General features: G+C 32.4%; 6 protein-coding genes across 14 annotated transcripts in view; 2 read left to right on the top strand and 4 right to left on the bottom strand.

The window, feature by feature from the left end:
- LOC134685929 (geranylgeranyl transferase type-2 subunit alpha-like) overlaps positions 1 to 12,004 on the bottom strand; it is a 20,705-nt gene extending 8,701 nt beyond the window's left edge. Inside the window, exons 1-5 of the mRNA XM_063545689.1 lie at positions 11,813 to 12,004; positions 2,080 to 2,190; positions 1,436 to 1,560; positions 920 to 1,107; positions 1 to 82 (exon numbers count right to left, since the gene is read on the bottom strand). The exon at positions 1 to 82 is cut by the window's left edge and continues 116 nt beyond it. Of these exons, the coding sequence (XP_063401759.1) occupies positions 1 to 82; positions 920 to 1,107; positions 1,436 to 1,560; positions 2,080 to 2,190; positions 11,813 to 11,815 (509 nt within the window). The 5' untranslated portion in view covers positions 11,816 to 12,004. The remainder of the gene's footprint in view (positions 83 to 919; positions 1,108 to 1,435; positions 1,561 to 2,079; positions 2,191 to 11,812) is intronic.
- LOC134685913 (tubulin beta chain-like) lies at positions 4,050 to 6,301 on the top strand. The gene is made up of 2 exons (XM_063545688.1): positions 4,050 to 4,723; positions 5,388 to 6,301. The coding sequence occupies exons 1-2, from the start codon at positions 4,202 to 4,204 to the stop codon at positions 6,219 to 6,221; spliced, it is 1,356 nt and encodes a 451-aa protein (XP_063401758.1). The 5' UTR covers positions 4,050 to 4,201; the 3' UTR covers positions 6,222 to 6,301.
- Positions 12,005 to 19,140: 7,136 nt separating the features above from the next.
- LOC134695221 (uncharacterized) lies at positions 19,141 to 46,129 on the top strand. Its single transcript, XM_063556471.1, has 31 exons — positions 19,141 to 19,159; positions 20,735 to 20,843; positions 22,433 to 22,747; positions 23,097 to 23,405; positions 23,696 to 24,010; positions 24,354 to 24,665; positions 24,957 to 25,271; positions 25,618 to 25,926; positions 26,217 to 26,531; positions 26,875 to 27,186; positions 27,478 to 27,792; positions 28,140 to 28,448; positions 28,739 to 29,053; positions 29,397 to 29,708; positions 30,001 to 30,315; positions 30,663 to 30,971; positions 31,262 to 31,576; positions 31,920 to 32,231; positions 32,524 to 32,838; positions 33,186 to 33,494; positions 33,785 to 34,099; positions 34,443 to 34,754; positions 35,047 to 35,361; positions 35,709 to 36,017; positions 36,308 to 36,622; positions 36,966 to 37,277; positions 37,570 to 37,884; positions 38,232 to 38,540; positions 39,855 to 40,169; positions 43,146 to 44,753; positions 45,470 to 46,129. The coding sequence occupies exons 2-31, from the start codon at positions 20,777 to 20,779 to the stop codon at positions 45,550 to 45,552; spliced, it is 10,203 nt and encodes a 3,400-aa protein (XP_063412541.1). The 5' UTR covers positions 19,141 to 19,159; positions 20,735 to 20,776; the 3' UTR covers positions 45,553 to 46,129.
- A 3,727-nt stretch (positions 46,130 to 49,856) lies between these two features.
- On the bottom strand, positions 49,857 to 80,135 carry LOC134685857 (excitatory amino acid transporter 1-like). 5 transcript variants are annotated; one of them, XM_063545682.1, is made up of 10 exons: positions 80,028 to 80,135; positions 78,468 to 78,592; positions 59,172 to 59,660; positions 58,428 to 58,470; positions 57,414 to 57,516; positions 55,786 to 55,990; positions 54,836 to 55,069; positions 53,864 to 54,058; positions 53,168 to 53,302; positions 49,857 to 51,713 (listed from the first exon to the last, which is right to left on the bottom strand). In XM_063545682.1, exons 3-10 carry the CDS (start codon positions 59,624 to 59,626, stop codon positions 51,509 to 51,511), a joined length of 1,575 nt encoding a protein of 524 aa, XP_063401752.1. In that variant the 5' UTR covers positions 59,627 to 59,660; positions 78,468 to 78,592; positions 80,028 to 80,135; the 3' UTR covers positions 49,857 to 51,508. The 5 variants fall into 5 exon arrangements, with proteins under 5 accessions (XP_063401752.1, XP_063401756.1, XP_063401755.1 ...); XM_063545686.1 differs by lacking the exon at positions 78,468 to 78,592 and having other exon boundaries at positions 80,028 to 80,059; XM_063545685.1 differs by lacking the exons at positions 78,468 to 78,592; positions 80,028 to 80,135 and adding an exon at positions 62,137 to 62,160.
- A 14,803-nt stretch (positions 80,136 to 94,938) lies between these two features.
- Positions 94,939 to 101,323, bottom strand: LOC134710220 (malignant fibrous histiocytoma-amplified sequence 1 homolog). Of its 2 annotated transcripts, none has more exons than XM_063570480.1 (2): positions 101,247 to 101,323; positions 94,939 to 95,869 (listed from the first exon to the last, which is right to left on the bottom strand). In XM_063570480.1, the coding sequence occupies exon 2, from the start codon at positions 95,866 to 95,868 to the stop codon at positions 95,041 to 95,043; it is 828 nt and encodes a 275-aa protein (XP_063426550.1). In that variant the 5' UTR covers position 95,869; positions 101,247 to 101,323; the 3' UTR covers positions 94,939 to 95,040. The 2 variants fall into 2 exon arrangements, with proteins under 2 accessions (XP_063426550.1, XP_063426542.1); XM_063570472.1 differs by lacking the exon at positions 101,247 to 101,323 and adding an exon at positions 96,082 to 96,267.
- Positions 101,324 to 105,333: 4,010 nt separating this feature from the next.
- LOC134685810 (protein patched homolog 2-like) lies at positions 105,334 to 140,972 on the bottom strand. 4 transcript variants are annotated; one of them, XM_063545678.1, is made up of 20 exons: positions 140,893 to 140,972; positions 140,616 to 140,767; positions 131,610 to 131,862; positions 130,987 to 131,057; positions 127,791 to 127,907; positions 126,958 to 127,081; positions 126,579 to 126,676; positions 125,649 to 125,769; positions 124,875 to 124,998; positions 124,384 to 124,556; positions 123,116 to 123,367; positions 121,070 to 121,247; positions 120,561 to 120,722; positions 119,947 to 120,080; positions 119,528 to 119,677; positions 118,169 to 118,294; positions 117,420 to 117,564; positions 116,190 to 116,311; positions 115,615 to 115,785; positions 105,334 to 110,618 (listed from the first exon to the last, which is right to left on the bottom strand). In XM_063545678.1, exons 2-20 carry the CDS (start codon positions 140,762 to 140,764, stop codon positions 110,502 to 110,504), a joined length of 2,787 nt encoding a protein of 928 aa, XP_063401748.1. In that variant the 5' UTR covers positions 140,765 to 140,767; positions 140,893 to 140,972; the 3' UTR covers positions 105,334 to 110,501. The 4 variants fall into 4 exon arrangements, with proteins under 4 accessions (XP_063401748.1, XP_063401750.1, XP_063401749.1 ...); XM_063545680.1 differs by adding an exon at positions 112,404 to 112,439 and having other exon boundaries at positions 110,477 to 110,618; positions 140,616 to 140,952; XM_063545679.1 differs by adding an exon at positions 112,408 to 112,439 and having other exon boundaries at positions 110,479 to 110,618; positions 140,616 to 140,952.
- Positions 140,973 to 144,179: the final 3,207 nt, after the last annotated feature.

Below are 144,179 nucleotides of genomic sequence, written 5' to 3'. Positions count from 1 at the left end.
TTTTGTGTAGTAAAAGCTAATTCATCGTCCAGGCTAACTTCTGCCATCATTACAACAAAACGTCTGTAATCCCAACAATGGACTGGAAAACATAATAATATTGACTGTAATTTGACCTGTGAACTTATTTATCAATGGCATAATGACACTGCTGTTTTAATTTGTTCAGTGAAGTTACTGTTAAAGGCTGTTAAGATTTGCTCATGTGAAAATAAGTTTCAAATTGAATATAGTTAAACACATTTATGTTTAATTTAAATAAACCAATAATTATCAATGAAAGAACATTGCACACTATATGAAGAAAAAATTTATATGTATCTGTCAGAATGTTAATATTTAATTCAACCATGTATTGATAATAATTACAACTTTGTGTTTTTGTCTTCTCATGACTTTTTGTATGTGCTTAGTTTCCAGTTTGATAAGAGTAGACTTTTCCAAATGATTTTCATAGCTTATGCTTATGTAGTGCTGTTACATCACTGTCCCAGTGTAGGTAATGGTTGAATGTTCTTAAACATGTTTAAACCTGCAATATTCACTATGTGGAGAAGTGAAGCCTGGAGCCTAATTCAATGGTGTTAAAAAAAATGGTTTCTCTCTGCATATTTGTTTTCCTCAGTGTATGTGAGAATATTATTTTCCCTTTTGAATTCTACCACCTTTAATCTTAATCATGCATGGACCTTATAAAGGATACTATATAGTATGAATTTTCTCCCTTGTTGAAGGCCATATAATGCCCAATAGTTGTTTACATGCTCATCTTTCTGTATTTATCTCATTGAAAATCACACCACTTCTTCTAATTTATTTATTCAGATTGTAATACATGATCCTGCAACAATTTAAAATACAGCTTTATTTCTTATACCACTAATCAAAAATAAAGTGTAATATATATATATTTACTTACAGTTTCTTTCATCATAATCTAAGAAAGTATTGCACAGTTGTAGTTCTCTATCCCAGTCTGGTTTAGGCATGTTCTCCATGATAAAAGTTCTGTGGTGCCAGGTACCATATGATTTAGGATTTACCTTTAAACAACTCTCCAGGAAATATAATTCATTCTCCATTATCTTCTGAACCTCGTCTGTTTCTCTGTAAGTAAATATACATTTTGAAAAAAGGAAAAATAACTGCAAAAATTGATGCAGCAAAAAATTTAGAGAAATATCTTTTAAATGTTTGAAGTGATGCTATTAGATACATTTTAGGGATACTGGTGATTCTGAGAGGAAGCAAATTTGATGAATTTTTGTATGGCTATCTTGAAATCAAAAAGTAGTCATGTGAATTTTAGAAAACCATCATTTATTTTAGGAAATTTAATCATTAAATCAGTTAAAATATTTCACTGGTAAATTAATGCAAAAAATGATGCTCCATTTCATTAAAAAAAAACATGTGTGATTATGATTGATTTTACCTTGTCTGAAGGAAATTAACAAATATTTCTTTTCTAAAGTTCCATAACGTATAGAAGTCAGGGTTAACAGCAAGAATTTCTCCTGTTATCTTCAATCCTTCTTCATCATATTCTCCATTTTCTCTCTGTAATTATATAATCAATTCTTTAAATATAATTTTTTCTAGATGTAGATAACTTTAAAGAATTGACTTCTACTGATTTTCAAGATTAGAAGTCAAAATTCAAGCTGAACAAAAATGGAGATGAATAAATTAAAACAGTGTTGGAACATCCCAAAGTCTTCATTATGAAAGTGGCTAGTGAAAATGATACAACTTACAACTTTCAATACAATTGCATCTGTATCAATGTAATACATGTAATACTGCATCCAGTTAATTCAATAAATCAAACAAAACTTAAAATATATTTTTTTCAACTTTTGTGTTAGTGAGGTCTTTTAGTTTATGATAAATTACCTTACAGTGTGTTGTAATATCTGGTTGTTTAATATTCAACACTTGATGACCAGTGGATATATTACCGGTATATGTGGTTTTTGGTTGATACTTGTCTCATAGGTAATCATACCATATCTTTTTAATTCAAACTGTAAAAACATAATGCAACGCTCCTTATAACTTGCAGTCTTTAAATCTTACCTTTTTAAATGCAGCTTTTGTGCCAGCATTGTAAAGTTTCAACTTTTTCTCTCTTTCTTTTCTCTTTGCTTCCTGCTGTTCTGCTGTAGTTTTCACCTTTAACCTTCCATGCTGAAAAAAATAAAACTATAATTATTCTATATATTAAACATAACTCATTGATTGGCAAATCTTTTAGGAATTTTTGGTCACCAATGCTCTTCAACTGCGTACTTTATTTGGCCTTTTTAACATTTTTTTATTAGAGCGACACTGATGAGTCTTTTGAAGACGAAACGCACGTCTGGCGTATTAAAATTTTAATCCTGGTATCTATAATGAGTTTATTTATTGAAAAAAAATAATTAAAAATTGCGACCTGGTCTAATTAGCATGTATATATCATTTAAAAAAAACTTGAAACTACTTATAAATGACAAATGGGCATGATAAAGTGAAAAGAGGGAAACAGAATTAAGAAAATATTTACCCACTATAACTCATGGATAAAGTCAGACAATCATGTACACCTTAAATTTCAATCAGTACATATCTAGTCATAATGTATTTGGAAAACAAAATCAAAGGGAAACAAAAAATAAAGAAAAAGAACAGCGAAAAACTATCAATCTTATTACTGTAAACTATTTTTGAAAATTTCAGTAAAAAGTAAATGAACTGCAAACCCCCACACCCCACCCCAGCTAACAAAAATAACCCTAATCAAGTAACAGCTAAAGTAAATTGTTTTTTTTTCTCTCATAAAACTAAGTTTCAGGAAAAATTGTGATGCTGCATAAATTAAATGTTAAATACCATATTGAATAGTAAAGAATTAGTATTGGAACATTATTAGAAGAATGTTTCTATAATGTTAGAACCCCAAAATATTGATAGGATAAACATTTATGTATGAACCATTGCTCAGTACAAAACTATATTTAGAAGTTACAAATCTTTAATAAGGTATGTAATGTCTGTATAAATAAATATGACCAGAATTATATAATGATATATCTTTGTACATGACCAATCATAATGATTCACTTAGTCAGGTGTTAGATTTTGGATTACCTTTGATATGTTTACTTAATACATGCACTATATAATAACTGATAATTGTGAATCAGCTGTCATTCTTCTCATATTAACTTGTACAAATAAAAGATGATGTGGAGTATATGACAATGAAAGGGCAGCTAAACATTTTTTTTAATATGGCTTATAACATCACCCATTTTGATAAGAGTTTTATCACCATCTAGAAATATCACTATTACTTAAATCCTTTTTACTTGTAGACTTCTCTGTGATATGTAAATGCATGTTTAATTTTCACCCGAAATTGGCATTTTTTATCACTTGCATCACTGGAAGATATGTTCAAGTTAAGAACATATTACCGGTATATAAAAGAAATGTGGTCATAGTATCAATCAGAAAGCATCTCAAAGGCAACAATATAAATAATAAATAAAAAGTTAAGAACATATTACCGGTATATAAAAGAAATGTGGTCATAGTATCAATCAGAAAGCATCTCAAAGGCAACAATATAAATAATAAATAAAAAAATAAACTTCCAATAATCATTTACATTTCGTGTTGTTGAAGTAAAAACATGAAAAGTATTTTTTACTGAAAAATACTGACATAACCTTATAGTAACTTAGATGACTTTTTAAACTACATGTTTATGTACCTTTCACATATTTTTGTAAATCCTACATGTGCATGTATTTAGAAACTGTAAACTTGTGATTGAGTGTTTTGGATTTTGACCAGTTCACTTTTTTTTAATCTAATATTACTATTAAATTCCAAGTAACACTTGCATTCTAACATACAAGATATCACTTTGTATTTTATCATTATTTGTCACATGTTTATCCAATTAAGGTAGATGCAGGTAAGTGAGATACAAAGGTCATTTTCTGGAACAAATCAGTAAAATCTAGCATCTGTATGTCCACCTTTGTTAGATAATTATCTAACAACTACATCATGTACTTGTATAGATATATGAGTCACAGATAACCTGAATACAGCCCTAAATATAAACTATCTATCTAGGCTATAACTTCATTCTTCCTTACTTGTCCTACAAAGCATAACATAAATTACAAAAGTCAAAACACAGACCATGCGGGAGATAGTACACTTACAAGCAGGCCAGTGTGGAAACCAAATTGGTGCCAAATTTTGGGAGGTAATTTCTGGTGAACATGGAATTGACCCAACTGGATCCTATCATGGAGACAATCCTAACCAGTTAGAAAGAATAGAGGTGTACTACAATGAAGCCATGGGTGGCAAGTATGTACCAAGAGCCTGTATGGTGGACCTGGAGCCAGGAACTATGGATGCTGTCAGAAGTGGTCCATTTGGACAAATTTTTCGTCCTGATAACTTTGTGTTTGGCCAGAGTGGTGCAGGAAACAATTGGGCCAAAGGACATTATACAGAGGGAGCAGAGTTAGTGGAATCGGTTATCGATGTTGTCAGGAAGGAGGCAGAAGGCTGTGATTGTCTTCAAGGATTCCAATTAACACATTCCATTGGTGGTGGAACAGGATCTGGTATGGGGACGTTGATTGTAGGAAAGATTAGAGAGGAGTACCCGGACAGAATCATGAAAACATACACTGTTGTTCCTTCACCTAAGGTAAACTAATATAATTATAACCAGCAATGGTTAATCACAGGAAAAACAAGTATCCTACTTGTTCATGTTGTTGTTGTCATATCTTGGTTTTATGAATTATTTGGAGAAATGTGTGCTTGGGTGTGCATTTCAAATTTGAGAAGGGGTGGGTTAATGAGTATAAGTAGACCAGTCAGTACTGTAATTACTAAGAACAAAGTGAAAATTTCTGAAATTATAATGATGACCATGGAAATTTATAACAAATTGCTTGCAAGCATATGATTTTAATTTTATCAGAGCTGCTTAAAAACTGCCAAATTTGCTAATAGCCTAAAATAAAGTCACCTAAGGGATAAATCCAGTGTTAGATAAAACAAGACAAATGATAAGATTAGGGCTGATTACTAATCTGCTTTTATGAACAAATTTTCATATACCTGTACATACATGTATGAACATTTTGTATTAAATATTAACAATTAAGGCTTTCTACAGTTCAGATATATACACATTTATGAAAGCCATTAACTTTACCAATTCTATTCCAGTGTGTAAAAGTATGACAAAAAATTGAGACAAAACTTAAAAATATGGATAATGACATAAAAAAAATATGATTGAAATTGATAATAAAATATGACAAACATTTACTTGAAGCATTATTTCAACTTCTTTTTTACAGGTATCAGAAGTTGTTCTTGAACCATACAATGCCACACTGTCTGTTCATCAACTAGTTGAGAATACAGATGAAACCTTTTGTATTGACAATGAAGCTTTATATGACATTTGTCTCAGAACACTGAAATTGAAAACTCCATCATATGGCGATCTTAATCATCTTGTATCTCATACTATGTCTGGTGTCACAACTTGCTTAAGGTTTCCAGGGCAGCTCAACGCAGACCTTAGAAAATTAGCTGTTAATATGGTTCCCTTCCCTAGATTACATTTCTTCATGCCTGGTTTTGCACCACTAACTGCTCGTGGATCTCAGTCATATCGTGCTTTATCAGTTGCAGAACTTACACAGCAAGTTTTTGATGCGAAAAACATGATGGCAGCTTGCGATCCAAGACATGGTCGATATCTGACAGTTGCAACCATATTCAGAGGTAATCTATCCATGAAAGATGTTGAAGAACAAATGTTAAACATTCAAAATAAGAATAGTCAATACTTTGTTGAATGGATTCCGTGCAATGTGAAAACAGCGGTGTGTGACATCCCTCCAACAGATATGAAAATGTCTGCTACATTCATAGGAAATAGCACAGCTATTCAGGAGCTGTTTAAAAGAGTTTCTGACCAATTCACAGTTATGTTCCGTAGAAAAGCGTTCCTGTTTTGGTATACTGGAGAAGGCATGGATGAACTTGAATTTACCGAAGCTGAGTCTAATATGAATGACTTAATTTCAGAGTATCAGCAATACCAGGATGCTACCATAGATGATAATCTGGGTGATGAGGAGTATGAGGAGGAGGAAGAACAAGAGGCTGAGGGAAATCAATAGACTCAAACCAAACATTTTTGTTGCATCTAACAATCATGTGTCAATTCTCAACTTTTATTAAAAAAATGTTCATTTGATCAGATAGGGCTATGTTCACTTTGACCATTCATTTTTAAGATTTTAGATCTTGACCATTCAGTGAATACTTGATTTCATTGTTTTGCAAATGTCTGCATATAAGTCTCCAGAAAATTTGTACTTTGTTGAACAATTTAAAAAAAACAAAAAACAACACATTATAAATTTCATATGTCTGAAGTGCTTTCCTGGATTAAGCATCATCACAAATGCTCAAAGCCGAATATTTAAAATATAAAGATGTATAAGAATATAACAGTTAAAGATTCTTTATTCACCTATTCTTCGGAAATGCTCAGAGCAGAATATTTGAAAGCCAGGGGTATAAAAATCGATACAGTTGAAGACTCAAAATTCACCTTTACACACAAAAACCAATGCAAATTGGTATTCCAGGAATAACAATGAACCAAAAGGAATATCCCTCCACATGCTATCAACGTAAAATCAGAATTTTCATGATTTTGAACATATAACAAAAATAACGTTGGACAAACTTTACAAAATATAACTTCATAACTAATGCTGAGTGTGATAAGTGGTCGAACTACTGTATCATTTAGATTGTCAACACTGAGGATATGATTCCTTATCCTGCATGTTACAGGTGCTCTTGACATCAATCTTAATTGTCTAGGATTGTCAGTTTTCTTAACAAAGGTTGTGGTTCCCTCCAGCTTCCAAGACCTCCACCAACAAAAACAGCTGACTACCACAAAATAGAACAAATAGTGTTTAAAGTGACATTAAACACCTATCAATCGATCAATCACTTTATATATACATTGTATTACAGCTGAAGAATATGACTGAAAAAAGTACATCTACAAACTAAAAACAAGATTACAAAGCAAAATTTGTGTAGACAAAATGATAGTTGCCATTTTTTAGCACATATAAGACACATTAAAAGATAAGTAAGTTCATAATTAAATTGAAAATTGTGAATAAAAGGAATAAATATATACATATACTAGGGTATGTATAACGTGTAAACAATCCAACAACACAATACAATAAACAAAGACAGGTTAACAAAATGGTCTTCAATGTTAGGCAAGTGCTTATACAATAAAATGACAAAAAAATCATGACATTTAGTATTATAAATAAAATAAAATATATCTTGTTATTCAGCGACCATCCAATTTACAGTTTTTGGTATTGATTAGCCTTTTATTGCATTTATATTCATATATTTAATAAAGCAGTGTCAAACACATACATGTACATGGATATTAGGTATAAGTATTGGTTTAGGTCTCCATTGATGGATAGTTTATACCAGAACAAATGGTCTTCATCGTAAGGCAAGTACATGAAGTATTCATGATGTACAATACAGTTTTATAATGAAAAAACATTAAGTATACTATTAGTAACTTAAATACCACAAAACTCAGAGGGTGCAAGAGAAGATTGTAACCGCAAGAAAACATTGTCACCTGATGTTTGATTGTAGCCCCAAGAACACATTGTCAACTGAGTCAAAGCTACATTGTATGTGTGATTTACATATATATCAAATGAAAAAGTCTTTAAATCACTGTCATGGCTGCGTTATGATAAAGGTTAACACCAAAGGACTTTTTTGACAGGTATAAAATTACCTATAGTTGGGGTCCTGTTATTTGCAGAAAATTGAAAGAAAATCAAAATTCTGATGTTCATGTAATGAACATGTACAGGTGCATGCATCATATAATATTTCTAGCTGGAAAAAAGAAGGAGGAGTTAGATGGAAACACTTCTTACTATGTCTAGAAAACAAAAACAGGGAAATTCAAAATATAGTATACAATGTACTATGCCCTACATTTTGACACAGGGGCATGCAATATTGGATACAAGTGACACCACCAAAATTTAAACTTGATCTGTGTTTTGTTGAACTTAGCATTGTGTATAAGTTTCATAACATTTGGTTGAGGCAAACTAAAGTAATGTATAAAGAGAATGGAAATGAAATTGTTTACATTTTTTTCATTTGTGAAGGGACATAACTCTAAAACGGTTATAGTGACCACACCAAAATGCTAACTTGATCTGTGTTTTGTGGTAATTAGCATTGTTTAAGTTTCATTATATTTGGTTGAGGTAAACTTAAGTTAGAAATGCAAATGAAAAAATCAAGTAATTTTCCAATTTTGAAAGGGTGTAAATGATGCCACCAAAAATCAAGCTGTTCCTGTTCTCTTGATTGTGTTGTCATGTTTATAAGTTCTACGATTTCCTGCAATTTCTTTGTCTGATCACCAAAACAAATATAAATGGCAATATAAATATGAAGACACACATTGCAATATTAGTCTGTTTGTGTTCGTATTTTAGCTACATAAAACTAGAGGCTCTAAAGAGCCTGTGTCGCTCACCTTGGTCTATGTGAATATTCAACAAAGGACACAGATGGATTGATGACAAAATTTTGTTTTGGTGATGGTGATGTTTGAAGATCTTACTTTACTGAATATTCTTGCTGCATACAATTATCCCTATATAAAAGGTTTTGCCCATTAGTTTCATTTGAAAAAGTAAGTAAAAATTTACAAATTTTATGAAAATTGTTAAAAATTTACCATAAAGGGCAATAACTCCTTAGGAGGTCAATTGACCATTTTGGTAATGTTGACTTATTTTTAGGTCTTACTTTGCTGTAAATTATTGCTGTTTACAGTTTATCTCTATCTGTAATAATATTCAAGATGATAACAAAACAGCAAAATTTCCTTAAAATTACCAATTCAGGGGCAGCAACCCAACAACCAGTTGTCAAATTCATCTGAAAATTTCAGGGCAGGTAGATTTTGACCGGATAAGTAATTAAATCCCATGTCAGATTTGCTCTAAATGCTTTGGTTTTTGAGTTGTAAGCCAAAAACTGCATTTTACCCATATGTTTTATTTTTAGCCATGGCGGCCATCTTGGTTGATTGGTCGAGTCACTGTACACAATTCTTAAACTAGATACGCCAATGATGATTTTGGCCAAGTTTGATTTTATTTGGCCTAGTAGTTTCAGAGGAGAAGATTTTTCTAAAAGATTACATAGATTTACGAAAAATGGTTAAAATTGACCATAAAGGGCAATAACACCTAAAGGGGTCAACTGACCATTTTGGTTGTGTTAACTTATTTGTAAATCTTACTTTGTTGAACATTTTTGCAGTTTACAGTTTATCTCTATCTATAATATTATTCAAGATAATAACCAAAAACAGCAAAAATTCTTTATAATTACCAATTCAGGGGCAGCAACCCAACAACCAGTTGTTCAATTCATCTGAAAATTTCAGGACAGGTAGATCTTTACCTGATAAACAAGTTAACCCCTGTCAGATTTGCTCTAAATGCTTCGGTTTTTGAGTTATAAGCCAAAAACTGCATTTTACCCCATGTTCTATTTTTTGCCATGGCGGCCATCTTGGTTGCTTGGCCGGGTCACCGGACACAATTTTTAAACTAGATACCCCAATGATGATTGTGGCCAAGTTTGACTTTATTTGGCTCAGTAGTTTCAGAGGAGAAGATTTTTGTAAAAGTTAACGACCTTTGAGCCAGGTGAGCTAAAAATGAATGTAACACTTATTCAACGTATCATCTTCAAGACCTGTAGCAAACAAAATGAGATGATCCGGGTGATGTTTGAATTCTTATCTGATGCTAGAAGAATATTAAGGATAATCTGATGTGGTACATTTAATACGTCACTTCAAGAACGAATTATAACACAATGGATAAAATAATACTTTATTATGAAAAAACATTACCTGGAGAAGATAGAATTTCTTTGTTAACATTGAAAATGTCTTCATAAATATAATTTCTAACAGCAGGAACAACATACATTTATAAGACATGTTGTCAGATAATTTATATGTGTTTCTGTATATTAGTTACATTTTCATCAAAAGTTATGCTGGGAAAAAATTGTTTTGCAATTTAGTAAAGAGGTATATATATATCTATTGTCAATCCTAAAATCATGAAGCCAATGATGAAAGCTCCTCAAAAGTTATGAATGGTTTTAAATTATAGACCTAAACTGTTTTTTTTTTTAATGCCTTTTAATTTTATTGGTAAACATGGTAAAATAAAAAAATAAAAATTTATAACCTTTTATATAATTCATTTTTCTATACTTTTGATTTTGCTCAAATGTAGAACTATTTTACAGACTTAGTCTTGCATGTACAAGTAAAATCTGACTCATATAAGTCTATCATACCAAACTGCAGGTACATGTATCAGTTGAGTATCAAACCTACACTTATTACACCATGTTTCATTTAGAAAAAATTCTACATCTATTACAATATTTAAATAATCACCCCTATGACAAACCATACAGTCTCTCCACATACAATGACATACACATGTACACATAATATTAACTTGTGTTTTATATGGGGACGAAGTCCCCAATTACCGTAGAAAATTCAAAAAAAAAAAAAAAAAAAAGGGGGAAAATTTCCCGAATTTTTCATTGTACTAATGAACTCAAAATCGTTAACTTTTTTTTTCAGATCTAGTTCCTGTTCCGGTTTTCCCGCATTTGCGCAGAAATCTGTCTTGTTTGCATGAGACTTTGATTTTTTTTTTATATTTACCAGTCTAGTAAAACATAAGATTGGATCTCAATACAAATTCAATTTTAATAATTGTTTGATATGAAAAAAACGTTACGTTTCCTGGTGAAAGCGTTTCTTTTGTTTACATCGAATATGACGTCATAACTTAAAGAACGTCACAGCTAATTCCCTAACAACAGAACCAAAATCGGGAACTTTACGCACGGTATTTCCTTCTCTTTTATCAACATTTTGAATTAAAAATATAATACATACAGACTTCGTCCCCATTCACAGGTTATGCCTGCCTCATATTAATGTGCAATCAAGTACAGCATTGTCAAACGTGCGTTTTTCCTTCTGTCTTCTAACATGTCTAACAGTCTAATGGTGACCACTTTAGTTGTTCTAAAATATCAGTAACGGATAATCTGTTTCAGTACCGATTTGTTACATATCCATGATAACTGGCTATATTCCTTTGTACTGTTTCTAAATTTTGTATGTCTTTTTGTAGATGTGGATTCCATAGTCAGAGCGCTGGCATACTTTCCAGAGAGCCAGCTTGTCTAAATCATCCTGGAGGGTATTAACATCATGGCTGACCCAATAATTTGCCCTGCTTGAACTACTGTGATCATACAACAATTACTTTTACATTGTGGCGTCAGATACTTTGTTTTATGACATCAAAATTTTAACAAAACCTTTGAGATTTTCAGTAATGACTAATGGCACACAAATAGTGAAAATTTCTAAATGAAATGATCATGTCAACGACAAAATGAATGTTTTTTCTTAACTTCAGAATTCCACATTAAAGTGATTTTATTTTTCTTCTTTAAGTGTAAATGAAATATCTGTTATCCATTAAGTCCAAAACCCCATGGGAGAGTTTACTGTGAGTGTGAACTGAAGTATGACAAATTAAAGCACAATACTTACCATTTTTGTGGGATTTGACACTTATCAGGTTGTCTTCCAGTCAGTAAGAGTACTTGAATATACGTCCAGTATGAAGAATGTTGTATCAGCTTATTATTATCAGTACATTTAGCACTTTATTCATAAATCAAAAGAAAAATTATCAGGAATTTGTCTTTCCGGAAGTACGGGCATTATAGATCTCCACGCAAAAGAACTTCTTATTTTGTAAAGATCATACCGATATCGGTCCTATTCAAATCCGGATCAAGATCCAATTATCTTTTTTTTCCTGAAAAAATTCTGAGCACCAATTTGATGAAGAAAAAAATTAATGTTGTCTAGAAAAATGCCAAAAAAAATCCCTTTACCTTATAATATTATAAAATTTAACAGAAAAACAAGGGTTGCACTAATGACAGGATATGATTGCCCGGAAAGTGACAGGACGGTTGACCGGACGACATAAATGATAATAGTCATAACTTTTTTGTTATCCGATAGATTTGTTTAATATTTGTAAAACTGAAAGATATTAAACTATATTGTATGAAAATTAAAAAAAAGAGGGAAAATAATTATTTTTGAGCAAAATAAGTTGACCGGACGGTATTCACACTCGCCAATATATAATTTGATTGATACTGAGCAGCGAAAAACTAAAACAAATAAATTTGAACCGTCGCTCAAGCTTTGCCGCGGCGGCGATTTTTTTTTTTGACTCAGACAAAAAACCATTACACCCCTTGAAGCTAAATGATTGCTCTCTTAAGTGTAGTAAATATATTCATTTGCTCTTTTTGACTTTTTTATTTGTGTTTCACTTTACACTTAATTGATGCGGAATAATAGAGAGCACCGTCTGCTTACAAACCTTCTTTAGAACCAATACATGTCAATGCATATGTCCCAAAATAGTTTTTGTTGTTTCTGAAAGTTTTGTTAATTAGGAAATGACTAATTCAAATGGCTCGTTTTTTAGTGAGGATGTTTAACTTGATTTTTTTTTTATATCATTCGTCTTTTTCTCTCATGAAGTGGAGGGCTAAGCAAGTTTCATGATTATTCTCAAAATTAAGGATATGAGATTCCAGCCCTTATCTATGACCATGCTTTAAAATATGAAGGTAAAATCGTGTTTTAAATCTTCGGCGATATTTCACATCTTAAAATTGAGAATGGAAATGGGCGGACTGTGTCATAGAGACAACAACCCAACCATAGAATAGACAAGTTAACAGCAGAAGGTAACTAACAGGTCTTCAATGCAGCGAAAAATTCCCGCACCCGGAGGCGTCCTTTAGCTGGCTCCTAAACAAATATATATACTAGTTCAGTGATAATGAACGCCATAATAAACTACAAATTGTACACAAGAAACTAAAATTAAAAATACAAGACTAACAAAGGTCAGAGGCTCCTGACTTGGGACAGGCGCAAAAATGCGGCGGGGTTAAACATGTTTATGAGATCTCAAACCTCCCCTATACATCTAGCCAATGTAGAAAAGTAAACGCATAACAATACGCACATTAAAATTCAGTACAAGAGAAGTCCGAGTCTGATGTCAGAAGATGTAACAAAAGAAAATAAACAAAATGTATTCTTATGCAGAAGTATTTTGTAAGCAAAATGATTAATAAAAAACTATGGTCTTCTGTATGCAGATTTAATCAGTTGTTTCTGGACTCTTCTGATCTTACACCAACTAGACTGTATATTCAAACCCCCTTATACAAGACTTCTTTTCTGTGTGCTGGAAAATATGAATACTTATAAAGTGTCAGATTGAGGTAGACAAACGAATGAGAAAATTTTGTAAACAATGTATTGCATTCCAACTCTGCATTTTATATTGCCGAAAGTTATGACCATGTGGGTTTTTTTTTAAATTAAAAAACAAAACAAACGATAAATTTTTAAAAGCTATACATACTTGTCATTTACTTAGCCATATGCTTAATTTATCAGGCGATAAGCTTTAAAAATATATACTCTCTGACGTCAAATCATTAAGTTTGAATGAGGTTTCAGTTTTTCGATTGTTGAAACATCTTTGTTCAAAAATAAGTAGATAGTATTCTATATTCTATTTGTAATGTCCCTAAACTTGAATAAGTCGTCATAATCTGCTTTAGGTTGAGAAAGTTGGGACTTCAAAACAATATCAAAGGAGGAGATACTCGAATGGCCGTCATTATCACCTGAAATAGCACCAACTTCATCCCTTGCTGTACCGATAAACGATTGATTGATTGATTGATTGATTGATTGATTGATTGATTGATTGATTGATTGATTGATTGTTTGATTGGTGTTTTAACGTCACTTTCAGTGTAATTTTTCTACTTCATGGTGGTCAGTTATTTTGGTGGACGAAGCCAGAATGTCCTGAGAGAACCACTGAACTGCGGTAGGAAAACTGACAATCCTAGCCATAGTATGTTCCTCTTAATGCAGAAATGTTTTGTTACTGTGAATAAATGACAATACCGTAATATGTTTAATAAAAATTTCCATACTTGTAATATATATATATAGTCACAGACAAAAATTTGCGAAATCAAATTTACAGATCTAACATTGTTGGGTTGATGTTAAGACGAGTTGTGTATATATATAAAATAATAAAGGGTTGTTTCAAATGCATATATATATCAGTTGTTCGACCTGTTTGTCAAATGCGTTTTGTTTAAATATACTTTTTCCCTTTTTTGGTCTTTTGGAAAATGTTGTTTGTGCTGTTTTTATACCCTTCTAGAACGAAATTTGTTTTACATGCACACGTATAAAAATTGCGGTGTTTATCCAACGCAATCATAGGTTGGAACGTAGTTTTCTATTTAGATTTTTGTTTGGGCTTGTATCATATTTTCCTTCCGGTTTATATGATCTGTTCATCCTATATTGACTCTTAAAATTCAAGAGTTTATCTAAAAATTAGGGTACTTTTTTTATGGCCTTCCAAGTATCGTTTCGATCCCTAACATCACTGAAGAGACATTTATTGTCGAAATTCGGATCTGATGTACTAAAAAAATATTGACACCGTATGTTTGTGGCATAACATCGTGGCCAACAGTTATATATTTTTTTCTTCTGTTTAGTATTAAAGCTATATTAAGATCCATTTTGTTACATCTTGTGATCAATTTTATTTGGCAATCGCCAATGGCAGTCAGCAGGGTTAAAGAACATCAGTTGTTCGACCTGTTTGTCAAATGCGTTTTGTTTAAACATACTTTTTCACTCTTTTGGTCTTTTGGAAAATGTTGTTTGTGTTGTTTTTATACCCTTCTACAACGAAATTTGTTTCACATGCACACGTATAAAAATTGCGGTTTTTATCCAACGCAATCATAGGTTTGAACGTAGTTTTCAATTTAGACTCGTATATGTATATAAATATATGCAACTCGTCTAAACATCAACCTAACAATGTTAGATCTGTAAATTTGCTTTCGCAAATTTTTTGTTCTTCCCTCGCCGGGATTCACAAACCCATGCTACTGTGATATCGTGACACCAAATCGCCTGCACTGCAGCCGTCCCGCTAGACCACACGACCACTTGGGCTCTACACAAATAAAACTTTCAGTGGCCGTGTGTTACCTTTCCTCGTCAGTTTTAATCTAGCGGCGTACTACAGTACATGATATATAAGGCATGGAGATGTTATTGTTACAGATCAGCTCAATTATCTATAGTAAATGATCCTACAAATTAATGTAAGATACAGTCACAGAAAATAATTATATTTATAAGTACGTCTGAGTCAACTCTACAACAGATTAATCCATCGGATGTGTATAAATTTGAAACAACCCTTTATTATTTTTTATATACCTGTTGGTAAAAATATCTGGTTGATAAAGCTGTCGTTATAAATAATACATATACATAATATGAATGAGAAGATCTTAAAATAAGGCAATCCGTGTAGTATGTATGTTTTATGTATTCTTAAAATACAAGAAGTTTGAAGGCTTAACACAAATATACAAATGTCAAATTTAGAATATGTTACCTTTTTTTATATTTATATGACAGTTTACGTATCTAAATAATTTTCTTCTGACAAAATTCAAGGCCAAATATGGGGCCTTGTCACACATCTAAACGTCTTCATTTATTAATTAAACGTTCTCTGTTGATTACATACAAAACGTAACACTGATCATCAAATAATAAATGTATTTCGAAAGAGATATCATGCATTTATTTCAATACTGGCTTTAGAAATTTAGTCCATAATAAAATCTTTGTTCATTAACTTCTTTTTTTAGATTTTTAGATTGATTATAAAGTTTCCAAACACAGACCTAGACAATTTGAAATAAATAGCCTTGTGACGTAACTAATTCTTCCCTTGGTTAGTTTTATTTCTTTGTGTAATATAATTAAAGGTGAAATAAACCCAAACTATATAATGTGTGTTCAATACAAACAATGGTGTGCATACAATAATGTTAGCACTCGAATAGTTGTAGATGGGGGAGGTGTTGGTCGTGTTGACCAGTCCAGAGTTTTCTATTACTAAGTATTTGTTTTGCAGACAGTTATTTGTCTTCTGGTCAATGTTCGTTTGTTTCCTTGGTATTGTCACTTTATTTGATCTTATAAAGCCTTAATGAAGTATACAGAAATACAAAGGGTATGGGGTTCCATTTCGTGACAAAAAAAAGAACAAAATCACAAAAAGCAAAAGGATCAGCGCTTTTGTTGCAGTGTTCTTCAAAGTTCTTCGTCTCAAAGTCACAGTGAGGTCTTCAACAGGGAACAATAGAACGATGGGCAAACATGATAGTAGCTATCTTAAGTATATATTCGCCATAACTTTAAATACACAGAGCATACATATCAAACACTTTTCAAAAGCATGGTCTTGTTTTCAAGATACAAGACGTTTTTTTGTAAGAACTATAAATAAAAAACATTTAACATTACATTAGAATAAAATAGATAGACGATATAATTTTTAAATAACATATGAAAAGATAGCTCTCGTGACACAAAAACGGACATGAACCTCTAACAAAAGCACACAAAGCAATGAATCCGCCCTTGTGTTGTTCTTCTTCAACAGTCAAAGTTCGTTATCTCATGCCTCGTTCACACATACATTTAATTCGAATTGAATTATAATCTAATGCGTATCGAATACGCTAATTTCGTTCAAACACTATTCTGTTTTAATTCGAATTAGCTAATTCGAATTATCCAATTCGCCTTAGAAATACGGTTTTGTTAATACGAATTTAAACTCCGTTAACGTCGTTCGGACAGTATTTAGCATTGTTATTTGATTTAGAATTGACGTAAGGACGTAAAACATTTCGAATGCGAATTAAAGTAATTCGGATTAGTTAATGCGAATCGAATTCGAATTACGTGTGAACTTAGAATCAAAGTCATAATACGGCCTTTAAAAAGGGAGTAAAAACTGAAAGAACGATTGGCACACATGAAAGTATTTTAAAAACACAGAACATCCATATCAACCACGGGGAAACTTCATATATAGAAAAAAAAAAACAATTATAAGGCATGTACTATGTTATCATTTTCTAAAAACAAAAACAAAAATAAAAACAACAGAATTCATTATAATTTGCCAACATACTGTCGATTAAAAAAAAATATTATAAAAAATATATTCTTATTTTCAAGCTACAGTATTCTTGTATACAAGTTGACTGAAATTGACGTATTTGAAAGGACTGTACATACTAATGCATTTTTGCATTACATGTGAATAACAACAACAAAAATAAACTATAGAATTTTTGAGTAAAATATGAGAATATAGCTCTCATAAAATCAAGTGAAAAATTGGGGTACGCTACGGCAAATAATTCAACATTATCAATATTTAATGAAATTCTTTTTTTTGTTGATCTGGTATTGTGTTACCAGTTTTATTTTTAAAATTATCCAAAGCTAAAAAAAGTAAATCCACCTACGTGACAATAATATTGATGATAGGCAAGGAGTGCTTGTTAGGTGACCGTATTAAAATTTCCCCGATAGTATGATTTAAAAATATCCCCCAATAAGAAGTATTTTTAGCAAATACACTCCTATCGAAATCATTTAAAGCAGACATTTTAAAAAATACAGCCAATATAATTTCATTAATACATAAGCATTATAAACAATGCATAAGTATGAAAGGTAAAAATAAAGTCTTCAGAATATCAATTGTCCATCGCCTGAATTTAGAGACATGAATATTTAGTAACGTTTTTTAGGTCCATTGATAACAAATATTTATGCCTCGTTCACACGGACATTTAATTCGAATTGAATTCGAATAGAATGCGAATCGAATTCGCTTATTGCGTTCACACACTCTTCTTTTTTAATTCGAATTGATTCGAATTAACTAATTCGAATTAGTCAACGATTTCGTTTTACGATGTCTTTCTTTTTTTCTAGGATTATCAAACATGCTGACATGATATCCAAATTGAAAATGTGATTCATCACTTGCGTTAACTTCGAATTATTTTTATACGCAGAGTCCCTGGATTCGAGCGTCATTTGTAGACGAAACGCGCGTCTGGCGTATATAAAAAAAATAGTCCTGGTATCTATGATGAGTTTATTTACTATAGTGAAAATGCAATAAGCAATCGTTTACTTATTTATCATAAATATTACTAGGTTTAAAAAAAATAATAATGGCGCAAACGTTTTATTTTGGCAAATTAGTTACGACCCAAACGTGTTATTGTGATAAATTAGTTGTTGCACAAAAGGAACTATTTTTGGTGAAGGCGGATTTCTTCCGTTATTTTATTTTTTTCATGTTAAGCCCCATGGTTTTAGCTATTATTTTTTACATGTTGTCAAAGACAAATAGGAAGCACAGATCGAGGTACTCAATATATGGATCTGAGTGCTACTATCAAATCATCATTCGTGCAAAGCTAATAAATTATTTGAAACATAGTTGACTGCTGAAATCCTTGCAATCAGCTTTATAAATATCATTTTGATTTTGCAACAAAATTTCTTTGTATCAATTGTCATTATGTTTGTTGTCCTTTGACGTTGACACACATGTTTTCCTTTGTTCATATATAAAATAAGTAGGTTAAAAATATTTTTTTGTTAAATACGACAATTAAAATTTAGGTGAAAATGTAATAACACAAAAATGGTGCGGACTGTTTTGTACCAGTACTGTTTGGACTGTTGTTAAGAAAATATAACCCGAAAGGTTCATTTAAAAATGTCATACATTTCATCCGCCAATAGGATGGCGATTGCTATTTTTAAATTGGAAAATACGTCTGCATAAATTAGGACAGCTTTGGTTTGGCAATTTAATAGGGCATTGTCGAGTGAGATTTGAGACTAAAGGTAATTTTTTCTGTATACTTGTAAAATTTTGCATTTTTGTAAATCTATTTCTTATACGATGCTGCATTTTTACTTAATTTGACAAATGTCTGCAATTAACAAACATAAAACAAGAATTTTTTATGCAGAATGCACTGATACATATAACTAGTTTTTAATCCTATGGTTTTAATAACAAAATCTTTCAAGTCTTTGATGTGCACAATTTTTTTATTTTTTTTATTATTTAATCGTTCTCTTTAACAATCATAAACGTCTTGGTTCACAGAATATTTCGCTATACATTCATTTGGTAGGGGCAATATCCGTACATACAGTTAATGGAGATATTTATTGGCGGGTATTAACCCCTCCATATTTTGTGCCTTTGCTAAGTCGGGCTATCATTAGCATATGTTGATCATTATTGATAAAATTGAGAATGGAACTAAAGAATGTGTCAAGCATCCAGACGAAAACCTTACCAAAGAGCATATCAATCGAAGGCCACCAATGGGTCTTCAACACAGCGAAAAAATCCCACATCTGATGGCAGACTTCCGCTTGCCCCTCAACAAAAATGTGTACTAGTTCATTTAATATAGCAAACTGATTTACTCCTCTTCATAGCCTTAAAACATCTAACGTCAAATTTTGAAATTGTTATTATGAATTTGCTTACTCATTTGATTTAATGATTCCTCACTATCTGCAGAATCGATTTAGTTTTATATGCTTTGTATGACAAGGACTCAAAAATATTGACCAAAAATGTGCATCATATACATAGTTTGTTGAAATCAGACGGATATAATGTTTGAATCGTAAGAGACTAGTTGCTAACATTTATATCAATTGCTCTCTAGTGGATAAAACTACATCATCTCATTGGCAATCACGTCTCCTTATATTATGGGCAATTTCAGTCTTCATTTTTGATGCCTTAATTTCTTTTTTTAATCAGCATTTGCAATATATTTTTGCGATAATGGTTATAAATTATTTCAAATGTTAAACTTCGGAATAATGATTTTTCCGTTTTGTTATAGAATTTCGGTTTCTTGTATATTGTTATTGTAAATTATCTGCAGATGTAAGGCAATATTTTCAGTAAATGTGTCCAAAAAAGGATATATGATAAGGCAACAGCTCATAGTCTTTAAGATATCGGTTTTTATATTTTGTATTATTTTTTAGATATATGAATGATATTGAAAACGGAAAAATTATCCAAATTATCCTCAATCTTGGAACTGTTCATCAATATCTAAATACGGACCAATGTCATGAGTAAAGAAGATTGTAATTCTTTAGTGCTTCAGAGTTGTAAAATGTTTAATTTTTATTTAACAAAGACATTTTTAAAGATAAACACGGATAGATCATTGGAGGACTGTCTCTTGCACATCCCAACATTTAGCAGTTGCGAATAAGTGGAGGTTGTAGGGCATGGGTTTATTTGACAGCAAATCAACACCACATACAAAGTCATAACGACATTTTTTAAGTAAAGAAAAAATCTATCATGTAAATTCAACAGTTTGAATATACAGAAATCAATTTTATAACAATAAGAATTCTGAAATATTTTTTTAGCATTCGAACTGAATTACTAAATGCATCAGGAACCAACTTAACATGGTACACTCAACATTACTATTGGTTTTAGTCATAACATTAGTAGCATGTTTAAAAGAAACTAATGGTAAGTATTTTGTAATTATCTCTCCGTGAGCAAAAGCATTTCCTTCCCGTAATGGAATATAAAAAACAAATTCACGAAAGAAAACCGTTTTATGCTTTTTAACGCGGTTTTTAACGCACCGTTTTTTGGTTTGAAAAATGGTATGAATTGTTCATCGTGGAAGACGAAATCTATTTACTATCAAGATAAAAATAGAAATGACAGCACTGTTCATGGATAAAGTAGATACTAGTATCTCCTTGTATTGTGTGGGAATATAATCAATTGTAGAGGGAATAAGAAGGCTATGATATAATTTGGATTGATTGGATTCCAAAATATGCAAGGTAGATCTACTACAAAACCTTTTACAACTGTACGAAAACTCAGGTGTCTAAGAATATGAACCGGTGTAGATGTAAGTTATGCCTTTGACCTCTACAGGTGGACAAAACCGTTAAGATTAAAGTGACTATATATAGCATGATTTTATATTTTTAATGGTTTTGGTGATCTTCTCATATCTACCTTCAGTTCTGCGGCATGACTTGAATGAACTTCATTTTACTGAATGGGACTCGGAAGAAACCTCAATAGATCTTAAAAAACACAAAAAAAATCAAATCATGAAAGGTCAATATATCGTCCCAAACGGAATACAAGCACCCTTTCTGTATGATTCCCCAATTCAAACTAAATTTTCAAAAATAGCATTTACCTCTTATTTCGAAATGAAGTAAATTGTTTTCACATACAATGTTGACTTAAGTTATCATTGATATGTTCATAATTATAAATTATTAACTGTTAACAAAACTTTCAATTTTTGAAAAACTAAGGCTGTTCTACCTCATGAAAAGATCACCAAAGCTGTACTTGACGAAAATTTTCGGAACTTTTGGTCCTTAATGCTCTTCAACTTCGTACTCTTTTTGACCTTTAAAACATTTTTTGATTCAAGCGTCACTGATGAGTCTTTTGTAGACGAAACGCGCGTCTGGCGTAAATAAACAATTTTGATCCTGGTATATATGATGAATTTATTTGCAACCACTGGGTCGATTCCACTGCTGGTGGAGATTTATTTCCCCGAGGGAATCACCAGCCCAGTAGTAAGTACTTCTGTGTTGACAACTTGAGTTATTATTGATATGTTCATAATGATAAATTAAATTTTAACAAAACAAGAAATATGTATAGCTTAGAATGCAGGGGCAGTGAAACGAGCGTTTATGACTGTCATTACCAGTTGACTGACTACTACTATGGGTCATGTTACTATGTGTCTGATGCTGGAGTTGAGTGTGATTCTCAAGGTATGTTTTCCTTGAAGGTTGAAAGTATATTTATCTTCCGACAACACAATATGTGGTTAAATAATAATAATAAAAAGATCACTTTTACATATGGTAATTCGGATGTTACTACAGTAACATGTTTAATGCAATAAAGAGTGATGTTTTCAGCAATGTCAATAATTTTTAGCGAAAAAATAATTGTAGTTTTTTGTTCAGTTATGGTGCCGTGAAAATCTGTAAAGATTTCACACTGGACAAAGCTTATTAATGTTTATCGAATGCAAAGTATGATATAATTATTTCTCTTTATAGTTGCAGGTAATATGTCAGTGCTTGTAGGACATGATGGTCGAGTTCTTTTGTACAACGCAGACACTTATAATACTTCAACAGTATGTGCCTACAATTGGAACGATCAAGATGCTACAGTTGTATGCAAGCAAAATGTAATGGGAGATATTGGTAAAGCTACACATATCAATCGGGATTACAATTTCAGTAGAAGTATGTTTAACGTATACTGCACAGGTAATGAAACGGATCTATCAGAGTGTACATATGACAACAGTGACAGTATGGGAATGTGTGATTATGAGCAGGATGCTGGTGTTCATTGCATCGATACAGGTATGTTTTCGTGATGAGTAGTACTGTTTTCCATCTTTTTTCTAGGTTCCTGTGCTCTTCATTTATTCCAATTAAATACAAATGGTTAAGCTAAATCATTTAAAAAAACAAATGTGATAATGGCCATTACTACTGCACTGTGAATATTTGTTTTCTACATCTTAAATTTGAGTACCTCAATTTGAGGCGGATTAAGGATATTGAAAAATTCGTGAGACGGATTTCAAAAATTGTAAAATTATTTTAATTAACGAGAGATGAATATTGCATTGTAAGTCAATTTCTGTTAAAATCATTGATTATTGTCTGTCTTCAGTTTCAGAAAGTATAATTCGAATGTTTCTTGTAGATCAAACCCAATTGGTGTTGGGACCAGACGGTCGTATACTCTTCTATAACACACAGACAGGCGATACATCAACAGTATGTTCGTACATGTGGACTAATCAAGGGGCTGGCGTTGTTTGCAGACAACTGGGGTTGGGAGACAGTGGTACAGCATTCTATCTTCCAAGAGATCACAACTATACAAGAAATATGTATAGCTTAGAATGCATGGGCAGTGAAACGAGCGTTTATGACTGTCATTATCAGTTAACTGACTACTACGGGTCATGTGATTATACGTCTGATGCTGGTGTTGAGTGTGTTTCTCAAGGTATGTTTTTCTTGAAGGTTGAAAGAAATTCATTTTACAGGACAAACTAAATTAATAGCTGGAAATATTGCGTTTTCAATTAATTCTAAAAGTAGTCTGGTCTTCTTACAATCACATGTTTAATGCAATAAAGAGTGATGATTTGAGTAATGCCAACACTTTTCAGTCCAACAAGAAATGTAATTTTCTTTCATTTATCGCGTGTAGAAATTAAGTAAAGATTTCACACTAGACAAAGCTTATTACTGTTTATAGCATGCAAATTATGATATAATTACTTCTCTTTATAGTTGCAGGTAATACTTCAGTGCTTGTAGGACATGATGGTCGAGTACTTTTGTACAACGCAGGAACATATAATACTTCAACAGTATGTGCCTACAATTGGAACGATCAAGATGCTACAGTTGTATGCAAGCAAACTGGAATGGGAGATATTGGTAAAGCTACACATATCAATCGGGATTACAATTTCAGTAGAAGTATGTTTAACGTTTACTGCAAAGGTAATGAAACGGATCTATCAGAGTGTACATATGACACCAGTGACAGTATGGGAATATGTGATAGTGAGCAGGATGCTGGTGTTCATTGCATCGATACAGGTATGTTTTCGTTTTGAGTGGTATGTTAACATTACCATTTTTTACATCTTTTTTCTAAGGTCCTGTCCTCTACAATTAAATACAAATGGTTAAGTTCAATCTCTTAACAAATGTGACAATGTCCAATACTACTGCACTGTGAATATTTGTTTTCTACATCTTTAATTTGAGTACCTCTATTTTGAGGCGCATTTGGTATTCTGACACATACGTTAGACGGACTTCAAAAATAGAAATCGTATTTTTATTAGCAAGAGATGAATATAGCATTTTTAGTCTATTTCTGTTACAATCATTACCTTTCGTCATTTAGAAAATTCACAATTCGAATGTTTTTTTGTAGATCTAACCCAAATGGTTTTGGGACCGGACGGTCGAATACTCTTTTATAACATTCTGACAGGCAATATATCAACACTATGTTCAAACATGTGGAATAATCAGGGTGCTGGCGTTGTTTGCAGACAACTGGGGATGGGAGACAGTGGTACAGCAGTCTATCTTCCAAGAGATCACAACTATACAAGAAATATGTATAGCTTAGAATGCATGGGCAGTGAAACGAGCATTTATGACTGTCATTACCAGTTGACTGACTACTACTATGGGTCATGTGAATATGTGTCTGATGCTGGTGTTGAGTGTGCTCCTCAAGGTATGGTTTTCATTGAAGGTTGAAAGTATATTTATCTTCCGACGACACAATATGAGGTTTAATAAAAAAGATGATCACTTTTACATATGGTAATTCGGGTGTTCCTACAGTAACATGTTTAATGTATTAAAAAGTGATGTTTTGAGTAATGTCAATAATTATCAGCTAAAAAAGAATTGTATTTTTTTGTTCAGTTATGATGCCGTGACAATCTGTAAAGATTTCACACTGGACAAAGCTTATTAATGTTAATCGAATGCAAAGTAAGATATATTTGATTTCTCTTTATAGTTGCAGGTAATGTGTCAGTGATTGTAGGACATGATGGTCGAGTACTATTGTACAACGCAGAGACATATAATACTTCAACAGTATGCGCCTACAATTGGAACGATCAAGATGCTACAGTTGTATGCAAGCAAATTGGAATGGGAGATATTGGTAAAGCTACACATATCAATCGGGATTACAATTTCAGTAGAAGTATGTTTAACGTATACTGCACAGGTAATGAAACGGATCTATCAGAGTGTACATATGACAACAGTGACAGTATGGGAATGTGTGATTATGAGCAGGATGCTGGTGTTCATTGCACCGATACAGGTATGTTTTCGTGATGAGTAGTACTGTTTTCCATTTTTTTTCTAGATTCCTGTTCTCTTCATTTATTTCAATTAAATACAAATGGTTAAGCTAAATCATTTAAAAACAAATGTGATAATGGCCATTACTACTGCACTGTGAATATTTGTTTTCTACATCTTAAATTTGAGTACCTCAATTTGAGGCGGATTAAGGATATTGAAAAATTCGTAAGACGGATTTCAAAAATTGTAAAATTATTTTAATTAACGAAAGATGAATATTGCATTGAAAGTCAATTTCTGTTAAAACATTGATTATTGTCTGTCTTCAGTTTCAGAAAGTATAATTCGAATGTTTCTTGTAGATCAAACCCAATTGATGTTGGGACCAGACGGTCGTATACTCTTCTATAACACACAGACAGGCGATACATCAACAGTATGTTCGTACATGTGGACAAATCAAGGGGCTGGCGTTGTTTGCAGACAACTGGGGTTGGGAGACAGTGGTACAGCATTCTATCTTCCAAGAGATCACAACTATACAAGAAATATGTATAGCTTAGAATGCATGGGCAGTGAAACGAGCGTTTATGACTGTCATTATCAGTTAACTGACTACTACGGGTCATGTGATTATACGTCTGATGCTGGTGTTGAGTGTGATTCTCAAGGTATGTTTTTCTTGAAAGTTGAAAGAAATTCATTTTACAGGACGAACTAAATTAAAAGCTGGAAATATTGCGTTTTCAATTAATACGAAAAGTAGTCTGGTCTTCTTACAATCACATGTGTAATGCAATAAAGAGTGATGATTTGAGTAATGCCAACACTTTTCAGTCCAACAAGAAATGTCATTTTCTTTCATTTATCGCGTGTAGAAATTAAGTAAAGATTTCACACTAGACAAAGCTTATTACTGTTTATAGCATGCAAATTATGATATAATTACTTCTCTTTATAGTTGCAGGTAATACTTCAGTGCTTGTAGGACATGATGGTCGAGTACTTTTGTACAACTCAGGAACATATAATACTTCAACAGTATGTGCCTACAATTGGAACGATCAAGATGCTACAGTTGTATGCAAGCAAACTGGAATGGGAGATATTGGTAAAGCTACACATATCAATCGGGATTACAATTTCAGTAGAAGTATGTTTAACGTATACTGCAAAGGTAATGAAACGGATCTATCAGAGTGTACATATGACACCAGTGACAGTATGGGAATATGTGATAGTGAGCAGGATGCTGGTGTTCATTGCATCGATACAGGTATGTTTTCGTGTTGAGTGGTATGTTAACATTACCCTTTTTTACATCTTTTTTCTAAGGTCCTGTCCTCTACAATTAAATACTAATGGTTAAGTTCAATCTCTTAACAAATGTGACAATGTCCAATACTACTGCACTGTGAATATTTGTTTTCTACATCTTTAATTTGAGTACCTCTATTTTGAGGCGCATTAGGTATTCTGACACATACGTTAGACGGACTTCAAAAATAGAAATCGTATTTTTATTAGCAAGAGATGAATATAGCATTTTTAGTCTATTTCTGTCACAATCATTAACTTTCGTCATTTAGAAAATTCACAATTCGAATGTTTTTTTGTAGATCTAACCCAAATGGTTTTGGGACCGGACGGTCGAATACTCTTTTATAACATTCTGACAGGCAATATATCAACACTATGTTCGAACATGTGGAATAATCAGGGTGCTGGCGTTGTTTGCAGACAACTGGGGATGGGAGACAGTGGTACAGCAGTCTATCTTCCAAGAGATCACAACTATACAAGAAATATGTATAGCTTAGAATGCATGGGCAGTGAAACGAGCATTTATGACTGTCATTACCAGTTGACTGACTACTACTATGGGTCATGTGAATATGTGTCTGATGCTGGTGTTGAGTGTGCTCCTCAAGGTATGGTTTTCATTGAAGGTTGAAAGTATATTTATCTTCCGACAACACAATATGTGGTTAAATAAAAAAGATGATCACTTTTACATATGGTAATTCGGGTGTTCCTACAGTAACATGTTTAATGCATTAAAAAGTTATGTTTTGAGTAATGTCAATAATTATCAGCCAAAAAAGAATTGTATTTTTTGTTCAGTTATGGTGCCGTGAGAAATCTGTAAAGATTTCACACTGGACAAAGCTTATTAATGTTAATCGAATGCAAAGTAAGATATATTTTATTTCTCTTTATAGTTGCAGGTAATGTGTCAGTGATTGTAGGACATGATGGTCGAGTACTATTGTACAACGCAGAGACATATAATACTTCAACAGTATGCGCCTACAATTGGAACGATCAAGATGCTACAGTTGTATGCAAGCAAAATGGAATGGGAGATATTGGTAAAGCTACACATATCAATCGGGATTACAATTTCAGTAGAAGTATGTTTAACGTATACTGCACAGGTAATGAAACGGATCTATCAGAGTGTACATATGACAACAGTGACAGTATGGGAATTTGTGATTATGAGCAGGATGCTGGTGTTCATTGCACCGATACAGGTATGTTTTCGTGATGAGTAGTACTGTTTTCCATCTTTTTTCTAGGTTCCTGTTCTCTTCATTTATTTCAATTAAATACAAATGGTTAAGCTAAATCATTTAAAAACAAATGTGATAATGGCCATTACTACTGCACTGTGAATATTTGTTTTCTACATCTTAAATTTGAGTACCTCAATTTGAGGCGGATTAAGGATATTGAAAAATTCGTAAGACGGATTTCAAAAATTGTAAAATTATTTTAATTAACGAGAGATGAATATTGCATTGAAAGTCAATTTCTGTTAAAATCATTGATCATTGTCTGTCTTCAGTTTCAGAAAGTATAATTCGAATGTTTCTTGTAGATCAAACCCAATTGGTGTTGGGACCAGACGGTCGTATACTCTTCTATAACACACAGACAGGCGATACATCAACAGTATGTTCGTACATGTGGACTAATCAAGGGGCTGGCGTTGTTTGCAGACAACTGGGGTTGGGAGACAGTGGTACAGCATTCTATCTTCCAAGAGATCACAACTATACAAGAAATATGTATAGCTTAGAATGCATGGGCAGTGAAACGAGCGTTTATGACTGTCATTATCAGTTAACTGACTACTACGGGTCATGTGATTATACGTCTGATGCTGGTGTTGAGTGTGATTCTCAAGGTATGTTTTTCTTGAAAGTTGAAAGAAATTCATTTTACAGGACAAACTAAATTAAAAGCTGGAAATATTGCGTTTTCAATTAATTCGAAAAGTAGTCTGGTCTTCTTACAATCACATGTTTAATGCAATAAAGAGTGATGATTTGAGTAATGCCAACACTTTTCAGTCCGACAAGAAATGTCATTTTCTTTCATTTATCGCGTGTTGAAATTAAGTAAAGATTTCACGCTGGACAAAGCTTATTTCTGTTTATAGCATGCAAATTTTGATATAATTACTTCTCTTTATAGTTGCAGGTAATACTTCAGTGCTTGTAGGACATGATGGTCGAGTACTTTTGTACAAAGCAGGAACATTTAATACTTCAACAGTATGTGCCTACAATTGGAACGATCAAGATGCTACAGTTGTATGCAAGCAAACTGGAATGGGAGATATTGGTAAAGCTACACATATCAATCGGGATTACAATTTCAGTAGAAGTATGTTTAACGTATACTGCACAGGTAATGAAACGGATCTATCAGAGTGTACATATGACACCAGTGACAGTATGGGAATATGTGATAGTGAGCAGGATGCTGGTGTTCATTGCATCGATACAGGTATGTTTTCGTGTTGAGTGGTATGTTAACATTACCATTTTTTACATCTTTTTTCTAAGGTCCTGTCCTCTACAATTAAATACAAATGGTTAAGTTCAATCTCTTAACAAATGTGACAATGTCCAATACTACTGCACTGTGAATATTTGTTTTTTACATCTTTAATTTGAGTACCTCTATTTTGAGGCGCATTAGGTATTCTGACACATACGTTAGACGGACTTCAAAAATAGAAATCGTATTTTTATTAGCAAGAGATGAATATAGCATTTTTAGTCTATTTCTGTTACAATCATTAACTTTCGTCATTTAGAAAATTCACAATTCGAATGTTTTTTTGTAGATCTAACCCAAATGGTTTTGGGACCGGACGGTCGAATACTCTTTTATAACATTCTGACAGGCAATATATCAACACTATGTTCGAACATGTGGAATAATCAGGGTGCTGGCGTTGTTTGCAGACAACTGGGGATGGGAGACAGTGGTACAGCAGTCTATCTTCCAAGAGATCACAACTATACAAGAAATATGTATAGCTTAGAATGCATGGGCAGTGAAACGAGCATTTATGACTGTCATTACCAGTTGACTGACTACTACTATGGGTCATGTGAATATGTGTCTGATGCTGGTGTTGAGTGTGCTCCTCAAGGTATGGTTTTCATTGAAGGTTGAAAGTATATTTATCTTCCGACAACACAATATGTGGTTAAATAAAAAAGATGATCACTTTTACATATGGTAATTCGGGTGTTCCTACAGTAACATGTTTAATGCATTAAAAAGTGATGTTTTGAGTAATGTCAATAATTATCAGCCAAAAAAGAATTGTATTTTTTTGTTCAGTTATGGTGCCGTGAGAAATCTGTAAAGAATTCACACTGGACAAAGCTTATTAATGTTAATCGAATGCAAAGTAAGATATATTTTATTTCTCTTTATAGTTGCAGGTAATGTGTCAGTGATTGTAGGACATGATGGTCGAGTACTATTGTACAACGCAGAGACATATAATACTTCAACAGTATGCGCCTACAATTGGAACGATCAAGATGCTACAGTTGTATGCAAGCAAAATGGAATGGGAGATATTGGTAAAGCTACACATATCAATCGGGATTACAATTTCAGTAGAAGTATGTTTAACGTATACTGCACAGGTAATGAAACGGATCTATCAGAGTGTACATATGACAACAGTGACAGTATGGGAATGTGTGATTATGAGCAGGATGCTGGTGTTCATTGCACCGATACAGGTATGTTTTCGTGATGAGTAGTACTGTTTTCCATCTTTTTTCTAGGTTCCTGTTCTCTGCATTTATTTCAATTAAATACAAATGGTTAAGCTAAATCATTTAAAAACAAATGTGATAATGGCCATTACTACTGCACTGTGAATATTTGTTTTCTACATCTTAAATTTGAGTACCTCAATTTGAGGCGGATTAAGGATATTGAAAAATTCGTAAGACGGATTTCAAAAATTGTAAAATTATTTTAATTAACGAGAGATGAATATTGCATTGAAAGTCAATTTCTGTTAAAATCATTGATCATTGTCTGTCTTCAGTTTCAGAAAGTATAATTCGAATGTTTCTTGTAGATCAAACCCAATTGGTGTTGGGACCAGACGGTCGTATACTCTTCTATAACACACAGACAGGCGATACATCAACAGTATGTTCGTACATGTGGACTAATCAAGGGGCTGGCGTTGTTTGCAGACAACTGGGGTTGGGAGACAGTGGTACAGCATTCTATCTTCCAAGAGATCACAACTATACAAGAAATATGTATAGCTTAGAATGCATGGGCAGTGAAACGAGCGTTTATGACTGTCATTATCAGTTAACTGACTACTACGGGTCATGTGATTATACGTCTGATGCTGGTGTTGAGTGTGATTCTCAAGGTATGTTTTTCTTGAAAGTTGAAAGAAATTCATTTTACAGGACAAACTAAATTAAAAGCTGGAAATATTGCGTTTTCAATTAATTCGAAAAGTAGTCTGGTCTTCTTACAATCACATGTTTAATGCAATAAAGAGTGATGATTTGAGTAATGCCAACACTTTTCAGTCCAACAAGAAATGTCATTTTCTTTCATTTATCGCGTGTTGAAATTAAGTAAAGATTTCACGCTGGACAAAACTTATTTCTGTTTATAGCATGCAAATTTTGATATAATTACTTCTCTTTATAGTTGCAGGTAATACTTCAGTGCTTGTAGGACATGATGGTCGAGTACTTTTGTACAAAGCAGGAACATATAATACTTCAACAGTATGTGCCTACAATTGGAACGATCAAGATGCTACAGTTGTATGCAAGCAAACTGGAATGGGAGATATTGGTAAAGCTACACATATCAATCGGGATTACAATTTCAGTAGAAGTATGTTTAACGTATACTGCACAGGTAATGAAACGGATCTATCAGAGTGTACATATGACACCAGTGACAGTATGGGAATATGTGATAGTGAGCAGGATGCTGGTGTTCATTGCATCGATACAGGTATGTTTTCGTGTTGAGTGGTATGTTAACATTACCATTTTTTACATCTTTTTTCTAAGGTCCTGTCCTCTACAATTAAATACAAATGGTTAAGTTCAATCTCTTAACAAATGTGACAATGTCCAATACTACTGCACTGTGAATATTTGTTTTCTACATCTTTAATTTGAGTACCTCTATTTTGAGGCGCATTAGGTATTCTGACACATACGTTAGACGGACTTCAAAAATAGAAATCGTATTTTTATTAGCAAGAGATGAATATAGCATTTTTAGTCTATTTCTGTTACAATCATTAACTTTCGTCATTTAGAAAATTCACAATTCGAATGTTTTTTTGTAGATCTAACCCAAATGGTTTTGGGACCGGACGGTCGAATACTCTTTTATAACATTCTGACAGGCAATATATCAACACTATGTTCGAACATGTGGAATAATCAGGGTGCTGGCGTTGTTTGCAGACAACTGGGGATGGGAGACAGTGGTACAGCAGTCTATCTTCCAAGAGATCACAACTATACAAGAAATATGTATCGCTTAGAATGCATGGGCAGTGAGACGAGCATTAATGACTGTCATTACCAGTTGACTGACTACTATTATGGGTCATGTGAATATGTGTCTGATGCTGGTGTTGAGTGTGCTCCTCAAGGTATGGTTTTCATTGAAGGTTGAAAGTATATTTATCTTCCGACAACACAATATGTGGTTAAATAAAAAAGATGATCACTTTTACATATGGTAATTCGGGTGTTCCTACAGTAACATGTTTAATGCATTAAAAAGTGATGTTTTGAGTAATGTCAATAATTATCAGCCAAAAAAGAATTGTATTTTTTTGTTCAGTTATGGTGCCGTGAGAAATCTGTAAAGAATTCACACTGGACAAAGCTTATTAATGTTAATCGAATGCAAAGTAAGATATATTTTATTTCTCTTTATAGTTGCAGGTAATGTGTCAGTGATTGTAGGACATGATGGTCGAGTACTATTGTACAACGCAGAGACATATAATACTTCAACAGTATGCGCCTACAATTGGAACGATCAAGATGCTACAGTTGTATGCAAGCAAAATGGAATGGGAGATATTGGTAAAGCTACACATATCAATCGGGATTACAATTTCAGTAGAAGTATGTTTAACGTATACTGCACAGGTAATGAAACGGATCTATCAGAGTGTACATATGACAACAGTGACAGTATGGGAATGTGTGATTATGAGCAGGATGCTGGTGTTCATTGCACCGATACAGGTATGTTTTCGTGATGAGTAGTACTGTTTTCCATCTTTTTTCTAGGTTCCTGTTCTCTGCATTTATTTCAATTAAATACAAATGGTTAAGCTAAATCATTTAAAAACAAATGTGATAATGGCCATTACTACTGCACTGTGAATATTTGTTTTCTACATCTTAAATTTGAGTACCTCAATTTGAGGCGGATTAAGGATATTGAAAAATTCGTAAGACGGATTTCAAAAATTGTAAAATTATTTTAATTAACGAGAGATGAATATTGCATTGAAAGTCAATTTCTGTTAAAATCATTGATCATTGTCTGTCTTCAGTTTCAGAAAGTATAATTCGAATGTTTCTTGTAGATCAAACCCAATTGGTGTTGGGACCAGACGGTCGTATACTCTTCTATAACACACAGACAGGCGATACATCAACAGTATGTTCGTACATGTGGACTAATCAAGGGGCTGGCGTTGTTTGCAGACAACTGGGGTTGGGAGACAGTGGTACAGCATTCTATCTTCCAAGAGATCACAACTATACAAGAAATATGTATAGCTTAGAATGCATGGGCAGTGAAACGAGCGTTTATGACTGTCATTATCAGTTAACTGACTACTACGGGTCATGTGATTATACGTCTGATGCTGGTGTTGAGTGTGATTCTCAAGGTATGTTTTTCTTGAAAGTTGAAAGAAATTCATTTTACAGGACAAACTAAATTAAAAGCTGGAAATATTGCGTTTTCAATTACTTCGAAAAGTAGTCTGGTCTTCTTACAATCACATGTTTAATGCAATAAAGAGTGATGATTTGAGTAATGCCAACACTTTTCAGTCCGACAAGAAATGTCATTTTCTTTCATTTATCGCGTGTTGAAATTAAGTAAAGATTTCACGCTGGACAAAGCTTATTTCTGTTTATAGCATGCAAATTTTGATATAATTACTTCTCTTTATAGTTGCAGGTAATACTTCAGTGCTTGTAGGACATGATGGTCGAGTACTTTTGTACAAAGCAGGAACATTTAATACTTCAACAGTATGTGCCTACAATTGGAACGATCAAGATGCTACAGTTGTATGCAAGCAAACTGGAATGGGAGATATTGGTAAAGCTACACATATCAATCGGGATTACAATTTCAGTAGAAGTATGTTTAACGTATACTGCACAGGTAATGAAACGGATCTATCAGAGTGTACATATGACACCAGTGACAGTATGGGAATATGTGATAGTGAGCAGGATGCTGGTGTTCATTGCATCGATACAGGTATGTTTTCGTGTTGAGTGGTATGTTAACATTACCATTTTTTACATCTTTTTTCTAAGGTCCTGTCCTCTACAATTAAATACAAATGGTTAAGTTCAATCTCTTAACAAATGTGACAATGTCCAATACTACTGCACTGTGAATATTTGTTTTTTACATCTTTAATTTGAGTACCTCTATTTTGAGGCGCATTAGGTATTCTGACACATACGTTAGACGGACTTCAAAAATAGAAATCGTATTTTTATTAGCAAGAGATGAATATAGCATTTTTAGTCTATTTCTGTTACAATCATTAACTTTCGTCATTTAGAAAATTCACAATTCGAATGTTTTTTTGTAGATCTAACCCAAATGGTTTTGGGACCGGACGGTCGAATACTCTTTTATAACATTCTGACAGGCAATATATCAACACTATGTTCGAACATGTGGAATAATCAGGGTGCTGGCGTTGTTTGCAGACAACTGGGGATGGGAGACAGTGGTACAGCAGTCTATCTTCCAAGAGATCACAACTATACAAGAAATATGTATAGCTTAGAATGCATGGGCAGTGAAACGAGCATTTATGACTGTCATTACCAGTTGACTGACTACTACTATGGGTCATGTGAATATGTGTCTGATGCTGGTGTTGAGTGTGCTCCTCAAGGTATGGTTTTCATTGAAGGTTGAAAGTATATTTATCTTCCGACAACACAATATGTGGTTAAATAAAAAAGATGATCACTTTTACATATGGTAATTCGGGTGTTCCTACAGTAACATGTTTAATGCATTAAAAAGTGATGTTTTGAGTAATGTCAATAATTATCAGCCAAAAAAGAATTGTATTTTTTTGTTCAGTTATGGTGCCGTGAGAAATCTGTAAAGAATTCACACTGGACAAAGCTTATTAATGTTAATCGAATGCAAAGTAAGATATATTTTATTTCTCTTTATAGTTGCAGGTAATGTGTCAGTGATTGTAGGACATGATGGTCGAGTACTATTGTTCAACGCAGAGACATATAATACTTCAACAGTATGCGCCTACAATTGGAACGATCAAGATGCTACAGTTGTATGCAAGCAAAATGGAATGGGAGATATTGGTAAAGCTACACATATCAATCGGGATTACAATTTCAGTAGAAGTATGTTTAACGTATACTGCACAGGTAATGAAACGGATCTATCAGAGTGTACATATGACAACAGTGACAGTATGGGAATGTGTGATTATGAGCAGGATGCTGGTGTTCATTGCACCGATACAGGTATGTTTTCGTGATGAGTAGTACTGTTTTCCATCTTTTTTCTAGGTTCCTGTTCTCTGCATTTATTTCAATTAAATACAAATGGTTAAGCTAAATCATTTAAAAACAAATGTGATAATGGCCATTACTACTGCACTGTGAATATTTGTTTTCTACATCTTAAATTTGAGTACCTCAATTTGAGGCGGATTAAGGATATTGAAAAATTCGTAAGACGGATTTCAAAAATTGTAAAATTATTTTAATTAACGAGAGATGAATATTGCATTGAAAGTCAATTTCTGTTAAAATCATTGATCATTGTCTGTCTTCAGTTTCAGAAAGTATAATTCGAATGTTTCTTGTAGATCAAACCCAATTGGTGTTGGGACCAGACGGTCGTATACTCTTCTATAACACACAGACAGGCGATACATCAACAGTATGTTCGTACATGTGGACTAATCAAGGGGCTGGCGTTGTTTGCAGACAACTGGGGTTGGGAGACAGTGGTACAGCATTCTATCTTCCAAGAGATCACAACTATACAAGAAATATGTATAGCTTAGAATGCATGGGCAGTGAAACGAGCGTTTATGACTGTCATTATCAGTTAACTGACTACTACGGGTCATGTGATTATACGTCTGATGCTGGTGTTGAGTGTGATTCTCAAGGTATGTTTTTCTTGAAAGTTGAAAGAAATTCATTTTACAGGGCAAACTAAATTAAAAGCTGGAAATATTGCGTTTTCAATTAATTCGAAAAGTAGTCTGGTCTTCTTACAATCACATGTTTAATGCAATAAAGAGTGATGATTTGAGTAATGCCAACACTTTTCAGTCCAACAAGAAATGTCATTTTCTTTCATTTATCGCGTGTTGAAATTAAGTAAAGATTTCACGCTGGACAAAGCTTATTTCTGTTTATAGCATGCAAATTTTGATATAATTACTTCTCTTTATAGTTGCAGGTAATACTTCAGTGCTTGTAGGACATGATGGTCGAGTACTTTTGTACAAAGCAGGAACATATAATACTTCAACAGTATGTGCCTACAATTGGAACGATCAAGATGCTACAGTTGTATGCAAGCAAACTGGAATGGGAGATATTGGTAAAGCTACACATATCAATCGGGATTACAATTTCAGTAGAAGTATGTTTAACGTATACTGCACAGGTAATGAAACGGATCTATCAGAGTGTACATATGACACCAGTGACAGTATGGGAATATGTGATAGTGAGCAGGATGCTGGTGTTCATTGCATCGATACAGGTATGTTTTCGTGTTGAGTGGTATGTTAACATTACCATTTTTTACATCTTTTTTCTAAGGTCCTGTCCTCTACAATTAAATACAAATGGTTAAGTTCAATCTCTTAACAAATGTGACAATGTCCAATACTACTGCACTGTGAATATTTGTTTTCTACATCTTTAATTTGAGTACCTCTATTTTGAGGCGCATTAGGTATTCTGACACATACGTTAGACGGACTTCAAAAATAGAAATCGTATTTTTATTAGCAAGAGATGAATATAGCATTTTTAGTCTATTTCTGTTACACTCATTAACTTTCGTCATTTAGAAAATTCACAATTCGAATGTTTTTTTGTAGATCTAACCCAAATGGTTTTGGGACCGGACGGTCGAATACTCTTTTATAACATTCTGACAGGCAATATATCAACACTATGTTCGAACATGTGGAATAATCAGGGTGCTGGCGTTGTTTGCAGACAACTGGGGATGGGAGACAGTGGTACAGCAGTCTATCTTCCAAGAGATCACAACTATACAAGAAATATGTATAGCTTAGAATGCATGGGCAGTGAAACGAGCATTTATGACTGTCATTACCAGTTGACTGACTACTACTATGGGTCATGTGAATATGTGTCTGATGCTGGTGTTGAGTGTGCTCCTCAAGGTATGGTTTTCATTGAAGGTTGAAAGTATATTTATCTTCCGACAACACAATATGTGGTTAAATAAAAAAGATGATCACTTTTACATATGGTAATTCGGGTGTTCCTACAGTAACATGTTTAATGCATTAAAAAGTGATGTTTTGAGTAATGTCAATAATTATCAGCCAAAAAAGAATTGTATTTTTTTGTTCAGTTATGGTGCCGTGAGAAATCTGTAAAGAATTCACACTGGACAAAGCTTATTAATGTTAATCGAATGCAAAGTAAGATATATTTTATTTCTCTTTATAGTTGCAGGTAATGTGTCAGTGATTGTAGGATATGATGGTCGAGTACTATTGTACAACGCAGAGACATATAATACTTCAACAGTATGTGCCTACAATTGGAACGATCAAGATGCTACAGTTGTATGCAAGCAAAATGGAATGGGAGATATTGGTAAAGCTACACATATCAATCGGGATTACAATTTCAGTAGAAGTATGTTTAACGTATACTGCACAGGTAATGAAACGGATCTATCAGAGTGTACATATGACAACAGTGACAGTATGGGAATGTGTGATTATGAGCAGGATGCTGGTGTTCATTGCACCGATACAGGTATGTTTTCGTGATGAGTAGTACTGTTTTCCATCTTTTTTCTAGGTTCCTGTTCTCTTCATTTATTTCAAATAAATACAAATGGTTAAGCTAAATCATTTAAAAACAAATGTGACAATGGCCATTACTACTGCAATGTGAATATTTGTTTTCTACATCTTAAATTTGAGTACCTCAATTTGAGGCGGATTAAGGATATTGAAAAATTCGTAAGACGGATTTCAAAAATTGTAAAATTATTTTAATTAACGAGAGATGAATATTGCATTGAAAGTCAATTTCTGTTAAAATCATTGATTATTGTCTGTCTTCAGTTTCAGAAAGTATAATTCGAATGTTTCTTGTAGATCAAACCCAATTGGTGTTGGGACCAGACGGTCGTATACTCTTCTATAACACACAGACAGGCGATACATCAACAGTATGTTCGTACATGTGGACTAATCAAGGGGCTGGCGTTGTTTGTAGACAACTGGGGTTGGGAGACAGTGGTACAGCATTCTATCTTCCAAGAGATCACAACTATACAAGAAATATGTATAGCTTAGAATGCATGGGCAGTGAAACGAGCGTTTATGACTGTCATTATCAGTTAACTGACTACTACGGGTCATGTGATTATACGTCTGATGCTGGTGTTGAGTGTGATTCTCAAGGTATGTTTTTCTTGAAAGTTGAAAGAAATTCATTTTACAGGACAAACTAAATTAAAAGCTGGAAATATTGCGTTTTCAATTAATTCGAAAAGTAGTCTGGTCTTCTTACAATCACATGTTTAATGCAATAAAGAGTGATGATTTGAGTAATGCCAACACTTTTCAGTCCAACAAGAAATGTCATTTTCTTTCATTTATCGCGTGTAGAAATTAAGGAAAGATTTCACACTGGACAAAGCTTATTTCTGTTTATAGCATGCAAATTTTGATATAATTACTTCTCTTTATAGTAGTGTTGTCAAATAGTACACTTTTGCCTAAACGGTTACTCGGATAATCGTTCGACCGATTAACCGGTTAACCGGTAGTTTGAGTTGGTGCTTGAAAGCCTTATCAATACCACATGTGGTATGAGTGTCAATGTGACAACCTTTCATCCAAGTCATAAATTTACGCTCTAGAATTGAAGTTTGTCCTCTTTGTTATAAGGCTTGTGTGTGAGGATTCCTGTCGAAGTTTGACTTTTAATAATCAACTACACCGTATCAACTATAGCGTTTGTACCAATTTCAGATTGAAAAATAGAAAAACCTTCTTGATCTCGTAGAATTGAATATGTCTGAAACTGATTACTCTTTCCTTTTCACTTGATGAAGAGTGTTTCAATTAAAATGATTAATTATAAAAAAGAAGATGATTGACAATGAGACAATTCTCCACAAAGAGATTAAAATGACACAGAAATTCACAACTATAGGTCACCGTTTCTTTACTTTGTTTGCATATTACTCGTACTATTACGTATACATTGAATACATTCAAATTGGTTTGCATTATACAATTTTTTAGTTAGCATTTCGTTTAAAGTAAGACTAAGCTTTGCAAGACGGAGGTTGTACATTTAGGTGGAGGTTTACACACTATTAGATCAGAAACGAAATAATGAAGTAAATCGTAAAATTTAATCGCATTACTGATTTAGAGTTACTGTTAAAAACACATATATACTAATTATGTTTCTTTAAGATCCTGACCCTAACTGAGAGACAAGTTCTAATTAATTAATTAATTTCATGTGTATAGGATTAACAATAGCAATTAATTTTCTGGACAATTGATCTGTCAAATTAATTATCAAGACGACAATTTTTAAATAAAACCTTACTATTTGATGATTTCATTACAATTTTATATAAAATCTGTCAAAATTGGAAAAAAGTCCGGTCAACCGGTTAACGGTTTTGGTATTCGGTATTCGGTCGTTCGACCGATTAATCGGTCAACCAGTTAACCGTTGACAACACTACTTTATAGTTGCAGGTAATACTTCAGTGCTTGTAGGACATGATGGTCGAGTACTATTGTACAACGCAGGAACATATAATACTTCAACAGTGTGTGCCTACCATTGGAACGATCAAGATGCTACAGTTGTATGCAAGCAAACTGGAATGGGAGATATTGGTAAAGCTACATATATCAATCGGGATTACAATTTCAGTAGAAGTATGTTTAACGTATACTGCACAGGCAATGAAACGGATCTATCAGAGTGTACATATGACACCAGTGACAGTATGGGAATATGTGATAGTGAGCAGGATGCTGGTGTTCATTGCATCGATACAGGTATGTTTTCGTGACGAGTGATATGTTTACATTACCATTGTTTAGAATGCATAGGCTGTGAAACGAGCATTTATGACTGTCATTACCAATTGACTGACTACTACGGGTCATGTGTCTGATGCTGGTGTTAAATGTGCTTCTCAGGGTATGCTTCCAAATTTTTTTAAGGATATGCTTCCAGGTTTTTTTTAAATGTATATTTCCAAGTTTTTTTTTAAAGGTATGGTTTTAGGGACTTGTCAAGGATGTTATTTTGAGGGTCGTCAGAAGGGCTGTGAAACTGTTTACTCGCGTAGTGGTATTCTAGATAAATTTGAATCTTGATCTTTTTCAACCTTGTATCTAAATAAAGTGTTAAACTGTTCTTTGGCTTGTCCTTATAATCATTACTTTTACTGTTTGTCTGTTTTTTATATCCATTTGACGTTGCTTGGTACTTGTACATCCCGTCATTATGTTATTGTACTATGATAATTATCATATTCTCGTCTTTCTTTTTTATCAATGTGTTTTGTCTAAATTCCTTTTGGTGTTTCTTTGACACATATGACGTGAGTCTCTACTTATACATTCCGTCAATTTGCTATTGTAATACATTCTTATATTCTTGTCTTTCATTTTTGCTAATGTGATTTCTTTGATCTTTGATACACATATGACGTGGCTCTGTAATTATACTGTCCGTCATTATGAAATTGTACTATGGTAGATTTGTGTATTCTTGTCTTATAATTTTTGCTAATATCTTTGTTACATATGTGTTTTATAGTGATTAAGATCATAATACAATGTTGACTGCTGTACCCCCATTTTTATAATTTTTATCTTTTATGTCTGTTTGTCAATATAATGGAATTTGATGCGACTGTCATATAAGTGTGAAATTAAGCTTACTTCAAAACCAGGTTTAATTAACAATTTTCTACATAGGAATACAATATGTGACACTTAAATAAACTATTTTTATTTTGATCTTATCATAAAACATGCATTAACCAAGACAGGAATATGTCAGTTGTTATCCATTCGTTTGATGTGGGTTTGGGCTTCCGATTTTGATTAGGGACCTTCCTTTTTGATTTTTTCTCGGAGTTTAGTATTTTATCGATTTGCCCTTTTCCTTGAAGGTTGAAAGATATATCTTCCGACAAGACAATATGTGGTTAAATAAAAAAATCATCAGTTTAACATATGTTAAAGTTGAAACAATTCTGAAACACAGGGTAAAATATTTAAAATACATTATAAGAGAACGAAATAGGAAAGAAGTATAAAGAAGCACATGGAATTATAGATTCAATTTACATAAGCCAGGGTTTATATGTTCTTTTGACATTAATATGTACACTAGAAAAAGATTGAAATAGTATTTACAATAAATAATGCCATTCAACAGCGCGTCTGGCGTACTAAATTATAATCCTGGTACCTTTGATAACTAATTACTCATTACGTAAGATCAAGAACATATCAAAGTCTATAAGGGCGACGTCCATTCATATTGCTATCCATATAATGAACCACAAATTACGCAATGTTGACAAGGATTGACGTCATTCAGCAAAACTATTCAGACTTGTTCACAAAAAAAGGCATTAATCAGTTGGCATACCACTTTTTGAATATGATAATTACAGTAAAAACTTAATGAAAAGGTAAAAAATTTAAAAAAATTTAAAAATGAAGAACGGAGTATTTAATAAGGGTATTATAAACAATAATGTTGTCAGAGCTTTACTGAGCCAATGGTATTCTTCTTGTCTTTCACTTCACCATAGAGGAATCGAGTTAGCTAAACTGACACTTTTTTTGTGTTGCGCTCTTATCGCTTTTCATTGTTTACCTTCACTTGGAACGCATAAAGCACCGAGACAAGGACGTATAAGCACTTTTAAATGGGGGAGTTTTACGACTATGAGGGACACAATAAAACAGTAAAAAAATCCACCCTGGTTCAAATGTGCTTACGGATGTTCAAACCTTACTTCTTGTGACATCCAGGTCCCTTAAAACGATCAAAAAAAATTATATACTTTAATGCTTCACAGAATATATTAACTTGAATGATAAATGATTATGGTAATATATTTATGTAATTTTAGTGCAAACATGTCATTTCCAATGTCACTGTGATGACGTTAACATGTTTTAAAAGACATATTCGACCACAATTTACCATCTTAGACCCAAAGGTTTGATATTCAAGTTATTATCATTATCAATAGGACAAAAATCTTTAAAGAATATTAACATCATTGTTTGAGACATTTTGTACACAAACACATAAAACTTATAAACAGTCTGAGAAGCTTTTATTTTATTTCAAGCAATTTGATTTCTTACAAATAAGCTGGTTTTTTTTCAATTTTTGTGCCAGGTTTTAGGTTTAAGGTATAGCGGTACGACCTTGCTCAATGGGATTAAAAGAAGTTGAGGGGAATTTTGAAAAAATGCGCATTTAAAATACATAAAAAAAAGTATGCATTATAAGTATTCTATGCGATGAAAGTCACAACTAACGAGATACATATACTTTCTTTGGTAATAGTTTTTGACTTTTGATACTTATTCAGTTAGAATTTTTGAAATAAGGTTTAAATAAAGTGTAGTCAGTGCCCTAACTTAATCGCAATGATTTGCTAACATAAGATTTTCTACAGCGGTATTGAGAGTAAAAAGGTAGAATATTTGTTTTATTTTAGTGCGTTGTAAATGAAAAGATATCAGATGATGTGTTTGTTCTCGCATAGTTACAGGTATGGCGAATTTATTCTTGAGATAAATTCTATCATTTGTACTGATTTGCTTGAATCGTCCTGTATGTTATTTAGTTCAGATATTTATTCTTCTCATGACACACTTATTATTTTGATTTAGGAGTTTAGAACAAGGCAAAAATAAACAGAAGTAGTTTAAAGTGAAATAAAGACCTCTATAGTTTATTGTAAATATTGTTAATTTTATCTCGTGTTTCAGAATCTTCTACTTCTATGTCAACTGCAAATGACATAGAAGGGAATGTCAGTACTACTGGAAATACTTTAGCTTTAGAGTCAACCTCTGGTCCAAGTTTGTATAAAAGTAGTCCAAACGATGTGTCACGTGTAATAAATACATACGAAACACTACCGCCAGAAGATGTACTTTTTGTAACCACTGATGAGTATAACAGTCATTCAACTTCAATGGATAACCTTGGAAACTCACCAACAAATGATTTGTTCACAAAAACTCTGGGACCAAATACGTTAAGTACAGAGCAATTTACCATCAAAGAAAGTACTGAAACCGTTACAGACTTGTCTACCAGTACATTTACTGATAAAACCAACTCCGTTACAATCATATATACGAGACCGTACATAGATGAAAGTAGCAACTCACACAACATGGATACATCAACCAGTTCAAATTCGGTGATATTGACAACAGACAAGTTCGAACAGAACTCATTGGCTTCGAAATATAAATCTGAAACAATTACTTCAGCTTCTATCAATAACATAGATTCAAGGCTTACAATGGCAATAACCGAAAAGGAGATTTCATCAACGGACGGATCACGAACCAGTACCGAAGCAACCAATTTGCTTTTTACTACCGAACCTAGAGATAATTCATCTTCATCTTCTACAAGTACTTTATCAAGTAGGTCAACATATTCAGAGCCATCAAGACAAGAATTTGTTTCTACCGGATTCCCATTAACCAGACATGTTGACCAAAGCACTAAAAATGCAATTACAACCGATTTAACGACAAGAGAACCCCATATTGCACAAAGAACTACCAAGTCTCTTATGCTGTCAAGTATTTCTAGTATATTTTCGATTACTTCATCAACAGATGAATCACGAACCAGTACCGTACCAACCAATATACATTTTACTACCGAACCGAGAGATGATTCAGGTTCATCTTCTACAAGAATTTTATCAAGTAAGTCAACATATTCAGAGCCATCAAGATCAAACTATGTTTCTACTGGATTACCAGTAATAACACAGGATGATCAAAGCACGGTCACTCAAATTGCCATTACAACCGATTTAACGACAGGAGATTCTCCAAATGCACAAAAAACTACAAAATTTGATATGATGTCAAATATTGCAAGTTTATCTTCAGTTACTTCATCAACTGATGAATCACGAACAAATACTGAACCAATCAATATACATTTTACTACCGAACCGAAAGACGATTCAGGTTCATCTTCTACAGATACTTTATCAATTACAACAACATATTCAGAGTCATCAAAATCAGAATATGTTTCTACTGGATTACCATTAACAACAAAAGCTGATCAACACACGGTTACTCAAAGTGCAATTTCAACCGATTTAACAACAGCAGATTCTGCAAATGCACAAACGACTACCAAAGCTGATATGCTGTCAAGAGTTGCTAGTTCATCTTCGGTGTCCTCTTCAACTAGTTCAACACAGTCAACACTGACAAGTGTTCTTTCCACAGCTGCTACATCTGTAATAGACTCTTCTAATACCACGACCCTTGTTGCTTCCTCTACAACTGATGCATCTCGTTGTGATATAAACTCCAACTGTTTTAATTCAGGATGTAAGTAATTTGTCTTTTATAATGTAGATTAATTCAATACCATAATACGCTTAAAGACAAATCGGACAACTAGTTTTTTTTTTGTTAAGTTGTTCATATCTTTTCTATATTCTATTGGACCAACAGTCGTCATAGTTCTCAACATTGTGCTTAACAATTAATAGCCTAGCCATCATTTAAATAAATTTACATATATCTGAGACCGAAATTAGGTGTCGAAACTAATGCATTTTAATTTACATTATGCTGATCTACAGATCAGGCATTTGACTCTTGAAAAAATTATATCATTGGTGTACTTTCATGTGTTTTTTTTTTTCAAATGTTGAAGTTTATGATCAATTAGAAGAAGATAAATCAATCATCCTGAACTGAAATAGAAGAAAGTTTCTCGGTTTCATTAAAAAGAAGCTTTTTGTTTTAGGAAACAGTAAGATTTGGGCTCTTTGATGTATTTTCTGTTTTGAAATAGAGATCTAAAAAGAGGGATAAGATAACAATGAGACATTTAAAACTCATTCAAATACAACCAAAAGACAGACGAGTGCTTCAACCCTTCATAGAATACTTAGAATTGAGCATAACGAGCTGCACAAAACAAAAACTGGTTAGTCAAAGATGTAAAAACTGTTCCTAATTTCCTATATTAATGTTAATGGTCGAGCACTAATAAATGAATAGAAATGTCTTAAAAGTTTTACTTTTTTTATTCACAGGTAACGATCAAAAAAGATTTCACAGCATCACCACTATGGTACTACTTTTATTAGTAGCTAACTTTGCATCGAGGTACTGTTAAGTTTTTAATCTTGTCAGATTGTATTTCTGTGATACATCTTTTCTAGAGCTTTCATTCTTTAAGATAACTGTGATACTATCAAATTATATATATATATATATTTTATAATTGAGAGTTTATGAATATGAATATTTTGCAATCATTTTAAATAGTTAAATCGGGTTTCATTTTTGTATTATATACTTTATAAAAAAAATGTCTTTTAAAATCCATCTTCTAGAATGTTATATATATTGCATTTTTAAAATATTTACATGCACCTTTTTATTGTATTTATAAATCTATTTATTTATTTATTTATTTATCTATTTATTTATTGTTATTATTTAAATTGTTTTCTTCATATATTTTCTGATGATTTCATATTTACTCATGTTAGAATGTTTTTATACTTAATATAGCTTTATTCTTTTGCATCGTTCTTAGAAATTTCAATAACATCAGCGGGACTGCCATAGATTTGCGTTTCAACCATGAATGTCCCCTCAGTGATGTTCGAGGACAAAATGTTTGTAAATCCAAAACTGAACTTTAACATAGAATAGGGTTTTAGAAAGATTCCTGTGTACCAACAATTCATATGATGTTGATTGCTTTTTAATTGTTAAAGTAATAAGAAACGAATTTCTTGAAATTATGTTAACTGAATTGTTGAACCAATGTAACCAGTATAAATACTTAACTTAGTCCTCTCTGCAACATTTTTAACATTTATTATTAATGAACATATTGGGACCTATAGTTGTTAATTTGTGTGTCATTTTGGTCTCTTGTGGACAGTTGTCTCATTGGCAATCATTCCACATCTTTTTTATATCGTATATTCGAATATGTCATCATGTGAAAAAGTTTATATAAAAAAGAAGATGTGGTATGATTGCCAATGAGACAACTATCCACAAAAGACCAAAATGACACAAACATTAACAATTATAGGTCACCGTTCGGCCTTCAACAATGAGCAAAGCCCATACCGCATATAGTCAGCTATAAAAGGCCCCGACAAGACAATGTAAAACAATTCAAACGATAAAACTAACGGCCTTATTTATGTAAAAAAAATGAACGAAAAACAAATATGTAACACATAAACAAACGACGACCACTGAATTACAGGCTCCTGACTTGGGACAAGCACATATATAAATAATGTGGCGGGGTTAAATTTGTTTGGTGATTATCTTTTGGCTTTAATATACTTTTTTCTTTTTTCAAGGATTTTCCCTCGCACTTCCGCTGAGCGTTGATGTATGGTAAAACAATAATGTAATGGCTAAAAAATTAAAAAAGTTTTACCCTGCCACATTTTGTATGTGCCGGACCATATTTTAGGGCTTGTACTTCAGTGGTTGTTGTTGTTGCTGTGCAACATATTTGTTTTTCGTTCATTATTTTGAACCTAAATAAGGCCGTTTGTTTTCTAGATTGATTTTTTTTTACATCTGTCATTTCGGGACTTTTATAACAGACTTTATTACAGAATGAGCTTGGATTATTGTTGAGAGCCGTAAGATGGCTTACAGTTGTTAAAAAAAGAGGGATGAAAGATACAGTATCTATGTCATTTGGTCTCTTGTGGTGATTTGTCTCATTTTCACTCATACAACATCTTCTAATCTTATATTACATTATGAAATAACAAAATATCAAAAATGGTAAATATATAGTTAATATGTATACAAAATACCAGTTTCCGCACGTTTCCGTATGATAAAATAAAGCATGTAGTATTGTATGTACCTTGCGTAAACATGCGTAAATACACTTATATGCAATCAGTCTAAAAAACACATTACCCCGAAAAAATACTTTGATGATAGTGACGTTTCTCAACTGTTCAAGGAATATACTACTATATAAAAAAGAAGATGTGGTATGATTGCCAATGAGACAACTATCCACAAAAGACCAAAATGACACAAACATTTACAACTATAGGTCACCGTACGGCCTTCAACAATGAGCAAAGTCCATACCGAATTTTACTAGTATTGGAAAATCTAAAACCTATCTGATATTTATTCCCAATCGACATCATCGAACAACTAAAATCAACTTTTCCAATTTTCTTTTTCATGGTTGCGTCCAAACTGTATTTTTCTGGATTTCGCCAGGTCTAAAATGTTAAAGCCAATGAATTATAGGTACTTGAAAACGTGCAGAGTTTAACTATTCACGAAGGAGTTAGAACCTTACTTTTGTAGTTATTTTTTAAAAGCGGGACGAAAGATACCAATGGGACAGTCAAACTCATAAATCTAAAACAAACTGACAACGCCATGGCTAAAAATGAAAAAAGACAAACAGAAAAACAATAGAACACATGGCACAACATAGAAAACTAAAGAATAAACAACACGAACCTCCACGTTAATTGATGAACGAAGAATTAAAAACAAAAGTTATAAATCATTTAAATACCGAAACACTGACTATTGAGCTGATGATATAGTCAATGAAAAACGTACCTTAACCAAATCCATCGAAGGTCAAGTTTGCTCATATGGAAGATTACAATTATGACAAAAGGAATTGGGAAAATAGTACAAGGAGGGGGGACATAAGTAGAATATCAGTTTAAAATATATATTTTTTTGGTGAGATTTTTTAGCCAGTTAAAAAAGTTAGAATCATTGAAGTCCGTGTCTAGCACCTTTTTACATGCACCTTTTTGTAAGAAGTGAACAGCTCGACTTATGCAAACAGAATTCACGTAGGTATGAATATGCAACAGTTTCCGTCGCTACCTAAAACTTATCGAACAAGATTGTGTCCACAGTACACGGATGCCCCACTCCCACTATCATTGTATATGTTTAGTGGACCGTAAAATTGGAATAAATTCTCTAATTTGGCATTAAAATTAGAATGATATTATCAAAGGGAACATATATACTAAGTTTCAAGTTGATTTGACTTCTACTTCATCAAAAACTACCTTGACCAAAAACTTTAACTTGAACTTCGCACTTTCATTTTTTTTTATGTTCGGTGGACCATGCAATTGGGGTCAAAACTATAACTTGGCATTATGGCATTACGATTAGAAAGATCATATCATAGGGCACATGCATACTAAGTTTCAAGTTGATTGGACTTCAACTTCATCAAAAATTACCTTGACCAAAAACTTTAACGTGAAGCGGGACAGACGGACGAACAAACGGTCGGACGGACGAACGGATGCACATACAAGATAACATAATGCCCCTCTACTATCGTAGGTGGGGCAATAAAAAGAATATTAACTCAAACTCATTGTAATGATCAAAGTATGAATAGAAAGACAACAATGCATTGTGTCAAAGAAAATATAATTTATTAATTGTTTATCGCTAACAAGTTGAAGGAGATTTTTAAAATACTTTAACTTAATTTGAGAGGTATCTCAGTAGTGGTTATTTTTTAATTCATTTCCTGCAAACACAACTAAATAAATATTAGTCAAACATTTTGCAATTATTGATAATATTCTTGTGTTCTATTGACATAGTTTCTTGACCTATAAAGGCAATATTTGATCGACAGATTTTTTTTTATTTCAAAGGTTGATAAAACATACAAAACGCACGTAATTAAGATATAAGTTTGTATATGATGTAACACTAAAATATATAACAAAAATGAAATTTTATCCTTATGAATATTATTTAAGTTAAGTAGTATTTTGACAAATATTAAGTTAAAAAAAAAGAAAATTTTGGATAACAGATATCCTTCATCAGTATGATGTAACATGATTCTTATCAATCTATGATATTTTTCATTGATAATTAAAAGATTCATTTGACACCATGATGATGAAAATTATTAGAAATATGTAGTGATATTTGCACTAGTTCTCTCTTCGTCTTAAATGGTGGTGTTGTTTTGTACACATTGTGTATACACCAAAGACAAAATTACATTAAATTAAAAAGCTATTGTTCAACGTAATGCCTTTAAAATGAAAAAAAATCCCATACCACGACGTAAGCTTAAAAATGCCCCCCCCCCCTTACTAAAGTTTTTTTTAAGCTTTTCAATGATCAAAATTATTGTATGACAAACTGCTATATATCCTATGAATTTTCTCCGATGAAGTGCGGTTAAAGTTTTTTTTATAGCATTTGATTTTGTCACTTTTTCAGGACGTCTTTTTCTTTGCTTTGGAGTTTGGTGTTCTGGTTATACTTTTTTGACATTTTTGATTTTTTTAGACGCCGTTTGTCTTGTCCGTACTCTTGTATTCCTTAATCAGTAGTACCGGTCCAGAAAACGTGAAATTAAATTCTGCATTTATAGATAAATAAGTAAAAACTGTGTTTAGAGTATATAGTTTATTGTATATGATATAAAAAAAAACCAACAACAACTACTACAAGATAGTCTCAACAAAGGGATCATAATAAATCTAAAAATAAGAGGACATCGGTCAAAATATGTTTAAGAAGCATATATAGATTATCTACACATATTGGAGCATTCATTGTTTTAATAAGATATTTACAGACAACAACAAAATGCTTGCAAATAGCAAATAAAGATAACACTTGAGGAACTATGCGACTAACACGGATCTTAAAGGAATGGTCATAACCATCTACCAAGCTACCATCTACTAAGTGAGGTACATCATTTAAAAAATATATATGAGGTTAAAATGATTACAAAATAACAATACCATATACTGATATAATAATTAAAAACGAGATTATTCTTATTCATTAAACCCCAAAACAATTTATTTCAGTATAAAAAAAACCCTGATTATTTGGTGACAATATGAACTAGGAATCATATGCTTTCCTGTGAAGGGGAGGGGGGCATTGCTTTACATCCGGTAACCAAATTATTCTTTAATTTTAGTTCTTGGTAATTTTTGTTTACATTTTTCAAAAGCAATCTTTTCTTTAAAGAAGAAATTTCCTGCCTCGCCTAAAATAAAATGGGTTCTTCCGTAGGATAGGTGACTTTAATGTTTGTGACACTTTGTTATTTTATTTACAAATGACGTCTTTGGAAATCCTACCATTTCTAATGATGAAGATGCAGCGGGCTTTAGAGTCTTTACAATAAGTTTTTTTTTCAATGTAGGTCCCTCAGATGGACAATGAAAAAGGTATTATTATTATTCAGTTATATCAACTTACAAAGGCTCGAATAAATAATAATGATAGCGCAAACACCAACACAATGTGATATAAAAGTATTTGAAATGTTCAGTTTTCTGTAGTAGGATTGTGTGCGGCAGTGCTTCCAATGAAAGCAAAATTTTTGGTTGAATTGACTGATTATAGATCGTGAAACGCTGGTTGGCGGTACTTAAGATTATTACGAATTTCCTAGTCTTAACAAGGTATAATGGTAATAAAATACGTGAGCGAATGAAAGCTAATTTGTTTAACAATTTTAACCGACACATTATCATATTTACACTCTGCTTTCACAATTTCTTTTATTCTTAAGATATTTAACCATAAGTTTTCTATGTTGAGTAAACATTGGGTTTTTTCTTCATTCTGCAAGAGATATGAAAAAATGGCCCTGTCATTTCAGAGATCAAATAGTTTGGCTTAGTCCCATAAATGCTCTGATGTAACCTTTGTTTACTCACCTCCCTATATGCAGTGATCTCGACTTTCTAAGAAATTTTCTTGATCAAATCTTTAGATCTTATAAACAGTTTGTGCTTTGTTTATTTTCCATAGGGATACAGATACAGATACAATCAATAAACATATAAGTAACTTTTATCATCATTTGTCAAATACTGGTAATTAAAAATTTATACAGTTTTTCCTTAAGATACATTAATATCATGAAATGTCGCAACATGTTTATAAGTGTGTAAAGTACAGACTGTGTTTTATAAAGCTGGTGTGTATAACATATTTTATCCAAATTTGTTTCAGAACTCAACGAAACGTAAACTTAAAGAACAGCATTGCATTGAAGGCAGACACAGTCTTTTGAACTACATTTTTGTAAAGGAAGGATTGTCGAGTCCACCATTTTTTTCTTGATACTTGCCACCATTAACATTGATTTCTACGTCATTAAGGTCTATTCCTTTAACAGCTTGTCTGTCTAATTCTGCAAGATCTTCTTGCGATAAGTGAGCAACAAGACCAGCGCCGTATGCATCACCCAATACATTAATGGCTGTCCTGAATCTATCTCTGGAATGTAAATAATCAACACATAGGAGTATTCTCGATTATTACCAACATTGCTATAATATTTGCAATTTACTCAAGAATGTTTCCACCTATCTCGGTCATACTGATTACCAGCGAACCACTTTCTTTCAGTATCAGATAATCGGAGATAAGTTCTTAGTTTTAAAGAAAAAGTAAATTTGTTGAATTTGGAGGTTTTGTCTTCCATTAGACTATTGGTATTCCTATGAAGCAAAATTTATCCAAGGGTTTGTACAGAAAGGAAAGAAGAAATTAGCCCAGTCTTTTAATTTCACCTTTGATATTGATGATATAATGTCTCTTAATAATAATAGATTCAGTGATGACTTACATTTAATATATCCAAGTGAACTTAAAATTAAAGATACTACCGACACAGATAAATCTGCTTCATATTTAGACCTTTTTCTTGAAATGACTACTGATGGTAGGTTGAATACCAAAATTTATGACAAACGCGATGATTTTAATTTTCCTATAGTCAACTTTCCATTTCTGTGTAGCAACATCCCAGTGGCACCATCATATGGAGTATATGTGTCTCAATTGATACGTTACTCTAGAGCTAGCTCAGAGTACGTTGATTTTGTTGAACGAGGAATACTGCTTTCTAAAAAGTTGTTAAGACAGGGCTGTCAATTAATCAACTTAAGGTCATCACTCAAGAAATTTTACGGTCGCCATTATGAGCTGATTGGCCATTATGACAAAAGTGTGCCAGAAATCATATCTGATATTCTTCCTCAGTCATAATAACCTTCCATCATTACCGAACTGAACAAAGAAATAACACAACGGGTGCAGTATAGGGCGCAGGAAATGCTTACCCTTCCGGAGCACCTGATTTCACTACCGGTTTTTAGTGGAGTTCGTGTTGTTTCTTATTTATTATTTATAACTGTTGATGTAAATGTCCTTTGATTTTTTTGTAGTCTTTGTTTACTCCTTGGTTTTGATTATAATGGTCTTAGAGTCATCGAAATTAATAAAGCTAGGTCAAAGCTTAATAATAAATAATTGATAAACCTTTTTAATCTTTCATCCGTTATTGTACCAGCAACTACCTGCTTAATATTAAAGCTCTACCTCGATAACAACAGGAAAAGAATATTGAAGTTTCCTATATCAAATTAATTTCCAAAATAATAAAGAAATTGACAGAAATGATTAGATTTGTAAACAAAATACAACAGACCCAATGGAGTCTGTTACCCACAGATTTAGATATGGACAAGTTCGTTTTTACTTTGAATTCATCAATATTGTCACATAATTATGTTTGCTACACTCATATGCTGAATAGGTTTGCAGATGAATTGTTAATATTTTGGGCATCATTGGAATTTGCCCATGTCCGTCAGGTGTTGAACCGAATTATATAGGTCAGTTGCACAGTGGACAGTAGATAGTTATAAATAGAAAAAAATACTTACAAGAACCAATCTATGGGTATTATGAGAGTTACTTCGTCTACTGGTAATCCAACCGCTGTCAAAACAATTGCCATGGTGACAAGACCAGCTGACGGAATTCCCGCGGCACCAATGGCAGCAGCTGTTGATGTCAAACTTGAAAAAAATATCCGGATTATATAATGCTATTTACAAAAACAAAATAAGTTGAATCAACTAAGTGAATACCATAAAAAATGCAATGATGACAGTAGACTAAGTAACGAGAAGAATACTATGAAAACAAAAGTACTCAACTGTTGGTCATAAAAGACACTCATATCAAACACTACTATGCTTCTCTGTTAACTTATGGTTTTCAAACGGCGTGGATAAATGTTCTGTGTAAGATTTAAAGGTTTTTTAAATACATAACTGTTGCTCTCCTTCTCTTTTCCAATGCATTAAGGAATAGTTTTATGGTCTTACAACAAATCAGAATTCGTAATAAAATATTTAATTTTCTTACTTTCAATAACTTAATGTTATCCATTGTTTAAATTCCATATTTAGTATAGAAGTTTTAAGTACTGGTTTGTTGTAGCCATTGTGCAACCTTCACATTGTGTGTTATTATAGCAAATAGCAAAGCAAAAGCTGCTTAAACTATTCATTCTTTTCAAATATCATCTGAAAAAAGTTTTACTTCAACTTGTTTCGTCTTATCAAAATACATACCTGATGATAATTACTTCCCCAAAATTCAATGAAATTCCAAGATACTGAGCAATAAAAATGGATGCCACGGCCTCGTATAGTGCAGTTCCATCCATGTTGATGGTGGCTCCGATTGGGGTCACAAATTTCGCAACACGTATGTCGATCTTATTCTTCTCTTCCAGGCATTCCATTGTCACAGGAAGTGTCGAAGAACTTTGAAAGACATAAATTTTAAATAAGCAAAAATTATGTGACATTTATTATCAAGATTATTGTTATTGGGAAGATATGACAAAGAAACATTTTGGTCAAATGAATTTAAAAAAGAGTACTACCAATACATAAAAAAACATTCTTTAGACCTTCACAAGATATTAGTCTGTCTGAGGTATTTTTACTTCTGATTTTTGTCGCACATATTTTCTTTTCCCTATAAAATTGTATTCCACCCATGATGTTGGTGCTAGAACCTTTTGGATAAAACTGTTGTGTGTAATTAATACTTAATATAATTAATGAAATGAAAGCTTTGCGTGAAATGCTTTTTTAATGCAACTAAATGCATGTCAATTTTTACTTGTTTATCACACAACGTACAGTGACATTTTTTACATACGATAATAATATCTTTATTCTCAAAACCATTGCAGATACATATGTACAGGGATATATCATACACATGATCAGACTATTTCATCATTAATACCAATTCATTAGAAGAATTGAATATTTGACTATTTTGCTTTTTAAAACTTGACAAGTACATAATATCTTTTCATCATAGATCTTCCTTTCTATTGCGATATGTGGTTTTCTTATAATCGAAAGTTGTTGTACATTTTCCTTTTTCTAAAGTTTGAATATCATTATCATTTCATTCCTTTTTCGAAAGAGAATTTGCAGGGAATGGTGTGTTTCATTTGGTCTTTTGTTGAGTGTTGTCGCATTAACATTATCATTATCAAGTGTTTCAAAAATCAAAGTCATTACCTTGAAGCAGTACCCCAAGCTGTTAACAACGCCCGGAGCATGTTGTAGCAAAATATAAATGGATTCTTCCTGGTACCTACGAAGTATACGAGAGGTAGGACAATAAAACCATGAAGACCAAGGCCTAACAAAACAGTCAGCATGTAGTAGCCAAGCTGTGTAAACACTTTACCCATGTCCTCCATCTCTATTAGTTTAACAGCGATCAGAAACACTATTCCGACTGGAGAGTACCTGAAATAGTTGAAATTCGTCTTTAATTGCAATACCCAGATGAGTCATGTTTATTAATGAATTAATACTGTTTTTGTTGTCTGTTATAATTGAGATTACTGTTTATGATGCTATAAGCCAATAAGATTAAGAACTTTAATATCACATTTAAAAATTTCTTGTTAACATGAATACTAGATGTTTTTAAATGCAGAATTTAACTAAAAAGTAAAGAAAAGAAAAATACCGAACTACCAGGCAAATTCAATATGGAAAGTCCGTAATCAAATGGCAAAATCAAAAGCTAAAATATATCAAACGAATGGAAAACAACGGTCATGTTCCTGTATTACTACAGGCATTTTCTCATGTAGTAAAATTGTGAATTAAACCTTGTTTAATAGCTAGCAAAATCTCTCATTAAAATGATGCCAAAAATATTGACATTTCATAACAAATAACGAAACAAACGTTTGGGTCTTCTTTTTTTTTTAATTTATCCAGATCTAGATGATTATCGAATGTGTTTCTATGTTATAATGAATTATCAAACTGAATTTAATACAAAAAACTTGTATAAGAACTCTGTCGGTAAATGAAGAAAAAATGATATACTCATATCCGTGAAATCATTAACCAAATGCTTAAATTATTCAACTGTTATACTGTCCGTTAACTTTTAATTAATACATTCTTGGTTTGTTTTGTAAGAAATTTCATTATCAAAGCATACGTACCAAATGATTAATGTTACGATCTTCATTGTTGCAATGTGCATACATTCGAAGAAAGCTGACAGTGGTTTTCCTGCTTGGCCCATTTTAGACAAAGTGCAGCCGAAAAATATCGAGAAGACTACTATACCAAGGATGTTCATTCCCTCCACTTTCTTTACCACGGGTTTGTCTACTATTCGTGTAGTAGTGTAGTTAACCATTTTCACTGAAAAAGACCTCATCATAACTGTATTTTGAATACAATTCACTTGATAAGAAAAGATATATATTTCCCTACTTATTCAGTATTCAAGAGTTTGCAGATGATTCTCAGTCACCAGTGTATGAGTAGGAATTTTAGGAACCATGAGTATGTCAAAGAACGTCTCGTACTTTTCCTATCAACAAGGTTTTGGTATCTTCCGATGAACATTTTAGGAAAAGTACGAGACGTTCTTTGACATACTCCTGGTTCATAAACTTCTTATCAACTTCACAAATAATACAAGATGGTCTTGTAGTATAGATTCTAGTTACTGTTTTACCCATTTGACGTGGCTCTGTATTTATACATCCAGTCATTGTGTTATTTTGCTATGCTTAATTTTTGTATTCTTGTCCTTCATTTTTGCTTATGTACTTTAGCTATATGCCTTGTGGTTTTCTTTGATGACATATTTGCTTGTTTATATTGATTATGTATCCGACTTTTTGTGTTTCTATCATGTCTGTATGTTTTGTTCACACATCGAAGTTAATGCCACGGTCATACAAGTGAGAGGTTTGGCTAGCTCAAAAGAGAGGTTTACTCCATTATTTTCTACAAAACATAAGAAAATGTGTGTACAAAGTCAGGAATGTGACAGTTGTTACCCATTTGTTAAATGTGTTTGTGCTTTTTTTTTTTTCATTTGATAACGGACTTTCCGTTTTGAATATTTCTTGGAATTCGGTATTTTTGTTATTTTACTTTTTAATGTTTTAGATCTTTAGGAATCAAATATATATGCGTATGTTATATTGCTGCAAAATGCTCCTTATTTGGTCATTTTCATATCTGCATTTAACTGTCCATACGTACAAAGTATTCTCTGGTCTGATCATTCATTTACTATACGCCTAATGCATGGTAAATCAGTTGTTGACAAAGTTATACACGTAGTTGATTTTAAAATATTTGTCGTTTCAATATTTCTACTTTATGATTACATTTTTTTTACTTGGAAGATCATTACTTCGTGATAAAACACGAGTGTAAACAAGCCATGTCTTTTATAGAAATGTAATGTATAATTATGATTTTTAACACTAAAAGTAAAAATACTAATACTGAATAAAAACGGATGAAAATAAGGACCCGTTGGAAGTATGCACTGTGTGGCGCTATATTTCCACTTAAACTTGATTCTTCGTAGTTTAACGCTTCATCATTATTTCGTAATTATTAATAAACTTCCCTTTTTAAATGATAAAGTTGTATTAACAATATATTGATAATATTGAACGATACTTTGCACACGCTTGGCTATTTCATGGTGCCAGTTTATATCGAAGGAAGCCGGTATATCTCCTTGCTACGAGCGGGGTTAGAACTCTGCGAAAAGGAATATGTTTATGATTGTCATATACCTAAATTTTAAGAAACTTACCCATATCATCATTAGGTGCCTGTGTGGTGAAGTTAGTACCCGTAACATTCATCATGTATGTATGCTCAGTGACTATATTATGATCCAATACTTCCGTTGTTTGCTGGAAAAAAATGCAAGAAAAAAAAATTATGACAGGAAAACGATGCTTGTTGAAAACCGTTTGTATATGGCAAAATTCCTGTTATATTTTTGTTTTTCTTGTGGTATCAAACCAATTGAATAAAACAAATCAATTAATTAAAAATTAAGATGTAAAATGAAATTTTCGAAATTATAATTCCTACAATGTTCACATTACTTCTGTTGGATATTGTGAACTAATAAAAAATCTGTTAGAAAGAAAGCCTTTCGAAATTAAGTTATCCATTTCGAATTGATGAGTTTCTACTGTTTTTTTTCCTAACGAAAAGTAATCCTTTTTTTTGTTAAACAAATCAGTTTAATGTTCAAAGCATTGGAATGTTGCACTGCTAAGAGATTTCACGCTTATTTTACTAAAACTTTGTATTTAAATCAAAAGAAGGTCTACCTATAGTTGTTAATGTTTGTGTCATTTTGGTCTGTTGTGGATAGTTGTCTCATTGGCAATCAAACCACTTCTTCTTTTTTTATACTAACAAAACAATCAATTATACATGTTGAGACTTGAATTCAGTTTTAAAGTGTGTCAAATGATGCTGATGCTTGTATGTTACATATATGACGTCATGTGGTTGTTCTGGCTTCCAGCAGACTGTATTAGGGACTATGATGCTAGGACGTGTCGAAATTGTAATAGAACCAAATATCACTCTTTTCATTAACCGCGAATAATTATCTTTCTTTCACCAACTATATATCCTCCTGTAGCATACAAGATCAGCCCTTCCATTTTCGTTGACCAAATTGTCCAAACAAATCAGAGCTATCTCGGAAAAGATTATAAAAAGTCATATTGCAAAACATGACGTATAATTTGGAAACGGTCTTATTAACGTGTAAAAGACATGACCTGTTATCTACGATAGTTACCTTTCGAAAGCATGCTTCAATAAGATTGTCTGGAAAACAGTTTCTACAATGTAAAATTAGCTTTTATAAAATATATCCACGTGCAACTTACTTCATATAAATCATATCAATATGTACGTTGAGCCGGATCACAAATCTGTCGGACTCCGTCCCAGTGTGTTGTTGTTGATTGCCGTTTGTCATAATTTGTGGTTAATGTTATTTTGGTAGATAGTCTAAAATTGAAGATTAATCAGAATGGATGGCGGCAATCATACGGCTGTAGAAGAAGCTATCGTTTAATATTGTTTCACTTGTTGATATGCAGGGTCAAATATTAAAATAGGGCTTACCATACACGAAGAATGTGCGGGGCGGGGAGGTGCTCATGATTAAAGGTCGTTAGTCATCTATATTGTTCTCATCATAGTTTCGTATTCTTTGACGAATAGCTGTCTCATTGACAATCATAACAAATTTCATTCTGTTTTAATGATTTATCAAGTAAAATAATTTTTAAAAGATTATTTCTTTTTAATTAAACCGTCATTCATTTTCCTATTTACTTCTTCTAGGAAGCAAGCCGAGCGACAGAATGATATTTTGTCTTACAATAGTCATGAACAAAAACTATTTTTAGAAAAAAATGTGTTTAAACTAATAAAAGAATCAACATATTTTTGAAATTGTTTCAATATTTAACATGAATCAATAATCTGAGAAAACACAATAAAGTTAAAAATAAAATAAAGTGTTGCTATTCACCTGATCAGATCAAATAAGGAATCCAAAGCGTCAGCGTTCTTAGAACTACCACCTTTCTCAATTTTGCCACCTCGATCTCCAGGACGAATTGTTACTACCAGAATAATACCGATTATTACGGCACACAATGTCGTCGTGAGGTAATATACGACGGCACGCAGTCCCATCTTACCGGATGACTTGGAGTCTAGGAATGCTAACGAAGATATTAGACTGGATACGATCAATGGTATTATCATCATTTTCAACATATTCATCAGAAGATCTCCTGGGAACCTTAAATAATGAAGTTTCCTTTTTTCGTCGGGTGACCATATTCCTCTCAGACCTACTCCAAGACACACCCCGATTATAACGGATATTATCATCAATATTATCAAAAGGTTTTCCATTATAATATGTTTTATCTTCGATTTTTTTGGTTTGTCATTGTAGGCTTCTGTTTTTTTCTCCATGGCTGTTTCTCTGTGATTATGCAAAGTAAGCTCTCTAAAAAACAATAGAATACTACAAAAATAATCACATTATTAAATGCAAAAAAAAAATATAAGTTACAACAATTATCAAATTCGTAATGTTTGTCTGTTTTTCCCCTCCATTTTTAGTCATGACGTTGTCAGTTTATTTTAGATTTATGAGTTTGACTGTCCCTTTGGTATCGTTCGTCCCTCTTTTGAAAAAGATTGGGTTACTTCTTCGCCACTAGGTTTCAAAAAATGTTCAAAAGATTTCTTCCCGTGAATGCGTGTAACTAGTTCAAAGTGAAATACTCATTCACCTTTTAATAATACATCTCCTTATCAGAAACTAGAATTTTAATTCTGAAATTGATGACTATATTAAATCATGGCCAGTAAGGGCCGAAAGGACAACTGCAGTATCGGTCAGTACCAGCTGTTTCTGTTCAATTACTTAAAAACCTTTCAAATAATGCTTTTCCAATATTAAATAAAAATTCTTGACCGAGGCCAAGTTTGATTTAAGCGATTTATCCGGGTTTGCTACAGTTTGACGGACTATTGTTTTCAATGAATTGATAAAAGATGTAATAATGATAATTGAACATTTTTTTTATTTTTGGTAATTATTTACAGACGATGAAGCCTAGGTAATTTTTGAATGATGACTTTAAACTTGTTCGATATTACGAAAGATGTCATTGTCTATTCAATGTTTCTAAACAACATAAACAACTTAACCATGTCATAGTTCGTCGTTTATTTCAAATAGAGGTAGTTGTATTTTACAATGTAAACAAAGTATGTAAACAAGTTCTTTGTAATGATATACAGTGTTATATAGTTTCTTACAGTTCTGTACAGAATGGCTCTCTAGTTTACATTGTACTAATGCAATGTTGCACTAAATTTTGGTGAGAATGGGTACAGTAATACAATATCGGATTCACTAAATTGGATTGAATTACATTTGTCCCAAAATAACATACGTTGTTTAAATTCACCAGCTTTATGTGAACAAATCATTTTCTTTTATTACATATCTGTAAAAACTGAAGCAAAATGTGTACTCTCTTGAACAAACAAAAATAAAACGACATTCATAGACATGAAAATTGAAATCTATAATGCATGTTGAAGAAATCTGCATATAACCATAAACATTATAAAGAATAAATATCGGAATAAGATGTTTGTTTTAAAACTTAACGCCTTTTACCTTTTTCTTGATTTTCAACGAAGACAAACTAATGCGCTTTTGACCCTTTCCCCCCAAACAGACGTATTCAGTTTGCCAAAAATAAACTGTTTTTTTTCATAAAATAAGACTTTTTATAATAAGTCTAGCTCATTCAATTACATAATCGCATGGGCTCAAACGTAGATGGTATGATGCGTGAATTGAGCAACTAAAGAAAACCACTTTTAGTTTTCAATTCTTAAACAAAATATTCTGCTGTATAATCATCTACATATTTCAATACCTAATATATGACTATGAATTCAAATCGCTTCAGATTCGCCTTGATAAATAAACATAAGCATACACTATCGGATTCAATGAATCTACAATGATTAGTGTGTATCCATTGGGAAGAGAAACTCAAGTGATACAAGCTGCACCGTAAATTATGTAAGGGACATACAATTAACAATTTAATTCATTTTTGTTTTGTTTATGTTGGTATGTAAATGGTTAAAATGTATGTAGAGCTACTCATTTTTCTTTTAAAACTAACCGAATATAGTTGCGATATGATTTGTCCCCAAAAAGTAATGTACACTGTAAACATCTTGTTGAATTTGAGTTTTTTGTCTAAAAGAATTGCACTAGAAAATAATTGTGTTCTCGGACCAATTGCTATCCTCTTACCGATACCGTAGATGCAACAGGTAACACAGATCATACAAAACCTGCTGTACAAAATCGGTTAATCCATATTGCAATGGCGATTGGCAATACAGACTACGATACACAATAGCAACCGCAGTGCTTACAGTTTTTTTGTTAAAGACATCAGGAATTCTTTGATATAACAACTTTAAAATAAACACCCCCAAAAACAACAGAATTTCATTTTTTTTCAATGTAACTAAATGCATATGAAACATTGTAAGACCGTTTGACACTAAACTTTCAAACACATACACGAAATCAACCGTCTGTCAACTTTCTGTCAATTTTTTTCATCATACTATTAATAGCAAAAGTTATTTATTGTAAACATAATTACGATTTGTCATATGTTTAATGTTAACAATAGTCCTACCTTTCGTATCGTGTATTCCTTTTATTTTCACCTGATTTTTTTTCATTAGACAAGCACACTATTTATAAATACAGTAGCGTTCTTGTGACGATGTTGAAGTCTTTAAAGCTATAGGACATCAACTTTTATTAAATTCCAAACTAATAGTTGAGATTTCAATCTCAAATAAGTGCAGAGCGAAGTTGTATAACAGTTAAATACGTAGCTATATTCTTAAATCAGGTAAGAAATTGTTACCTGTATAGGGAAGTACAAATACTGTCTCCTTTCTTTCGTATTTTTACTTACAATATAAACACTCAAGTACTACTTCATCAATTCAAACATATAAAATGCTGTATTATTGAATACAATAGCTCGACCTGAGCGTACGGGGATATCATATTACTGTCATGACTTATGTTAAAATAAATAATAACAAGAATGAAATAGAAAAATTAAATAACAAAATTATTACTAACATAATTACGTAGATCTTTTCCGATATAAAAAGTTATTATCAAAAATAAAAGTTTTTCTTTCTTCCAGAAACAAATATATTTTGTAGACAGGTGAACATATTTGTGAGATTCTTATTTATTCAGATTACAAAACGTATCATCATTTAAATGTTTTCTACCATGGTTGAAGACTTTCTATGTATTCCAGATTTTGGTCACAGGTCAATATTTATCTAAATCCGATATGCATAACTTGATTTGATTATGTTTTTCTTGTGAAATTGAAAATACATATAAACGAAGATTTTGTGTATTCGTCAATGAGATAGTAACGCAATGACACAAACAATTAAAATAAATCTAGAGGAAAAATACAGTCCTTAACAAAAGATAGGTGTCCGTACGTTAGGTCGAGCTCTTAAAGAGTTTAAAGCAGTTACACATTCACAAAAAATACATAAATTTAACAAACACCACCAAACCCTCCAAATCATTTTTTTTTTTATGGAAAACCATACAAATATGAAGTTACTGACTTATGAACTCATGAGACCAGCACATACACGTGTCTAGGACTAAGACGAAGCGCGCGTCAAGAGACTAATGTACAAGCATTTGATGAGTTCAGTTTCAATTCGTTCGGGGATGTAACAAATGGTACACACAAGAACTTATTTTAAGTAGAGATTCTATCATCATGCAGATCCTCTATCAAACAATTGTTCACTCTTTTTGAATTTCCCTAATTGATTTTAAGAATTTGACAGTATGAGTAGTAGAGAGAGTGACGTTTGAGGCACCCCCAAAACACAGGGCGCTAGGGCGCTGACGTCATATGCGCATGCCTCGCTGGCACGGATAAATATGGTCATGCCCCTCCCTCCCTGTCAATCAACAGAAGTCATGACCTTTCGTTTCGATTACACATAAACTTATTTGGTCATAGCGATCTGTGAAAAATCTATACATTCACACGTTGTATCCAAATAAGTTCATCGGGTGAGGCTGAAAAGATAGTGTTACCTCCTCGAACAACATTTGCCTGGTCATATAATCAAATTTGGATTCAGATCGACTACGTCATCGTGTAAAAGAATAGATTGATACTGGTCATCACTCTGACACGAAATACAGATGTTCGTTTATTGATACATGTAGAAACGCACTTCATCTAGATTAATTAGACTTAATTAATATCACTGATTAGCACGTAATTTCTATTCACTATTTATCATCGATAAACTGTGTAAAATACATACCAAATAAATAAATTGAGATAAATCCTCGAAATAATACGTCCAGTAGTATTTGCTGAAATTTTAGATGTCCGAAGTTCCTTTTAAATATACACGATGTCAAAATTAATTATTATGAATTAATCTGAATAACTAAAATGAAATTGAAATAAAATTATCAAATATCTCACACGATGAAAAGTAGACGAAATACAGAAATCATATATATGAATCAGCAAAGAAAACATTTATATATTTTGTCGATTATCATCAAATACACTTCAAATTGTCTCCGGAAAAACAAAACAAGGGAAGCAACTCTGTATATATATCTCTCTCTTGGATTGACAATTCAACGTTCGAGGCAAGGTCACCTGATCATATCGAAGAACTCTGGTACAAAAAAGGGAGGCAACTCTTCAAGGTGTGAACGTCAATCACCGATTAATCGTATCGTGTTCGGGGCAAATAGAAAAAAAATACCAACGCAGATGTCAGTTTCATATACATTTATTACATTCATTCGTACAATGCAAGCAGATTGTCGTCGTTACTCATCAAGTCACTAGGGGAAAAATCTTTCACAATGTCTTCCATGCTAATGTTTCTATATCTCATCTTCACGAAATGTACACAATAGAGTCCGCACGTATCGGATGATCCCGGTTGCACTTGAGTCGTACTGAATCTGTATTGAGGTCCATTGGCGATGAGCACGTTCCTGAAGCGACGATGGTAATACTCCGGAGAACGTCCGAGTGAATCGAAGAATTCTGCCGGTCCCGTGGATGGAAAGTGAAACGCCACCCAATGCTTCCCCGGTCCATCGCAGGTATCCGTGTTGACGACATAGGTCATCGGTCGGTGCGAGATTTCTGCGGGTAACTCTTCGGCACAACGTACGTCCACCGTTAACCCTTCCAACGCTTCTTCTAGTTCTGCGTCGCTCATGGGAAGTATGTCTTCGTCCGTGTCGTATTCGGAGGTATCCTCGCTGCTGTCGAGCCTCCTCGCCTTGGAGATCCTTTCCTCCTCCTCCCTGCTACACGCATGCTCCTCCAGTCCGCGGCGGTGTACAAAGACCAGTCCGCATTCTTCGCAGGCGATCATATCGTTCGTGGTCGTTTCTTCCGTTTGGGTCGTCTCCTCCTCCTCTCCCGCCCCCGTCAGGACGTTCGTGCGCAGTCTCTCCGTCTCGGGGATCTCCGGTTTGACGTCGACAAGGAGATAACCGTGTCGTCTTCTCGTGGCCTCGTCGAATTGTCGCAGGAAATGTTCGGATCGACCCGGGTACATCTGTCGTGCCAGGGTGGCCACGGGCTGTCGATCGATCGGATAATCAAAGAGGACCATGTAATGACAGTTTCTTCTCTGGGTGGGGTCCTTTCCAAAATACAGGTTCTGGTAGATGGCGATCACGGAAAGATTTCGATGGTGACTTCCTTCGATGAAGAGATCGTTGATGCGGGTGTCTTTGCTGGCGAGGGTCATCAGATCGTCCAGGACCACCACGTTGCGCACTCTCGGATCGAAGAAGTCGTCGCTCTCCAGGTCGGCGGGGATGCCTCTCACAAACTCCACCGGCGGGTGCACGCCGTCTCGTACGACGTCGTAGAGGGGTTGCCACCTCTTGTACAGCCAGACGATTCTCTGCGGTGCCGGTTCGCACATCGCTTCCGCTTCTCGGAGGACTTTCGCCACGAAATACGTCTTGCCGCAAGACGTCGGACCCGAAACGATCATAGTAAACGGGTGGCGAAACAGAAACGGACCGGACGGCGGTTGTTCTACCACCGCAGGCACGGGCGGCGGCGGCGGCGGCGGCTGTTCTTCCACCGCAGGCACGGGCGGCGGCGGCGGCGGCGGCGTATCCCCATTACCATGCTGATTGCGATAATGTCTCAACATGACATCTCTCCTTGAAAACCATCTATGGCAGGTAGGACATTCCATGTTTATACATGTACTTCGATATCGAATCCGCTATCCTCTTATAACTTTTTTTCTAAAATGCAGCAAGCAGAATACGTGATCGTCCTTGAATCGGCACACTCGTAATCTATCGTCTCTGACGGTGATTTCCAATAGTGTCACCTCGCCTCCTCTCGTCGTGCGGTAGAGTGGTCTCTCGAAGACGACTTCCATCGTCTCGTCCCGTCGCACTGCTACGGATTGAAGTAGTGGTAAATACGTGTCTCTGACGTACGATTCTTCCCTCACCACGTCGGAACATAGGTAGACCCTGCGCGTGGGTATTTCGAAAGTAGGCACGAACGGCATTTCCAATAGGGCACACTCCCACGTTCCATTCGTTAAGTGTGATCGAGGTAAACGTACTGAGAACTGACCTCCCCTATTCTCGGGAAAGAGATCGAGCGAGTCTCCCCTATTGACGAATAAATAAAACTCGTCCATGATTAGATGAAGCCCGTGTTCTCTCCTTCTTATAAAGTTTTGAACAATACCGCCGCCGCCGCCGCCGCCGCCGCCGCCGCCGCCGCCCCAGCCTGCGGTGGAAGAACAGCCGCAACCGCCGCCCGTGCCTGCGGTGGTAGAACAACCGCCGTCCGGTCCGTTTCTGTTTCGACACCCGTTTACTATGATCGTTTCGGGTCCGACGTCTTGCGGCAAGACGTATTTCGTGGCGAAAGTCCTCCGAGAAGCGGAAGCGATGTGCGAACCGGCACCGCAGAGAATCGTCTGGCTGTACAAGAGGTGGCAACCCCTCTACGACGTCGTACGAGACGGCGTGCACCCGCCGGTGGAGTTTGTGAGAGGCATCCCCGCCGACCTGGAGAGCGACGACTTCTTCGATCCGAGAGTGCGCAACGTGGTGGTCCTGGACGATCTGATGACCCTCGCCAGCAAAGACACCCGCATCAAAGATCTCTTCACCGAAGGAAGTCACCATCGAAATCTTTCCGTGATCGCCATCTACCAGAACCTGTATTTTGGAAAGGACCCCACCCAGAGAAGAAACTGTCATTACATGGTCCTCTTTGACAATCCGATCGATCGACAGCCCGTGGCCACCCTGGCACGACAGATGTACCCGGGTCGATCCGAACATTTCCTGCGACAATTCGACGAGGCCACGAGAAGACGACACGGTTATCTCCTTGTCGACGTCAAACCGGAGATCCCCGAGACGGAGAGACTGCGCACGAACGTCCTGACGGGGGCGGGAGAGGAGGAGGAGACGACCCAAACGGAAGAAACGACCACGAACGATCTGATCGCCTGCGAAGAATGCGGACTGGTCTTTGTACACCGCCGCGGACTGGAGGAGCATGCGTGTAGCAGGGAGGAGGAGGAAAGGATCTCCAAGGCGAGGAGGCTCGACAGCAGCGAGGATACCTCCGAATACGACACGGACGAAGACATACTTCCCATGAGCGACGCAGAACTAGAAGAAGCGTTGGAAGGGTTAACGGTGGACGTACGTTGTGCCGAAGAGTTACCCGCAGAAATCTCGCACCGACCGATGACCTATGTCGTCAACACGGATACCTGCGATGGACCGGGGAAGCATTGGGTGGCGTTTCACTTTCCATCCACGGGACCGGCAGAATTCTTCGATTCACTCGGACGTTCTCCGGAGTATTACCATCGTCGCTTCAGGAACGTGCTCATCGCCAATGGACCTCAATACAGATTCAGTACGACTCAAGTGCAACCGGGATCATCCGATACGTGCGGACTCTATTGTGTACATTTCGTGAAGATGAGATATAGAAACATTAGCATGGAAGACATTGTGAAAGATTTTCCCCCTAGTGACTTGATGAGTAACGACGACAAACTGCTTGCATTGTACGAATGAATGTAATAAATGTATATGAAACTGACATCTGCGTTGGTATTTTTTTTTCTATTTGCCCCGAACACGATACGATTAATCGGTGATTGACGTTCACACCTTGAAGAGTTGCCTCCCTTTTTTGTACCAGAGTTCTTCGATATGATCAGGTGACCTTGCCTCGAACGTTGAATTGTCAATCCAAGAGAGAGATATATATACAGAGTTGCTTCCCTTGTTTTGTTTTTCCGGAGACAATTTGAAGTGTATTTGATGATAATCGACAAAATATATAAATGTTTTCTTTGCTGATTCATATATATGATTTCTGTATTTCGTCTACTTTTCATCGTGTGAGATATTTGATAATTTTATTTCAATTTCATTTTAGTTATTCAGATTAATTCATAATAATTAATTTTGACATCGTGTATATTTAAAAGGAACTTCGGACATCTAAAATTTCAGCAAATACTACTGGACGTATTATTTCGAGGATTTATCTCAATTTATTTATTTGGTATGTATTTTACACAGTTTATCGATGATAAATAGTGAATAGAAATTACGTGCTAATCAGTGATATTAATTAAGTCTAATTAATCTAGATGAAGTGCGTTTCTACATGTATCAATAAACGAACATCTGTATTTCGTGTCAGAGTGATGACCAGTATCAATCTATTCTTTTACACGATGACGTAGTCGATCTGAATCCAAATTTGATTATATGACCAGGCAAATGTTGTTCGAGGAGGTAACACTATCTTTTCAGCCTCACCCGATGAACTTATTTGGATACAACGTGTGAATGTATAGATTTTTCACAGATCGCTATGACCAAAGAAGTTTATGTGTAATCGAAACGAAAGGTCATGACTTCTGTTGATTGACAGGGAGGGAGGGGCATGACCATATTTATCCGTGCCAGCGAGGCATGCGCATATGACGTCAGCGCCCTAGCGCCCTGTGTTTTGGGGTGCCTCAAACGTCACTCTCTCTACTACTAGTATGGTTGATTTCATATTAGTCTGAAATTATTTACAAAAAGGTGATTTCGAAAGAATATTGGTGAAATAGACTCAGACTTAGATAACAGCAACTTGATCGACTTGAAAAAATTACAGTACGGCACATCGTTTTACGTGTGCGATACATTGGTACAAATAAAAAGTATATCACGTCCCTTACCAAGTATTTTGAGTCTAAAATTCCTTATAAAACATAGGGTCACAGATAAAATGTTCAACTCGCTTGACGAGGATGATACCTTAAAAACAGTCGAGTCAAGTTTGATCTCTAACAAACACACAAAAGATTCCCCTAGTTATACACTTCAGATTTACTCATAATCAACATAAAAATGTCATGAAATATCCGAAAGTGTCCGATCTACTTAAACTTCGAGCGCAAATAGAAACTGACAAGCTGCTATGCGTATGCGTGAATTAATGTGGGATTCGGTCACTCATTGAATATTTTTATCTATTGAATTATTCGATTAGTTATTCTATTTTTAAAAAAATGTAGTCATTTGCAAATAAACTCATCTGACATAGATAGATGCCAGGATTCAAATTTTATATTTACGCCAGACGCGCGTTTCGTCTACAAAAGACTCATCAGTGACTCTCGAATCACAAAAATGTTTAAAAGGCCAAAATAAAGTACGTAACGAAGTTCAATAGCATTGAACACCAAAACTTCCAAAATGACAAAAACAGCTAAGTAGATATAGGAAGATGTGGTGTGAGTGCCAATGAGACAACTCTCTATCCAAATAACAATATACAAAAGGCACATATTTTTAAACCAGATGTTATTACGCATTTCGTCGTATTTTTCTTTAATAGCCGCTACGGTCCTTTGGCTACGGAAGACGGTCGACATAGCACATTGTTCTTTAGGTCAATGTATTAATTTCTCGTCTTTATACTTATTTGTCATTTATTTCGAGCACTGATATATCTATTTTGAGACCGTACAACTCTGTCAGGCAAAATAGAAACAAAATACCAACCATTGAAAGGAGAAACATCCCTTATGAAATAAATGAATTATTTTCTAATCTGATAAACAAAAAAAACTTGATATATACACGAATTAAGATTATATTATATCATACTATATTAAACAATATGAATATCTATTCGCCATAAAACTCAAATGTAAGCACTGAATTATAATGTGAGACCTATTACATTTTGTGTTCGTTTATGGTTTTAATAACCTTTCCAATACACTTGACTGAGTTAAAGAAATGGTTGTTTTCAAGGCTATGTATCTATTAGATATAAATACATTATGCTTTTTCACGGTACATTGTGTCTTGGATGGATAGTTGTCCCTATTGCACTCATATCACATCTTCTTATTTATATAGTGTTATAACTTTTGTTAAATTGATTTTGCAGCATTCAAGGCCAGACATGTGTATTCATATTTTCAAATTATCTTGTCTAAACTTTATTATTTAAAATTCCAAAATTTAATTAGATGAATAACTTCATTGTCCACCCTTTGCCACCATTTTTTTTTAAATATGATATTTTTTACAATATATAGATAGTAAAAAATCTTCAAAAATATATATATTCAATTATTGAGAACTATGACTCTTCTGTCAAAAATCCAACCTTCTTTTAGAAATGAACATGGAAATTGTTAATTCAAAAAGACTCAAGCATTTACCTCAGTCCAAGAAATAATTTATCGCGCAAACGTTTTTTTTTATACATTTATTGCTAACAAATAGAAAAATCTTAATTGTAGCAGCTAAAGCAACCAATAACTGCGAGATATCAACATTCCATTACACAGGGATATATTCAAGCTACGAGTTTATCAGACAATGCTTTTTGACTGGTATCATTCGTTTGATCAAAATTGAAATGCAATTAAATGAATACTTTGGCCATATTATCGAATATTTTAACGAATTTTATCTTCATAACAAGGTTAAATAAATAGGCCCCATGAAACTTGCATCGCTATATGATGTTAAAAACAACATGGTACTTTGGCAAATAAGATCTACCCTGAAATGTAACTACACTTTCAATGAAATTGTTGATCAAGATGATCAATTGCCCAAACCAGACTTTATATGTTGTAGTCCCCAAATAATACTTATCTAAACACAAAGATAAAAAAAAAACACAAAAAAAAACCAATTGCAACCCGACGCAAAAGCAGATATTTAAAACTGACAAATCCGAATTTGAAATATACAATATCTGTCACCCGGACGAAACCAACTGAAAATCATTTATAGAAAATCTTTCGTACATCATTCCACCAGAGTTAAAAGAAAAGATTTTTTTTAATCTTGCAAATCGGATTCAAAGAATGCCTTTGATTGACATGTTGTACTCTGGAGATTTGGGGGCAGTTTCCCTTAATATAAATTCTTTAAATTTAGAATTGGTTTTCTAGTTTCAGAAGAGATTATGCTTACCAGGTGTGCTAAAATGGTAGACTAAAAGAAGTATGTAAACAAATATAATTATGCGAAAATTTAAAGGTGCTTACTGTTCCAGAGCGTACATAACACTTACTAAAGATTCAATGTCATTCAACTGACAACATTTGTGATTGTTATACTCAACAGTTCAATGCTAGATCATGTGCACTAATTTAAAAGATGTATGTTGAACTATTTTCTTTTCAAAAGACATACACGATACTTTTTTTAAAGTTGATTTTTATTTGGAACAAAATCACTACAAATTCTAATAATTTATGATTTTCGACACTGTTAATAAATAAAATAAAGTTCGTGTAATGTCCCCTGAAATAAAACATTCAAAATTTTAGACAACTAGTGTCTCACATGCTCCAAAGAAATATCACGACACTTTTCCATATTAAAGATAAAAATAATTAACAAGAAACAAAGCCACCTTTTGAAAATCAAAGATTACTTTGAATTAGAATTAAAGTACTACATGTTGTTCGTCTGAAAGAAAAATGTTTACCCTATAAAGAGTCGTCCATGTTTTTTTCTTAAGAGGCAGGAAAGGCAATTTATGGATGACATGAAAATATATAGTATTGGTATTTGTACTGAAACCTGAACACATTTGTCCTAAAGATAGAAACACAATAATATTTTGAACAATGTCAGTTTCATGCCATATTACTTTTCGTCAATGCTATAGGGGCCAATTTATTTAGGGATGGAAAACATTTTTTTCTATTTTGTTCCGACTATTTTTAAACGATTATCTTGTAGGTTTAGCTAGCTGCAGTATAAAAGCAATAGCATATCAATGTCAGGCATTTATCATTTATTTTGATATGATACGAAACTGATGTAGTGATCGGTAAATCTCGTCTTTCCCCAATTTTAAACCTCACATAGATAGTTAATATTTTCTGACATCGACCTAATATTATATATATAACTTTTTTTCAAACTGCAAAATCATTGTTCTTGGGTCAGTGAACCGATATTTGGGTGTTAAAAGCGGTTAAAACCAGGTAAATTAGTTTTTGGCAAAACACTCAAAGTTTTTAACAATTTTATCAATTACTTCATATTCCCGATCCCAATAATGTATAGTATCATGAAAAATATGGTATTGTGGTAGACTGAAACCAATTTCCATTTTAGCTCTTTAAATAAAGCTGAGCAAATAGACTTTTCAAAGCATACACCTATTGTTATATTCGATTAGTACATGTTAACGTCATATAGAATAAGAAACTGGCAATATTTCCAATTAAACAACTATCAAACAGAGTCCAAATGAAGTGGATCGGGGCCTTTGATAGCTGACTATGCGGTATGTGCTTTGCTCATTGTTGAAGGCCGTACGGTGACCTATAGTTGTTAATGTCTGTGTCATTTTGGTCTTTTGTGGATAGTTGGCAATCATACCACATCTTCTTTTTTTATATATTAAGCAATTACTAGTCACTAAACGGCCTTAAACATTGAACATAGCTCAAACAGTATAGTCAGCTACAAAATGCTCCGACATGACAAAATATAATGTGAAATAATTCCAAGGAAAAACAAATATCTGATATATGAAAAAACAGTTAATAACACACAGCAACTAACGTCAACCACCGAGTTACAGACTCATGACTTGGGACAGACACATACAGGCTTAAACATGGTTTGTGAACGCTCAACTCTTCTATCACTTCAGATAGTTGTGTACCAACACAATATAAGCACACACTGTACGAATTAGTTGGAAATTGTCATTTATTGTGCAATGCCAAAATACAAGTATAAAATATAAACTGATTGAGATTTAGGTTATGCTACCATTGGTAAATGAGGGTATGTTGGATCGGGGCAGACATTTTTATTTACAATATACTACCTTAAGCTAACCCGATGCACTGTTGCAATTGGTCTTATTTGTGTTGCAGTGAAGGTACTCTCCCTACACAAAACTTCGGACTGAACTTCCCTATCCTGACAACAAATGGAAGTTTTTAACGACCTTGACTGGCTATACAGCCCTTGCACGGTCGGTCCCTATCCTGACTGTACGTGACAGCGTATTTATACACCCAGCAATATCAAACAGGCAGCACCTACAAGGGTTCCAATCTGGATGATCATAGCTTTACAACACTGTTAGTGTGGGATTTATTCAAAAGAGACAGCGGAAGATTTAGGAGTTTGTAATTTGAAACAGGTGCCCCGAAAAAACAATATTTTGTTTTTCATGGGAGAAATGGGCTGATATTAAAATCGTTGTGTATGTAATGATTGTGTATTTAATCATTGATTATTAGAAATTTACAACAACCAAAGAACACAATTTGTAAGATCCGAAATGATTTGAAAGTACTTTTAAAAAGAAAAATATGACAATGAACGAATTTTGTCATGAAAATAAATAAGGAAATTGAGTCAAAATGTCTTCACAACTTGGAGAACATTGAGATGAGAAATGCAAGTATTATTTTTACATTCAATGCAAAGAACAAAATACTGGTTTACTAAGAAATTCACAAGATTATTTTTTTTTTCAAAATAAAAATCAAGCAAATGTTTACCAATAAAAAGCGGTAAATAAAAATAATACAAAACAAACCTGCAATAATTTCGGCACCACATTCTCTTTAGTTCAATTTTTTTTTAATATGATAAAATATATATGAATGTTTTTATAAACAATCCGACTTGACAGTTTTTCTTGAATTTGATATTTCAATATCCGAAGGAAATTCTCAATCGGAAAGCATATTAGAAGCCTCATTTTTTACAACCGTAATGAAATCTTTGAATATTTCCTACCGTAATGAAAGCTTACAACTTTTCGTACCGTAATGAGAGCTTTCCACTTCACGATGGTGATGTCCGTCGTTTGCAGTAGAATTACGTAAATTGACAGGTGTAATGTTTCGATCACTATTTATTTGTAGATCGAGGATATTAATTGAACGATCCATACTTTAACAAAATTATATCTTAAATATATGACTGAATTGTTAATTTTACTTCAACCTGCAGTAATTCAGTTAAATCATATTTTACATCACACTTTTAAGGTAATATTAATAAAGAGACAAAATTTAACCTTTCTTTCGAAAGAACAGATAAAGGTCACAAATACACTATTATTGTTAGACCGTTAGTCTCATATTTTTAATTACTACTTGAAGTGGTTTTTTTCATTTTATTTCCTATATGAGAGTTTCGTGCAAACATATAAAAGAGGGACGAAAGATACCAAAGGGACAGTCAAACTCATAAATCTAAAACAAACTGACAACGCCATGGCTAAAAATGAAAAATACAAACAGAAAAACAATAGTACACGTGACATAACATAGAAAACTAAAGAATAAACAACACGAACCCCACCAAAAACTAGGGGTGATCTCAGGTGCTTCGGAAGGGTAAGCATAATATCCTGCTCCACATGCGGCACCCGCCGTGGTGCTCATGTGATTACAAATCCGGTAAATAGTCTAATTCGGTAGGTCATATTCAATGAAAGGGAAGGGGATTGTAGTTACGACGTAAGGAACATATCCGATATCATTTGTGAAACGGTTATTCCATAACGGTCAACCAACTCGTGATGGCGTCCGTAAAATTTACGAAGGGATGATTTCAACTTCACCATTTGGAACTCTTGGTTTAATAGCTTCCTTGTGAGCAGTAACCCTCTATCAAGAAAATCATGAAAGGAAATGCAAGCACGGGAATATCGTATCAATTGGGAGATATATACCCCGTATGCAGGTGCTGCTGGAATGTTGCTACTTAGAAATGGAAAGTTCACAATTGAAAAGCTGAAATCATCTCTTTTGTCGTAAAGTTTTGTCTTCAACCGTCCCTCATTGTCAATTTCTAGATGTAAGTCAAGATATGAAGCCGACTTAACTGTATCTGTAGTATCCTTTATCTCCAATTCGATGGGATAGATGCGATCCACATAGTCACCAAATTTTGAATTGTTTAGTGAAAGAACGTCATCTATATAGCGGAAAGTAGAGTTAAAGGATATTGCTAACCTCTTATCTTTCTTCCTAAGAAGTTCCTGCATGAAGTCAGCCTCATGATAATAAAGAAACAAGTCAGCAAGTAGAGGGGCACAGTTTGTTCCCATTGGAATGCCGACAGTCTGTTGAAAAACACGTCCTCCGAACGTAACAAATATGTTGTCAATCAAGAAATCAAGCATCTTGATAATATCGGTTTCAGAGAATTTTTTGTTTGAATCAGAGTGATTCTTTACAAAGTAGGATTTATCCCTCCCTAAGACAAGATACTTGTATCTACGTTGGCCATTCTTTTTTATGAAGCAAAGTAATACCAACTCTTTTAATTTGTCTTTTAGTTTGGAATGTGGAATACTTGTGTAAAGAGTAGAAAAGTCAAATGTTTTAATACTGTTACAAGATGAAAGAGAGTTAGATTGTATTTACTCTAAAAGATCTTTGGAATTTTTAAGTATCCACATCTGATTCACGCCACCTCTAGAATAGGCAGTTTCACAATAACTTTGAAGCCCGTCTTTGATTGCTGATAAAATAGATGTTAATAATTTAGAAAGGGGTTTCTTGGAGCACTTGGAAGACCCAGCAATATACCGTTGTTTGTAAGGACACTTATGTAGTTAGGACTTTAAAGCGCAATTTTGTGTTGTTTCAGCGCTGTTATCGGCAATGCTGATTAAACTTTATGTAGACTTAGAATAACTGTTTTGAGAGTGAAAACTATGCGTAAAAAGTTGTAAATCAAAGGAAAGTTTCACTGTGAAAGTTCTTTGTCTCCATTATTGGGACCCGTCACGTTTCGCCTGATTAATTCCGTAGATAAATCTGTCCAGTGATAAACAATCAGATACTGACATTTTGGTAATTGTCTAATGTCTAACCCTAATTCTAGCTAGATTTAAAAACTTTTGATATTTTTCTAATTCTAAAGTTTGGTAGATTAATAGTTTTGGTTCACAAGATTGAAAACAAATAACATAAAAAAAACATGAAACAAGTGAAACTGTGAGCTACTGCTCACTGATGATACCCCCGCCGCAAGTGGATAATATTAATAGTGTAAAAATATGCAAGTGTTCAGTAAACAGGAAGTTGTCGAGTGATGAATCTGAAAACAAATCACACGGTATAGCTGACTTATATAAATCCTGAAACCAAATTTCAGAAATCCTTGTATTGTAGTTCCTGAGAAAAATGTGACGAAAATTTCAACTTGGCTATCATGTGTAAAATCATACAAGTGTTCGGTAAACAGGAAGTTGTCAAGTGATCAATCTGAAAACGCATCACACGGTATAGCTGCCTTAGATAAATCCTGAAACCAAATTTCAGAAATCCTTGTATTGTAGTTCCTGAGAAAAATGTGACGAAAATTTTCAACTTGGCTATCATGTGTAAAATCATACAAGTGTTCGGTAAACAGGAAGTTGTCAAGTGATCAATCTGAAAACGCATCACACAGTATAGCTGACTTAGATAAACCCTGAAATCAAATTTCAGAAATCCTTGTATTGTAGTTCCTGAGAAAAATACGACGAAAGTTTCATGGGACGGACTGACTGACGGACGGACGGACTGACGGACAGACAGAGGTAAAACAGTATACCCCCCTTTTTTCAAAGCGGGGGTATAAAAAAACAAAGGTAAAGCAACATGAACTCTGTGAGTCTCCGGAAGAACAATCGGTATCTTCTCCACCTGTAGCAATGAGCATGCAGTTAATAGCAAATAAAAACCCGAATCAAAGTCGACGATGTTCAAATTGAAGAATGAAGAAAGAGTTTGGGCTTGGACAATTGAACACATCTGTGGTTGTCCTTGACAAAGTCATTTCTGAACGGTTAACTTAAAAAAGATGGCGTTGTAAAAACTCTAACTTTACTATTTAGAACCCCTGGTTCAAACATTCTATTGAAAGTAACATCCTTCCATCAAGATAATCATGATTAAAATAGCGTGTCAATGAGGAGATTTCTACTCAATATATATGAAGATACCACTAGAAAGTTCCTTAATAGAAATGAAAAATTCACAATGAGAACATTTAAAACATCTATCTGTTGTGTAATGTTTAATCATAATTGACCCTTTAAAATATTGTTGATTTCTGGATACGAGTCATAATATGAAGCAGACTTATTCAAAATAGTAACTTTGTCTACGATACGCCTTTATTCATGTTCAATAGGGTCGAACCAATCAACGAAGTCAATAAACTTCAAATTATTCAGTGAGAGTACGTCATATAAAAAGTGTGACGTTTACAGATACAGCTAGCTTATTTCAATTTTTCTTGAGAACCATCAGTATAAAGTCTGCATCGTACGAATAAGAAACAGATAATCTAGAAGAGGGGATAGTAATGTAGACTTTCTGTACAAAACGACGTTACAGTATAAGTTGTCATTCAAACTTCTAGAATATTGATGCTGCCGTTTCAGTGCTTTTTTGAGTTGTTCATTAAAGTCATAAGAAACGAGTGACCGGTGAAACATAAGTTTCTTCCAATTCTTAAACAAATGCATACAAACATTATAAACTAAGTCTTCTGTGTACGAATTTATCATTTTTTTCGTGTTAATTTCGTATAATCGTAATTTTTTTTTTCAATCGTTCAGTGTTGTGAAAATATGGCAGTTAATTAAAGTTCGTGTTTTGAAGCCGAAGTTGAACGATTGTCACCTGTTTGTCAACAATCGACAAAAAAGCATGGAAATTGAGCAAGTGTTCAACATGTAAATTTTCTTCAGAAAAAAGTATATGTACATAAGTTTTATAATGAAAACCATCCATTGAGTTATAAAAAAAAAACATATGCATTATTTTTTTAATTTGAGGTTTCTTATCACTTTAAAAAGATTTTCAATTCAAATAACAAATCCGGTCAGTTCCATCAACGTTCATTGAACAAATTAGTGAAGGATATAAAGAAATGATTTAATATTGATGTACTTTACATATATTTTTTTCAAAATTCTTAGATATGTATTTATTTTAATCATTTATAACGAAGAGGATGAAATTATGCACTTTTTGTTCTAAAAATAAAAGGAGAAAAATCCGAAATTTTCAAATTGGCGTATTAAATTATAATCCTGGTACCTTCGATAACTATTGACACGGAATACATTTTTGTTATATAAAACTTTCTGATAAAAACCAACATATACAGTTATTTTGAAAGTGAAATCTACTTAGATTGGTCCACTCCATCATCTGCGAAATGATTTTTGCCCCAAATTGGGTAAAAAAACAAAAAAAACCACATGAGAAATCAATAACGTAGGGTTCTTCAAATAACCGTTGCGAAAAATAAAGTGCAACGCCATATGAATTTTTTTAATAAGTTATGATAATGACTGATTCGAAGTATATTAGGGTGGATATTGTCAACAGTTTGAGAATTAATTGGTTAGAACAAGGATGTCATATTGCGCCATGAAAAAGGAGGGGACTTTAACTAAAAGGAAATTTTGAGACCGCAAACAAAAGATTTAAAAAATATGTTAATCGTCCTACCTTTGAGCTTAACAGTAATCCTTGATTTATCAGTTATCAGTTACTTCCTAGTCAAATTATTATGTCAAAGGGTCGTCTCAACCAGTGATATTTGACTTACCTATCACAATATTATTATAATAGAGATTATGCCAGTTCCCAAATAATGTGGTAATTTCAAATGACGGTAACGACACGGTACCTTTCTGAACCAAATACTCAAGTTGCATTCGTTATGCAAAAAATCTGAAAAAAAATATAGATTTTATACAGATTAAACATCTCTTATTTTATAATTTACTATTAGGCACGTCTTTCAAAATGGTTAAATATTAAATGCACAACACAGTCACATTATATATCAGCAAATAAGAAGAAAAACGAAGAAAAACGATTACTGAAACGACGGACACATGTTTACACTTAAAACAAATATTCCCTATTCCGAGCTTAAAGACAAATACCTGGTCCTGTTTGTTTCATAAAAAGGAATGACCAACGCAGATAAAAAGTTTCTTGTATTAAGGAGGGATAAATCCTACTTATGTAAACAAAAAATCTCTGAAACTGACATTATCAAGATGCTTGATTTCTAGATTTACAATATATTTGTTACGTTTAGAGTACGTGTTTTTTTCAACAAACAGTCGGCATTCAAACTGGAAGAAACTGTGTTCCTCTTATTGCTGACTTGATCCTGAATTTATATGAGGAAGGTTTCATATAGGAACTTCTTATGACGAAAGAAAAAGATTTTAGCAGAATCCTATACTATTACTTTCCGCTATATAGATGATGTTCTCTCGCTTGACAATTCAAAATTTGGTGACTATGTTAGACGCATCGATCCCATTGAACTTGATATAATGGATACGGCAGATACAATTAAGTCTGCCTCATATCTTGACATAAATCAAGAAATTGAGAATGAGGGTCCGTTAAAAACGAAAATAACGACAAAAGATATGATTTAAGCTTCTCAGTGATGAGCGTTCCAGTTCTATGTAGCTAAATTCAAGCAGCGCCTACATAGGGAATATTATCCCCAAGGTAATACAATATTCCAGGGCTTGTTCACAATGAAGCTATTAAACTGTACCAATGGGTGAAGTTGAAATCCTCCCTTTACAAGGACGCTATCACGAGTTGGTTGACAGTTTCGGAATATCCGTTTCACAGATGATAGCGGATATTTCCCTAATGTTGTAACTACAATCCCGCCATCTTTCCCGAATTTAAACTGCCGATTTGATATATTACCGGGTTTATTCTATTATGAGCAACACGATGGGTGCCAAATGTAGAACAGGTTCCGGTTACCCCTCCAGAGCACATGAGAACACCCTCAGTTGTTCGTGTTTCTAATCTTTAGTTTTCTATGTTGTTTTTACTATAGTTTTTTGTTAGTCTTTATCTTTTTAGCCATGGCGTTGTCAATTCATTTTCGATTGATGAGTTTGGATGTCCCTTTGGTATCTTTCTACTTTTTCTTTAATAGATACTCCATTTTTTCTGTTTTCCAGCTGATGCTTGTCCGAATCAGTTTTAATCTTCTTATTCTAAATGAACTCATACACAATTTCTTATTTGATCACCAAGTACATGTAATGTTAAAATTTCTATAGAATATGATGTTATGATTTTTTTTCACCTGATTTTGTTATAATGTTTAAATACTTACCATAGACTAGTCGACTTCCTTAGGCATGTATGAAAGTTTTACCTAGATTAATGAAGGTAAATAATGACAAAACCTGGTTGCAGACCACTGATTTTAATTTCAATAGACACTCTTTTCAACTTATTCTAAGTGGTGTATACATGATTTAAATGTTTATTAACTTATATTACTAACCAGTAAAATGTGTTTGAAGGTAAAATTCGACAATTAATCTTGGGCTTTGTTGTGTTCAAACGGGGAAGTTAGTTTTGTGAAATGGAACACACACAATTTTATTAAAAATTAGAAAATGATTAGACAAAAACAATTCCTTTAAATATGAAATGTTTTATAATCAGAACACTAAAATGATTTAATCGAATAAAGCAACGAATTTGGTAATATAAAATAAGATGTGTACAGACTGCAGATGAGACAACTCCCCACTAGAGACTAACCTATAAAGATCTTTAAAACTATAGGCCAGCGTAAGGCCTTCAAAAATGATCCAAATCCATATCACATAATCAGCTATCAACCTGAAGTTGAAAAATAATTGATAAAAATCCGATTTTATCAGTATAATAAATTCACGCAAATGTATCAAATGCTGCGCGCAAACGTTAAATGATTAATTTCCAAATGCCCAAACGTAATGCACCCGGAATGTATGTACCAGGTGACCATTAATTGTTGTTTTTTTTCATTTATCATTTAGTTTTTGTTATAGCTGAATATGCGGTATGGGCTTTGATCGATGTTGAATGCTGAACGGTTACCTGTGTCATTTGGTCTTTTGTGAAGAGTTGTCTCATTGGCAATCATACAACATTTCTTTTTTTATACGAATATAAGTTAACTGTGGCAGCTATAATCGCAATCTTCGTTCCTATATTATAAAACAGCGAATGGACGTGTACTTGCTGCGAGCACCACGACGGATGCAACTTATTGATCAGGATATGGTTTTCATTTTTGAGCACCTGAATTTACCCTTGGTAGTGGTGAGGTGAGTATTACTTAGTCGTTAGTTTTCTGTGAAATCTTTTGTGTAGGTCTTTGTATGTCTTTTCTCCTGTGAAATGTTTTTTTTTAGATCTTTGTATGTCTTTCCCACACATATTAATAGCAATTGGTATCTTGCATGATATTTCAAATCTTTTAATCGATTTGTAATTTCCTCCAATGTTCTAACCATTGTATCCATGGCTGTTTGCAAAATATTAAATGGTCGGACGCTTTTTTGAGTTTCAGAGAAGTAAGACTAACCAAGAGATGCCAAAAGCTTACAAATATTTAGTCTAAGATAAATATGAATGAATAGATCAATAGACAGATTAAAATAAAACTTTTAACATATAAATATTTTTTTCCATGTCATTTACAAATACAAAACAAGAATTTAAAGTATAAAATGAGCAGAAAAGTTTAAGGCAAGATAAGATAATATGAGATTGAAAATATCTAGATTATATACTTTTAGATCTTTTAAACAAGCTCATAAATAGAAAAGAACTTATCTAGTGATCTGAAAATTCGTTCATACCCAATACCACAACCTGACCTACTGATAGAATACAAACATCCTAAGTTCAAGTTCAATTTTGAATAACAAAATATTTTTTGAAAGTGTACACACGAAAGTAAAATGCTAAAATCTTTAGGTCGACCAATAACAAAAATATACGTAGATTTCACACATTATAGATATTGAGATAAACTTGTAACGGTTTCTGATAAAATATATAGTATATTGTCTCCTTATTTGAATATCTACACCACGCTCTGGTGACTACTTTCTATTCAAATGATCGAGAGAAAAAAATGTAGTTGAAACGCTGTATCATTGGCGATCTAGTGGAATATAAGTTTTTGGAAAAGACACTTTATAAAGTAATGATGTTGTATTCTAAAAAAAAAGGTCAATCTTCAATTGCGCTATAAATGCGTCATTTTGTACCATAAAAAAGGTAAAAGAAGAAAAAAAAGAACTCCAAGGAATATTCAAAACGGAATGTTCCTATTCAAATGGCAAAACCAAAATCTTAAATGCATCAAACGATTGAATAGCAACTGTCAGATTCCTGACTTGAGACCGAAATTTAATTTTGTTATGTAGAAACATTGTGGATTTTACCTTATTCTAGTGGCGATCTAGCGGTAATAAGTTTCTAGAAAAGATACTACAAAAAGTAATGATGTTGGATATCTAAAAATGGAGAAATCTCCAATTGCGCTATAAATGCGTCGTTGTGTACCAGAAAAAAGTAAAATAACAAAAATACCGAGCTCCATGGAAGATTCAAAGCGGAATGTTCCTATTCAAATGGCAAAATCAAAAATTTTAAACATATTAAACGACTGAATAACTGATTAACAACTATCATATTCCTGACTTGGTACAGGTGTTTGATTTTGTAATGTAGAAAACGATGTATTTAACCTAGAACCTTTCACTTCTATTGCAGTCGAATAAAATTCCATTATATTGACAACAACGTGTGAACAAAATAAACGGTCATTAGAGGATAACATTTTCAAAAATAGGGGTTCAGCGGTCAACATCTCAACAAAAAGAAAAAAGAGCATGATGACTAACCAAAAGAACGACAAGAATACAAATGTTTACCATTATGCAATAACACAAGAACTTGATGTACAAGTATAGAGTCACTTTAAAAAGATATTTCGATATAATAGTACTTATTTAAAGTCATATGAAACGAGTGAACCAATGCATGTATATATCATAAACTTAAAATTGAGAATGGAAATGAGGAATGTGTCAAAGAGACAACAACCCGAACAAAGAAAAAAACAACAGCAGAAGGTCACCAACAGGTCTTCAATGTAGCGAGATATTCTCGCACCCGGAGGCGTCCTCCAGCTGGTCCCTAAACAAATATATACTAGTTTAGTGATAATGAACGCCATATTAATTTCCAAATTGTACACAAGAAACTAAAATTTAAATAATACAAGACTAACAAAGGCCGGAGGCTCCTGACTTGGGACAGGCGCAAAAATGCAGCGGGTTAAAAATGTTTAGTCTTCTGTGCACGATTTTATCAGTTTTACGCAAATATATTGTATAATCGTCATTTTTTTCTCTGCCTGTTACGAGGTGAAAAAATGGCAGCTACTTAATTGTCGTATTTTGAAGCCGTAGCTTAACTACCGATTGTCACCTTATAGTAAACAGTCAACAAAAAAGCATGGATATTGAGCACGTGTTTAATATGTAAAATTAGAAAATTGTTTATTTTAAAGACAGATCCATTCGTATTGCGATCAGCAGATTTTTACGATAGGGTCTCTTCGTAAACTATTTCAAAAATCTTCAGGGAGACGGATTTATATAAGCTTTTCCAGACTTGTTTCCGAATCCTATATTTGAACTTTATGTAACATTGTAATATTTTATATTGTAATTTTTCATTAATAAATACTGTTTAAACTAAAAATCTTTTCCTCTGAAACTACTGAGCCAAATAACTTCAAACATTAACTAAATGATCCATAGGGTATCTTTTTTATAAATTATATTCGAAGTTTTGATCCATTGACAATCATGGCCGCCATGGCTTAAAATAGAACATAGGGGTCAAATTCATTTTTTTGGTTATATCTCAAAAACTGAAACTTTTAGAGCAAATCTGACATGGGGTAAAACTGTTTAATTGGTCAGCATCTTTCAGCCATGAAATATTTTGACAAACCAACTTTTGGTTGCTGCCACTAAATTTTGAAGGAAATTTTGTAGTTTTTGGTTATTATATTATATAATATTATTGAAGATAAAGATAAACTGTAAACAGCAAAAAATTTCAGCAAAGTAAGATCTATTTCGTTGTACGTCAAGAAACATAGACACTATGACTGAAATGGAACATACGGGTAAAATGAATTAATTTGTTTTTGAAGAAAATAAGACAGATACAATGAACATTTAAATGCATTTTAAGCCACTCATTGATATACATATACATAACAATATCATCTTCATGCCTTATATATCATGTACTGTAGTACGCCGCTAGATTAAAACTGACGTGGAAAGGTAACATATGGCCACCGATTTATCTATAGTGGATTGGGAAACAAGTTTTGCATCTTATATTAATCCCTTTCCACATTACGGGTGCGAGGGCTGCCTTGTAGCGGCATTAGCCTACTCTTTTTCGAAATCTAAAAGGGTGTCTTTAACGTGCAAGAGATATGGCTCTCTCTTAACACGGGTCAGCCATTTGTCGTCCCCTTCCCGTTTCCTTAAGATTATACTTGCAAATGGTGTCAAGGGAGAGCCGAAAATAGAGTTCCTGAAATTTTCATCCCGAACAGGAATCGAACCAGGAACATTTGTGTTAGTAGTCCGATGCACTAACCACTACACCACGGCTTTCCATGACATTTTTCGGTTCAGGTATGATAAAATATGTTATGGCTAGTTCTAATCTGTATACCGGTTTAGTTTGGCTTCAAATTGAGAGTTTGTGGTATAGCCACCGAGTCCACAGAAAGTGAACATATGGAAGAGGCAATAAAAATCAAATAGTCTGCTGTTTTAACCATAAAAATGGTTCGTTTGTATCATTTCTTTTCAAATCAATATAGAGTACACCGATAAAATGTATACGCCTATTTTAAATTTCACTCTGATTATTGACTTACTGTTTTTTTTCTATAGATGTATAATTACTTGCACTGTATTAAACCCTTCATAAAGGTAATACATGTACTGAATTAAAAAAAAATGCCAAAGGTCTCGTCTTTGTGAGACATGCATTGAAAAAAACGACACGGCAAACATATGTTAGGTTCATAAAATGTAACTTGTCTAGCACGTTAAAGTAATTTTTTTTTATATAGATTTCTGTTATATATAAATTTGTAATGATAATATATTTTGTCTCTAGTCAAATATCTATACGATGAAATCCTTATTATACATAAATCGTTAAAACAATCCATTAGAATATAAGCATCGTATAAACATCGTATAAACATCGTATGATCTATCTGTCAATAGGTCAGGTATGATCTTGAGATACCAGAATAAATTCAAGCCGACTGATCTGAATGACATTGATGACGGGATCTGGATTCGTATGATGTATCTATAATAGTAAACGCTGACCGGGTCACCCTATCGTCACACATGGTAAAATTCCTTTTACGGTTCTGTTTTTGCCTCAGTCCTTATTTCTTGGTTAGAATTAGTAAATGAATTTACGGGTGTACAACATTGGTATACTACTGTCGCCTATTGTCTAGGTTTTTGAAGGGTAATATTGTCGATTAAAGAAAGACAACTCTGATCATTATAATTTTGCCAGATAAGATAAATACATATTTTGTTTTGTCGATTCCAAGGGATATATTTGAAAAGTATTTCCTAAAGTAGTTTTTATGATTAAGTGTAAATTGCATTGCGTACATAATAATACTTTTTGAATCCTGTGTTAAACCTGTACTTCTATAAAGACGTAATTTGCGCGTATCAACTTATAATCCTGGTCCCTTTGATAAATATTGCGAGGTCCGTACATTCTTATCCGGGACAAAAGATTAACAACATATATAAATGCTGATTTGGAAAAGACGTTTGTTTTAGTTTTGCATCTAAAATGGTTCACATACGATATTCTAAATTTGTACTTAGTGTCACTTATTATGCTTCTAATATTGCAAATATGACAGAACTTGCTCACCACCCGATTCCTATTTGATCTTTTGTAGTCTCGTTAATACTGGCTATATTTGTATAAAGACCCTCTTTTTTTTAGATTAGCATATAAGCCAATCCAAGAGGGTGACTGTACCTTTAACAAATACATTTTTCAGATTCTACAACTTTTTTTTACCATGCATTGACTTATAAAGGTTTAACGAACCCTGTAGGAGGGAAAAATCATATCTGCAGTTAAAAACTTTACAAAAAAGACATGAAAAATATTTCAGATAAAGACAAAAAACAAATTACGAACCTACTTCAAGCTAAAAAGGAATATAAACCTGATACTCATACAAAGTTGAATATCTCGAAACAGTATATCAGACAGTTCTAATAATTAAGAATTTCTAAAATTTCAAATCGAAAAATGCATATTATAACAATTCACCTTTTGATAAAAAAAATATATTTAATTAAACATTTTATTGATAACGAATATGGGCTTCATTCTATATGTGAATGCAACCTCTATGGAGACGATAGGAGTTTTATTTTATGATGACATTGTTAATATTATAACATTATTTTGTAATTAAGACTATTTTGATATTTTGAAATTTAATGCACTTTACGGCGACTTGATGTTCTCAACAGATCTCTTATGTATGTAAACAAATATATCCTTAATAGAATGATGGGAATAATGACATAATTGATGTAGGTGTTTTGTCTATTGTTTGTTATACGTAATAAAATGGTTGTCTTATTTTTTTCTTTATTATCATGTATTTCAGAGAAAATCCTTTTGTACTGTATTTTAACTGAATAAATTGTGTTAGTTATTTCGTTAGTTATATTATAAAACAGTTTAAGACAAAAAAAAAATAAGTGATTGATTTACTTATATGGATTAACAATGTGAGTACAAACTCGATCAAAAAAATATATACAGCACACTTTGTATAACTAAAACACAGTTATCAATGGTGTGGTTTCCATACTTGTTTGGCTTTATAACTATTTTGATCTGAGCGTCACTGATGAGTCTTATGTAGACGAAACACGCGTCTGGCGTATAAAATTATAATGATGGGACCTTTGATAACCATTCCATTCAAATATACGCTATATAAGATTATAGAAAAAAGGTCTCCTTCATTGCATGCACAATACATATTGGAACCACTTTTGTGCAAACACAAAAATCAAAACAATTATTTATTGTGTACTTGAACGGAAACTACATATTTGGTAACTATGTTCGGTCGATTGTCTTGTTTTGTGGGGCTGTTTGGAAAAGCGATGAGTGGATTATTGGTGGCGTTCGTAATCATATAAACACAAACTTTTATGACTTCGTCAAAATGTCTTATTGTGTGTCTTGAATCAAAACGCGATTGGTCCGTTGGAGAAACCGATTATTGTTGAAACGTATAAAAAAACACGATACGTCCGTTACTATTCTTCACCGTGATTATGCTAGCTCCGTGAAAGTAAAATGTAACATGAACATAGGTTTAAGAAGAGTTCAATGTGTACATGTCAATCGTATGTCGGCCTCTGTATATTATTTAAATGTTCTTTAATGGCTGTCTTAGTGAAATATACACCACCAACAATTTTTTTCGTTCAAATGACTAAAAAACAGCCAGTAAGTCTGTTTCTATGATTGCTAGAGGTCCTCCAACCACATTCTACACAATGATATTCAAGCTCTTTGCACAAAATAATTAAATAAAGGCAAAAGTAGTATATCGCTGTTCGGAAGTCATAAATTGATTGAGACAAAAACCTAAAAAAAAACTAAAAACCGAGGGGAACACATCAACTATAAGAGGAAAACATCAAAACAACAGAAAAAACTCATGTGAACAAATTTACAAAAAAAAAAAAGACAATGCAAAAACACAGAAACGAATTTTAAGATAGCACCTGCCATTTATCTGACTAGGTACTGGACATTTTAAGACAAAATGGTGAGTTGAACCTGGTTTTGTGGCTAGCCAACTTTCGCATGAAATCTTGTTTGTTTTTAGTTACCCAAATTATTTTTGCTTTATCGAATTATGCTTTTAAACAGTGGTATACTACTGTTGCCTTTATTTAGACATGCTTTTAAATTCTAAAATAATGACAGGATTCAAATATCTAACTAGGCAATACTATTTCTGAGAACCTTTTTATTGGTTTAAATTAATCAGAGGTGCAAATTAATATGGGAGAAAGCGAATTAAGGAGCAGAAGCAGGGTAGAAAGACAGGCAAAAAAAGAAAAAGACGAAAATCAAATGAACGTATAAATTGATTAAGTCGATTAAAACTTACAAAGCCATGGCAAAAAAAGAAAAACAACAGTATATAAAACACAACATCTGTATTCGGAGATTATGTTTGTACTGATATATTCATCTAATCGAAATATAACGTTCGTATGCATGTGTAGTCGTATTCCAATAACTATTCAAAACCCTTCTTGTGTTAATTAAGTATAATCATATAAGTTCTGGTCTTCTCTATCAGCTAACTATCAAAATTGTGATAAGAAGCTGTTAGATAGCATACTTAACATATTTAATAATTTTGTGTTAAGCAGAACTCATAGACAATAACACTATCAAATGCGGGAAATGTCTAGTCTGAACTAGTGTCATCAGCACACAAGTACCTACGATCACCATCACGTATATTAGTTGGATTTTATCAAGTGATTGTGTCACAATCCATTCCAGATATTTTCTTAAATATTTCACGTTTTCTTGTCCTTTTCACCACCACCGAATAAAATAATTTCCAGCTTTGTTATTTGAGCAAAACAGGATAGGTTTTGCATTAATAGTTCGTCTCTGCGACTTTCTTATCTCTTTTATTATTATTGATTTCAAGGACATCCAAAAAGTAAAATCACAAAATTATTGAACTCAGAGGAAAATTCAAAACGGAAATTCCCTTATCAAAGGCAAAATCAAAACACATCAAACGATAAGTAACAACTGTCATAAACCTGACTTGGTACAGGCATTTTCTTAGAAAACATCATCGTTTGTATTATAACTATTGGCATGGTTATAGTAATAAATTTATATACAAAGAGTGCACTGTATTCTAAAACGATAAACTATAGAAAAATAAAAATATACTAGATTCAAAGGGTATTTTGAAAGAAATTGGGGTATTATTGCCAATGACACAACTCTTCACAAGAGACCAAATGACACAGAAATTAACAACTATGTACAGCCTTCAACAACGAATAAGGCCTTTACCGCATAGTTTGCGTTAAAAGGCCCCAAAATGACAAAGCTTTTTTTTAATGTAATACAATTCAAACGAGAAAACTATGTTAAACGGCCTAATTTATGTAAAAATAATTTAAAAAAAACCAAACAAACAAGTATGTAACATAGCAACAAACGACTTGAAGTAATTTTTATTAAATTTTATCAAAACATGGTAGAATAAACCTTCACATAAGTAAAATATATACATGTAATTAAACTTATCAAAGATAAAAGGATTGAAATTTTAAATTTGCACCAGACATAATATATTCAATTCATAAAGAAATATTGAATAATGCTCATACTGAATTAATTTGTTTTCGGCTTAAAAATAAACAAAAAACGGTACAACATACTTTCATGTCAACAAATAATATGACAAAATACAATAAAAATAATTAAGAAAAACCGGCAGAATATGTTTTCATGTGTACAAATGATATGAAATAGGACAATAAAACTAATGTATAATTCATGTATGCATTGAATATTAGATGATTATGAAATTGTAAGTATTTAAGCATAGTATTTAATGAGAGTTTATTCACGAATATTCTTGTTTGTAATCTTCTACCTGTAATAAACACGTTGACTCGGAGATCAACACAGTCGTCTTAATGATGTATTCTTCTGACATTTCAGTCTCGTTCAGTCTCATTGAAATCTCGTTCTGGAATTATTTTCAAAACATATGATATAAGTGGAAAATAGCAATGAATTTGATAATTATCATAATCAAACTTAACTCTGTTAAAGAATTGTGTATTTCCAATAAGTAGTTTTTGAATAATGAAATTTTCAAATTTTCGACTAATCAAGGCAGTCTGTTTCAGTGAAATTTTGAGAAAAATGGGTGAGGGGTACAAAAAATGACTTTACCAGAAACATAAACATCCCATATAACTTTTTATTTTCAAATTCCATAGATATGTATTTTTTAGTCATTTATAACAAGGCAGTTTAAAAAAATATGCATTTAGTTCTTAAAGAAAAGAAAAATTACAAAATTGCAAAATTGACAACATGGTAAATTTGACACGAAAAAACATCAAAATATGATAAAACTTTCTTATATTAACACCGACCAATAGTTTTTTTGTAGTTAAATTTATTCAGATTGGTCACCTCCATCTTTATTGAGAGTATGAAAAAAGTTAAATTATGGAACTGTGATTTTTCTTCATGATAATAGCCCAAAAAATGGGTAAAAATTGATGAAAAATGGAAAAAAATTGGGTACTTTCAGAGGGCCGAAGCAAAAAAAGAAGCGCACCACCATATGTTTTTTTCTTCACAAATTATTTTTTTAAAGTCTTATAAACCCAAAAATCTCCTACAACCCAACTTTCTTTAGAAATTCCAAAACATATATATATCCACAAAAAGCTTTTGAATACGCTGATGTTCAATAATGACAATTAAAGATATTTAAACGAATAAATTAACGCTGCCCAGGTTAACTTTCGCAAAGAACTTTCAAATATAAAAGTACGATTGTTAAATCAGTCTCAAGAACGACTAGACGATAGTGGAGGGGCATTATGTTTTCTGGTCTGTGCCTTCGTTCGTCCGTCTGTGCGTCCGTGCGTCCGTTCGCTTCATGTTAAAGTTTTTGGTCAAGGTAGTTTTTAAAGAAGTTGAAGTCCAATCAACTTGTAACTTAGTACACATGTTCCCCATGATATGATCTTTCTAATTTTAATGCCAAATTATAGTTTTGACCCCAATTTTATGGTCCACTGAACATAGAAAATGATAGTGTGAAGTTCAGGTTCAAGTTTTTGATCAAGGTAGTTTTTGATAAAGTTAAAGTCCAATCAACTTGAAAATTAGTACACATGTTTCCTTTGATATGATCTTTCTAATTTTAATTCAAAATTAAAGTTTTGACCCCAATTTCACGGTCTACTGAACATAGAAAATGATAGTGAGAGTGGGGCATCCGTGAACTATGGACACATTCTTGTTATTTTAAAATTCGTGAACTGATGATATAAAACAAGGTATGACAGGTAGATCATGTCAGTACCAAATCACATACTGCTGAGTTGAGCTTACCCTCAAGAACAAAAAATATCACAGCAGCGTAATTGACCAAGTGCTTGAAAACAGAAAATTAAACTTAATAAATGTGTGCATCTTCAACGAATTGTTGGGTTGATGATCACTAAAAAAAGGCTCAATCCAACTAATTCCAAAATCAAGAATGTACAGCTGCTTGATTGTGTGAGGAGCTATTTAACCAAACGCGGTCATGAAAATAAAAATCCATCAAATGCCAACTTCGAATGAGGTAAGTTGAACCACATTCCATACTTAATAATTTCTAAGTTTATCAGCGAAGAATGTTACACTTTTATTAATTTGGTACGTCCGAACAATGGTCTGGATTTACATTTACCAGGAACGCTCATATTCGATTGTATGAAAGGCAAGGATGCTTTATTCATTGACAGTGTAAAAGAGGGACGAAAGATACCAGAAGCACAGTCAACCTCATAAATCGAAAATAAGCTGACAACGCAATGGCTGAAAATGAAAAAGACAAACAGACAAACAATAGTACACATGAAACAACATAGAAAACTTAGGAATAAGCAACACGAACCCCAATGTAATGTACTAAACAATCAAAAGATATGTACTAAACAATCAAAAGAAGTCTTGACCTAACACCAAAACCAATCTCAGGTCGCCCTTATAAAATGAATTCAAATGAAAACTATTGAATTTTTACTTGTTTGAAAATATAATGTATACATTTAAAACTTTAGGAGCTGTCGCAACTGTCAAAATGTTCAGGTAGTGTTATTGATCAAATAGCGAACGTCAATTCTCTCTTCTCTAAACGATACAATATCAGAATGATTAAGATATGCAAAAATGTCTCAATTGACCCTAACATAATTATATGCAAAGAGCCTTAAAAGAGAAGATTTAAAAGGTCACTGACCTGGAATCACAGAAACCTGAATGAGAAAACATAGATAACAAAATGAGAATTGCATTAGGAGTTACATTTACATATTGATATGTAATGAAATAAAAACTAGAATTAATACCAATTCAATGCGCTTATGTAAATGTTTAAACCCAACAAAATGATACAAATGCGTGACTATGATGGCTTGTATGTTTTAGTGAAAATAAATAATTTATTTCAATTTATATGTCTTTGATATTATGTCGTATTTTTAACTTTCAATAAAAAAATATTTAAATTAACACCTAACATTATCAAATATGAAGTAAACAACCCATTGAGGGAAAAAATCATTATGGTTCAAAGGAATTAAAAACCTAGAGTAAATGAAGCACAACATAACTATACATATGGATAAATAGTATAACAAAATAAATTAATATATTTATATGTTTACATCATAAATTACCTATGAAGGAAAACATCAGATTTTATCATAAAATTGAGAATGGAAATGGGGAATGTGTCAATAGAGACAACAACCCGACCATTGAAAAAACAACAGCAGGTCACCAACAGGTCTTCAATGTAGCGAGAAATTCCCGCACCCGGAGCCGTCCTTCAGCTGGCCCCTAAACAAATATATACTAGTTCAGTGATAATGAACGCCATACTCAACTCCAAATTGTACACAAGAAACTACAATTAAAATAATACAAGACTAACAAAGGCCAGAGTCCATATTGTATAATAAAATTGAGAATAACAATGGGGAATGTGTCAAAGAGACAACGACCCGACCATAGAACAGACAACAGCAGAAAGTCGCCAAGAGGTCTTCAAAACTAGATTTTATAGTGTTCAAACTCTCATTCCTTCTTAATCATTTTCCCTTGGAGTTTGTCTTGAAAAAGCAGCACGATGGGTTACGCTAGTGGGATAGAAACGGCTTTTCTTTTTGATCACTCGAATTTATCCTTTTGTTCTTTCCTATGTGTATTTGTTGAATGCGCATTTTATTTCACTCAAAACTACCTTTTCATTCTTTTGGTTTTTGGCAGAAGAAATCTTGCATTTTTCCTAGAGACATAGATTAAACAATTTTATTTTTTTTATGGTTTGACTTTTTACACGTTACTATATTCAAATATGCACAAAGCTTTTACGATATATACGAACATAGGAAGTTTATATTAGAAAAAATAAATTATACAATCCCCAAAAAGTTTTTTTTTAAATAAGCAATTACAATATGTTACATTTTGCGTTTCCCTCTATTTTAGTTTGTTACCCCGATTTTGTTTTTTGTCCATGGATTTATGAGTTTTTAACAGCGGTATACTACTGTTGCCTTTATTTACAGACATCCATTTATTAAGATATGAATAGTAAGTATGGAATATTGTCAAATTGTTCTAAATACAAAATGCATTTGAAGAAGTAAAACATAACATAAGTTATTAAATTTTTTCAGATTTAATATAAAAAAAGAAGATGTGGTATGATTGCCAATTAGACAACTGTCCACAAGAGACCAAAATGACACAGACATTAACAACTATTATGTCATCGTACGGTCTTCAGCAATGAGCAAAGCCCATACCGCACAGTCAGCTATAAAAGGCCCCGATAAGACAATGTAAAACAATTCAATCGAGAAAACTAACGGCCTTATTTAAATAAAAAAAAAATGAACGAAAAACAAATATGTAACACTTAAACAAACGACAACTACTGAATTACAGGCTCCTGACTTGGGACAGGTGCATACATAAATAATGTGGCGAGGTTACACATGTTAGCAGGGATGCAATTTGGATACTCCTCATAACAAAATCACGGATTGTTTGGAGTTTGATTCAAACCCGTTTTTCTATGATTCAATATCGATTCAAAATTAAATAGGTGAAACTTTACAGTTAATAAGGGTTCTTATACAAAATAAACAGAATAAGCATTTGTTATGGTAATGAACATAGACAAAAATATCAAAAAATGGATACAATCTTGGCACCCTCACGTTAGATGTAGATTTGATTTAGACTTAGAGTATAACACGAAACGGTGTATGGATTAGCAAGTACCGAATTGAGTTGAATTTGATTGAACAAGATCAGTGTGTTCTTTGGTTTAATTACTGCTTATCCTATAAGGCACTTGAATAAACCCTTGATTAAGGGTCGTGTTGTTTAATCTTAAGTCTCTGTGTAATTTCTATAAGTTTATTGTTGTTTTTTTATGTCATGATTTGACATTTCTTCTTTTACTTGTAAGTTTTTATTTTTCCATGTATACAACAATGTATACAATAATATAAACGATATGATGTGATTACCATTGAAAAAAGCCACCAGAAGAAACATAAACGACGGGTGCAACAAATAAACAGGAACTGTCTATTCTTTCTCGGAGAGCCTGGGTTCATCACTATGTTGGTCAATCTTAATCTATGTTTGAATCAGTTTGCTGTGAACTGTGATTTGCTGCTTTCCATAATTTTTTATGTGTTATCTGATTTTCGGGGTTTTTATTACCTCTTTGTATCCTTTCCCCCTTTTCACATAATGTTATACTAGTATATATATTCTTTGAAGCGATATGTTCTGTCCTTCATTTCAGGATATATTAAGTAAAATTGTTTGCAATATTGTTATCAATTCTACTAAAATCTTGCATACCATGTTAATATCCATACATTAACGTATGCTTGTAATGCATAATGCTGATTAACAACTGCTTTGTATTTTAATAATATTTTTTGATTTAACCTTGGTAATAATGTAAATATATATGCATATGCAAACACAGAGTGTCCTTGTCTCATAAATAGCTGACGTTTTGGTCACAGTTATGCGATTTAATTTGGATCATAAAACCCAATCTGTTCATAAATATTTTTCATATGCATTTTCAAAAATGGTAAATATTATAATGTTTAAACAACTAATAAATCATATCGGGTTTTATGATGTAGTATACAAAAACTTTGTCATTATGAGTGTCGACAAAAACTTTAACATCGTTACATTTGAAATAATAAAACAACTAAACTAATAAAACAATTTCAAAATTTTACTAAATTTTTTGTGTTTGAGATATGAATGATAACAAAGTAATTACTCGGGAATCCACATCATTTCCAATTAGTCGGGAAATGTATTTACCGTCTGTTTCCATACGAAGCATTACCTCGAGTCTTCCGCTTTCCTTTGTTGTTGTTGAGATATGTTTCTATTGCATCCATTCCCAGACGACATACTTCTATCGGAGGACGAACAAGCGGATTATTATCCAGTAACGACGAAATATACCGCCAGTCCCAGTCAATATTCTTCAATTGTCCGAAGTCTTTTGGGAGAGACTTTAATAAGTTGTTTCCTAGCCATAGACAGCGCAGCTCAGACATTTTACAAATACTGTTTGGAATTTTTCTCAATTGGTTGAAACATAGAAGTAACGTATGGAGCTTTTTCATCTTTGAAATCTTCACAGGAAGATCCTCGAGCAAATTGTCACACATATCCAGAAATTCTAAATTTACCAGATCACAAAGCTCTAATGGAAACTCTTTAAATTCATTGTTAGACAAATGAAGACTTTTAAGATTTTTAAGATTCATAAATCCATCTGGTAAGCTACATAAATGGTTATTACTAAGAACAAGTCTTTCCAAACTCACCAATAATGTTACTTCCGGTGCCAAAGTTTCCAATTCATTAGTATCCAGAATAAGAACCCTCAAGTTGACCAATTTTCCGATTGCGTGTGGAAGTTCTGGAAGTTTATAATCAAGACATGATTCGCGTTCTGGACTTAGTTCTAACACTTCTAGTTCCAAAATATTGAATACAGAATGAGGTAAATCGTTTAGATCTTTTCCTTTTATCTTCAACTTTTTCAACCCATAATAAGTTGGATCTTCAGTTTGTATAAGCATCCTCAGTGATTTGGTATCACTTAGAGTACGTGGTGTAATAATATCTGCCATTCTGAAAGCAAATGACGACAAAATTAGATCTTCAATATCACGGTACAAATAAAATCAATACGAATTCTACTAAACAAACAAAGTGAGATGAAAAAACAATAAACGTGAATTTACTTTAATTGATTTGATTTAATCGAAAAAATTAAATAGTGGAATATTTACATTTGAACAAAGATTTTCTGTATATGTATAATAATCAATAGAATAGTGTACCTGTTGTACTTTGAGCTGTTCCTACTTGTCATTCTATACCTATATCTAGTTTCCCACCTATACTAAGCTTAGTCATTTCATGCATGTTACCTTTTAAATCTGTTTTAACATCAACTTTTAAAAACTATCACTTTTATTAACACTTCATTATACAAAGTCAAATGTTGACTTCGATCATTGAATAACATGAAGTTTGAAGTAATAAAAATAGAAATCGAAATTTAAATTACTTTGATCTAATGCAGCTATACGTTTGATGAACGATTAATAGTAATGGTTGATGTAGTCCAAAATAAATAACAACCAAAATAAACCAATGTAGTTTGATTATAAAATAAAGTTGTTTAATTGTTTTTATTTACAGGAAAGCAGATTGATTTGGACAAATAAATATGTTAAATAGAGGAATATAACCATTGATGTTTAAGTCAAATCAAGCACAATCTTGTTGTTACATCACTTTTGAATGTGAAAAGAGTGAAAAAGCATCTGTGAATAAGAGAAACTTTAGACTATCTTAAAGATTATTTACCTCTGAAAAAGTATGCTTAGAAACTTGTTTCTCATGTCTACGTAATTTACAGTGATTTTTAAAAACAAATCTGGTGATCTCAAAAGTATCATCAACCGATCATAGATCCTGGTATCTATAATGAGTTTACTCAGTAGTCATCAGTTGTTCGGAGCAGTAGTGTCTGAGCAGAAATGAACCAGAGTTGTCTTCAAAATAATTATCTTGTACAATTATTCATAACATTACGTGTTTTAATTTCAGTATAAGTGGCCTGCAAATCAATTTTATTCCGCTTATAGTATAATTATGGTTGCTCCTGGCCCATTGATATTGGATTGGATTATACAAATTAAAAGTACACTTCTGATTCCTAAGTAAATATGAATGAACAATATTATTTCAAAATCAATGATATTTGATACTGGATATCAGAAATTAACTTTGTCAAATATTTCTTACATGAAAAAAAGTAAAATCACGAAAATACTGAACTACGAGGAAAATTCAAAACGGAAAGTCCCTTTTCTATAGTAATCTTGAAGCAGACGTATTATGACATTCATGTTTAATGTTTATCAATGGTTAGAAAATGGGGTTTTGTTGAATAATTAATTGAGGTAATGATCTCGTCTATCTGTTGTTCTTAAAATTTGTTTTATGTTTAATCTGGATATATATGCCATTTTGTATGTCATCGAGGCTTGACAAAGAACCGTTCTTCGTAGTTTTTTCCAAATTAAATAGGTACAAAACTTTAGAAATGCTTATTGAAACATGTTTCCTGTCACCAGCAACAAAATACAAGGGTCAGCAGTCACTGCTGTACAAGTCACCCACAGTGTTACATCTATTATATTTTGGTCAGGTATATCCTGTGGTTAGACAACATGATACAGCAAATTGATCTCAATTGAAACAAGGTTTCGAGAAGGTTTCAAGGACCGAGGAGAAAAAAATTGCCCTACGTAAAATAATTTACAGTTATACATGAATTAAGGCAACAGTAGTATACCGCTGTTCAAAACTCGTAAATCCATGGACAGAAAAGAACAAAATCGGGGTAACAAACTAAAACTGAGGGAAACGCATAAAATATAAGAGGAGAACAACGACACAACATAAATATGTAACACACACAGAAACGGACTAAGCAGTAGACAAAATCCGATGAGAATAACAAATATAACATCAAAACCAAACACACGAATTTTGGATAGAAAAGTACCGTGACACGTCTTATAGTAATGTATATTCACACTCAAACACAAGAGAAAAAAAACGACACAACGGAAACAAAACGTTAAAATGTAACACACACAGAAACAAACTGTAATATAACCATGGTCATATTCCTGACTTGGTACAGGACATTTTTAAAACAAAAAATGACAATTTGTGTTTGTTAAAATAGTTTTTTTTTTATAATTATTGAAATTATATCACATATCTGACTTCTGCACCCAAATTATTTTACATTTTTACACATTATGTCTGTTTGTTTTGGTCATACATTGTTGACATTATAATTGAATTACATGCGCCTGTCATACAACTAAAAGGTTTATATAGATATACAATCAGAACTAATTCGTAATTTAATTTGTGAGGAAATGCCTGTACCAAGTCTAAAATATGACAGTTGTTTTCCATGTATGTGATGAGTTTGAACGAAAAGTTTCATTTTACAATAAGGTAAGCAAATTTCCGTTATGAATTTTTCTTGGAGTTCGGTATTATTTTATGTTTACTTTTTTCTGTACTGACACGATTTATATTTTTCTCTCTAAAATTCACGTTTGATTAATTAAAAAATTCTTTGAAACTTATGTTCTAACTTCCTAGTCAAAGTTAATATAAAATAGATTTAATAATTCTTGCTATGTGAATTTGTGGTAGTTTTTGGCTTCGTTTCTAAGTATTTTGGGTTTCAAATATTAAAGTTTGAGTGTTACTGATGAACATAAATACAGAAAAGTGCTTTCGAAATGCTAAAGGTATAAAGTGTTAATTCTATTCATACTGATGCTATGATTATCTTGTTGGGATAACAAAAACATGAAAAGTCGAATTCACGTTTTGGAAAGTCGACAATGCTTAATGAAAGCAGTTACAACAATAAATCAACATCATGAACCAATGAGTTTCTAAATTTCAAAAGAATTATCTTGTACATGGAGACTGGAATTGTTCATACCATTTGGTGTTTTAATTTCAGTATCAGTGGCCTGCAAATCAATTTTATTCCACTTATAGTAGAATTATGGTTGCTCCTGACCCATGGAAATTGGATTAAGTTATACAAATTAAAAGTACACTACTGATTCCTATTTAAATATGAATAAACAATATTATATCAAAATCAATGATATGTGACATTGGATATTAGAAACTATGTCAAAATTTCTTATATGAAAAAAAGTAAATCACAAAAATACTGAACTACGTGGAAAATTTGAGAAAGTCCCTAATCTTTAGTAATATTTAAGCAGTTGATTATGACATCCATGTTGTGTGTTTATCTATGCTTAGAAAATGGGGTAATATATTTGTTGAATGATTATTTTATGTAATGATCTCGTCTATTTTACGTTTATTTTGGATATACATGTCATTTTGTATGTTATCGAGGCCTTACTGAGAAATGTTCTTCGTTGGGTTTTTTCTCCACTAGAACTGAAAGGTGCAGATTTCCAGAAAAGCTTATGAGTAAACATTCCCTGTCACCAGCCCCAACATACATGGGTCAGCAGTCACTACTGCACAAGTTACACCCATAGTGTTTCTCCTATTACAATACTTGTAGTTTGGTAAGTTATATCCTGTGGTTAGACAACATAATATAGCAAATAAATGCCAAGTCTGGATTGGAAACACGCTTTCCAGGACAAAGGAGATAGAACATTGCCATATGTAAAACATTAAAAAAAATCGTACAAGGTAAAAGGAGAATTCTTTGTCTTGCCTGCGACTACTGCTGTCAAACTAACAGTGTTATGTTGACTTTCAAACGTGAGTCTATTTATCAGACAATCACTAAGTAGAGCCAATAGCAGAACGGTTAAACAGTCATACAGAGCAGCGCAATAGAACAGACAATCACTTAGTAGAGCCAATAGTAGAACGGTTAAAAAGCCATACAGCATAGGACAATACAACTGATATTCACTTAGTAGAACCAATAGCAGAACGGTCAAACAGCCATACAGAATAGGGCAAAACAACTGATATGCACTTAGTAGAGCCAATAGTAGAACGGTTAAACAGCAATACAGCAAAAGGCAATACAACTGATATTCACTTAGAAGAGCCAATAGCAGAACGGTTAAATAGCCATACAGCATAGGGCAATAGAACTGACATTCACTTAGTAGAGCCAATAGTAGAACGGTTAAACAGCAAGCCAGAACAGAGATATAGAACAGACAATCACTTAGTAGAGCCAATAGTAGAACGGTTAAACAGCAAGCCAGAACGGAGTAATAGAACAGACAATCACTTAGAAGAGCCAATAGTAGATAAATGCAACAGTCGAACGGTTAAATAGCAAGACAGAACAGATCATTAGAACAGGCAATCACTTAGACAATCCAATGGCAGGACGTCTAAACAGCAAGACATTGCAAAGTAATAGAACTGACAATCACTTAGTAAATCCAATAGCAGGACGTCTAAACAGCAAGACATTGCAGAGTAATAAAACTGAAAATCAATTAAAAAGTCCAATAGCAGAACTGTTAAACAGCAAAACAGAACAGAGTAAAAGAACAATCACTTGGAAGAGCCAATAACAGGATGGTTGAACAGCAAGACAGAACAGGACAATAGCACAATCACTTAGTAAAGCCAATTGCAGAACGGTTAACCAGCAAGACAGAACATAACGTTACAAATGCTGTATACCGAAGATGGATCGAGATGTTATAACTCAAATCGAGACTAAAAAGCTATTAACAAAGAAAAGCCTGAGAGAATGCCACCTACATGACTCCAATGTAAACAGAGGCAATGCCAAGAATATGTAAATATGTTATCATCGATTGCAAAAAAAAACGCTTATCAAAGATACCAGGCATATTGTTTTAAAAGCACATTTGGTCTATTAATATATCATATTATACAAGATGCCATGAGATGATCAAAAGTAAGTTTCAATATCTATTAAATCAAAAACAATTATATTTTCTATATTTAAATCTTCTTGTACAACTTAAGGATATTTAATTATACATACATGAAACAACGACAAAAAAAGAGGGCAAAGGTGAAGGTAATATAATATTTGAATTCATTTTAATACCAGATCAGACATAAGATTTTTTTTTTCTCTAAGAAAACAATATCAGATCAGGTATTAGTGTTATATTTTTTTTCTCAAAAAAGAAACACAATACCAGATATGGACATTTAAGTCAAAGAAAACAATGTCAGACTGCTGATAAGTAAAGTAAAGGAACTTGTTGAGAGAGAAAAACACCAATACTTCAATACACAGTAGGCATCGGAGTTAGAATGATCGTAATTCTTAAAATTTATTGAGTGGGTTTTATAATTACCAAAAAATATACAAATTCTAAAAAGTTGATTTATTAAGCATATATATAGAGTGCTTTTTAAAATTAGGAAATATAAGGCTATTAGTATGAAAATTTACCTGAAGCAGAAGAAAAGCTCAATGTTTGCACAATTTATCCTGTTGTCCTAACAAAACTGTGTCCGTGCTATTTCAATCCATTCATTGAAATGACAATTACATATGTTATATGTTCCTTTTGTTAATCAGGTTAACACTATAAAAAGCGATTTCTTATTAAGGTTTTAATATAACAATGGGATAGGATAACTTTGTTATGTCACTCGAAGGCGTGAATATGTTCAAAATTGGTCAGACAAGACTTGGTAATGTTTTATGAACATTTAAAACCCTCAGCTACAAATTGGTCATTAAATTGTCATAAAAATGATTATGTATTGTCTAACCTATACAATTTTGAAATCTCAAATTAAAATGCGGTTGTAGTTCTGCATGATTTCATTTATAATACCGGGTAAATCAGACATACAACAGTTAGAACAAGATTTGGTGAATATAATCTTATAATTCAATGCATACATATAGAACATACTCACCCAATATATTCCAATGGAAAATCAATATTTGTCATGATACGTGGCTTTCCATGCACTATAAAACAAGAATGCACACACTGACATGTCTCGCCTTCTTTACTAATCATTGATATTATGTTGATATTCCTAAGTATAAAGCTTTATTACAACTGTCACAAAAACTTAACATTAACCAAGATAGCTAAACAAAGACCAATGAACCATGAAAATGAGGTCAAGGTCAGATGAACCATGCCAGACAGACATGTACAGCTAACAATGCTTCCATACAACAAATATAGTTGACCTATTACTTATAGTTTAAGAAAAATAGATCAAAACACAAAAACTTAACACTGTGCAATGAACCCTGAAATTGAGGTCATGGTCAAATTAAACCTGCAGGACTAAAATATAGATCATAATATATTTCCATACACCAAATATAGTTAGCCGTTGGCATGTTATATTAGATAAAAAGACCAAAACTTAAAAACTTAAGAACTTTGACCACTGAACCATGAAAATGAGGTCAAGGTAAGATGGCATCTGCCCGTTACATGTACACCTAACAATCATTACATACAACAAATATAGTAGTCCTAATGCATAAAGTATGAGAAAAAAAGACCAAAACACAAAAATTTAACTTTAACCACTGAACCATGAAAATGAGGTCAAGGTCAGATGACACCTGCCAGTTGGACATGTACACCCTACAATCCTTCCATACACCAAATATACTAGCCCTATTGCTAATAGTATCTGAGATATGGACTTGACCACCAAAACTTAACCTTGTTCACTGATCCTTGAAATGAGGTCGAGGTGAAGTGAAAACTGTCTGACGGGCATGAGGACCTTGCAAGGTACGCACATTCCAAATATAGTTATCCTATTACTTATAATAAAAAAGAATTCAACATTACAAAAATTCTTAACTTTTTTTCAAGTGGTCACTGAACCATGAAAATGAGGTCAAGGACATTGGACATGTGACTGACAGAAACTTCGTAACATGAGGCATCTATATACCATGTATGAAGCATCCAGGTCTTTCACCTTTTAAAATATAAACCTTTTAAGAAGTTAGCTAACACCGCCTCCGGCAGATCACTATCCCTATGTCGAGCTTTCTGCAACAAAAGTTGCAGACTCGACAAAAAACTATTCATAAATGTCTTTTCATTATCGACAAATTATGAAGGTGAAGTCTGAAAATACCCACTAACGAAGTGTATAACCCCAAGGCAATGTCCATGGAACAGGAGCAGTACTGATCGTCTTATTACCCGGTATTAAAATAAAATCGGGAGAATAGAACTACAAACACATTTTAAGTTAAGATTTCAACACTTGAAATGTTATTTTATGGTACATATATAGATTCCCTGAATAAAAAATGAAAAAGAGACAAAAGAGTAGATAAATCACTTATGTTTTTAAAATCTTATTGTTATACCAGACCTCAAATGCAATGTTTATAAAATATGAGAGGAAGTTTTCGAAAAATAATTCAAACGAAAAAACTTCCCTAGTATGAATAAAGATAATTGACAAAATGGAAAAATGACATTTAATAATTATTACAATATGTGTAGGATCTTTTAATGTATTGCATGTACATGCTGTAGTTATTTTGCTGTACATCATAGTTGTATTTTTTATTTTTTTAGTATCTAAATTGATAGTATTTATAATGAAAGAAATATGAAGTTCACACTAAGATGATTCAATATGGAATTATCTATTACATGCTAGACATGTACACCTTACAATAACTCCATACAACAAATATAGTAGACCTATTGCATACAGTTTAAAAAACATCTCTTGTGGACAGTTTTCTCTTTGGAATCATACCACATCTTCTTTTTATATAGACAAAAACTAAAAAAAAACTTAACTTATACCACTGAACCATGAAAATGAGGTCAAGGTCAGATGAAACCTACCAGTTGGACATGTACACCACACCAAATACAGTAGACATGTTGCTTATAGTATCTGAGATATGGACTTGGCAACAAAAACTTAACTTGTTCACTGATCCATGAAATGAGGTAGAGGTCAGTGAAAACTGTTTGACTAGTATGAGGACCTTGATGGGTACGCACATACCAAATATAATTTCTCTCATTGTTTTCAAAACTTTAAATAACCAAGTTTTTGAAGTTATGAGATTGACACCTTGTAATGGGTCCTCGACAACTCTTAACTGCAGCAAGATGGCAGATTATCAGCATGAGCGAAGCAGGGATGTCGCTGTAACAACTGCATGTATTGTTGTTCATCACCATTCCACTATAAGTCCTTTTGAGAATAAAAATCAGGCAATAAACGATGTTAAAGACCTTTCGAGATAATGAAGACCCCCTATACCATTTGGTAGGGAAAATTAGGCATAATGAAGGTTGGTCAGAAGGAAATCCATTGCATACAATACCATCCTAAAAAGACAGTGGTGGGTATACAGGAGCCTTTTAATAAGAACTGTTTGAGATCGACTCATCGCATCGGGTTATCGTGCGATAAGACTACTTCGGATACCTTTGTTTACGAACAGACACACAATTTTCCGTATCCAATGTAGTGCAGAGCTCGCCAAAGTTGAAAATTAGCATCGTGGAGGAAAATCCATTGTTCTATAGAATTCGGTTTATCTTCCTTGGCCCGATCGTAGCCCAGATTTGAACAATATCGAGCATATATGGGACATTATTGTGCGTAAATAGCGCGAAAGGACACCATAGTTCAAACACATCATGAAATAAACAATGCCCTTCATCAGAAATGGTTGCTGCTACCTTAGAAACAAATTAGTCGATTTATAGCAGGAATCAGAAGACGTTATGATGCGGTTATCCGTTTGAATGGAGGCTGCACACAAAGTACTAATTCTTTGGCGTATAACGATCACTCATGATGTGATCAGTCATCGGAAGATTAATTTTGAAATGTCTGACATTGTAATGTTCGAATACAGTAATAGTTGTAAAATGCATTTATTTGTACAAAAAACACTTCATTTTGTTATCAAAATTGTGATTATATAAATCATTTTTTTTAAATATTTTTTGTTCGTTTAAATGCCAATGTACCATAAACTATGTTTCAATAATATACAAATATTTTACTATATTTCATCCAAAAAAAGAGGTTGATCTTCAAATTTTAAAAAATCAAGGTGTTGCAATACTTTTTTCCATGTGTATATATACAAAGTATGTAGCATCCACCTTCTAAAATATAAAGCTTTTAAGAAATTAGCTAACCCTGACGGATGACTATCCCTACTACACCTTCTGCAACAAAAGTCACAGGATCGACAAAAAAGTGAATAATTAAAGGTCACAACACAAGGTTCTATGGACAAATCCGAAACGGTATAGAAAGCTAAATTAGGCTTTGGTGTGTCAAATGTAAACCAAATCAAAAGAGAAAACATCACAACAACTAAGATCCATATTATTGAAGGTTAATGATTTGAGTAAAAATTTATATAGAGTGTGTAGAGTTTGATTATGTTTGTGGTCCCTCAACTCTTCCTTGACCTGGACAACTCATATCACAAATATATGCATCTTTAAAAGTTAGTGGAAATGGGCCGACAAAATTCAAGAAACACGACATACTAGTAATTATTTTCCTTTTATTAAAACACGAACAATACATGTATATGATGCTGCATTATAAACTAGCAACATTGCTGAATAGATAGCTTCCCCGATGAACTTTGGTAACAATTACATTGTCATAACATCTAAATAAAACATAAAAGGCACAGAGCTACTTTATAGAAAGTAGGGCAATGTACTTTAAAGCATATTTACTGACTGAAAATTTGAATAACCTTATGATGGTAACTTATGGCAGAATTTACAACCATTCTAGATTTCTGATTCATTCCAAAACTTGTCATTGAATGCAAAGCATAGTTAACTGTTAATAATTTAAGCATTTCTAAAGAAATCATTTTGCACAAAATTTTGCTAGCGACAGAATTTCAAAAGTCATCAAAGCAAAGGATAGCCTTTACATAATTCTAAATGACTGCTGTCAAAACATACTACAGTATAATTATAAACTGTTGACACAGTGGTATATTTCACCTATCAGCATTAAATTCAGAAAAAGACAATCTGTTGGTCAGCCATTACTTATGAATTCAATCACTGGACCATGATCTGGTGGGCAGGGTCTGAAAATGGTTGACAAATTGATATGTACAGACATTAATATAACTTTAGAGAAAATGTTGTTGTTATTGTAAGTAGTTGCTATCACTTGTTATTGTAAACTGCTAGTTATTCCAAAGTCCTAGGGGGCAGTGCCTCAAAACAGACGTCAAACTGATATGAAGTTATGAACTGATAGTAAAGTGACTTCGTACAAAATATTATTGATCTATCACAAGTAGTTCTTGTCATGCTGTTTTCAGCGGAAAAACAATGTAGATCATTGTTGAATGCAAATCTATATAATCACTGGAACATGAAATAGGGAGAAAATTGATATGCACTGATAATAATATAACTTCATATAAAGTATCATTGATCTGTTATAAGTTATTCAAGTTACTCTTGTCAAACTGACTAAAGCAGAAAAACTTCACATTAGAAATTGCTAATCAATAGACCACTTTCGAGTTCATCCGTCACCGGCAAAAACTCGTCAACTATTCACGCCTTTATGACGTCATTTACCAGATAGAGGGGTTCGCCTGTATCCCTGTACTATTTACGTTCATCAAGCGTCTTAGTGATCGTCTTTGTGCAGGATAAACTAGAAATAATGGTTGCTCTGTAGGTACTTACTGACAATTCCCTAATGACAGCAGTGTTGATTGTCAATTTTGAGAATTCAATTTGCCGAATAATTCGTACAATATAGAATTATAGTTTTCCAACCACTCGCTCAACATTGGAAGGAAGTGACGACGCCCCTAAACGCCCAATTGACGGTGATAAAGGCGCGTATAATTGACGAGTTTTTTCCGGTGACGGATGAACTCGAAAGTGGTCTATTCAGGCAACTAGTCTATGCAGTACGAGACAGTAACTACCTGCTGACATGCTTTGGTCTGTTTTAGTTCTGAATGTATGTTCAGATGCTACTTTCTTGAGTTAACAGCTTCATACATATAGATTGATGTACATTCTAATATAAAGGAGTGGTACAAATGTATAATTAGTGCAATTAAATTGAGACTACAATAAATTAGACTATCTACTCATATCACCAGGATTTAGTGAAAATATAAATAACAAATTATAAATAAAAATGTGGCAAGTTTGATAACAATATAATATAAATCTCATTTGTATAACTATAGTATGTCATTGCATATTTAATAAGAGAGAATGCATATTAACTATCACAATTCTTGCTTTTACTTTAATTTCTGGGACATTTTACCCTTAAGCAGAATTGCCTTGTTGTATATGATGCTAAACATCCATCTGTATATGTAAATCAAAGGAAATTATAGAAATATAGAATGTAAAATTAATTTCAGGTAGCACAATACAAATGTTTTGATAAATTGCTCCTAACTTTCTTCAAAAATCAAACCTAAAATTTCCAAGATGAGGTAAAATAAATGTGGAGTTTCATAATGCAAATAGTGAAAACATTTCCCTTACTTCAGGGGAAACCATGATTTAGTCCGGATATTTTTATATTCTCCTTTATTGTTTCATCCGTTTTAAAGATCAAACTTTGTAGTATCATTTTAACGTTAAATAGTGATATGTAAATTTGTGCCACTGTTTTTTTATCCCATGAAATTGATTTATTTGATCTGCTTAGTGGTTCTTAAAAAACATTACTGTCTTTGATTTGTGGTCCCCCGAGTTTGGCCCATTGAGTCAGGGTGATAATGCTTGAATTACATTATCATCTTTGAGTCTGATTTGTGGTACTGGAATGTTTAATGTTGGTCTTTGGAATGTTTGATTATTGAATCTACTTGATGGTCTTTGGATGTCAAATTATTACATCTTTTATATTATCCCAGAATGTTAGTTTCTTGTGCTATATTTATACAATAGCACTAATTAATATAGAAAGTTGTTATTCTAGAACAGCACAATTTCATTTACGCATTTATTAACATGTTTCCACAACACAAACGAACATAATAAATGTAGAGTTAAATGCATCACACTGTATTACAGAACAATGTGAAACATGTTGTCAAATTAATATTCTTTGGAAAAATATTGAATTATAGTGTTCCTTTCTACAAAACCATTTTTTTTGTAGAGCTGTACTTTACATTTCAAAAACATCATCTTAATAACTCATGCAAGAAAAAGGACAAAATCAAAAATGTATAAAAATTTATAGGAAAAACTTGAGTATAAAGAGATTAAGCACTATATAATTGGATTTCATTTAAAAATTAAAATATGTAAACAAAAATAAATAAACAAAGTCATAACTGTTAATGCTTCACTCACCTACAAAAATAGAAATACAAAAAAGACATTATTTAGTAAAAATCAGAATGAGGTGATGAAATTATTGATGAGCAAAGAAAAGTGTTAGTCAAGGCACACAAAGTCCAAATTACAAATAAACAAGTCATAATGCAAAGAAAGTTTTGGACAAAAACAAATATGTATAATATATATCACAAATATATAAATCTCAAGAGATTCGATTATGGCAGGTAGTCCTATGGTATACCCAATACTAAAACACAGCTTGATACAAACATGTCCTATTTCAAATGGAATTATCACAACATCAACAAATCTTCATATCTTTAAACTTTCACGATTTTTATACTAGATTTTTATAATGGAATTACTGAATAAGCATGGTTCAAGCAAAGCTTTTTATTTCCAGGTATTGTAAATTTGTAATTAAAATGTTCTTCTGACATTCAACAGAAATTCTCTTTCCTTGTACATAAATCATATTCTATAGTCATAAAACAGTTTCTTTCTTGAATATTTACAATATTTTAGCCATGCATTTTGTTATCTTCCCATATAGTGTTTTTCTTTCCCTTGAAATTGATGTTTATGTCAAAATTTCACCATTCCAGATTAAAATTTTAAGGTGGTACCTAACAATACACGGAGATAACTCTGTAAAATCAGCTAAACGTTTTAATGACGTTGTGTTGTTAAGGGAAAATTAATCTTTTCAAAGATCAAAATAAGTCTTTGTCAAACTACTATAGAACCAGTGTAATTTTTCTGATAAAACGGTTGGTTCAAATTTTTTGAAATTTTTATATCTATGTCAAAGGGTCAAAGCATTAAAATACTTTGTCAAAATTTTAAGAAAATTAAATGAGTCAAATTAATTTTATTTAAAGTGATAGGTACCACCTTAAACAACTCTTTGTGTTATAAATTCCAATATGTGTTTCCCTTGAAATTACTAATGTTTTTAAATCTCATACTGCAATAGTTTTAGATAAGAAGGGTGTTGTTACCTGAATAGGGTTTTTAATGGTATCAGGGACAATTTGTTAAATACCAAATTCAGAAATGAAAAAAATAAAGTATTATGCAATTAAACTCTATTGAATACTCAATACTTTTCTACTCATTATAATTTTCAGTCATATAAGAGATTGCATATTCAGAAAGGTCAACAATATTATGCATCTAATCTCAATGGTATATAATTAACAAACTGTGTAGTTGACATAGATATGTAGATATTTGACATACACTATTCATAAATTTTTGTTAAATACATGCTTAGCATCTGAGTATTTACAAAATCACATAACTTTAAATTTATCATACTTGTGTCATTGCACTCAAACTATTTAACTTTGCCAATTTACAATTTTGGAACTTCTTGTGTCTACTAATTAAAATAATTCTAAAAGATTCAATAATTTATCAGTTATTATTAATTTAAGGTTAATTTTCTCTTTTTACATTGGGCACACATACTATATAAATCAACATATAACAAAACATAAGAATTAAAACAAAACATAACAACAAATTAATAAATAACTTCTACTACAAAAAATGTATTCTAATTCTGATATCCCATGCATAAAAATATGATAAATAAATAAGCTCCAACAACTAGTATATGTTGCAATCACATGAACAGAATGATTATCAATTACTTCAAGAGAGGTATTAATTCGGACAAAATATTAAGCATATATAATATGCTATAAAAAGACAACAAATACCTTTTTGATATGTATAAAAAAAAGGTTCTCTTCACATCAATCCATGACAAAAATAGTTCACACTATGCAAAACTAGGAATTTGATAGCACAACATGTATGGCAAGCCTGGAATGTTTTGATTTTACTGACCATTAAATGACATTCAAATAAGCTGTTTTTTTCTTAATCAAGACAACCATATCTAATGAGATTCTTCAGTCATATAGATAACAGCAACAATATCGAATGAGATTCAAGATTAATATAGGTCACAGCAACCATATTTAAAGAGATTCTGCAATAATACAGGTCACAGCAAAAATATCTAATGAGATTCTTCAGTAATATGGGTCACAACAACCATATCTTATGAGATTTTGCTTTAATAAGATTCTGTAATAATAAATATCACAGCAACCATATCTTATGAGATTCTGCAGTTATATATTTCACAGCAATCATATCTTATGAGATTTTGCAGTTATATAGGTCACAGCAAACAAATCTAATGAGATTCTACACTGATATAGGTCACAGCAACCATATCTAATGAGATTCTGCAGTGACAATGCTGATAATGTTTCTATTGAGACTAAAAGTAGTCAAATCTATGTTAGTCCAGATCCAAAGTTCCATGACATTCATCTTTTTTCTGGTGAGACTCTGTTGCTGTATTTTCTTGTCAATGGTGGTGTGTAGTCAGGTGGAGGTATATAAACTTTATCTTTAGTCTCATTGTCATAATCAGGGGGTGGAAACTGAAACACATGAAAAGTTAATACTATTAATCCTATTAATTGTAAAATATATGACATAACTTAATATATTATCTGTGAAAGTTCTATTCTACATGTATATATATGCAAAGGAAAATATTCATTATTTTAAAAGTATTTAAAATATGTATTATTAATTTCTATCCTAAACATGCATCAGGCGGTATGTCATTTTTTAATTGTTTACTTTCCCTCTAATTTTTCGTAATTGTTTAACTTAAATAACATAAATGACTAAAAAAAATCTGATGTTTGTTCATAAATTTGTCTTACTTTAAGCAATGGTTAACACTATAAACAAGAATGTTAGTACAGTAATAAAATTACAATATACTGAAACATTTTATCAATTGAATATTTCAATTAATATCAATTTATATAAAAAAAAATCGATTTGAAAGCAATAATTGTAAGCAAAACAGATAAGTGAAATGATAGTCTTTACACAAAGCAGAGTTATTTAGTCCTTCAAGCATATAATACTGAGTTAACTATAGAAATATATTAGGATTATCATTATTATATTATTATTATATAATATATATTATTTTTTAGCTTCCAAAATTTCAGTTTTCCAACTTGGTTATGAAAAAAAATCATTGTTTATTTATACAGTCACACCTGGTTGAAAGGGAACTCAATAAAACAGGTAACTGCTTATAATCGGCAGTCCAAGATACTCCAAACCTACTTCCCATATGATTGTCCTCGATATAAAGGGGCACTGTCGTATGTGGTAAGATTTTGATGGCAAAACGGACTGAAAACAATTATTTTGATCATTAAAACTGTTTTGATTTCTACCTTTTGTCTGACTCAGCCCTTTCTAAAACGTTTTTACAAAGTTCATGCAGTTGAACAATTGAAACATGTTCACTTTTGCTGTGACTTCTGGCATGACTTATGCAATTTGAATAAATGCCTTCAAGTCCTCAAACAATTGATTGTGAAATGTGAAATACTTTAGAAATATCTACCCACACCAATATTGATTGTTTTATATTTTGAAATGGTGATAATGACAGGCCAAATTATAAACACTATTGAGTATTTATTTCACAAATACAAAACAGATACTACATGAGTCCATTATAGCCAGGTTTGACTGTGTAAGAAAATAAAGCAATAATATTGAGAATGGAAATGGGTAATACATGTCAAAGAGACAACACGAGACCAAAGAGCAGATATCAGCCCAGGCCACCGATGGGTCTTCAATCAAGAAAAGCAGTACTATATCATACATGACAAAAGGGAGATAACTGGCTTCAAATTAAAGTTTGTTGGTTTAAAAAAGTTTCATGTAAGGGCTAAAATAGATATCTTGAATTATAGCAAATCTAATTCTTTAAAACAGAACAAAATCTTCACAAAAAAAATCTAACAATGATGACAATAAAAATAACTATCAAAACAACATTTTTAACAGGGCATGCAATGATTAATATTATATGAACAAGCTGAAATGAAATTCTAACAATGACTTGCACACTTAAATAAACAATTAAAAACAACATTATGAACAGGGCATGCAATGAGTATTGTTATATGAAAAAGCTGATATGAAATTCTAACAATGACTTGCACACTTTAATAATTCCTGTTGACTGTCAACAGAAGGATGAAAACAAAAGATAAATCTAGTCTTGTCCTCTACAAAATGAATAGTGTCTGGGAAAAATTGTGAATCCATTCCACTATTACCCTTATACTAACTTCAAGAATAAAGACATTGTCAGAATTAAGCCATACACATTTATAACTAACTTGCCTAGCTGTTAACACTCATAATGTTGTTGATTCCTAAAATCATGAAAGCATGCTTATAAAACATATAAACTGCAAAACAAATCTAATCCTGACAACTCTCATATACTTACTTATCATTACATAGTAGGGGCCTGAAATTATTTATATTATAAAATACTGTAAACATAGTCCTATAATTTAAGTGCAATACTTCTGTTTTTCAATTTTCAAACCATTCGTTTTCTGTTTTGATGATGATGACATCCAAATGCAAGTTAAAATTTAAATATATATCCTTCCTAACAGAATTAATCAATAGATTAATACTATTCATAATATAAAGAAATCTTCTTTTAAAACAGACCAATGTAGGCCTAACTCTTTTATCAACTGACTGTTATAATAGTTAATCAAATGAAATTAAAAACTAACAATCAAAGATTGGTAATCTGAATTGCATTAGCAGGGAAACTAATTCTGACCCAATGAGGATGAAAAATGAGATGAAGGCAATAGAATGCCTAGCAAATATTTTTTATTATACCAAATTCATTGTACCATGAACTATTGCCTGTAATATACTTAATGTTATTGGGTAGAATGTATGTTTTTTACCCTGACCACATGAGTAAGTGAATGAAAACAAGTGAAACTGTGAGCTACTGCTCACTGATGATACCCCCGCCGCAAGTGGATAATATTAATAGTGTAAAAATATGCAAGTGTTCGGTAAACAGGCAGTTGTCGACTGAGGAATCTGAGAACGCATCACACGGTATAGCTGACTTATATAAATCCTGAAACCAAATTTCAGAAATCCTTGTATTGTAGTTCCTGAGAAAAATGTGACGAAAATTTTCAACTTGCCTATCATGTGTAAAATCATACAAGTGTTCGGTAAACAGGAAGTTGTCAAGTGATCAATCTGAAAACGCATCACACGGTATAGCTGACTTAGATAAACATTGAAACCAAATTTCAGAAATCCTTGTATTGTATTTCCTGAGAAAAATGTGACGAAAATTTTCAACTTGGCTATCAAGTGTAAAATCATACAAGTGTTCGGTAAACAGGAAGTTGTCAAGTGATCAATCTGAAAACGCATCACACGGTATAGCTGACTTAGATAAACCCTGAAACCAAATTTCAGAAATCCTTTTATTGTAGTTCCTGAGAAAAATGTGACGAAAATTTTCAACTTGGCTATCATGTGTAAAATCATACAAGTGTTCGGTAATCAGGAAGTCGATGAATGATGAATCTGAAAACGCATCACACGGTATGGCTGACATATATAAATGTTGATACCAAATTACAGAAAGGGTGGATGTGTAGTTCCTGAGAAAATGTGACGAAAGTTTCATGGGACGGACTGACGGACAGACTGACAGACAGAGGTAAAACAGTATACCCCCCTTTTTTAAAGCGGGGGTATAATTAATGACTGGACAGATAAGTTCCTAAATATGCTACTTCAAAACATACTTGTCAATGCAATACTTATGTCTAGTATTAGAGATATGTTCAATCTTGACGCCAAAAACAATCTACCTGAAACCCAAAGGCCATGCATGTCCTTTTTCTAAAGGTAATCTTCTCACCCAAGTTTATTTAATTTTATATCGTAGATGCATCTTAAACCAACATTAGTATAACATGCAAAGAAGGTAATAATAGTGACCTGATTTTACTTTCAGTAAAAGTGAATCAATCAACAACTTTGGATGATTCTACAGCTTGAGATATCAACTTTCTTGTCAACTTGAACAGTAGTAAATAAAGAGATTAAAAAGTGCAAATTCAAACCTGTATAGATGAACTAATTACTAACTTTAAGTACCAATACTATAATGTTCCAGAATATGGGTTTAAACAAGAGTCAGTAGATAAAAACAATATCATATGATAGCATTTTGTAAAACCCTTTAAACCAATTCAGTTTACTAGTAACTAATTGGCATTAAATTCAGATTTTTCCCTTTCGTGTTTGTGTGTCTATATAGCCTAGGATTTATAATTACATGAACACTTTTGTAATGCTATTAAGCTTCTTAGGATGACTGTAATGGACTATTGTTATGATTTCTACAAGCACTTTAATAATGCTAATGTCGATCAACAGCAAATGATTTCAAATTAGAAATATGATGACCTGTGTGTGCAATTTAAATAAACAAGTTATGTCTACTATTCATAATTAGCCTTTAATTCCAACCAATAATTTAAAAAAGGGCTGCGCTTTAGCACATGATACGCCCGTTGCTCTTTTAACTTGTCTTTTATGCTTTAAATGAATTTATATGATTAACTAGAAATAGTGTGAGCCCTGTCAAATACCCCCCCCCAAATAATAAATAAAAATGCACAAAAAAAATGGCACTATTAAGGTCAATATATATAACAATTTAATCAAAGTTGCATAAAATTTTGTGAAAGTGTTAGTTATTGTCCCAAAATTGGAAAATCCCCCCTTTTTTAAGCATAAAAATTCATAACACGGAAATGTAAAATCTGAAATTTATACAATTTAAAAGGGAGCTTACATCAATAGATATAAACAATTCACCAAAGTTTCATGGACATTGGTGAAAGCCTTTTTGAGTTATTGTCCAAAGTGTTGAAAATCCCCCCTTTTTTATGAATAAAGCCCCATAAATCCAAAATTTAAAATCTGAAATTAAAAAAAAATGAAAGGGAGCTTACGTCAATAGATATAAACAATTCACTTAAGTTTCATGGAAATTGGTGAAAGTGTTTTTGAGTTATTTTCCAAAGTGTGGACGACGGACGGACAACAGTATACCATAATACGCCCCGTCTAAAAGACGACGGGCGTATAAAATCAAGTTTCCCCCAAACTTTTTTTGTAAGAGAGATAACTTTAATAATTTGGCTGAACAAACATAATCTGTTTAACTAGAAATCTTATCAATATTAGCACATACTTTTTTTGTAGCAAACCCTCTTAAAACAACAATTCAATTGGTGATGTGTTCATTCAGAGTTAAACAAATTGAAAAGAAACAGATTTGAAGTTTTGTATTAAGCTTCCTAGAAATCTCTGAACACAAGAAACATTAGTTTTTACAGCTTGGAAACCATCCTTAGCTATTAGCCCTTTCCCTTATTTAACAAGAACTGAGAAATCATCATACAGAAGTGTAATAATGCATAGGATGACTGTAATTTGACCAGTGGTCCTAGTGATGAAGAATATTACTTAGATTACCTGTTTTTCCATGGCATAATTATCTACCCCATTCTCTTCATCTCTTTCTTTTTTATCATGCTGATATCGTCTGTCAGCTGAGAAGTAGGCACCAGGCCCAATCATACTCAATAACACTGGTAAATAGACTAATCCATGGAACAGGCCAAATATCACAACTAAAAATAGCACCTGAAAATAATACAATTGATCATGTATTAATTCATTCTTGACCAAATTGTCAAATATGTTACAATACAACATGGGTCAAACAGAAAATAATTAATGGACCACATTTTGCAAGAGAATATTTTTCCTATTCATATATCCATTTAAAAGATACTAAGCATGTATCAGATGTGGTTTTTTTTGTGTTTCCTTTTTTCCCTCTAGCTCTTTGATAGTTTTTGTTTTTTTATAGTAACTTTGTAGGACTTAGATCTGGATATATTATAAGAACACCTGTCTTTTCATGAAGAGTGAATGTTTCTAGACTCATGATGTCATTGTGTTAAGCCTATTAAGTTGCTGTCTCGTAGCTCATTTTTAATATAAATTGATGATAATTTTTTAGACTACATGTAAATATAGTTTACCTTAAAAAATGTTGTAAAAACATAGCTTTTACTGACTGCCAACAAAACAAAGGCAAGGAATGTACTGAAACCACCACTGATAACTGGTCCTCCTATTTCTACTAATGTAGCTTTTACTCTCTCTATAAAATAATAAAACAGAATAAATACAGAAGTTTGATGGACAATTCTGTTACTACATGTACTCTCATTGGGAAGTCAGATTTCGGATCCAGCTTATTGTTTTTTCAAGATCCAGTTACCCACTTATCATTGCAATAATAACCCTTTCAAGTAATTTCAAGTCCCAATTTCAGAGAATATAATTTTGACTTTCATGAGACACACTTACAAAAACAAACAGCCTACCCCATGTCAGGCTTCAACTCTAATGAAACCAACATTAAAATAATAAACTTTATATGCATATATAGTCGCCAAAAGAAAAACATTACTGACCTATACCTTTTATTGATCACACTGTAATAATCCTAGACGATTGGATGGTGGAATCTGCCATTGTTTTTACCGGTAGTGTTTCCGTGCAGTTCAAGTTCAGAACATTTGCATAAAGCGTGGGAAACTTTATCACATCAATGACAAGAATATTACAGGAAACACCAAAAGTGATGAATGTCATATGTAAACAAAGGATCCCCATAGAAACAAAGATGGTGGAATTACAATGGAAAACATTCTGGAAAATGTGAAGGTCAGGATTTTTACCGTGCGATCACTTAAAAGAAAGGTCAGTAGTGGTTTTTATTTCGCCGATTTATGAATGGAATGTGAAAAACTATATCTCGAGTGAACGTGATTGATAGTTAAGATTATTTTTACAGATAACCGCTTCGACTTTTAGCTGATGGCAGCTATACATGATATACCGGATAGAGTAACTGTCAATTATGAAATTAGGCGTATTCATAGAAAGTATTGTCAGTCAATAAGAAAATCAACACAGGTCAAGTGGAATTGTTTTTTTCTTCTGTCTAAATTTTACTCTTCAGTTATCAAAGATTCCCAATTTTCTGTTAGTAACTGTAAATTCAGAAATTTCTGTGTGCAATTATTGTTGCAATTTTTAAACAGTTGACAAAATTAAAGATTGGTTATTTTGATTCAGGAATGGTTGCATGCAAGTTATGCTATGAAAATGGTTTATTCTTGCAAAAAAAACCGATCATATTGATGTTTTGGGAATTATAAAACATCTTTATTATGATCATTATTTGACTTGTAAGTACATACCATTTCTGCCTCCTTGAAATGTCATAAAACAATGACCTATATGTGCTGAATAATCAACAGCTAAACCAATGGCAAGGATCAATTGTACACATGTGACAACATCTATAGTCAGACCCCAGAAATGCATAAAACCTCCAACATTAACCTGTAACAGATAGTCAATTGTTCAACAGCTAACGCAACTGATAAGATATGCAGTACAAAACTATAAAGTAAAAGTTTCAACCATGTTATTAGAAGAAAACAAAATATTTTAGATAAATTTTATACCATTTTGATAGTCATATAAATATTATTGTAAATTTATCTTGAATCCTAGGTTACCAATATTTGTGTGAATTTCCTTAGAACTTGGAACATATAAATCAAAATCACGCAATAAAAAACACACTTTCAATTGTTTTGATAGGAACATGTCAACAAAACTTCAATACCTTGCAATTATCAACATTTTGTTTTACCACATTAATTTGTTTCTATGAAATAAAATTATTTCATAATGAATCATATTTTACATAAACCATGTTTTATTTGAATTGTATATTAATTCATTTCATTTGTAAAAAAGGCCATTCTGTGTAGAAGAAAATGGCCAAATCTGACAGGTAAATTTATTTAAAAAAAAAAGATTTTTTTACAATTTGTTAGTGCCACATTAAAGGATTGCAAATTTTAATTGTGATACATTTACCGTAAACTGTTTGGAATAAGTCTGATAAAATAAAGTACAAATGTTAAAAGAAACTTACAAAAGTTAATGCAACACAGGAAAACACCATCAAACTAGTCCATATGTTGGCTATGAGGACCAGACAAATGATAAATACACAAACTGCTGCCAGAGCAATGTTACGGTACAATTCCTGTCGTATAACCTACAAAGACAATCAAAAATTAAAAAATACAGATTTTAAAAATACTAACACAATCTTTTATCATTACTATTTAACATAAGTGGTAAATTCAAATGATTGTGTCCAATTTCATCACATAACAGTAATTCATTTATGGTTTGCACAAATTTGCAAAATAAGCTTAAGTAGTTCATCAATTTATATCAAACTACCAACTGTGCGATGGCTTTACTGTTTAGCCAGTCAAGAAAGGTTAAAAACTCCCTTCATCATATCAAATTTGCAGCATGTTGTCATTGTGGGTATTCTAAAAAAATTCTTGTCAACATCATGCTTCCTTAAAGGCTGTCTATGTCATTAGGATTTTTCAGGTTTATCCGTAGTAACATATTTGTAGTTATTAAATTTTATCATGTACATGTATAAACCAGGAGAGTAAACTAAAGTTGATTTCAGAAATCTACATTACCTGATTACTTTCCCATGTTAGATGTATTCAATGTTAGGAAAACAGTCATCAGCACTTATCCTTTGCAGCTACCCCTGAGTAAGGGGAGTGGAACTTACCTGATTACTTTCCCATGTTAGATGTATTCAATGTTAGGAAAACAGTCATCAGCACTTATCCCTTGCAGCTACCCCTGGGTAAGGGGAGTGGAACTTACCTTATTACTTCCCCATGTTAGATGTATTCAATGTTAGGAAAACAGTCATCAGCACTTATCCTTTGCAGCTATCCCTGGGTAAGGGGAGTGGAACTTACCTTATTACTTTCCCATGTTAGATGTATTCAATGTTAGGAAAACAGTCATCAGCACTTATCCTTTGCAGCTACCCCTGGGTAAGGGGAGTGGAACTTACCTTATTACTTTCCCATGTTAGATGTATTCAATGTTAGGAAAACAGTCATCAACACTTATCCTTTGCAGCTATCCCTGGGTAAGGGGAGTGGAACTTACCTTATTACTTTCCCATGTTAGATGTATTCAATGTTAGGAAAACAGTCATCAGCACTTATCCTTTGCAGCTATCTCTGGGTAAGGGGAGTGGAACTTACCTTATTACTTTCCCATGTAAGATGTATTTAATGTTAGGAAAACAGTCATCAGCACTTATCCTTTGCAGCTATCCCTGGGTAAGGGGAGTGGAACTTACCTTATTACTTTCCCATGTAAGATGTATTTGACTGTAAGGAAAACAGTCATCAGCACTTATCCTTTGCAGCTACCCCTGGGTAAGGGGAGTGGAACTTACCTTATTACTTTCCCATGTAAGATGTATTTGACTGTAAGGAAAACAGTCACTACCAGCTACCCCAGCTACTAAACTCTGTATTCCATCTAAAACATTGAATCCTTCCACTGTATCTTTAACACTGGGATGGTAAAATGATATTTTAGATCCCTGAAAAATTAACATGCATTTAGTCATTAACTATTTATAATTACTGCTTAAATCTGAAACTAGTTTACTTTAGGATTTGCTTAATTGTGGTAATAATACCTGATCCCATCTAAAGTATTAGGCAAATCATATCTATCTTCACAATAACATGTATTCAAAAACTTTTGTAATGTGAACAAAGTCAAGTAATTGCTATTCTTTAATATTTTACTATCATAAAATTTGATTTGAGACTTAACTTTTAAATAACAAAAGATTGCTGCACTTACAGTAAGTCCTAGGACTGATGAAGTATTTGAAAACTTGAGATTTCTAGAAAACCTCAATCCTGTGGACTCTGTGGTTACAAACTGATACAATAAATCATAAAATTTAGTGGAGTCTAGCGGGTATTTTGTTGTTGCTGAAAAAGTAAATATGATTATGAGAAAACACAGAGTACTCATAGTACATGCAATTATTTTTATTTTCTACTACCTTAAAAGTTTCATCAAACTATCAAGTTCTACATTTCTGATTTCATTCATATAAAGCATTTTTCAGCCAAGGATCATCTACATAATGACATCTAGAAATATTTGAATTTGATAAATTTGTAAAATATTTTTTTTATTCCTCAATAGTTCTAGCTCTACTTCAATTATACATTTAAGTCATTGTGAATATTTAATTATGAAGCGTTCAATTGCAAGCTTGCTTTAACATTTGTCTCTACTGAGTCAAAAATATGTTCTTGTCATTTTTTGGCCATCTGCATACCAGATTTTGAACCTAAAATATATTGACCAAACATGCATTATTTTTTAATTAAAATGTGAAGGTCTTTCTTATGTTTTGTACATTTTTGTACTGAATTGCTTCCTATTTTTCTCCTGTTAATTACCATCAATCTGAGCTATAACAGCTGCATCAGCTGTGGTTGACAACCAGTCTGTATAGGATTTGAACCAGCTATCCACAGTTCCATTTACAACATAATTACTGGCAGTTAACTTTGTGTATAATGATTCCATTTCTGTTTTCTTGCCAAAATAATCAATATTTTCTGAAATAAAAATAATTTATTTACAATTTGTAAATTAGCAAAATGATATTTTCTAAACTGTGTCATTACTAGCTTAGCTATGCGTAATATATCCAATTATGGAATCTTCCTGTAAATTCTCTTCATTAAACTAACTATGATTATAACCAGGAAAACATTATTTAAGCATTTTTAGTCATATAGTGTATATCAGCAATCAGTTTTCATGGACAACAAGTATAAATGGGTAAATTTTTAAATAATGGCAACAACTTTATTAAAGGTAATTTTCTGAAGATATTTTTTTGACGCAAGTCTAGTCCCTGCAATAAATCATTGAGATGGACAACTATCATAAGTACACTTACTACAATAAACTCCTGCCTGTTCTTGTCCTGAACTGAAGTAATTGTCTGATGCTGTAAGGTAATCATAGGCATAAGAATCAGATGGAAGAAACAATTTCTCTTCAAATTTCTGTTCTAAATTAACAGTTCCCCAAATAGTCAAACCAAACAATCCGGCAGTAAGTACCAGGACTACTATCTGAAAAGAAGATTTGAAAATTGAATGGAAGTTGTCATTATTTCTTCTTTTACTCTACATTTCTTTTCATGGTGTTGGGATTTACAAAATGTACAGTATATGAAAAAACTTTACAGATAAATTCAATAATAGTTTGAAAATAGTTTTTGATGACCTATAACTGATTATAAAGAAGAACCTTTCATATGAAAGCTCACATACTCCAAAACCATGCATAATTTATATGGGATATTTTCCCCCCAAATGAAAAGTCCCCTATTTAAGATTTATTCAGATATAAACACCATGAATTACTGTGAATAGAAAGCAGCATACAAATTTAAAGTTGATCTGATGAAAAATGAATGCCTCTATCAAAGCTACAAGAAGTTGTATGGGATGTCTTAACAAGTCCCTACAAAACTGTCCCTTATTTCTAAAGTTGAAGAAGATTGTACATAAAATGAAGTCCCTAGCATGGCAATGGGTACCCACAGCTTATTGAACAATGAATTCAATAATGCCAAAATCAACCTACTGTATCCAGACACAAAGTACTAGAATATTCTACACCCATACTTATTAACTACTTTTTTGATGAAACCAAAAAAATATAACTACCGTAGATACTCGCTTATAAGTCGGAAGTTTGGGAGTAAAATTCAGAACCCAGAGAGGGGTACCGACTTATAAGCGAGATCTAGAGACCAGAGGAAAAATCCAAGCTCGAGAAAAGTGGTCAGGAGTGAATTTCCTGGTCAAAACTACGTTGGTGATTACCAAACCTACATAAATCCCTAAATTGAAAGTTTTTGGCGAAAAAAAATGACTACAATACTGTCTTTGTGTTTTATTTGTTCTCTGTTAACCTTTTTCTGACAATTTGTGTTGAATTGCCGACTGTTTCCGGTTTGTGTATTGATTTTCATGGTCAAATGGTTTGTGCATAAACCCAAAAGAAAGAGCCAAGAACCAAAAATGTAAACGAGATTACAATGTACCAACTATGTAAAAGGATGTATTCAGTGGAGTTATTGTGTCATTGTTGTGATATTATGATATCAAATCAATACTTATAAATCATACATTAAAAAAAATAGTTTTGATAGTCATTCCTAAGATCAAAATATTATTCATTAAAATGTCTCAGGTAAACACAAAGATTACAAAATTAATAGGCAAGCCAATATAATCCATTGATAACCCCTAATTAAGAGACAAAGAGTTGTATTCACTAAAGGTGTGAAAAATATCAGTGATAGGTGAACAGATGACACTAATGAGTTGGGAGGTATTTTAATATAAAGTTGATTAGCTTCACTTAATTTTTTTTAATCCTTTAATCATCACAATATAAAAAGAATTATGAAGTCTACATGCTTCTTTAACACTGAGTTATTCGTGCTGGGAAAAATATTGATTGACTTTAAAAATTTTAAGGTTCATATTGGTTTAAGTTCGCTTTTCTCAAACAATAGGTTGTTAGTCATACCCTACAAAATCATTGATGCAATACGTAAACAACACATGGCCAATCTGTAATCAAACAGTGAACAAAACAACAGGAATAAATACATCTTTATTATTAAAAGCTATATAAATTATCAAAATCAACTTAATTCAAATCAAACAAACATTCATGCTGGAAATGAATAGTATTCCTGTATTTGCATTGGTTTTACCGGCGTTCAGTAACTGTCAGCTGCAAAAAAAATGTCCCAATTTCGTCCGACTTATACGAGGGTCAAGACTAAATCCTCAGAATTCGGAGCTAAAAAGGGCATCCGACTTATAGTCGGATCGACTTATAAGCGAGTATCTACGGTACACAATTATGGTAATAATTATAAAAAATACACTTTGAAATAGTTTTGATCTAAATGTTATACCTTTACTGGAAACTTTAGGAGATTTGGAGCATAAAACTTCAGTATAAATGTTGGTAGGTATTCCTTCTGGCTACAATTGTTGGGTTTATATTCTGGTTTATGTTTGTAAAAACAACAACAAGCATTCAATCTAGCTGCAGCCCTTTTAACATCCACTGCCATGGCAGATACAAAGAATGTTGTTGACAAACCATAGAGAGCTATTATTCCAAATGCAGCAAAGATACAGAAAGACCTCAGGGCAGGTAGTAACTGAAATAGATAATTATAATTATTACAATAACATTAACCAACAGCAATCAATCTTGAATAAATTCAGACTTCAAAACAGTAATTTGCATTTGTCATGTGGCCTCTCTCTGCAAAAAGTTTAAAGCGATGCTTTATAATGTCCAACACTAAATTTCCCTTTTAGACTTATTGTAGCACCTCCAAAGATGAAAATTGCCAGTACAAAGTCAGGAATATGACATTTGTTTTCCATTCATTTCATACGTTGATAAAGTCTGAAGTTTGATTTATCAGTTTTTATGAATTTCCTCCTTTTGGAATTTACATTGAAGTTTGGTACTTTTGTTATACCTTTTTTCATGTAGCTGTGATACATTCCCCATACTTCTTTGTTCAGAGGTGTCTTATCAATATACAATTTTATTATAACACATTCATTTTATTTTCAAAGGTTGTGGTTTATGGTTTTATACAGAAGGAAATAGACCTTCTAAAGTATTAAGGTAGTACCTAACACTACAGGGAGATAACTCTGTAATATCAGCTAAACATTTTAATTATGTTGCTTTGTGAAGGCAATATAAAGCTTCACAATGATCAAAATTAGTGTTTGTCAAACTGCTATATAACCAGTTTTCTGATAAAACGCTTGGTTTAAATTTTTGGATTTTTTTTATATTTTTGTAAAAGAGTCAAAGTAATTAATTTGTCAAAATTTTATGAAAATTAAACGAGCCAAATTAATTTTAGTGAAAGTGTTGGGTACCACCTTAAAAAGGGAAAATGGCTAAACGCATGTCACATCTTTGAAGTTGTCAACACTGTAAACAAAATCATGTCTGATTTATCTAAATATGAATATACTTTTATTAATTGTGACCTGGATGGAGTCTTGTCTCATTGGCATTGATACCACATCTTTTTATATCTATTTATAGATTGTAATATTGGTTTTTATATATACAATACTGGTAACACAGGATTTCAGGACCTAATCTAGACTTTTCTGGTCCTACTCCTTTACTTGTTATACTTACTGTTGTAGCTCCAATGAAGAAAGCCATGATATCAGTCAGTGATGTTACTGTTATAGAAGCACCAGAATGTCTAAGAGCTTTTCCAATTCTCTCATTCAGTGGTAATTTTTGTTGTTCATCAGACAGATTTTTCAATGCTCCAACTATCACAAACATGTCATCAACACCTATACCTAACAATGAAAAGAGATAAATGTGAATTATTTGTGGAATTTATACATGGGTTATATAATTTATGCAATTAAGAAATGATTTTCTGGTACCTATTCATGGTATCGTAACCTTGAATGCGCTCAAACTATTACTGCATTTTCAAGCTTTTCGTTCATTTATCATTCTTTTTATGTGCCTGTTGTTAGTTGTGGATCTTGTTATAAATAACATAGAAACTATATATACACTATAGATAATAATACAAATATATGAAGCACACCTGGTTTTAGAACTCAATGTTGCAGACAAAACATAATGGAGTCTTTAGCTAAACTTACCTAATAAAAGGAATGGTAAAACTGAATGTAATGGTCCATACTCAAATCCACATAGTGAGGCCAGACTAAAACAGATTCCAATAGACATACCAACAACAACCACACCAGCTATAGCAAGACCAAACTGTAAACATAATAAGGGTTATACAATATTCAACAGATTACCCAGTGTCGCTTTTACAAGAAGAGAGCTACATAGCTAATCATCATATATGATAGAAGTAGAAGGATTGTTTTAACACATAACATGTTTTTCAATAGCTCATAGTAAAATAATAAAGAGCTGCACTATAAGCACATGATACGCCTGTTGCCCTTTTAGCTTGTCTTTATGCTTTAAATGATTTTTTTCTACAAATAAATTTCCTTGGCCGTTGCCAACATTTTTTTCAAGAAGAAAAATTTCACAACTGTACAACTTCAAATCAGAAATTAAATTATATAAAAAACAAAATGGTACTTAGTTCAATAGATATAAACAAGTCACCATAGTTTCATCATAAACTGCCAAAAGCATTTTTGATTTATTATCCGAAAAAGTGGAAAAAGCCTCAATTTTTTTAAGAATAAGACTGCATTACACCAAAAATGTAAAATCTGAAATTTATACATATCAAAAGGTATCTTACATCAATATCACTTATAAATAGTTATTGAAATAGCACTTTTATACATGAATTCAAATTTCCTTGTTTGTTGGAAAACCAATGCTGAAAAGTTTTTCTGCAAATTAGGGTACTTGAATACTGATATAAATTAATATTTTTTTCTTACCCTTTGTTCAAGACAGTTGAATTTACCCAACATTATGGTAATATACACAATAACAATAACATAGCCTGCTGACAGAAAAGCAATGTCTCCTCGAATGGCACCCCCAGCTTCATCACTGAAACTGAAAAATACAGAAAAAAATTAATAATATATTCTGCAAACATGAAAGTATTGTCTACTAAAATGACACCTCAAACTTTATCATTAAAGCTGAAAAAATACAAAATATTATACACATCAACCACCATTGTCTATTTCAGTGGCACCAATCATTTTATCACTGAATTGGTGAATCTTATAAAATAACTGATTATTGTGAACCAAATGAAAGCTTGCAACAGAGTCATCTCCTCTTGGTCTAGGTATTTGAACTTTTGTCTGTTCTACTGTCGTGTTGAATAAATACAATACAATTGTTCTCTATGTAGTTTTTTCACTGGGACCTTTAAATTTCTTCCATGAGAAATCATTCATTCATTATTTGAACTTTCTGCCAATTTTTTTTTTTTTACAAATTCTTTTCTCTGACATTAATATATTTTTGATAAAAATTTAAGCAACCTTTGTACCATGATTACACAATTTAGTGTCAATAAACTGTGCATTTTTTTACTCAGTCAGTTTGGTCATGGAATAACAATTGATGTGTGTCCATAATCTGGACACATTAATCAAATAGCATATGAAGTCATTCTGTTCAGCAGTTCCTGAGAAAATTATGTCTGAAACATTTGTTGGACCACTGTATGGACAAATTAAACAAAGCACCATGGCCAAGTCATTGCAATATACTGGTAGCTTTCATTACTAGAGAGAGTATTAAAAAATGACTAAAAACAAGGCAATATAAAATGAAGACAATAATGTAGCCAAATAATATTTCTTTATAATCTTCTGTGGTTGTTAACTTAGCCATATTTTGACACTTACCTTCTGATAGCAAACACATATGTAGTACTGATGTCTGAATGGCCTTTTTTTCCTAAATCAATAAGTTGTTGCTCCCAGGCTTCTGCTTGATCCTTAACCTGTTAGAAATATTCATGTCAAAGTGTTACAATAAACATTGGTGCATCGAAGAGGTTATATAGTCTTGCATTTAAATTTTCAGAATTGAAATATATATAGAGCTTATAAACATTGTATTGATGTAGAGTTGAGTATATCAACTACACTTTTAATTTGTCAGGTGTATGGTTGAATTTGTTTTACTAAATGATTTAAGAATTGACCATGTTTGACAAACTTCTTTCTATCAAGAAATAATTATTATGATGGAAATGTGATTAAATCTTGTTAGTTAACATACAGCATCATCTCCCTGAATGAACCAAGTCATCTTTGTAGCTGTTGCTGAGTCTATGTCACCACTCCCATCATACACCTTACCACCAAGTACTGTTGACACATCATAACTGTTGAAATACATTGGACTGAAAAACGCAAAACATATGTCATATAATCAACGACTTCACAAGAGGGGGTTCATTTTAAAAAAGATTTGTAATTGCAGTGGCAGATCCAGACAGGGGGAAGGGTTTGTGGGGTCTTGAAGTTGGAAACCCCCTTTTTTTGAAGATTAATGCATTAGAATGGGCACATATGGAGAGCCCTAGTGTAGTGGTGAGTGCATTGGACTACTAACACAAAGGTTCCTGGTTCGATTCCTGTTCCAGGATGAAAATTTCAAGGACAGGATTTTCGGCTCTCCCTTTACAACCATTTGCCAGTATGGTCTTGAGGAAACAATGATAGTCCATCAGAAGGGGACTATAAATGGGTGACCTATGTTAAGATAGAGCCATATCTATTGCAGGTAAAAGACACCCTAGGTAAAAGAAACCCTTGTAGATTTCCAAAAAGAACAGGCTAATGCCGCTACAAGGCAGCACTCGCACCCACAAAGTGGAATGGGATTAATATAAGTTGCAAAACTTGTTTCCCAATCCACTATAAATAAATATGTTTAAACTAACCCTCCCTTTATCCTGGATTTTGGAATCCCCTTTTTAAGATGACTGGATCCGCCCCTGAATTGTAATTGAATTTTAATTAAAAGGGGTTTGGAAAAATCTTTCAAATATTCAAAACTTCAGGAGAGAAAGAAATATTACAATCTTTTGAATTATATTAAATATTTACCTGGTAGTTGCAGAATTAATTTTTGTTTTAATGTCTGCCTGAGATGCAGCAAAAATGGTCGTCTCATTATAACTCCACAACTCTAAGATACTGTTCACCAAACAGTTTGACCCTGATCTGAATAATACAATATAAAAAGTATATAAGTAATCATTAATCAAAGAGCTGAATAGCTCTGAGGGGAAAGACGGCCCTTTGTTTCTATTTTATTATGTTTTTGGAAGGGGGGTTATCCTTTGATAGTTTTCATATGAAGAATGAAAAAGAGAACAACTAGAACATGTAGAAAAGGTTGACAATATTGAAATCAATTGTTGTTTATGTAATTTCATTTCCTTAGTTTAGGATTCAATTTGGACCAATTGAAGTGATCTGCATCTTCTAAATCTAAACTTTTGATTAAAGCTGATAGCTAATTATCTAAAGCTCAACTGAATTCTGTCATTTCACAACAACTACAATATTTTTTGAAATCTTGATTGCGTACCACTGAACTGCAGGCTAGGGCCATTTTCCATTTTTTGTGACAGTACTCTTGGATTTTTAAGTTTTTTCTTTAGAAAGTGTGGACTGAAAAATCAATTCAGTTTTAAATTTCCATTATTAAAGTTCTGAGTTACAACTCTCATCACAGGGAAACAGGTACTAATAAAAAAAAACAATATGAGTGATGTAAACTGTGTGAAGCTTGTTTCCAAATCATAATTTTGAAATATTTGTAAATAATAAATATGTTTAAACTACAAAATGCAAATTTTTATTATTTTTTTTTACCATTACAATGATTATGTAGGTACACAAAAATTTAGTTTTAATAGAAGACTACTAATACAATGAAATGTCACATTTGAAGTGTTTAAATACATTAACTTTTATTTTGGTGGATAATTACTCATCAATTGAAGTGCTTCTGAATTGGAGGAAGATTCTCAGAATTTTTACAGAAAAAAGTGGTCTCACTAATTAGCGACAAGAAGAATTTTAGCGAAAAAACGCGACAAGAAGAATAATTTTTTCTTGTCGCTAAATAGTCTTCTTGACGCTTCTTGTCGCTTTTTGACGCTTCTTGTCTCTAATTAGTGAGACCTGAAAAAAGTAATAAAATCGTTACTTTCCCCTGTCTCATGTAACCCCACGATCTTTGTTTATTTTGAAAGTTGTTGACCTACAAATTAAAGTATGCATGTTGATGTTTAAATCATCTACAGTAAACAATATTATGTTTAGATTTAACAAATACAAATTTGTGATTAGTGCACGATCTCTAAGAATGATTTAAATAACCAGTGAACTGGTGAAGGATATCCCTGCTTCGTCCAAGAATGACGTCACTGTAAAATACACTGTAGGTTGGATATATTTAGAATATCTCGTCATAATCATTTTTCCGGATTGTTAAATAAACGTAAATAGTGTAAAGGAGAGTTCAAGATACGATAATTTCGTGAGAAACAGAAGGAAAATGTGTAAAAAAAGTGTTTAAAGTCAAACTATTCATTTCTGGGTCTCCTTCTCTTCAATCTAAGTTAGATTTGTTGGGGGGTTTTCCACACTATAACATGTATAAAAACAAAATGAATGATGTGAGGGAGTGTCACTCTGGTCAACCCCATAGGGGATTGACGGCTTGAAGCCGTCTTTCCCCAAAAAATGTATGTGACTGTATATAAGACCAGATCAACCATGAAAAAAAGTAATTTTTTACTTGTCAAACATGTGCTTTTTTTTTTTTTTTTTTTACAATGTATGAACTTGTCTTTACCAGATTAGACACTTAGTTGTAAAATAATGCCAACTGATTTGATGCTAATTTAAAAAAGTGCAACTATTGTCAGTTATAGTAACACTTTCACAGGCAATAAAATTAAAAATACTCTGATGTCCAGTCATTTGATAAACAAAATGAATCTTGTAAACAGACCCTAAATCACTAGTATAAATTTAGTATTAACTTGAAACCACCTGGGTTTTTTTAATCCCATTATCAGATCCTGAATCACTAGTATAAATTTAGTATTACCTTGAAACTTCCAGGGTTTTTTTCCAACTTCAAAACTAAAAGGAGCTTAAGCATTTCCTGAGAAATTTACTTTTTTGAGTCATTAAAATCATTTCAATCTTAAACCGTTGCTTATTTGTAGTTGTAACTTTGCTGTACATTATTGATGCTTCCAGTTTATCTCCATCTATAATAATATTCTAGATAATAACCAAAAGCTGCAAAATTTTCTTAAAATTTCCAATTCAGGGGCAGCAACCTAACAAAAAGTTGTCCGATTGGTATGAAAATTTCAAGGCAGATAGATCTTGACCTAATGAACAATTTTATCAACAGCAGATTTGCTCAAAATGCTTTGGTTTCATAGATATGAACCAAAAGCTGCATTTTATCCTATGTACTATTTTTAGCCTTGTCTGCCATTTTGGTTCATGGGCTGGGTGATCGGACACATTTTTTAAACTTAATACCCCAATGATGATTGTGGCAAAGTTTGGTTAAATTTGGCCCAGTAGTTTCAGAGGAAAAGATTTTTCAAAAAGATTACTAAAATTTTAGAAAAATGGTTAAAAATTGACTATAAGGGCAATAACTCCTTGCGGGGTCAACTGACAATTTTGGTCATGAAACTTATTTGTAGATCGTACTTTGCTGAAAATTATTGCTGTTTACAGTTTATCTCTATCTATAACAATATTCAAGATAATAACCAAAAACTGCAACAATTACTTAAAATTGCCAACAACAGGTTGTCTGATTTGTCTGAAAATTTCAGGGCAGATATATCTTAACCTGATAAACAATTTGACCTCATGTCAGATGAAATTTGCTCTAAATGCTTTGGTTTCAGAGATATAAACCAACATCTACATTTGACCCCTATGTTCTATTTTTAGCCATGGTGGTCATCTTGGTTGGTTGGCCTGGACACTGGACACATTTTTTAAACATTAACTATATACCCTAGTGATGATTGTGGCCAAGTTTTGTTAAATTGGCCCAGTAGTTTCAGCGTTTTTTTTGTAAAAGTTAAAGATGACAGACTACAGGCGCTAAGAAATGAGGGCCAGGTGAGCTAAAAAGTGGATCATGCCCAGAAATTAATGTTAACCTATTCCTTCAAAAGATGAATTTATAGTAATTAACCAAATTTATTTGGCAAATAATTATAATAAAAAAATGTGCACACAAACTTACTGTATACAGAGCGTTGAAAAGTTGTTTGCTCCTGTCGTCAAGCTTATACTGCTATTGTATATACTCCACATCTGTAATTTAAAGATACTTTAAGTCTTTTAAAATGTTCATGTACTACAGTATATATGTCCTGAAGCTACTGTTCAGGAGGGGCATCTATCTTCAAGCTACTGTTTATTGTACTTGTGCCACAGTGGTTGCTTTTTTTTCAAGGTATTTGTTATTATTTCCCCTTTCAACATTTTTCAAAATGCTTTCATCAGTAGTGACATCATCGAAACAGACACCAAGTGTGTTATTTCTAATATCAGCTGCCCATTGTCATACATGTTCCCTCGATTTTTTCAAAATTCTGTTTTGAAGAAAAACAGGGATCCTGAAGCTGGTTGGAAAACAAAACAAGGGCTTATATAATAAGGCACCAATCTCAAAATACTTTGACCAATGACCTAGGTACTAATTTAAATTAGTTTTCACCTCCTTTAATGGGTATCCTTAATCTATGGAGTAAGTCTTTTGACAATGAGATATTCATTGGAAGTTGTCATCTCTATTGCACCATAAAATGTCACCAACATTAAAAAGACAGACACAAATGTACTACTTAAATAAAGTGCACTTACTGCAGTCAGTACTGAAGGTGTCAGTACATTGTCACTGACAAATATCATGGTACCAAATCTAACGGTGGATGGAAATACTGATTCTACCCATGACTTATAGTCCAGAACTTTAGCATTGACAGGAACCCAGAGTGTATCATCGCCATCTGCAGACTCAGTAAAGGTAAATGGAGCAGCTATACAAATCAGTCCAGTCACAATTGTTGAGATTATCATAACCCTCCATGGATAAGTACCAATTAATCTTCCTAGTCTGAAATATTAATAATGGTAATTAACATAATTTTGAAATAAATATAAACATTTCATTGGCTATAACACGACAACTTATTCGTTCAAACAACATAATTATATAAATAAGTTATGGTTACAATGTTTACCACTTCTAACATAACAATAAATATATAGTTATTATGAAATGTTAGAGAGTCTTGGCAATGATTAGATTTGCAGTGAGTACAGTATTCACCTCAAACACAATGATTTTCATATCATACATTTTTTGTTAGAACAAAAAATCTCAATTATATCAAGTTATCAAAAGGAAATCAGCTTTTGAAGGTCGTAAAATCTAATTTCATTAGATTACATTTAACGATTTGTAGGAGAAAACTCAATAATTTCACAAAATAAAGTCCAATACCTTTAAAATATAAAAATTTAAACAGAAAGGAAGCTTTACCACCCTGACCACTTGTTAGTTTAAATTTTTACTTAAGGGGGCTCACGGGTCTAAATCAAATTTTTTATTTAATATAGGATTTCTCTATATTTTTCTATAAATGAATTTTATCTTATACTTAATAGAAAAATGAAATAAAAAAATGGGGTCACCGTTTATTTATGCTCACAATCTGCCTTCGCAAGAAGCATATATTTTTGTTAATGTCCTTTTTTTCTGTTGAAGTAATAGGAGAAATAGCAGTAATATCGAAATAAAAAAAGAACTAAATTACAGAAATCGCTAAAATTTTACAATTATTTAGTTTATGTACAGCTTATTCGAAAACAACAATAAAAATTATAGGTCACCGATGAGTAAAAAAAGATATTTCAATTTTAATGCCAAAAAATGGCATTTTTGCACCAAAGGGAGATAATTTGGAGCTTTTTCAATGATATCAACATTTTAAAAGTCACCTGGGGCAAACACGAATTGATTTTTTGAAATGATTTTTGTACCATATGATAAAGTAACAACTACTTAAGGTAATAAATAAAATTTGTAACGAAAAATTAAAGTTTAATTTTTTTCTGAAAATCTTATACCCGCGAGCCTCCTTAATTAGAATATATTTCAAGATAACAATATAAGTGATAATGCAAAGAAAATGGTCATATTTATTTTTGGCATTGCACAAGTCATGTCTTCTTTGACTATTAATAACTTTAAAATACTAAATCCCTGTGATGTGTTTTAGTCGATTTTAGTCTCTGATGCATGATTTTTTATTATTAATTGGTTTTGGCTTTTAACTAGCTGTCAGTAACTGCGAGTACTCTCAAATCGTATTTTCTTGTTAATTCAACCTGTTGATACTGTTTATAATGCTTTTTTGTTATTTTTTATTTATATCGATCTTGTCTGTATTCCAGCTTTGATTATTTGTAATATCTTCAATTTTTCACTTATTCTTACAACATTTGTGTAAACTTCAAGATTATAAAAAAACGTTTTTTTTCTAAAGTGAACATTGATTGGTTAAATATTTCTCAGTGATGTCCTGTGTTTGAATTTGTTTTTTAGCTTTTTGGTCATGAATGTTTGTCTCTAATATTTAATTAACTGTGCATTTGTATTCAGATATCGCAGATCAAATTTATTCGTTCATTGTGTAATCATACTTTTTTTGATTGATTTAAGTCTGCCAATTGATATTTTATCGTATGTTTTTCTATGTTGTGATGTACATGTTATGCTATTGTTTCAGAAAAAGGGAGAAGGTTTGGATCCATTAAAACATTTAATCCTGCTGCAAATGTTTGCACCTGTCCTAAGTCAGGAATCTGATGTATAGTAGTTGTCGTTTGTTTATGTAATATATACTTGTTTCTAGTTTCTCGTTTTGTTTACATAGATTAGACCGTTGGTTTTCCCGTTTGAATGGTTTTACACTAGTAATTTTGGGGCGCTTTATAGCTTGTTGTTCGGTGTGAGCCAAGGCTCCGTGTTGAAGGCCATACTTTAACCTATAATGGTTTACTTTTTAAATTGTTATTTGGATGGAGAGTTGTCTCATTGGCACTCACACCATCTTCCTATATCTATTTAAGATGCAATTGACAGTATTGTAATTTAGGGTACCCTATATACCCAATGCCTGCAATTTTTGCAAATGACTTCTGTTGTTGGTAATAAATAACATTTATCTCTATACCTTTATGGTTGAATAAAAACTTCACATAATATTATAAACTATTCAGTTTATCATGTTTATGCTCTGGTTAATCCTTAAACTTATTTTTAACTTAGTTATATAGGTGTTATATTTAAAACCTTCTGCATTTAATTTTGTACTAACTTAAGTACAAATGTAGTATCATGATTATATGGTTTTCAACATAGATCATGTTGATATCAATGCCAAATATTTTAATAAATGTGCACTTGATTGGCAATTGCGTACATGTAGATAAGTCATCAAACTTTAAAAACTTTTAGGTCTGTAGGGGTTTAACAGAGTACTTAGACCATTCAAACATCATTGTTTAAAGTTGCTTAAATGGTTTAAGTTAAATGTATTTCCTTGTTACAGGCCAAGAAATAAGATTGGATCACTACTAAGTATTTGATTAAAATGTAAGTCTTCATGTACTGACAGAGTTCTCACTAGGGCAAGTCCATAAAACAATTTCTGAACTAGTACTGGTGATTAAAAAGATGCAGCAAAATTTACCAGAAGCCAGCTGGGTCCAGTTATCATTATTTCATCATATTCATTAGTTGAGGAGTTATTTTTTAAAAGTAACTTGCTTTCATCTTTTTATTGTATTTTGTTGTGAAGGGTAACAAAAAAATGCCAATAATAAATTAAGACATTTTTTTCTTCACAATTTTGGCATTAACACAAGCAATGAAAATGATCTTTAGATAATCTTACAAACATGAAATAGAGAAGAACCCTTTACTGTAACTGGTAAATAATGTTCATAAACCAAATAATAAATAATAACAAAGTTTAATTAATGAAAGTTAATAGTTTTAGTACTTTTACTTTAGGAATTTCATGGTATCTTAGTAAACTTATAAACCTCAGTCCATGGTCTCTGTACTAGAAGACTTGCATTTTTTGTTCCTTTTTACATGTTTTATAACAAATTTTATTAGCCTTATTACATGTATATAACTTTAAGGACCAATATGCTTTTTGGTTTTTCCCCCAAGAAAACTGTTTAAGGAGGCTCGCGGGTATAAGATTTTTAGAAAAAAATCAAACATTTATTTTTCATTACAAATTTTATTAATTACCTTTAGTAGTTGTTACTTTATCATATGGTACAAAAATCATTCCAAAAAATTAATTCGTGTTGACCCCAGGTAACTTTTAAAATGTCGATATCATTGAAAAAGCTCCAAATTATCTACCTTTGGTGCAAAAATGCCATTTTTTGGCATTAAAATTGAAATATCTTTTTTAAATCATCGGTGACCTATATTTTTTATTGTTGTTTTCGAATAAGCTGTACACAAACTAAATTATTGTTAAATTTAAGCGATTTCTGTAATTTAGTTCTTTTTTTATTTTGATATTACCGTTATTTCTCCTATTAGATCAACAGAAAAAAAGGACATTGACCAAAATGTATGCTTCTTTAGAAGGCAGATTGTGAGCGTAAATGAACGGTGACCCCATTTTTTTATTTCATTTTTCCATTAAGTATAAGATAAAGTTCATTTATAGAAAAATATAGCGAAATCCTATATTAAATAAAAAAAATCATTTAGACCCGCAAGCCCCCTTAATGTAATAACTGTACAACAGACATTCTATAAACACATAACCTGTTGACTTTTAAAATGGTGCTCATTGAATTTAATAGGTCATTTCATTGTATATGTTTACTAGTAAGTAAAGCTGGATTACAAATATACTGACCATGAACCATACATTGTATATGTACATGTAAAATTTAGATCTCCAACTTATTTATTTTTATGGATTATGGCTTACAATTTACGCATATTATAACTACCATAAAACAATAAAAATGAAAAATCCTTGGTAATAAACTTGGAAATTAAAACAAATTATTAAAGGGCAATATGTGCTTACAGTACAAAGTTTTGTTAAGGGAGTCTTTTTTTCCTATCTATGAAATTACATACTATGCATTTACTACTCTACCTGCATACCCTTTAAGTTATTTAATCATTACAACTAAAACATTTCACAATACACACAATATACTGGTATTCATTGCATTGATCTGCCTTTTTCACTAGGGTTACATGTAGCCTTCATTTATGGTTATGGTAAGATGTTGTTCTAGATTGGGATAAGGGTCAGGTTTAGGACATGTAGGATAGAGGATAGTTTAGTATACAATGTATATATTTTAGCTCTACTATTAACTTATTCAATAATGGGAGTGTTGCATAAAAACAACCACATGTTGATATTTTCAGACAAAAACAAATTCATTTGTAAAATTTTTTGTAAAAATTCCTTTTAAATTTTTAGATAGAAAAAAATACATTTTACAGAATTTACTGACATGTTAGAAGTTTCATATACATTGTATATATAGAGAATAATACCTGACAAAATCCGTATCATATGTCGTATCATCCCGAGACATCAATATCAGCCCAAGGGCCTTTAGGCCCGAGGGATGATATTGGTCAAGGGTGATACGGCATGTGATACGGATTTTGCCATGTATTATACGCTTTATCATATATTTCAACAGAAGAGTATTATATTTTATGAACTGTTTTTTGATCCATAGCACTGGGTTACCTTCAGTTTTGCTTTTGTCTTGTTTCAAAGCCTTGAATTAACTGCTCAATTATTTATACGAAGCACCTGGGTTACCTTACAATTTGCGTGCTGTTGTTTTAAAAGTATTTTGTTTATTATTGTATTTATTTGAATGTTTTGTATTTTTTGTGTGCCATAAATATATGAAAACTTGATGTTCGTGACGTCACATACAATATGAAAACTGACGTTCGTGACGTTACATACCAAACAATGACGTCATTCAATAAATTGACTTAATTTGAGGAAATTTTTTCTTCAGCAAAAAAAACCTAAAAAACTGACTTTATGTAAAAAAAAAAAAAAAAAAAAGGTATGCGATACGGGTTTAGCTATGCGATACAGGGTAGGTGATACAGACTGGAAAAACGAACCTTTATTAGACATACAAAATAGCTGTATTTTGTACTAAATGTATGATAAACATGTATATATACCAGTGTGGGGACATGACATCATTGCTTTATAATGTCCTTACTCTTGTAATACTAATTCTATAATTAGTTTTTGAGAAATAGATATCTAACCTTGCTTAAAATTGCTTTTGAATATTTTTTGAATATAGTTTCATTCAAAAGAATTTCAAAAGATTTATGATTTTCAAAATTAAATTCAATACAACTATTGTTGTACATGTAAGTGGTTGGTTAGAAAGGACATCTTCCAAATCAATGGTCAAACGGCAATGGTTTGGACCTTCTTTTCTTCTTGCTATACAAAAAGCATAATATAACATTAATATTCCCACTGAATGCTAATTCAATCATTTATTGGCAAGTTTAAGCAAACTACATATAGATATTAAAAAGACAATAACAAAAAGAAACAACAATAGCTTAGTACATGTATACATGTACACACAAAGAAAAGAAAAAGCAGTTTGCATGTACATGTACCTAAAAACCTGTGAAAATTAACATATACTTCCAATTGTAAGTTACAAGTTGTAACCCTTTCTTAATAGTTTTTTTTTTAATGGAAAAGAAGTTTATATCCATGGTATATTGTTCTTCACTAACCTTCAGTCATTCCAAGGTCTGTTGGACATTCATGAATGACTGGTAAAATTGAGTTCTGTCTAGCAAGGATTTGTATAGTAGTAATCCTTGTGTCTAGTAACAGTTATCAATAAACTGCATTTAGAAACCTTATATCAAAACTACATTTTTACCAAATACATTTTGTTACTAGAAAAAATGGTCTTCCATTCAGTTAATTTCCTGAATTTACTGAACAGCATGTCTGGAACTAATTGAAAGACCTTGGGAAATACTCAAATTGTGTTAAAGAATATTTCCACAAACTGTCAAAGAGTTCCTGTTAAAAATCAATGAGAAAAAAGTGAAAAATTCTGAAGGTAACTGATACTAGATCAGTACATGTAAATGGGTTTGGATTCCTAAAGTTAAAGAAGGCATGTTTCTCCTAGATGTCTGTTTGATATTATACATATATTTGTCTCAGATACATTCGGATCTTACAAGTCCAAATAATTATGTTGTAATGGTAGACTTTCAAAATTTAGACACAAGTCATATTTTTAATCTCAACAAAAAAAATTATAACATTAATAAAAATATTGAAATTTCTAATTTAAGACTACTGAACCATAAATGTCTATTTTTTGTAATGTCAGGGATCTCTGTGGATGAAAATTAATGATGGAAGAAATTTAACCATGGCAAATGCCTGCGTCTACAGTGTGGCGTGATTAAAGTATTTGAATTCTTCATTTCCATGTAAGGAATGGTGAATAAGCTCATAAAAAAGCCTCATATATTGCTAATAATATCCAAACTATTTTACTCTATATATACATTGTAGGGTTATTAGAGAAAAATAACATACATTTGCTAATGTGGACTAAAAAATAAAAGAACTGTGATAACGTTTGTTACATGTTTCAAAGGGACAATATACATTTGGTACATCATTAGTTTTGTTAAAACTGTATACAAGTTCATTGATATTACTATTGCCTAACTATAGAAAAATATAACAGTTCATAGTTTGCCAATAATGCACAGGTCACACCTATGTTATTTTAGAAAAAGGGTGTTAATACAGCTTCTATAGCTCCAAACATTTCCTCAGATATAAATCATGTCTAATTACAATGTATTTTCATTTATTGTAATAAATAATGATCAGAACATGCAATGAGGTTCTGCGCAAGCTTCCCAGCAATTCCCGAGTTTTGTTATTACAGCTAAGTTTATCCCTTAAACATTTGTTAAAAGCCTTGTCTCATTAATTTACCATGGTTAATGAAAAATGTATTAATTTAATTCAAAAATAAGTTATCAAAGCTATGCATTTAGTTTCTGCTTAAAGTTTCAAGTTTATAAGAGCCCACTAAGCTAAATTCTTTTTTTTTAAATTTATTTTCCAAATAACAAAGACATTATCCTTTGGATTAATTTATATTTGTGGGTACCAATTTCCCTAGATTATTGAAAATTTGCATGTTCGTGGATATTTATTTTTTTGGTTTTGCTGAAACCTGCATACATTCTTACAGAAAATTTGTCATTCTTTTAACATTTAATTTTGTAGATCGAAATACATGAAAATTGGTATTGAAAAATAATGAATCCATAGTACTACAGATTTAGTAGATTTAAGGATTAAAGAGTAGATAACTCATGAAAGTATCTGTAGTCACACATGCAAGATGTTTTCTGTATTAACCCTAAAGAGTTATATCCCTGACTGTTATACACTAAAGAATATAACAAATATTTTCAGTAATTGTCAATGATCTATCTACATTGTAGATCAGGAGTTCTCCTGTCAGATGTGTCCATCTTCCTGTACAAGTGATTAATGGTCTTTAGCAGGATATCCCTCAGGGTTTAAACACTGTTATTAGGAGGGCCCTTTAAATTTGGATTTTACTTCTTATGGCTATTCACGACTGACACAAGATTCTGTATTGCTTGAACTTTTGACATCATACAACAATCTCTTTTCCATTGTCATTGTGGTGGCAGATCTTTTGACTTATGGCGTCTAAATTTAACCGGAACCTGTGTGATGTACAGTAATGGCAGACAAATAGTGATAAAATGTTTTACAAAAGGCCTAAGGGTTTATTCGCATTTTCAAAATCTAAACTGGACTCTGGGTAATCTCATTGTTGTTCACCAAAATGATAATGATGTTGTGTCATTGGTTGAATTTCCATTGTTTCAAACGTTTTAAACCAATGCAATCACAATGTTTTGGTGTACCCTTTTGAAAATATTACAAAGAATGCATTAATTATTAGATTCTGAAATGTCCAATTGATTATTATTGCTAACAAATATTATAGTGGCTGTAAGTAAAGAATTAACGGTACCAGTTTGTCAACAGCTACACCTACAGATTACAGAATGGCTGCCAGAGAAAAGAAAAACAAATTTTGACAATGCAGATATAATATGACAATAGGGGGAGATAATTTAACGATGACACGATAAATTGACGTTGTGGAAGATACAAGTATTTTAAATTTTGAGATGGTAGTGCCCCATCAAAAAACAGGCCAGGGAGATCCTTGAATGTTATAAATAATTGTAAGATTGAAATACATGTAATCGAGCAGATTCACAGTGGTTAATAAAGTAAACAGATTAACTGTAATTATTTTCTACATGAATTTTAGAATGAAGAAACACATATGTATATATATTATGGGGTCTCATGGGGGGTTCTGATCCAGGTTCCGGCTTAGTGTATTATCACATTCCTGTATCCCGCTTACACTATGTATGTAATAAATTTTCATTTTTTGTAATTTCCCGTGTCCCGCTAGACCTCATTTCCCTTTTTCAGGGCACAATAATTTTACTTTCACATATCACGCTTACAAAAATTAGCAATTTGGCGTCCATTTAGACCCCAAATTATTATGAGACCAACTATCATTGATATAATTTATTAGTTACACCTGAGACTACTATAACACATAGTAGTCTCAGGTTACACGGCATAGAAATGTTGTCTGTGTCATGGGAAATCTTAAAAATAAAATAAATACCTGTAAAATGCTGTTTCCAATAGGGTAATAATCTTGTGGCTTATTTTTTGTAAACATGATAGCTTAGGCTCCTCTTTGGACGAATTTATATCTCCATTTGAAACATGACCATTTGTGCTGTTGATTGCGCCGTTTTTCTTCTCATCCATTTTCTTCAAAATTCAGTGAAAAATATTAGTATTAACTGTAGGTGTACATATGCCAGTTTTATTGTAATGTTATCTAAGGCTTATAAATTTAAAATGCACGTTTCACATCACGTTTCGTTTAAACAAACCTATCCGTTAATAACCAATTCCTGGTTCCAATGCACACGCATCAACAGAAACAGGAAAGAAATAACAAGGTACCAGTTTGTTATATAACCAATAATAGAAGTATACGAAGCAAAACTGGTATAGATACGGTTACGTTTCGGTTTTTGCCACTCCCTCAACCCTGGTCTCTGTATACCACTCCAACAAATATAACTGTTTAAATTGTTCAATGAAAAAAATGCACTTATTCAGTAAATTAATGTCAATCATTTTCACAGCATTATAATGATAGCTTACAGTACATTAGAAAAAATACTATAGTAAATAAGATTTAGAAAGCAATATCTAATCATAGCTATAATCATTAAAGACATGAAATCATAATAAATGGTCTATACATATATTGTCATACTTTATGAGGTTAAACAAATTAGTTTCAAGCCTAAAGACTAGTGTTTCATCAACGAATACTACAAACTGGGGGTGAAGGGGTTATATGCTTTATATACATGGAATAAAGTTGATCTGTAACATATGTAATGATGTTGTAAGTATATTTTCGACTTATGAGTTTGAATGTCCCTTCGATATCTTTTGCCTCTTTTTTTAACACCAATGAGGATGGGATGCTGTGCATTGCATATTTTCAATTGTCAAAGGCAATTCAGCCCCCCCCCCTTTTTGTGGGAAAAATTTGGTTGATTATATAGGAAATCACTGAAGCAAGACTGGAGTGGGCCCCCAACCTTAGGTAAGTCAGCAGGCCCCCTTATAAAAAGTTCTGTATCTACCACTGATTGTAATTCAAAGTATCTGAAAAGTGGAGATAGGTGTCTGATAGACCTGAAAAATGTTTGGTCATATAGACTAAGCATTTTTTAACACAAGTGACATACACCTAGATAATTCTTTTGATCAGGATCACATTAACTGGATGATAGAAATAAACACATATATATATATATGTGTTGGAGAAGGAGATGATCAGTGGAAACTTTGTTTTAAACACTGCTAAAATATTCTATATATAAATTGTTCTATCAGCATCAAATACTGTAATTTTTTTTTAAGTTGAAAAAATATTTCAGACTATTTCTTCCATTTTAATAAGCAAAATTATATAAAAGGAACTTTTTAAAGAAAAAAAATGCTTTTCTAATTTCTTTATCTGTATGGAACAAACATTTCACACTTACAGGTATGTTTCAGCATTTTCTGATAATCCATTTTACAAATGATGATTTATATACCATTCAGCATCCACCAAAATGATTTTGGAGGAATTTGGAATCCTCCAAAATACGAAGCTCTTGTTTTTAATTTTTTGGCCAATTTTTTAGCATGTTTAACCCATTATTCTCTATTCTGTATTAAGACCTATCCAGACCCTCAAATATTATGTATAGTTTTTAAATCAAACAAGAAATAATTTGTTAATATGAGGAAAGAAACATCAGTGATGAAGTATTGACTTGCAAGTGAATAATTCAACCTTGTTAAATCCTTTTTCATGTGACCTTCAATTGAGAGATTGGTTGAGCATGTATTAGTGGTGTTCAGCCATTTAAAAGGGAAAGAATGTCAACAATGAAAGGGAAATAAAGGTGAACCATTTTGTTGATTTATACCTTCCACAAAACATAATTCTAATACAGTAAAAACGATACTTGAACTTATTTTTTTTAACCTATAACATGAAATCATCACAGCGATATAGCCTTTGTGCTAATGCAGCTTAAAGCAATTGCCAATCAATCAATGAAATCAAACAGACCTAGAAAAAATCTAATTGCACAAGGTTGGTATTTATATTTATGTGACAGTTGGACGTCCTTAGAGGGAAACAGATTTATAAAAGTTTTTACAAACTTGTTTCCGAATCCCATATTTGAACTTTATGTAACATTGTTATTTATATCTTGTAATTTTTCATTAATAAATACTGTTTAAACTAATCTGTATAGTTGATTAGATAGTGTCTAGACTGAAATACACACAAAACTCGGATATATTTTATTAAGTACAAGCATTGTAAACTGTTTATTTCAACCTTTTTTTGGATGAAATATACTTTTTTTTAAATATGTTACAAATTAAATATTAGAATTTTAGTCAAATCAGTGAACTTGAATTTGACAATCTATTGATAGTGTCTTGTTGTTGTTGGGATATACAAGTACCCAGCCACATCCACCTTGTGTTTTTGTTAGATGTATTTCTATTTGTATTCATCTGATTAGCTAAGCCTGTTAATTAGTTTATTCTGTATGAATGTGCCTGTAATTCAGTGGTTGTTGTTTGTTGATGAGTTTCATACAATGTATTTGTTTTTCATTTATATTTTTTTGTACATAAATTAGGCCGTGAGTTTTCTCGTTTGAATTGTTTTACATTTGTCATTTCAGGGCCTTTCATAGCTATCTACACAGTATGGGCTTTGTTCATTATTGAAGGCTGTACAGTGACCTATAGTTATTAATTTGGGTCATTTGGTCTTTTGTGGAGAGTTGTCTCATTTTGCAATCATACCACATCTCATTTTTTTTTTTATGTATTCACTGTCCACATGTCAAATTGCAATAAATGTTTTATGTCTCATGGTGAAAAACAAATTGCTTCTAAAAATATCCCTTGATTTTTTAAAGGAAATATTATGGCAACCATTAATTATTTTTCTCACATCCCTCAAGGAACGTGAAAATGACACAAAAAATAGAGAACAAGTTTTAGCTAATACAAGAACTCTACAGTGAAAAAAAGAGTAAACAATCATACTCAACAGATATTTATTATGTAAAAGATAACACAGTAACAAAGTGTAGGATATATTATTTGACATACAAAAATAAACTTTCAAACTTGTGTCATTAATAACACTTTCTGTACAAGTAAAAATCATTTGAACACTATATTAACATAATTGCTATATGGTTTAATGAATAAATAAATTCAAAAGAACTATATAAATGATTTTTTTTTTTATAATTTTCATCAACAGATTTTCAGTCAGTAAGAAACACTTGCCTAAATATTCATTGTGCCTAAAGTATGTGACCCCATCATCTTAGCTGCCATTAACAACTTATTTCACATTGAAAGAAATGCTAGAATTTCACATAAGAATCAAAATGAAACATTTTCAGAAGAAGAAGAGTGATGAGGATAAACCTACATCCAAAACAATTTCTAACAACATGCCTAAGAGTCCTATCTATGATTTCTGGTAACAGTCCTTATCATTTATAGGATAGAACCACAACAATAAATTTTAAATGTTTTCAATACTGTAAATTCAGAAATTATTGTG

Source organism: Mytilus trossulus, chromosome 1 (genome assembly GCF_036588685.1).
Source record: "Mytilus trossulus isolate FHL-02 chromosome 1, PNRI_Mtr1.1.1.hap1, whole genome shotgun sequence".
NCBI classification, from domain to species: domain Eukaryota; kingdom Metazoa; phylum Mollusca; class Bivalvia; order Mytilida; family Mytilidae; genus Mytilus; species Mytilus trossulus.
The sequence above is the reverse complement of the archived record's forward strand: the minus strand, read 5'-3'. Positions and strand labels throughout refer to the sequence as shown.

Coding starts and splice junctions, on each gene's coding strand:
- LOC134685913 (XM_063545688.1), top strand. CDS start 4,202: ATGCGGGAGATAGTACACTTACAAGCAGGCCAGTGTGGAAACCAAATT. Junction 4,724..5,387: donor CTGTTGTTCCTTCACCTAAG/GTAAACTAATAT, acceptor TCTTTTTTACAG/GTATCAGAAGTTGTTCTTGA.
- LOC134695221 (XM_063556471.1), top strand. CDS start 20,777: ATGGTACACTCAACATTACTATTGGTTTTAGTCATAACATTAGTAGCA. Junction 20,844..22,432: donor ATGTTTAAAAGAAACTAATG/GTAAGTATTTTG, acceptor TTCTCTTTATAG/TTGCAGGTAATATGTCAGTG. Junction 27,187..27,477: donor TGTTGAGTGTGCTCCTCAAG/GTATGGTTTTCA, acceptor TTCTCTTTATAG/TTGCAGGTAATGTGTCAGTG.
- LOC134685857 (XM_063545682.1), bottom strand. CDS start 59,626: ATGGAGAAAAAAACAGAAGCCTACAATGACAAACCAAAAAAATCGAAG. Junction 55,070..55,785: donor ATCGTAACATTAATCATTTG/GTACGTATGCTT, acceptor CAACTATTTCAG/GTACTCTCCAGTCGGAATAG. Junction 51,714..53,167: donor ATACCCATAGATTGGTTCTT/GTAAGTATTTTT, acceptor TTTACATTCCAG/AGATAGATTCAGGACAGCCA.
- LOC134710220 (XM_063570472.1), bottom strand. CDS start 96,113: ATGACAAGTAGGAACAGCTCAAAGTACAACAG. Junction 95,870..96,081: donor AACAGCTCAAAGTACAACAG/GTACACTATTCT, acceptor ATTTGCTTTCAG/AATGGCAGATATTATTACAC.
- LOC134685810 (XM_063545678.1), bottom strand. CDS start 140,764: ATGGATGAGAAGAAAAACGGCGCAATCAACAGCACAAATGGTCATGTT. Junction 125,770..126,578: donor TATGTGTTTGCTATCAGAAG/GTAAGTGTCAAA, acceptor TGTATTTTTCAG/TTTCAGTGATGAAGCTGGGG. Junction 120,081..120,560: donor TGTTATAGCTCAGATTGATG/GTAATTAACAGG, acceptor TTACTTTTTCAG/CAACAACAAAATACCCGCTA.